Here is a 144,179-nt window from a genome sequence, read left to right as displayed (position 1 = left end):
AATCAATTCTATTAGATCTGAAAATGATGCATTAACCATGAATTTAATTGACTGTTTGTTTATAATAAGGGACGTATCATTTGTTTTTCAACAGGACAATGACCCAACACACCTCCAGGCTGTGTAAGGGCTATTTGACCAAGGAGAGTGATGGCATGCTGATTCAGATGACCTGGCCTCCACAATCACCCAACCTCAACCCAATTGAGATGGTTTGGGATGAGTTGGACCGCAGAGTGAAGGAAAAGCAGCATTGCTCAGTATATGTGGGAACTTCTTCAAGACTGTGCATTCCTCATGAAGCTGGTTGGGAGAATGCCAAGAGTGTACAAGCTGTCATCATGGCAAAGGGTGGCTACATTGGAGAATCTAAAATATACTTTGATTTGTTAAATACTTTTTTGGTTAACACATGATTCCATATGTGTTTTTTCATCGTTTTGATGTCTTCACTATTATTCTATTATTTGATCTCAAATCCAAAATGCTGGCGTATAGAAGCCAAATTAAACGTTTTAGCTTCACTATCCAAATACATACGGAGGGGAGTATATGTGGTTTACAAAGCCATCTTTTGAATACTGGATATATTGACCAACTCAACTGTAAGACAGATAGAGCAACATATCTTGTATTTTCTGTGTTGTGATTAACACATACTTTTCTAGTTAGACCACAGCAATAGTTTTGCTAATAGCACATTATCATCAATGTATTTGTTCAACTAGTTTGGACAGGCAGGCATCCACGTCTGGAGAGATCACTAATCAGGGTGGACAGCCTCCTCAGACTCCCCTTTTCTCCAGTCTTCAACCCTGCTCCATGGTCTCCCATCCCCCATGGAGTCTCCAGAGCTCTGGGTAGAGCAGCAGTAGCGGAAAACCCACAGGCTAGCATCATTAAGGCATGGCCATGGTAATTAGAGGGGCCACTCAAGCATTGGTTAAATTGAACTCACTTGTCTCCTTTGCAGGGTAAAAAGACTGTGAAATGTAGTTTCACAGGAGCCCTTTTGGGGCCCTAACTGCTTATTAAGGTATCGTTGCAATACACTCAAGAGTTAGTTTAGGTCATTGTTCCAGTTAGGCAATGATAGATGTGGTGAGTTCAAGCACATTCATTGTATTGAAAAAGCTATTGTGGACTGGTAACATCCTCTTTTTACACCTCATACAGCAGTGTTCTGGCTGTTGTGAGTGAAACATATCTAATAATAACTCTTTCTGTGAGATGATCCTGATCAAGTTAGGATGAGCTCCAACAGCGCAAATAAGCGACTGAAAATGTGTAACTCTTTTACAGCGCAAATAAACGACTGAAAATATGTGTAACTCTTTTACAATGGAAAGAGGTTTGAACTGAGCTGTATGATAGCCTGTGAGAGGGCTTGTGATCAGCCCCATAGATAGAGTACATTGTGTCATGGGTATGTGTAACAAGATTTAATAGGATACAGCAAACCTTTTGTGAGAGGCCACTGAAAGGCTTGTTTCATGGGACTTAATTGAGAAATGTTTAGGCTCAGTTAACTTCCCACACAAATTAATATAGCCTGACCCTGTTGTCTACATCCTGAAGCTTTGGCCAGAGGCAAAAACAAGCCTACACCAAAAACAACTAGCGAGTCGCTAATTTTCTCATTAGAAAGATAATGAGCAGAGACATAAGTATAATAAAAAAAAAATCTCTTGAGTTTTGTTACTAAATTGATTTAGAATATAGTGATTTGAAAAATAATTTGCTTGTATTGTTGTGGGTCTGGAATGAGACTTCCCACTGGTAACACACTAGTTGAATCAATGTTGATTCCACGTCATTTCAATATAATGACTTGAACCAACATGGAATAGACGTCTGTGCCCTGTGGGTTCATTATTCATAAAATAATAATAGTGAAAGCCTCAATGTGTATTTTCTGTGTCTTACCTAATAGTGCATGAAAGAGTTGGCTGCCGAAGATGGTGGAGACCTTCCCCACGCTGGCCTTCAGGGCCTGTTCCTCTGGACTGGTCAGACTGTCCTGGTACTGTCTCAGCAGACCCACTGCCCTCTCTGTGTCTGACAACAGGGATGCTTCAAGTTAACACCCTCACCAAGCCAGTCAATGTGATGAAATGTTAAGAAACTGATCAGATGTGATGTGCACATGACCATTTTGGTCCTTGAAACAAGTGGCAATATTATTCTACCACAGCATAAGACAAGCCTAAATGCTTGCTAAGAAAAGCCTCAAATTATGGTCTTATCGGGCACACTCATGTCATAGGCTATTGTACAATTGTCATGCTCAAAGCACACGGATAGAGTTGGTGCATAGTTTTATTCATTGTTGAAGAGTTTCTCTAACTTTTGGTGCTGCTATGGGCAGGGAAAGGAACTGTATGTTATCAGAACTGCAATAGTCTAAGTATAGAATGCATGCGCGTGCACAGCTGTTTACCGAAGCCAGGTGGGAGGTGTAGCGTAATTAACAGCCTTGTGATGTGCCTCACTCGCTTTACTATAACTACCTAAAGTTTATTATGAGTAAACTAAACTACTTCCCTTACCATGGCAGTGTGAAAGTGCTCCATGTCAGTATATATAAATTAATGGAAACATACTTCCTGTTTACATGTCTCTTCCAAAAATGTACAACCTAACGTTAATTCATTCGATTCTGGCTTCATAGTTGGCAACAAAGTGAGAAAATATACACGGATACGTTGCTGCAATTTTCTGCTTGTCAATACTTTTTGGCTATGACAGCGAATAAACCTAAATGTTCTAAAAACAGTATCGAATAAACGTTTACGATAGTTTAAACCTTGTACACAAACAAAACATTTACCAAAAAGTATGTAGGCACTTACCATATTTGTGGTCCATGGTGTATAGAAAAATATTCTGAGGATAACTATTCGAGGCAAACCAAAAACTAACCAAACAAACCAGAAGAAAGATTTAACAGAGTTGATGTTTGTACCCCGCTATTCTCCCCCACAATTAGGTTAATCCCGCATTTTTCAATTTTACTACCGAAACAGACACTCCCAAATTCGCACAACACTGAACTGTTACTGTAGCGGCAGCAGCTGTAATCTATTTGGCAAGAGACGTGTCCGCAAATTCTGTTAAAAAGTGAAAGGGTTTCTGGGTCACGCTCCGGCACCTCGATTAATTATCTGATAACTGTAGATGAGTATGTAGACCGTCGATGGGGGTCTATAGACCGAAAATTCGTAAATAAAACATTTTTTGTTTTTTTGGGGATACTTTTGCTAGACTTAAATCATAATTATCACCATCATCATCGTGGAAAAATATCGCTACAATATTGTCGAAAAACAATTCCCTTTAGATATTTTTCATATAGCCAACAAAAAATATTCAATAGTTTGACACTTCGAATTTGACCGTCTCACAAAAATGTGGTTACACCTGCCATCTAGTGGTTGTAGAAGATACTTTCATATTACCAAGGAGCCCTACCTGTAGCGATTGAACACATTCCAAGGTGTTACTGCATATTTTTTTATGTAGTGAATTCACACAGACACATAACTCATCATAACACGTTAATTTCATTAACACATACACGTCAAATCTGGATTGGAAAATCTCTCCTTCAGAATGTAACCTTAAGTGCACTGTAAATAGTGCTGACATTTATCAGCAACACCAATAGTTTCCAAATAAGGTTAAACTTGATGTGTAGAGTGAACCAGTTATGTTATTTATTTATTTTTACAAATAAAGTGTTACACAAATATATTTTCTGTAAGAATATACTCTTTACAACTTTGTTCATAAATTCTCATGACGAATGTAAAATGTTTGCCTGGCTACCCAAACTCCTTGCATCTGGCCAAACGGTACGCCATGCCCATGGATGTTAGTTTCTTCTTTGCAATGAGTCTGGATCCGAGTAACTCCATGACAATTTCTATAATGGCAAAAACATTCTAATCGTTCCCTGAATATGATGGGTTGGTCCTGTGCCAGAGCCAGAACACACGTGGGTAAAGCTGAGGTTTGAAAATCAATCATTGGCTTTGCTACTGATTGGTTAGAGATGATCCAATTGCTGATTACTTTGTTTTGTACAACACCTCTCATTATGACATCACCTCAAACGAGTTCAATAATGGCAGTCTCAGACGGAAGTATGTAGCGAACAACAGAGCAGCGGAGTAATTCAGTTTTTTTTTTTTTTTTACCTTTATTTAACTAGGCAAGTCAGTTAAGAACAAAATTCTTATTTACAATGACAGCCTAGGAACAGTGTGTTAACTGCCTTGTTCAGGGGCAGAATGACAGATTTTTACCTTGTCAGCTCGGAGATTCGGTCTAGCAACCTTTCGCTTACTGGCCCAACGCTCTAACCACTAGACTACCTGCCGCCCCAGTTTGAGTCGTCAGGCAAGTAGAATGTACTCTATGTATGTGATCCACCATTTTTTAAATACTGTAATTTAAATGGGCTGAATTCCTCCCTGATTCAAGGCTTAACCATTCAGACAGTATATTATTAATGGGGGGGGGGGGGGGGGGGTCGTCTGGATCCAGGCTGTTCTGTTTCTTCAGGCTTAATTCAAACTATTCAGAGGGTAAGAAGAGGGACAGTTCTCTCTGATTCCAGCCGGAAAATCCTTTCTTTGCTTCTCTTTCCCTGCAGAGATAATCACACACAAAATAATTATTCCACTTCGTCATCTGTATCATCATCTGTATACCATAAGGCGGTGCACAATTGGCCCAGCGTAGTCGGTTAGGGTTCGGCCGGGGTTGGCGGTCATTGTAAATAAGAATTTGTTCTTAACTGACTTGCCTAGTTAAATAAAGGTTAAATAACACATTTAAAAGATTATCTTTATATGATGCCCTTGTACATCCTAGTTTATGTGACCGTAAGGACAAATACAGCAGTTGTTATCTTTGCATGTCATTAATGCAACCACTACACTACAGATTAAATTATTTAAACCATCAAGACAAGAATGACATGTATTACGGTAAGAGAGCGTGACATAATATATCAGTCCCATAAAGTTAACAATAGCAATCTTAAAGATTCATAATACAGGATACATAGATAGCAATTATCTTAGTAGTTAGTACCGTACATAATTACTGTAAACATTGTAAAGTGAAACAAATCAAGTAATCAAATTACAAACACTGTTTCCATTGTCTTTTACAAACAATGGTAGTGTTCTACTCACCTCTGTAAAATGAACAGTGTGACCATTATGAGCAATGACCCCAGGTCCACTGTGATCCATATCATTCTGTATCTATCAGGTCTCTGAAACACATAAACACCTAGTAGGTACATTCATATGACCCATAGATCGCGCACAAGATTAAAAACACAGCATTGAACAAGAAAATGTCAAGTTCAATGCTACACATGGATATCATAATATATGCTAGCTAATGGTCAAACACAACATTGACTTTGTGAGAATTACAATGTCAGGGTGGGGTGATCGGGTTGACTTTTGAAGAGGGAGTGTCTATGGAAGAGTGAAGAAGAGAGGTTTGATGTGAGTCCCTCACCATTGTCCAGTCAGGCTGGGTCATGTCCTGTAGGAGGGAGCAGGCGTTGGTGGTCACAGAGTTGGCCCCCGAGCACCACAGCAGAGAGAAGAGCCATGGTTCATTCACCACCCACAGGTTCACTGACACATTCCTGCTCCGAAGCTCCCTGGCACACGGAAACACACAAAAACACAAATTTAGTTGGTAATTCAAAGATTAGTTGAAAGAGCTCAGCTCACACAGAGCTACTTCAGCAAACATGACACTTCTCAAAGACTACAGACAGAAGTGATCAATCATAACATGTCATACTATTAAAGCACACATCATGTTTGTTCAGACAACACTTTCCCATCATCTTTGGAGCTGTTCGTTTCCCTAAACCAACAGAAACTATCATCCCATGAGAACGTTTCACTACTGGGCTCTCAGCCATTAAAAAACACACCTGGGTGAAAACATGATATGATTCTCATTCTTCCCTGAAGCAGCGTGTGTCTCCATCTACAACAATGCCAGTTCTTTGTCTCAGCACACCAACACTTTTCATTGTGACACTATTGTTTGCCCTGCAGCAGTCAGTCAGCACAGAAAGAGTAGAATGTGGTTCTGGAATTAAGGTTTATTTGGCTACAGCTCTGAGAAAAGTGTGGGCGCTTTGAGGTAGGCTACTCACCCAATCTCTGTGGCACTCAACGCACTGTATTTGACATTCAGATGGTCTCCTCTGTCAAGGTCCATATCAGACACATCGTTGTAGACCTGTATGAACCCTGGTGCGACCTCCCTCACATCCCCCCTGTGTTTGGGTGGAAGCCAGAGGATCTAGAGAGAGAAACGACAAAAAAACACTGTCATACAACTGTAATAAGACTTTAACTACACAGGACAGGAATGATAAAGCGGTGATACTGATAGACATTCTACTCACCAGGTCTTGGGGGATGCCAGATTTGAGGATGGTGTTCACAGTGTCGATAGTGTCATTGTTGTCGTCATTTTTTAGGTCAAAGATGACAGAGGTGTTATGAGTCTTAGCTAGGTCCAGCAACTGCAGAAGGGAGGGAACACTCTGGTTCCCAGCTGTCTTCTTCTCCTGCTCTGACAGCTGGGAGACTGAGCAGAACGGATCTGTCTGAGGAAGACATCCATATTATGGATGTCATTATGTCAACGAGTTGGTAGAGTTCAAATTGTAATCAAAATGTAAAGGATCTACAGTATATAAGGAATTTTCAAGTAAACCTTCTGAAATGATTTCCAACTACAATATACAAGGGATGCTTGTGAAATTGGATATCACCCTTACCTTCAGGAACCAATCACCAGCGTTTAATTCCTGTAGCTCCTTCCAAGTGAGGTTTGTGCTGTGGTTGAAGTCTTTCCCAGGGAACTTATGTAGAACATCTGTAGTCCTCCTCAGGAAATGGCTTCCGTGGTCGTGCATCAGGTAAGGAACTCTGTCCTTACTGGGGAAGGAAGAAACGTCAATAAACTGCGTCTTTGAAAAGCGCTATATAAATCCCACGTGTTATTATTAAACTGAAAACAATTTAAAACAGCAGTGCACGTTTGATCCTTCACAACTCTGCAACGTCTATGTATAGATGAAGCAGCCTTAGTCCCCCGGGTACCTGAGCTGCACGTCCGTCTCAAAAGCGATCACGTCGCACCCCACACTCCTTCTGAACGACATCAGGGTGTTCTCTGGGGTTAGCTGAACACAGAAAGAGGACAGATGTGTGAGAAACACTCCTGTGCTAAATACAGATGACACAGCTAAGCTGAGTGGGCCTATTGTGGCGATAGTAGAGAAGAGTGGAGCAATGTAATGGGGGCAGAGCAACATGCCATGTGGGGCCCTCATAGAGGAATGTTGCCTCAAAAAGAATTCAGCACTGAGCAAATTTCAGGTCTGCTGAACCGCAAACTTGAACTTTGTCAAATTATGTGCAACTTACGGTGAACACTTTACGGTGAACACTTTACTCAGTACTTTAACTTACAGTTTTAACAGTGGCCAAGTAGGCTACTGTGGCTATTTGATCATAATGTCGGCCTACCAGAGCAGCCTACCATAAAAAATAATGAAGAAAAATGCATCCCATAACATTTGAACATGGAAATAGCTGTTCAGTCTACAGTAGCAACCAATGTGTGGTGTGCAATGCCTATACATTCCATGAGACTTTTGAAAAAAAAACATGCAGGCTTGACATCAAACTGTTTATCCACTTGTCCTTCATACCATCATTACAGAGAATCGGACAAATTATGCTACACTCTGCCTATTGGCTACTTAGCTTATTCAAGACTGTCTCAAAATACAATGTCTACTGAAATAGAATCCTACTCCAATGCACTTTTGTAAATAGTTTTCCAGCTTAGACCTTTAATATTGAGGCAATATAACTAATGTAGGGTATGAGAAATAGACTGAGCAGGATGCACTTCCTCACCATTGGTGCTCCGCGATGACCAATGAGGGCAGGTTTAGGGGGCAGCTGTTTCTCCTCCACCAGACAAGGGGATTGGATGAGGAGGGGGCTGAGGAAGATTGCCACCGACACGCCAGCAAACACTACCATGATGAGGATCTTAGAGGCTGGGGACACAAACAGACACAGGTTAACAAATGAAACAGTCATACTTGAACTATTGTTGTGAATAGAAAAAGGCAAAGAAAGAAGATGCTGCATTTAGTCAACTGAATTAGTTCATACAGCTGGTACAATCATTCCTTTTACATTACATTTACGCTTTAGTCATTTAGCAGACGTTCTTATCCAGAGCGACTTACATTCGCAATTAGGGTTAAGTGCCGCCCAGTTTTCACAGAACTCAATTCTATTGAACTAATATACCTGTATATGGGTGTGTAGGCTACTGGATGTCTCATATTATTGATGTCATGGTGAGTGTTTGTGTATTTCTATTGAAGGAGTTCAGTATCAGCACTGACCTATTCTGCGGGTCCTTTGGAAACACTGGAACACCAGGCAGCTTACCAAGGTCAGGGCTCCAACCCCTCCCATCTGTAGGAATGGAGCCGTGGCCTGAGGGAGATCAATGTTACATACCAAAGCTCTGACCCCAAACGCATTTATTCTTAAAAAAATATATATATTTAACCTTTATTTAACTAGGCAAGTCAGTAAAGAACAAAGTCTTACTTACAATGACGGCCTAGGAACAGTGTGTTAACTGCCTTGTTCTGGGGCAGAACAATCGATGTTTACCTTGTCAGCTCGGAGATTTGATCGAGCAACCTTTCGGTTACTGGCCCAAAGCTCTAACCACTAGGCTACCTGCCGCCTCAAAACCTGCTTCACATCTCACTATAGCGCTAACATTCTCACCAACGCGCCACGCCGCGCACACACACACACACACACACACACACACACACACACACACACACACACACACACACACACACACACACACACACACACACACACACACACACACACACACACACACACACACACACACACACACACACACACACACCTACCTAATAGACGGTTCCATGCTGCAATACTTTAGCCTTACTATACCTGTAATGACAGGAGAACAGTGTGCCACTCTTTTTTCCACTGTAGGCTTATTCCAGTGGTGCCCAGGGCGATGAAGACCACACCTAAAAACAGGAACAACTGTGCAGAGCAAACCACAAGACAATACAATGCAATCAATACAGATCATACCTAGGTTAGTTCATATTGTTCATCATCTATGCAATCATCATTCATGTTATGCAACCTAGCAATATAGCTGGATACTTCTTGTAACACATGCAGAGGGAAACATTCCAGGAACACATAATATTCCTAATACCTTGTGTAGACAGTGTAAGTCCAAAGGCTCTTTCAAGGCAAGTTGGACCAGCGCAAAGACCTGCAATTAAACAGTCATTACAACACAGCTAATGTCAACTACATAAATACATTGATAGGTATATGAATTGTCTCCCTCACCAGTAACAGGATGCAGTAGATGGTCAGTACGGCAGCGATAACGATCAGCACCATGAACCAGTTCACCCACAGTTTAAGAATGGAAAAGGCCTTCCTGGTAGGGGACAAAAGAGGGTAGAAGATCACAGGGTCTGTGAACGTGTGTGTGTGTGTGTGTGTGTGTGTCCGAAGCTGTATGACCAAGCTCACCAGTTGACATCCTCACGGTCATTGAAAGCCATCAGACAGACGTACATCCAGAAGAGAGTGAGCAGGGACACAGCGGTAAGGACCGACAACCAGCAGCAGGAACACTATAGCAAGGAGAGTTCATCATTACTGCTGGAACTCTAAACCTGTTCAAATTGTTCCTCACATTGGAAGAACTCATTGATTACTAAACTTGTTTGTCAGGAAAACACTTACCTTCCAGGATACAATTAAAAGTGTGTGTACAGGTTGTTTCGACAGTCAGAAACTGTACGCAGAATTTCATTCAATTAATTAGATGTATCTCCGGGGTACAGGTGAAAATAATCACACACAGTGCATTCGGAAAGTATTCAGACCCATTAACTTTTCCCACATTTTGTTACGTTACAGCCTTATTCTAAAATTGTATAAATCGTTTTTTCCGTCAATCTACACACAATACCGCATAATGACAGAGCAAAAACAGGATTTTTGAAATCTTTGCACATTTCTATAAAATAAAATACATGGAAATATCACATTTACATAAGTACTCAGACCCTTTACTCAGTACTTTGTTGAAGCACCTTTGGCAGCGATTACATCCTAAAATCTTCTTGGGTAGTGTAACGGCATTCAGAAGAAGAAGGTGAGGACCAAGGTGCAGCGTGATACGTGTTCATATTATTTATTCAAAACTGAACACTAAATACAAAATAACAAAAAGAATAACCAAAACAGTTCTGACAGGTGATACAAACACCCACAACTACCAGTTGGAAAACAGGGTACCTAAGTATGGTTCTCAATCAGAGACAACGATAGACAGATGTCTCTGATTGGGAACCATACCAGGCCAAAACATAGAAATACAAAACCTAGACATACAAACATAGAATGCCCACCCACATCACACCCTGACCCATTCTTCTCTGCTGGTCCTCTCAAGCTGTGTCAGGTTGGATGGGGAGCATCACTGCAAAGCTACTTTCAGGTCTTTCCAGAGATTTTCGATTGGGCTCAAGACCGGGCTCTGGCTGGCCCACAGGACATTCAGAGACTTGTCCCAAAGCAACTCCTACGTTGTCTGTGTGCTTAGGGTTGTTGTCCTGCTGGAAGATGAACCTTCGCCCCAGTCTGAGGTCCTGAGCTCTCTGGAGAAGGTTTTCATCAAGGATCTCTCTGTACTTTGCTCAGTTCATCTTTCGCTCAATCCTGACTAGTCTCCCAGTCCCTGCCGCTGAAAAACATTCCCACAGCATAATGCTGCCACCACCATGCTTCACCGTAGGAATGGTGCCAGGTTTCCACCAGACATGACGCTTGGCATTCAGGCCAAAGAGTTCAATCTTGGGTTCATCAGCCATAGAATCTTGTTTCTCATGGTCTGAGAGTCCTTTAGGTGCCTTTTGGGAAACTCCAAGTGGGCTATCATCTGCCTTTTACTGAGGAGTGGCTTCCATCTGGCCATTCTACCATAAATGGCTGATTGGTGGAGTGCTGCACAGATGGTTGTCCTTCTGGAAGGTACTCCCATCTCCACAGAAGAACTTTGGAGCTCTGTCAGAGTGGCCATCGGGTTCTTGGTGACCTCCCTGACCAATGCCCTTCTTCCCTGATTGCTCAGTTTGGCCAGGCGGCCAGCTCTAGGAAGAGTCTTGGTGGTTCTAAACTTCTTCAATTTAAGAATGATGGAGGCCACTGTGTTCTTGGGGACGTTCAATGCTGCAGAATTTTTTTGTTACCCTTCCCCTGATCTATTTCTCTACACAATCCTGTCTCAGAGCTCTAAGGACAATTCCTATTACCTCATAGCAATTCCTTCGACCTCAATTGCTCTGACATGCACTGTCAACTGTGGGACCTTATATAGACAGGTGTGTGCCCTGCCAAATCATGTCCAATTAATTGAGTTTACCACAAATCAAATCAAATCAAATTTTATTTGTCACATACACATGGTTAGCAGATGTTAATGCGAGTGTAGCGAAATGCTTGTGCTTCTGGTTCCGACAATGCAGTAATAACCAACAAGTAATCTAACCTAACAATTCCACAACTACTTCCTTATACACACAAGTGTAAAGGGATAAAGAATATGTACATAAAGATATATGAATGAGTGATGGTACAGAATGGCATAGGCAAGATGCAGTAGATGGTATAGAGTACAGTATATACATATGAGATGAGTAATGTAGGGTATATAAACATAAAGTGGCATAGTTTAAAGTGGCTAGTGATACATGTATTACATAAAGATGGCAAGATGCAGTAGATGATATAGAGTACAGTATATACATATACATATGAGATGAGTAATGTAGGGTATGTAAACATTATATTAAGTGGCATTGTTTAAAGTGGCTAGTGATACATTTTTACATAATTTCCATACAATTCCCATTATTAAAGTGGCTGGAGTTGAGTCAGTATGTTGGCAGCGGCCACTACATGTTAGTGGTGGCTGTTTAACAGTCTGATGGCCTTGAGATAGAAGCTGTTTTTCAGTCTCTCGGTCCCTGCTTTGATGCACCTGTACTAACCTCGCCTTCTGGATGATAGCGGGGTGAACAGGCAGTGGCTCGGGTGGTTGTTGTCCTTGATGATCTTTATGGCCTTCCTGTGACATCGGGTGGTGTAGGTGTCCTGGAGGGCAGGTAGTTTGCCCCCGGTGATGCGTTGTGCAGATCTCACTACCCTCTGGAGAGCCTTACGGTTGTGGGCGGAGCAGTTGCCGTACCAGGCGGTGATACTGCCCGACAGGATGCTCTCGATTGTGCATCTGTAGAAGTTTGTGAGTGCTTTTGGTGAAAAGCCGAATTTCTTCAGCCTCCTGAGGTTGAAGAGGCGCTGCTGCGCCTTCTTCACAACGCTGTCTGTGTGGGTGGACCAATTCAGTTTGTTCGTGATATGTACACCGAGGAACTTAAAACTTTCCACCTTCTCCACTACTGTCCCGTCGATGTGGATAGGGGGTGCTCCCTCTGCTGTTTCCTGAAGTCCACAATCATCTCCTTTGTTTTGTTGACGTTGAGTGTGAGGTTATTTTCCTGACACCACACTCCGAGGGCCCTAACCTCCTCCCTGTGGGCTGTCTCGTCATTGTTGGTAATCAAGCCTACCACTGTAGTGTCGTCCGCAAACTTGATGATTGAGTTGGAGGCGTGCATGGCCACGCAGTCGTGGGTGAACAGGAAGTACAGGAGAGGGCTCAGAACGCACCCTTGTGGGGCCCCAGTATTGAGGATCAGCGGGGTGGAGATGTTTTTATCTACCCTCACCACCTGGGGGCGGCCCGTCAGGAAGGCCATGACCCAGTTGCACAGGGCGGGGTCGAGACCGAGGGTCTCGAGCTTGATGACGAGTTTGGAGGGTACTATGGTGTTAAATGCTGAGCTGTTGTCGATGAACAGCATTCTCACGTAGGTATTCCTCTTGTCCAGATGGGTTAGGGCAGTGTGCAGTGTGGTTGCGATTGCGTCGTCTGTGGACCTATTGGGTCGGTAAGCAAATTGGAGTGGGTCTAGGGTGTCAGGTAGGGTGGAGGTGATATGGTCCTTGACTAGTCTCTCAAAGCACTTCATGATGACGGAAGTGAGTGCTACGGGGCGGTAGTCGTTTAGCTCAGTTACCTTAGCTTTCTTGGGAACAGGAACAATGGTGGCCCTCTTGAAGCATGTGGGAACAGCAGACTGGGATAAGGATTGATTGAATATGTCTTTAAACACACCAGCCAGCTGGTCTGCGCATGCTCTGAGGACGCGGCTGGGAATGCCGTCTGGGCCTGCAGCCTTGCGAGGGTTAACACATTTAAATGTTTTACTCACCTCGGCTGCAGTGAAGGAGAGCCCGCAAGTTTTGGTAGCGGGCCGTGTCAGTGGCACTGTATTGTCCTCAAAGTAAGCGAAAAAGTTATTTCGTCTGTCTGGGAGCGAGACATCCTGGTCCGCGATGGGGCTGGTTTTCTTTTTGGAATCCGTGATTGACTGTAGACCCTGCCACATACCTCTTGTGTCTGAGCTGTTGAATTGCGACTCTACTTTGTCTCTATACTGGCACTTCGCTTGTTTGATTGCCTTGCGGAGGGAATAGCTACACTGTTTGTATTCGGTCATGTTTCAGGTCACCTTGCCCCAGTTAAAAGCAGTGGTTCCCGCTTTCAGTTTCACGCGAATCCTGACATCAATCCACGGTTTCTGATTTGGGAATGTTTTAATCGTTGCTGTGGGTACGACATTGTCAATGCACTTCCTAATGAACTCGCTCACCGAATCAGCGTATTCGTCAATGTTGTTGTTGGACGCAATGCGGAACATATCCCAATCCACGTGATCGAAGCAGTCTCGAAGAATGGAATCAGATTGGTCGGACCAGCGTTGAACAGACCTGAGCGCGGGAGCTTGCTGTTTTAGTTTCTGTTTGTAGGCTGGAAGCAACAAAATGGAATCGTGGTCAGCTTTTCCGAAAGGAGGGTGGGGGAGGGCCTTATATGCGTCGTGGAAGTTGGTATAACAATGATCTAAGGTTTTACCAGCCCTGGTAGCACAATCGATATGCTGATAAAATTTAGGGAGTTTTGTTTTCAGATTAGCCTTGTTAAAATCCCCAGCTACGATGAATGCAGCCTCAGGGTGTGTGGTTTCCAGTTTACAAAGAGTCAGATAAAGTTCGTTCAGGGCCATCGATGTGTCTGCTTGGGGGGGGAATATATACGGCTGTGATTATAATCGAAGAGTATTCCCTTGGTAGATAATGCGGTCGACATTTGAATGTAAGGAATTCTAAATCAGGTGAACAGAATGACTTGAGTTCCTGTATGTTGTTATGATCACACCACGTCTCGTTAATCATAAGGCATACACCGCCGCCCCTCTTCTTACCAGAAATATGTTTGTTTCTGTCGGCGCGATGCGTGAAGAAACCAGCTGGCTGCACCGACTCCGTTAGCGTCTCTCGAGTGAGCCATGTTTCCGTGAAGCAAAGAACGTTACAGTCTCTGATGTCTCTCTGGAATGTTACCCTTGCTCGGATTTCATCAACCGCTGTGGACTACAATCAAGTTGTAGAAACATCTCAAGGATGATCAATGGAAACAGGATGCACCTGAGCTCAATTTCGAGTCTCTTAGCAAGGGGTCTGAATACGTAAGTAAATAAGGTATATCTGTTTTTTATTTTTAATACATTTACAAAAAAAATCTAAAAACCTATTTTTGCTTTGTCATTATGGGGTATTGTGTGTAGATTGATAAGGAAATGTTTTTATTTAATCAATTTTAGAACAAGGCTGTAATTTAACAAAATGTGGAAAAAGGGAAAAGGTCTGAATACTTTCCGAATGCAAATGTAATGTGTTAAAAATGAAATTATCTGAAATACCTGATTTACGTAAGTATTCAGACCCTTTGCTATGAGACTCGACGTTCCCCAGAGGGCTTAGGACCTCAGACTGGAGCAGAGGTTCACCTTCCAACAGGACAACGACCCTAAGCACACAGCCGAGACAGCGCAGGAGAGAATTAAGGACAAGTCTCTGAATGTCCTTGAGTGGCCCAGCCATAGCCTGGACTTGAACCCGATCAAACATCTCTGGAGAGACCTGAAGATAGCTGTGCAGCAACACTCACCATCCAACCTGACAGAGCTTGAGAGGATCTGCAGAGAAGAATGGGAGAAACTCCCCAAAAACAGGTGTGCCAAGCTTTTAGAGTCATACCCAAGAAGACTCAAGGCTGTAATCGCTGCCAAAGGTGGTTCAACAAAGTACTGAATAAAGGGTCTGAATACTTATGTAAATGTGATATTTCAGTTTTAAATTTTTAATACATTTGCAAAGCTTTCTAAAAACCTGTTTTTGCTTTGTCATTTTGGGGTATTGTGTGTAGGTTGATGATGGGGAAAAAAACAATTTAATCAATTTTAGAATAAGGCTGTAACGCACAGGTGTCAAACTCATTCCACGGGGGGCCGAGTGTCTGCGGGTTTTCGCTCCTCCCTTGTACTTGATTGATGAATTAACATCACTAATTAGTTAGGAACTCCCCACACCTGGTTGTCTAGGGCTTTATTGAAAGGAAAAACCAAAAACCTGCAGACACTAGGCCCTCCGTGGAATGAGTTTGACACCCCTGCTGTAACGTAACACAATATGGACAAAGTCAAGGGGTCTGAATTCTTTCCGAATGCACTGTATATATAACCCCTAGCTATGGTTTAGAAGTACATATTCATTGAGTTTTCTTGTGTGGCTGGTCGACCCAAAAAGTGTGTTTTTGTGTTTGTGATTGCGTGAGTGTGTGTTTATGTAGACTGTACATGTGATATTTCCAAGGGGCTCAGCTCCCTCTGGGATGTTTGAGTCACTCCAACGCCTCTTCATGTTTGGTTTCACCTACTGTTCCATGCCACCACACTTAGGGGGAATCAATACAGTCATCAAACACACCGGCATTCACCATTCAACCAATCTCAATTGTGTCCGAACAGAAACCCCCCTCCCCTTGGACACTAATGGTTTGTCCCCTTTGTAGTCCTGTCCCAGATCACCTTTTACCCAGCCTGTAGGATCCTGTGAGTTCAGTTCAGCAATTAGTCCTAGCACATATTCACATGCTCTAATATGCACCACAATCTCCCTCCTCCCAATTATCCTGCTCTTATTTACACAACAGGTCTGAATGGACAGATGCCTCTCCAATAACATCCATCCACATCTCACATGCCTAGGAATAGAGGCTTCCTATTATACACCCACGGTGAGTTTATAAAGGGGAAACATCCTCATGCATCCACTGAATGCTGTCCAATGGAATGATAGTGACTGTTGCTGCTGGATGGTGATGACGTAGATGATGACATAGATGATGATGATGACGATGATTGACATTACAACACATACCAAAGCCATTTTAACATTTACATGTAGGCCTGACTCACCTGGGAGAAGTCACTAAAACAACTACATGGAATTACAGTATATAAACCAAAGTTGAGGATAATGATGGTAATGTATGAGAAGTTAGTACCAAAACTGTTAATCATCTTAATGTATGTTCTATAGCTATATTCTACGCAAAAATCTAAATCTGGGTCCACAACAGTACTCACTTTTCGTTTCCTCTCACTGGGGTGCCTCCAGTTGCAGCTATACATTACCCTGCAGCATATTCGGCCACAGCTGTCCTCAGACATCATCACCTCCTCTCCTCAATTACTATCAACTAAAAGGATATCCTGTCCAGAGAAGTGTGGATCCTGTCGGTCCTGTTGTGTAGTTATTTGATCCTCTCAGCCTTGAGGGGCTGGATAGAGTGGTGGGGGGACAACACTCCTGGAGAACAACTTGTCTGGCAGCTCTGTATGTGAGGAGAGGGGCTCCGCTCCGCAGTGGGCTGACTCACCACTCTAAACCTACACAGTGTAGGAGGAGAGAGAAAAAAGACTGAGGGGAAAAACAGGGAATATTTGTGAGTTTAGGGCCATCCCTGTTCAATAACTTCCTGAATAGAAATTCTAAGTTGGGGAGCTGCTGAAAATGGCCAACCCTGTGGGGTTCTGTGAGAGTACCACGGAGAGGCCTGAGAGTGAGATCCCACCATAAGACACTCAGTTCCGTGGGAGTAGGGAGGGAGAGGAAGAAGGAGGAGGGGGCTCATCGTCAGCAGGGGGTTGCAGTGCAGAGATGTACAGACTTCAACCGGGGGATTAGCTCGGGGGACTGGTGACCTGTTATTATGAAACCAAGATATTAAGCCTTCACAATATTGAAATATTACTCTACAAAGAGAGCTAAAAGATGGATGAGGGAGGTGAGGGAAGAATATTCAGTGAACAGGCTGGGGCAGATACATGTAAACCTGCTACCCCCTTATTCTCTTCACTGGGGTGATTATATAGAATTAGGGCACAGTGCCCAGTGCCCACATAACAAAAACAAAATAAAAAAAACACATGAAAAGTTTGAAAGAGTTCTACCACATTGTAAACCAAATTGACATTAGACCGTCTATTGATCCATTTCGGGAAGGTCTGACAAGTCTTTTTTAAAGCATGAGCTGTTAATTCATCAAGTTAGAACACTCGTTGAGCTTTCCTTGAAAATGAATAACTATTAGCTGATTGTAAAAACAAGCGAAATGTACTTGGTCAGTTATTATATTTGTTTGGGGATTTTCGCCATTAATATGTATCAGATAATCAAATGTATACTGTTGGTCAAGGGCTGAGGTGTGTTAAGCAAACTTCAGACCTGACACATTTTGTTTGAATAGGTATTTGGTCGACAAGTCCATAATCCAAAATAAGTATTTAAGAGAAAGAAAGAAAAGTCAACACGTATAGATAGGGGCCAGTATGAAATAGTGTGAAGGTATTTTGTGCTGAGGAAAAGCCCTTCTCTAAAAATCAGGTTGGATTGAGGAGAACCATATGATCACAGGAACATGTCTGAGCAGGTCGACAACTGGAAAGAAGTGAAAGTCAAGAGAAATCTGAGCAGGAAACCAGATCATTTGCCATTGTAATGTAAGTTGTCTATGCCTACAAATCTACAGACTAAGAATGTAGGCACAGAAGTGAATTTCAGGATGCTTGGTGGAAACCTCCTTTAAACCTACCACTTCTTGGCCAGGGCTCCCTTGAAAAAGAAACTTTGTCAGCTGCTACAGAATCATACAGTCTCCACAGTATGTCATAATACAATACAACAGTGAATAATCAGTGTGTTCTCAGTCCTTGTACATACAGTCTGGCGTCAATCACTATCAACAGATTTTGAGGAACCATCCATAACATGCAGTATCAAGTCTAGTGACCATCAACACTGAATGCCACAAACAGATCACTTGAAATGAGGAGTATTACAGAAAATCCCCAAATGCTAAGCATTGTGTTGATCCCTCTGAACTAAATACGAACTTTAGTGGTCTTAAATGTCCCCCTTACAAGACGAATAAATAAACACATGGAATAAAAAACGTCTGACGATCAACAGGGAAAGTGTTCCGATAAGCATGGGCCTAAAAAACACTACATATTTGTTAGAAGAAACATCTCTGTTTCTGAAACAGTTGTATACTGTAGCATTTACTCTTAACAATAGTAATGTCAAGGCCAAGACAAACTCAGCAGTGTTGCGAGTGTGAGAAGGCATGATTCACAACTTGGCACACATCAAGCACTGGGACTTGGCAAAAAATTTACATAGCATATCAATGTTTGCTAGGTAGGCGAGGGTAGGCACAGGTAGTCAGGTATTCAACACGGTAATAAGGAAGGGTTACTGATCAGAACAGATAAGGTGAAGAAGAAAAAAATTTAGCCAAGATTCCAACATGTTTATCGCCTACCTTTCTAAATAGAACTTTGAAATGGAATCATGAATGCCCTTTTTCACTTCAACATGTATAATGTTGTAATGATCCATAAGATCCTGGGCATGACAATAGATGTTATGTTTTGAGAGTTGTCATCACATTAAGCAATAATGACTTTCTCAAACTATGGTGGTGAGAAAGTTGAGACATATTGGGACGAGTTTGATCTAAACCTGATTGTTCCACCTTTGAGAACTTGACTTTAAAATCAGGAAATAGAATGAAATATCTCACAATTTATTGTAACAATGTCCTGTTACCACATTTAAGTCCATTTCCATTGCATCCCTCAATGTGTCTTAACTGTCCTGGATTTGAAGTTAAAAATATTTAGTTAACTCACTCATGTTGACATAAAAAGGTAATACAATGTCATACAAAAGTGAGTGACAGAAAGCCTAATATTGAACCCTTTCTGTGGTAAACCCTGTACTGAGTGAATTTTGTTATTTAGAATGTGGTCTGTCTGCATCAGAACTACATAAAGTATTGTATCTACAATTACAGGACATTTCACATGTTCTCCTCATTTGACCAAAGTTTAAAAACAACTTACCATTGAGCATGAATAACTATCTCTGTTCAAACTCAGTGTTTAACCCGGTCAATCGATTTAGTTGAAATATGTAGATATATTAATCAATTTGAATTAATTTGACAAGGCATTAAAATACAATAGGCTAGTAAAAGGAGTGAGGTGCATCATACCTTGAGATAATATAATGTGTGCGTCTCTCTTGTAGTGTTGCAACACTGTAACAGCCGGTGATATTCTGTTCATCAACTTTTTCTAGTCCAGTCCACTATATTTCGTTACCTCTTTTCTGTGTCTGTTGTTCTGTCATCCACTCCCGTTCTTTGTGGAAATCCGTGCCCGGAATGTAAATGAATCATAATGAATGGGTGCAAGTTTCTAAAGTAGTAAGGGGAGGGGTATGCGGAGGGAGGCAAGTCGCCTGAACGTACGTAGCCTACAATTGCAGATAAATGCTTTGAGCGCATTTTTAATACTATTGATAAATTAGAATGTACATGTCTAGGGGTAGAGGCAGACACGTTTTTCACATTACCTAACTCATCAATAGACTAAATAAATGGACAGTTCACATATGGATAGTCCTATATAGGGATAGTTCACCCAAATTACAAAACGATTTTTTGGTTTCCTTACCCTGTAAGCAGTCCATGGACAAGGTGAGACAACAATCCATGCTTTGGTTAGGTGTCCCTGGCACGGTTTCCACATGCTAACAAAGCATGGAGTGCTGTCATACATTGTACATAGACTGGTTAAAGGGTAAGGAAACCAATATGTCATTTTGTAATTTGTAATATCCCTTTAATAGTGTTAGAACACCTGTTCGGGCTTCTGTATGCGATGTCTGCACTATTTCATACAGAACTTTAGGTCAATACTACTGCTCCGAAAACAGTTCAATTAAGCTTAAGGGAACTGAGCACGATTTAAAACGTGTCAGCAACAATACCTAACCACACTTAAAAGCGCGACAGAATGCATGTCATGCTCTATTTCTGTTGGAAATTGTCTCACAAATAACTTGCTAATCTACTATTGGCCAAGATGAACATGTAGGCTACAAAGGAAAAAGACACCTGGGGATTTCACAGGAGGTATACAGAGATGATAGGGCTATTGCATTTAATCTATATCTGTTCAGTTTATATTTTGAGTTTTGCCTAATTGGTGTATTTTAAATATGGGGGTCATCTGGCTACTGGGGAACATCCCTATATGAACTTTTTGAATCCCATAGGGGCATAATACATGTAATTACAGAGATATTACGATTAATTCTCACATCAGACCACTACAGTCCTCTGCTAGGCTACACCTTGAAGTGCAATAGCCTGATATCTTATATCTGGAGCAGATGTTATGGACACATACACTGAATCTCGGCATCTTAACTGAGCACTGGACCACGTTCGAAATAAATATGAAACATATCATATGCTTGTATTTATTTCATTGTGTTCTACGTAAACTACTTTCATACTCTTATTATGGAGTCTATATATTATAGCGGGGCTCTCTGTAAATGCACATGCGCATCCATTGCATCGATGATTATAATGCGCCAGCAGGGCGTTTGTTTGAAAGGGAAATTGTCTTTTTAGCCTGGTAAGATCTTTGTTGTTGCTTTTTGTAGCTAGCTAGAGTCCATGACAATAAAATAACTGTTTAGGTTTTTGGATTCATTGTAACATTTCATGTAATCTGTAGTTGATTTACTACACTTGCAGTATTTTGTCATCACCGGCTACTGTAGCTACCTAACAACAAATGTTAGAACAGGTTGCTGTTGCTATCATGAAAAATGCTGCTACTAATAATGGCTGAGCTCGTAACGTTATTGGAATTGAATTTGATTCGAGTCCCTATTCAATACATTTAGTGACCCACTATTGTGGGTCACTAAATTGTTAAGGCAAACCTCCTGTGAATACTAGCATATTGTGTATTCAGCTAAATTGTCTTCCGTGCGTCTGTAATCTCTGCTGCCCAGAATCAAATCTCTGGAAATCATCTTCTTTATATTCTTCTTCTTCTTCGATAGGGTTCAACGGCGGTTGGCATCCAATGTTAATGGTGTATTACCGCCATCAGCTGGACGGTGTATTGAACAAGAAACAACAACAAAAACATTGCTGGAAATGGGGAAAAACGACATCATACAAAATTAAACATGTCAACTAAGAAAACCCATCCCACTTCTTCAATCTCATTCCACTTCAAAATACATCCCTACACAGGATCAGAGACCTGTCATGGCGGAACATTCACCGACAGGATTTTTTTCACGGCCTCGGCTGTGAGTTCACGAAGACCCAATAAACGTTCAGCAGCATTTCACAATGATTCCAATTTTCTTAGACTTCTTCTCTCCGCTTGTGCTGTTCGGTTTATGACCATTGCAGTAAATAATACAAAGCCCACCTTTTTAACATGTAGCATTTCACTATCCCTCGGTTGATGAGAACTACCATTGTTTCTTCCCCGCCAATCGTTCCTTCCAATCTTACCGCCTCCAGATAGGAGACACGCTGGACACGCCTTACCCTTGCTACCTCATTCTCCTTCACCCTAACAGGGGACCCCAGGAATTCAGGCGCATGTTGACTTCCACAGTTGTAGCATTTCACTTCATCTGGCATATGATACTCTTCCCTTCTGCACACGCTTGACACATGGCCAAATCTTTTACATTCATGAAACTGAAGGTGCTTGTGCACAAAAGCTCTTACAGGGTATTTCGTGAATCCTAACTTTATATGAGAAGAGAGAGACTCTTCCTCAAAGTACAGTAGCATGAATGAAGTGAACTTATTTTTTCCAGGTCAGTCAACGTGCACCAACCACTCCATCAATATCTTCAGTAATATCCTCTGCCTTTATTTACATACAGGAAACATTCCACTCAGATATCTTTTTTTGGTCTATAAACACACTTCTTCTGCACCACAAATGAACAAAAATTTCTAAATGAGACCACTTCTTGTGACTTTCACCGACTCCAACACATTCCAGATTTTCCTGGAGACGTTAAACGGATTTCCCAAGTAGCATTGATCCAAAACCCTCACTCGGACTAATAACGAGTCTAGTGGTTTCCTATTTTCCAACATAGCTTAACTTCTCGTTTCCCTTTTTCTTCGCCACTGTAACCCACTCATTCTCACTTTCCGCCAATCTTCCTGTCCCCATCTCCAATTCTGAAAATCCTCTTGGCCACCCAAATGAAGCCCCCCCCCAAATGCCAGGTGCACCCCAAAATTGTGATTTGTTAATTAATCAGGGACGCAAAAACCATGGAGCGCACCTGACCGGTAATTGTTCCTCATTTAAACCCTCCTATTCCACACAGCCTCCTAACAAACGTAACATTTTGTTTTGGAGACTATAGCATGCAGAAATGATCATTGGCTATGTCTTTTTTGGACCAATAGGTTTTGAAACCATGGACCAAAAGATCCCATATGATGACTACCAACTCCCTGTGGTCTTTTTACCTTCTTATGAGAGTCCCCCAGCATGGATAGCCCCTCAGGAGGTATGAGCCTGAGATGACATCCATACCTTGTCATAACACTGTCAACAGCCAGTCTAGTTCACTGCCACCTCAGATCTTCAATGATGTTCCCTCTGTGTCCTGTCTGTCGTTGTAGCGGATCCACCATCCTGACTACAACAATGAGCTGACTCAGTTCCTGCCACGCACCATTGTGTTGAAGAAACCTCCAGGGGCACAGCTAGGCTTCAACATCCGTGGGGGAAAGGCCTCCCAGCTGGGCATCTTCATCTCCAAGGTGTGTGTGACAGAGAGAGGCTGAGGCTGAGACTGGTGCAACTGCCCAATGAGAGCTGATCTAGCTAGCCTACACTTCTCAGACACTTTCATTGTTTTTAAATATATGTTTTTGCTTTTTCATTTTGTCATCTCCCTTCTCCTTAATCTCTTTGTGTGTATGTTGCTAGGTGGTCCCAGATTCGGACGCCCATAGGGCAGGGCTCCAGGAGGGAGATCAGGTGCTGTCTGTCAATGAGGTGGACTTCCAGGACATAGAGCACTCGAGGGTCAGTGATGTACCGTAGACCATACAACACTATAGACACAACACTACACCTTTTGATAAATCTCATTACTTCATTTTGAACCTCAACACTAACTTGTGTTTAAAAAAAGGTTAATTGTTTTTGGAATACATTTCTCATAGAAATAGTTTCTTCTCCTCTCAGGCTGTAGAGATTCTGAAGACTGCCAGGGAGATTCTGATGAGGGTGCGCTTCTTTCTCTACAGTAAGCGTTGCTTTCACCTGCTCCGCCATGTAATATTAAGAAAGTGCCTAAATTGTATCTACTGGATACGGTGTCATTTATGCTTTATACCTCTGCAACCTGTGAAGTTTTTGTTGAATGGTTGTTATGTAACTTCCTGTTTCCCATAGACTACCAGAGACAGAAGGAGAGGACTGTGCAATAGGTGACAGAAAAGTTCCACGGGAGAGTGAGAAACAGTATGGTTACATGCACACAATAATATGATTATTGTGGATAGTAAGGTTAATATAATAGTTTGTTTAAAACGTTTACATGCTTGGCAAGAAGAACGATTTCCATAATATTCCTGTTTACATGGACACATCTGAAATCAGGCTACCTAATGGGACTTTTGAGAAATGCAGAAAATCGGCAATCAAAATAAAACCTGCCACAGTGACCATGTTATTTTTGCGAATACTATTTGATTTGGAGTTCGGATATATAAAGTTTGTGTTTGTGAAAACTATTTCTAAAATGAATACTTTCAGTTTTTCCGAACTCACTTCATGCTCAGAAAACCAGGTGTTTTATTATTATTATAATAATTTGTTTATATATACAGTACCAGTCAAGAGTTTGGACACACCTACTCATTCCACGTTTTTTCTTTATTTGTACTATTTCTACATTGTAGAATAATAGTAAAATCATCAAAACTATGAAATAACACATATGGAATCATGTAGTTACCAAAAAAGTGTTGAACAAATCAAAATATATTTTATATTTGGGATTCTTCAAAGATGCTGATGACATCTTTGCACACTCTTGGCATTCTCTCAACCAGCTTCATGAGGTAGTCACATGGAATGCATTTCAATTAACAGGTGTGCCTTTAACAGGTGTGCCGTTAAAAGTACATTTGTGGAATTTCTTTCCGTCTTAATGCGTTTGAGCCAATCAGTTGTGTTGTGACAAGGTAGGGGTGGTATACAGATGATAGCCCTATTTGGTAAAAGACCATGTCCATATTATGGCAAGAACAGCTCAAATAAGCAAAGAGAAATGACAGTCCATCATTACTTTAAGACATGAAGATCAGTCAATTGAAAGTTTCTTCAAGTGCAGTCGCAAAAACCATCAAGCGCTATGATGAAACTGGCTCTCATGAAGACCGCAACAGGAATGGAAGACCCAGAGTTACCTCTGCTGCAGAGGATAAGTTGATTAGCGTTACCAGCCTCAGAAATTGCAGCCCAAATAAATGTAACAGACACATCTCAACATCAACTGCAGAGGAGACTGTGTGAATCAGGCCTTCAGGGTCGAATTGCTGCAAAGAAACCACTACTAAAGGACACCAATAAGAAGAAGAGACTTGCTTGGGCCAAGAAACATGGGCACGACATTAGACCGGTAGAAATTTGTCCTTTGGTCTGGAGTCCAAATTGGAGATTTTTGGTTCCATCCGCTGTGTCTTTGTGAGACGCAGTGTGGGTGAATGGATGATCTCTGCATGTGTATTTCCCACCGTTAAGCATGGAGGTGTTATGGTGTGGTGGTGCTTTGCTGGTGACACTGTCTGTGATTTATTTAGAAATCAAGGCACACTTAACCAGCATGTCTACCACAGCATTCTGCAGCGATACACCATCCCATCTGGTTTGGGCTTAGTAGGACTATCATTTGTTTTTCAACAGGACAATGACCCATCACACCTCTAGGTTGTGTAAGGGCTACTTGACTAAGAAGGAGAGTGATGGAGTGCTGCATCAGATGACCTGACCTCCACAATCACGTGACCTCAACCCAATTGAGATTGTTTGGGATGAGTCGGACCGCAGAGTGAAGGAAAAGCAGCCAACAGGTACTCAGCATATGTGGGAACTCCTTCAAGACTGTTGGAAAAGCATTCCAGGTGAAGCTGTTTGAGGGAATGCTAAGTGTACAAAGCTGTCATCAAGGCAAAGGGTGGCTATTTGAAGAATCTCAAATATGAAATATTTTTTAATTTGTTTAACACTTTTTTGGCTACTACCTGATTCCATATGTTATTTCATAGTTTTGATGTCTTCACTATTATTCTACAATGTAGAAAATAGCAAAAATAAAGAAAAACCCTTGAGTGAGTAGGGACATATTCTTAAGGGAAGTTCTCATCACTGAAAATGCCATCAAGGGATTGAGTGTACTGGACAAAAGCTTGCATTCCTTGTGATTTATTTTTTATTAACCAATCTGCTTTCACTCACCTCTGACCAGAACATTGTGAATACGAAATGCTAAACTGGTTACCCCTATTGTGTGTGCATGTATATATGAGAACAGTGTAATGATATTCAAAGAATATTTATAATGCACCAGGGTATAAAAATGTACGTCTGTACATGTCATACCAACTAAATCCACTAGAGGACATACAAGTTCAAGGAATGATTATTGACCTGCATAGTCATGTTCTTTTAGCAATAAGAGGGGGTTGATTTGTGTGATTTGAAAGGGGCTATTGTGTATTGCGGCACATTACATTATGTACAAACATCTGTTCGCTGTTGGTATTTTAAACTGAGTTTTATATCCTTTTAATGGCCTGCTGACTGAATCATTTGAGGTTATCCTAAATTAATAAACATACTTGAAGTGTTACAGAACGCCAAAGTAACCAGGGTAACCACTCTGAGAGATTTAGTCTTGAGCTCAGATACTATAAGTTACATTTAAATGTACATTTGAAGGTTGTATGTTATGCTATATAGCAAGGAAGTTACTGATCACTGTTTAAATATCAACAACAACAAAACATTTGGGGTACACACATTCTGGTGAGGCTCAGAATCGCTATGTAAGCGGTTATCGGTAAGCGGTGTAAGTGTGTACTAGGGGTTAGTGCAGGGTGAAGGTGTGTACTAGGGGTTAGTGCAGGGTGTACGTGTGTACTAGGGGTTAGTGCAGCTTCTCCTTCCCCTCAATGTGAATGGATGTTACTTTTCTTTTTATCTTATATTCTGTTGTTTTTTCCCCCTCCCCACCTCCCTGTCCCCCTTGCAGAGATTTTCAAAGGTTTTGCATAGCCTTACTCTTAACTATGGCATTGCCAAATAGGCTAGGCAGTGCAGCAACTAAACTAAAGTTGGAACATGCACGGTTTGAACCACCCGGTAAAAATAAAAAGGGTATTTGCCCATTTACAGAAATGAACAGTGGATATAGTGTATCTCCAGGAAACACATCTACGCATGACAGATCCTTCTAGACACAAACGGAGAGGATTCTTGTAGATATTACAATTCAAGTTTCATGCTAAATTCTGTGGCTTTCCTATTTTGATTCATAGAGATGTTCAGTTTGTAGAATCAAAAGTTATATTGTACAAAAATGGCTGTTTTGTTATTGTGCAGGACAAATTATTCAACATGGCGGTTGTATTAGCCAGTATTTATGCTCCTAATTGGGACAATGACCAGTTTTTCTGAGAGTTTTTCTCACTCCTCCCAGTTTGAACAATCACCAATGTATATAGTACTATTATCAACATACAGCTGGCTGGTTATACGCTGTATCGGCAGGATAGAACAGCAGCATCTGGTAAGACAAGGGGGGCGGACTATGCATAAATGTAAACAACAGCTGGTGCACGATATCTAAGTAAGTCTTGAGGTTTTTCTCGCCTGATGTAGAGTATCTCATGATAAGCTGTAGACCACACTATCTACCTAGAGAGTTTTCAACTGTATTGTTCGTAGCTGTCTACATACCACCATATACCGAGGCTGACACTAAGACAGCACTCAATGAGCTGTATACGGCCATAAGCAAACAGGAAAACGCTCTTAAAGAGGCGTTGCTCCTAGTGTCCGGGGAATTTAATGCAGGGAAACTTAAATCTGTTTTACCAAATTTCTATCAGCATGTTAAATGTGCAACCAGAGGAAAAAAAAACTCTAGACCACCTTTACTCCACACACAGAGATGCGTACAAAGCTCTCCCTCGCCCTCCATTTGTCAAATCTGACCATAATTCTATCCTCCTGATTCCTGCTTACAAGCAAAAAATGTAAGCAAGAAGCACCAGTGATTCGGTCAATAAAAAAGTGGTCAGATGAAGCAGATGCTAAGCTACAGGACTGTGTTGCTAGCACAGACTGGAATATGTTCCGAGATTCTTCCTATGGCATTGAGGAGTACGCCACATCAGTTATTGTTATTATCAATAAGTGCATCGATGACGTCATCCCCACAGTGATCGTACGTACATAGCCCAACCAGAAGCCATGGATTACAGGCAACATCCGGACTGAGCTAAAGGCTAGAGCTGCTGCTTTCAAGGAGCGGGACTCTAACCCCGAAAGCTTATAAGAAATTCCGCTATGCCCGCTGACGAACCATCAAACAGGCAGCGTGTCTATACAGGACTAAGATCGAATCGTACTACATCGGCTCTGATGCTCATCGGATGTGGCAGGGCTTGCAACCCATTACAGACAACAAAGGGAAGCACAGCTGCGAGCTGCCCAGTGACACGAGCCTACCAGACGAGCTAAACTACTTCTATGCTCGCTTCGAGGCAAATAACACTGAAACATGCATGAGAGCACTAGCTATTCTGGACGACTTTGTGATCACGCTCTCTGCAGACGATGTGAGTAAGACCTTTAAACAGGTCAACATTCACAAGGCCGCAGTGATTAGTGATTACCACAAGGCCAGACTGATTACCAGGACATGTACTGCGAGCCTGCGCTGACCAACTGGCAAGTGTCTTCACAGATATTTTCAACCTCTCCCTGTCCAAGTTTGTAATACCCACATGTTTTAAGCAGACTACCATAGTCCCTGTGCCCAACAACACTAAGGTAACCTGCATAAATGACTACCGACCCTTTGCACTAACGTCTGTAGCCATGAAGTGCTTTGAAAGACTGGGCATGGCTCACATCAACACCATTATCCCAGAAACCCTAGACCCACTCCAATTTGCATACTGCCCCAACAGATCCACAGATGATGCAATCTCTATTGCACTGCACACTGCCCTTTCCCACCTGGACAAAAGGAGCACCTATGTGAGAATGCTATTTATTGACTACAGCTCAGCGTTCAACACCATAGTGCCCTCGAAGCTCATCATTAAGATAAGGACCCTGGGACTAAACATCTCCCGCTGCAACTGGATCCTGGACTTCCTGACGGGCCGGCCCCAGGTAGTAAGGGTAGGTAACAACACATCCGCCACGCTGATCCTCAACACGGGGGCCCCTCAGAGGTGCGTGCTCAGTCCCCTCCTATACTCCCCGTTCACTCATGACTGCACGGCCAGGCACGACTCCAAAACCATCATTAAGTTTGCCGATGACACAACAGTGGTAGTCCTGATCACCAACAACGACGAGACAGCCTATAGGGAGGAGGTCAGAGCTGCGTGGTCCCAGGGTGATTATTTCATATACTATTGTTTGTACAGATGAACGTGGTACCTTCAGGCGTTTGGAAATTGCTCCCAAGGATGAACCAGACTTGTGGAGGTCTACAATTTGATTTCTGAGGTCTTGGCTGATTTCTTTTGATTTAACCATGATGTCAAACAAATAGGCACTGAGTTTGAAGGTAGGCCTTGAAATACATCCACAGGTACACCTCCAATTGACTCAAATGATGTCAGTTAGCCCATCAAGAGCATCTATAGCCATGACATAATTTTCTGGAATTTTCCAAGCTGGTTAAAGGCACAGTCAACTTAGTGTATGTAAACTTCTGACCCACTAGAATTGTGATACAGTGAATTATAAGTGAAATAATCTGTCTGTAAACAATTGTTGGAAAAATTACTTGTGTCATGCACAAAGTACATGTCCTCATCAACTTTTCAAAACTATAGTTTGTTAACAAGAAATATGTGGAATGGTTGAAAAACTAGTTTTAATGACTCCAACCTAAGTGTATGTAAACTTCCGACTTCAACTGTACATATTACCTCAATTACCTCGACTAACCGGTGCCCCCGCACATTGACTCTGTACCGGTACTCTCTGTATATAGTATCGCTATTGTTATTTTACTGCTGCTCTTTAACCACTTGTTACTTTTATTTCTTATTCTCATTAGTATTTTTTAAACTGCATTGTTGGTTACGGGCTTGTATGTAAACATTTCACTGTTGTATTTGGTGCATGTGACTTATAAAATGTGATTTGATTTACAAGCAGGGGATTTTAACTGTGTCCTGCACCCCACATTAGACCTCTATAAAACGGTGGCAGGGTCCCTTTCTAAATCAGCAGATGTTATTCATTCCTTTAACCAGGCATGTGGTGTAACAGACCCTTGGAGATAAAAAAAATCCTACATCTTAACAATATTCTTTCTTTTCCAAAGTCCATCGGACGTGTTCCAGAATTGATATTTTCCTCAGAGACAACACGTTGCTCCTGATACTAAAGTCCACTGATTATGAGGGTATTGCCATCTCGGACCACAGCCCAGTGGTAATGGTATTGTGTTTTCCTGATAACGTTCTCCCACAATGCACTTGGTGACTCAATCCACGTATCATCTCAGATGAAGAATTTAACACACATATCGGCCCAAATTGATTTTTTTCCTTGAGGTCAACCAGCTACCAGAGACAAGTATGTGCAATCTATGGGAACCGTTGAAAGTTGAGAGAATGCCAAGAGTGTGCAAAGCTGTCATCAAGGCAAAGGCTGGCTACTTTGAGGAATCTCAAATATAAAATATATTTTGATTTGTTTAACACTTTTTGGTTACTACATGATTTCATGTCTTAATTCATAGTTTTGATGTCTTCACTATTATTTTGCAATGTAGAAAATTGTAAAAAAAAAAAAGAAAACCCCCTTGAATTAGTAGGTGTGACCAAACTTTTGACTGGTACTGTAACTTCTAGATTTGGCAATGTTTCAGGTTACAAAATCAATTTCACAAGAAGAGTACTCTTTCCGATCAATAAGCAAGCAGTAAATCTATCTTTGAATTCATTTCCTTTCACGGTAGCTTCCTATACTTATTTAGGGGTCTGTGGGACTTGGAAATTCAAAGGCCTGTTACATTTTCATTTCAAGCCAGCTTTGGCGATGGCTATGCAGGACCTCAATCGCTGGTCGACACTCCCCATATCACTTGCTGGCAGAGTCAACTCGGTCAAGATGGTTATCGTGCCAAGATTCTTGTATCTGTTTCAAACTATTCACATCTTTATAGCAAATTACCTTTTTCAAGAACTGATTAGACATACAGCGCATTTGGAAAGTACATTTACATTTACATTTAAGTCATTTAGCAGACGCTCTTATCCAGAGCGACTTACAAATTGGTGCATTCACCTAATGACATCCGTAGGTATTCAGACCCCTTGACTTTTTCCACATTTTGTTACGTTACAGCCTTATTCTAAAATCGGCTAAATCGTTTTTTCCTGTCATAAATCTACACACAACACCCCATAGTGACAAAGCAAAAACGGAAATATCACATTTGCATAAGTATTTAGACTCCTTACTCAGTACTTTGTTGAAGCACCTTTGGTAGCGATTACACCATTGAGTCTTCTTGGGTATGACGCTACAAACTTGGCACATCCGTATTTGGGGAGTTTCTCCCATGCTTCTCTGCAGATCCTCTCAAGTTGTGTCAGGTTGGATGGGGAGCGTCTCTGCACAGCTTTTTTCAGGTCTCTCCAGAGATGTTCGATCTGATTCAAGTCCAGGCTCTGGCTGGGTGACTCAAGGACATTCAGAGACTTGTCCCGAAGCCACTCCTGCATTGTCTTGGCTCTGTGCTTAGGGTCATTATCCTGTTGGAAGGTGAACATTCGCCCCAGTCTGAGGTCCTGAGCGCTCTGGAGCAGGTTTTCATCAAGGATCTCTCTGTACTTTGCTCCATTCATCTTTCCCTCGATCTTGACTAGTCTCCCAGCCCTGCCGCTGAAAAACATGGTGCAGGTTTCCTCCAGACGTGATGCTTGGCAATCTTGCTTTCATCAGAACAGATAATCTTGTTTCTCATGGTCTGGGAATCCTTTAAATGCCTTTTGGCAAACTCCAAGCAGGCTGGCATGTGCCTTTTACTGAGGAGTGGCTTCCGTCTGGCCACTCTACCATAAAGGCCTAATTGGTGGAGTGCTGCAGAGATGGTTGTCCTTCTGGAAGGTTCTCCCATCTCCGCAGAGTAACTCTGGAGCTCTGTCAGAGTGACCATCAGGTTCTTGGTTACCTCCCTGACCAAGGCCCATCTCCCCCGATTGCTCAGTTTGGCCGGTCGGCCAGCTCTAGGAAGAGTTGGTGGTTCCAAACTTTTTCCATTTAAAAATGAGTTCTTGGGGACTTTCAAAACTGCATCATTTTTTGTTTTTTGTTACCCTTCCCCAGATCTGTGTCTCAACACAAAAACCTGTCTCGTAGCTCTGCGGACAATTCCTTCGACATCATGGCTTGGTTTTTGCTCTGACATGCACTTGCAACTGTGGGACATTTTATAGAGAGCTGTGTGCCTTTCCAAATTATGTCCAATCAATTGAATTGACCACAGGAGGACTCCAATCAAGTTGTAGAAACATCTCAAGTATGATCAATGGAAACAGGATGCACCTGAGCTCAATTTCGAGTCTCATAGCAAAGGATCTGAGTACTAATGTAAATAATGTATATATTTTTTTTTTAAATTAGTAAACATTTCTAAAAACCTGTTTTCGCTTTGTCGTTATGGGGTATTGTGTGTAGATTGATGGGGAAAAAATATAGTTTAATCCATTTTAGAATAAGGCTGTAACTTAACAAAATGTGGAAAAGGTCAAGGGGTCTAAATACTTTCCGAATGCACTGTACTGTATGCTGTATTACTTCAGTGAAGGCTGCTGAGGGGAGTACGGCTCATAATAATAGTTGGAAAGGAGCGAATGGAATGTCATCAAACACATGGAAACCATGTGTTTTATGTATTTGATACCATAACACTGATTCCGCTCCTGCCATTACAACGAGCCCGTCCTCCCCAATTAAGGTGCCACCAACCTCCTGGGATCTACATTCATTTGGAATATTAAGATTGCACAGTTGCGTAAAGCGTTTTTGGAAAGACAGAAAGGACAGAAAGAAATTGGGTCTTGCCCTACCCAATTTCCTCCATTACTTCTGCGCTGCCAATATTCACAAGATAACCGTTTGGGTCTCTACATTCTTAGAAGGGGAAGGACCGGTGTGGTCCCTTATGGAAAACATCATCCCCAGTTTCCTTAGTCTCTGTCCCCTTACCATTGAGTAAACAATATCACTCAAACAACCCTATTGTGAAAAGCTCACTCAGGATATAGTTTATGCTTAGGATCCACTTTGGACATAGACAAGACATCCATGCCTTTTATTTCCAACACACTCTTCACGCCTTCTCTCATAGACACAGCCTTCCAGCTATGGTTTCAGAAAGGATTGAGAGTGTAAAATACCTCTTCCATGACAGATTATTTATCCCCTTTGAACATCTAGTTAGAGAGCACAGTATACCCCAGACACACTTCTTTAGGTACCTGCAGATTCGCAACTTTACAAAAAAGATCTACCCCTCTTTCCCATCTCTCCCACCCACTAGCTGTCTTGAAGAATGTTTGAACCTGGATCCCTATGCAAAGAGACACATTTCAATGCTGTTTGACATTATTCAGAGTATGGCATGCCCCACTCTTGACCATGTAAAGCATTCTTGGGAGGAAGAGTTTGGAAGCGAGATCTCCGATATCACCTGGCATTCTGCAATTGACAGGATACACTCATCCTCTATCTGCATTAGACATGGGTTACTTCAGTTTAACGTATTTCATTGCGTACACTTTTGCAGGAGTAGACTTGCCAGATTGTATCCCGATATAGACCCAGCCTGCTCTAGATGCCATCAGGCACTGTGTATCATATGCATTGGTCATGCTGACGCTAGTTCCATTCTGTAACTTTATCTTTCAGACTTTCTCATATACTGTATATGCAATAAGGAAATTGCCCCAGATCTCTCCGTCGCTCTTTTCTGGGTAGGCACCGATGGTCTTACTTTCTGTAACACCCAAGCAGAGGCCATAGCCTTCTCGTCCCTTCTGGCACACCCACTTGTTCTTTTTGAGTGGAAGTCAGATACACCGCCATCACATGACTGGGTTAGGGATGTTATGGCCCCTCTTAAACAGGGTTAGGGATGTTATGGTCCCTCTTACACTGGGTTAGGGATGTTATGGCCCATCTGAAACTGCGTTAGGGATGTTATGGCCCCTCTTAAACTGGGTTAGGGATGTTATGGTCCCTCTTACACTGGGTTAGGGATGTTATGGCCCATCTGATACTGGGTTAGGGATGTTATGGCCCATCTGAAAATGCGTTAGGGATGTTATGGCCCATCTGAAACTGCGTTAGGGATGTTATGGCCCATCTGATACTGGGTTAGGGATGTTATGGCCCATCTGAAACTGGGTTAGGGATGTTATGGCCCATCTGATACTGGGTTAGGGATGTTATGGCCCATCTGATACTGGGTTAGGGATGTTATGGCCCATCTGATACTGGGTTAGGGATGTTATGGCCCATCTGATACTGGGTTAGGGATGTCATGGCCCATCTGAAACTGTGTTAGGGATGTTATGGTCCCTCTTACACTGGGTTAGGGATGTTATGGTCCCTCTTACACTGGGTTAGGGATGTTATGGTCCCTCTTACACTGGGTTAGGGATGTTATGGTCCCTCTTACACTGGGTTAGGGATGTTATGGCCCATCTGAAACTGGGTTAGGGATGTTATGGTCCATCTTAAACTGGGTTGGCAGAGTATCTCTCTGGGTTAGGGATGTTATGGCCCATCTTAAACTTGAGACGCTAAAATATTCTACCCCTGGCTCCTCTCAAAAGTTTTACAAGGTCTGGCAGCCATTTTGCGACTACTTTGAGCGTAACCTCTGCGCTGAGAACTTAATGTAGCCTCTGCAATCCCCCCATATCCTTTTATAATTTATATTTATATTTACATCCATGTACTTATATAGAATATATTTTTTATTTTATTGTCCAACGGCTGTTGCAAAGGATAGTATCAATGTAACCTGTTGCTTTATTTATGTTCTCTTACTGTAAATGATGTTCTCTCTTTGTCTACTTTAAAAAAACAATAAAAACAATTGCAATATAATGCACCAAGGACCCAATAATGCCTTTATTCTGTGTAAAATATGTATGAAATGTTTAGAGGTTATCTAAGATGCAGGCATTGTTTCAGACTACTAACTGTTAGTGTTATTAACTACCTTAAATTATATTTCACATAACCTGTCGACTATTAAGGTGCCAACATCCCTCATTCAACTATGGCGACTGTAAAGCTTGTCGTGGTTGGAAGAAGAGGAGGACCAATGCGCAGCGTGGTAAGTGTCCATATTGTTTTAATATGAAAAATGAACACTGAACAAAAACAATAAAATGACAAACGAACACTCCTGTACGGTGAAACAAAACACAGAACAGAAAATAATCACCCACAAAACACAATGACAAACAGGCTACCTAAATATGGCTCCCAATCAGCGACAACGACTGACACCTGCCTCTGATTGAGAACCATACTAGGCCCAACACATAGAAATCTACCAACAGAACAAAACATAGAAAAACAACATAGAATGCCCACCCCAACTCACGCCCTGACCAAACTAAAATAAAGACATAACAAAGGAACTAAGGTCAGAACGTGACAGCGACACCAATTGCCTTGTATGAAGCTCAATACATGAAACAAAATCACATTTTGTGTTCTGTGCCACAGTTCATGGTCCCTCACTAATAAATTGTCAGCACGGAATGAGTTACAAATCTGTTTTAACATGTCTGAAATAGATGGGATAGTGACTCTAAATCACTGTTGTGTCCATTAATGACCGTACAGATGGAGTCAGGATACTCTTTATCTGTCCTGACAAACTTCACAGATCATGTTCTTGTAGAATACTAAATAAATCAAGCTTCTCAAGCTTCCCAGTAACCTAATTTGATATGCTTTTATATGCTTTCTTCAATGAAAGAATCATTACTACATGGCTACAGAAGCTGACTCTACATGTAGGCTAATCCGACCATGCTACACATGCAGCTGCCCTGATAACACCAAAACCAGGCCTTCTTATTTTGCTCCAGTGACACAACAGTAGAATAACTAATTGTTCCACTTTGAGGTTATGTTGACTGACATCTTGACTGACAAAGCAAATCAAAGTAATTACGCACATACACGTGAATCTTATCTGAGATGTATTATTTAAAAAGGTTCCAATCATTTGTCTTCAAAGTCAAGTTTGACAGCTCAGTTTGCAAGGCTGACTTCAAGATCCTTGCTTGCTCTGTCATGACATTATTTGAAAGTAACTTTATGACAATAAATTAACTTTAAAGGAGTAATATCTATGACGGCAATTCCAATCCTTCAGGTAATAACACAGAAAAAAGATCTATCGTACAATTCACTTAATAAATTAATAACTCACTTTGTACATTTGATAAAATGCTAAGTGTGATATTACTGAAAAGATTTCCATTGAATGAAGTCACCATTGGATCATTTATTCAGTGCCTACAGTAAGACCAAGGCATACATAACCCCCAAGTGTACATAACTAGTAATGGAATTAACTACATTGACTCCCTCCCAGATTGCACAACATTTCAATAAATATCGATATGAGAACCCACATGGATAGACACTCCGTCTATCCATGTGGAGGGTGAACCATACTCTTGGCTACCACGTGCACGTTGATCAGGAGAATAGTCAAATCTATACATTGTAGCTCAATAAATACGTTTCCCATAAAATGTTTTTTTTTTAAACAGAACATACAAATACACCTCTATTGACTTTCATTTATACTCAGGATATCAAACAGCCAATCCTGGCATTTCTTCAACTTTGTTCTGAATTATTCCAAACATTTGAAATTGATAATAGACTTGATGCTGCTAATGTTTCTAAAAGTAGCTGCATATCACAATCAACAACCAAGTCCTAGTATCTAACACTTCTTCTGCCAGTGCACTGTCTGGAGTTGGCACAGTCAGTTGGCAAATAATTATCAGTTCAGTTCAAGCGGAGTAGATGAACCAGAATTGCCACTCATTGGTATGACGTTTCCGCTTCATAAGGCCAGACAGATGTAAACAGTTCATTCTCTTGATCACCCATAAAGACACAAATGGTGGTTTATAAGGTCAAAACAGGATAAATACAAAATTAATTGGGGGTAGATCGGAGACTTTAAAGATTGGGTGCAAGTGCCATGGAGAGGTCAAAGACTTCAGCCTTTAGGTCTGTGTGAGCGTGTCCATCCATCCTCTCTTGGCTCGGTTTCATCCCCTCTGACAGATGTGCTCAGCTGCTATCGTCTGTCTTGTCGCCCTCCTGAATGTCAAGCTGTGTGCTCTCGTCAACGTTCTCCAGAGAGTCCGCCCGCTGGATGGTCAGCTCAGATGGGTCCATCATGGGCAGGATGCTCTGCTCTGGGTACAACCAGGGCTTCTGATCCGGAGAGTTCTGCTTCTTCCACTCGGGGTAGCTCTGGCCGGCCTTGTGAACACACTTCAGCACCTGCAGGGAGAGAGGAGGGTGTCAGAGACCTAGAGCTGAGCCCCAGCCTAGTTTTCCCCCCTCACTTACTGCATTTACTGCACTTTTATACAGTTCTGTCCAGAGGCATATACGTGTATAGTGAGTGTACAAAACATTAAGAACACCTTCCTAATATTGAGTTGCGCACCACCCGCCCATGTTGACTCCAATGCTTCCCACAGTTGTGTCAAATGGGCTGGATGTCCTTTGGGTGGTGCAACCATTCTTGATACACACAGGAAAATGTTGAGTGTGAAAATTCCGAGCAGCGTTGCAGTTCTTGGCACCTACTACCATAGCCCGTTCTAAAGGCACTTAATTGCCCATTCACCCTCTGAATGGCACACACACACACAAACCATGTCCTAATTGTCTCAAGGCTTAATTAAAAATCCTTCTTTAATCTGTCTCCACCCCTTCATCTACATTGATTGAAGTGGATTTAACAAGTGACATCAATAAGGGATAATAGCTTTCACCTGGATTCACCTGGTCAGTCTATGTCAAGTAAAGACTGGCCTACACACAATATCACATAATGCCAATGTGGAATTATGTTTTTAGATTTTTTTTTACAACTGAAAAGCTGAAATGTCTTGAGTCAAGTATTCAACCCTCTTGTTATGGTAAACCTAAATAAGTTTAGGTGTAAAGTCACATAATAAGTTCAGTGGTGTAAAGTACTTAAGTAAAAACACTTTAAAGTACTACTTAAGTATTTTTGGGGGGATATCTGTACTTTCCTATTTATATTTTTTGACAACTGTTACTTTTACTTCATTACATTCCTAAAGAAAATAATGTACTTTTTTCTGCATACATTTTCCCTGACAGCCAAAAGTACTTGTTACATTTTGAATGCTTAGCAGGACACGAAAATGGTCCAGTTCACACACATCAAGAGAACATCCCTGGTCATCTCTACTGCCTCTGATCTGGAGGACTCACTAAACACAAAAGCTTCCTTTGTAAAGTATGTCTAAATGTGTTGGGAGTGTGTCACTGGCTATCTGTAAGAAAAATTTAAAAAACAAGAAAACTGTGCAGTCTGGTTTGCTTAATATACAGTTGAAGTCGGAGGTTTACATACACTTAGGTTGGAGTCATTAAAAATGGTTTTTCAACCACTCCACATATTTCTTGTTAACAAACTATAGTTTCGAAAAGTCGGTTAGGACATCTACTTTGTGCATGACACAAGTAATTTTTTCCAACAATTGTTTACAGACAGATTATTTCACTTATAATTCACTGTATCACAATTCCAGTGGGTCAGAAGTTTACATACACTAAGTTGACTGTGCCTTTAAACCGCTTGGAAAATTACAGAAAATTATGTCATGGCTTTAGAAGCTTCTGATAGGCTAATTGACATCATTTGAGTCAATTGGAGGTGTACCTGTGGATGTATTTCAAGGTCTACCTTCAAACTCAGTGCCTCTTTGCTTGACATCATGGGAAAATCAAAAGAAGTCAGCCAAGACCTCAGAAATAAAATTGTGGACCTCCACGTCTGGTTCATCCTTGGGAGCAATTTCCAAATGCCTGAAGGTACCACGTTCATCTGTACAAACAATAGTAAGCAAGTATAAACACCATGGGACCACGCAGCCATCATACCACTCAGGAAGGAGACACGTTCTGTCTCCTAGAGATGAACGCACTTTGGTGCGAAAAGTGCAAATCAATCCCAGAACAACAGCAAAGGACCTTGTGAAGATGCTGGAGGAAACAGGTACAAAAGTATCTTTATCCACAGTAAAACGAGTCTTATATCAACATAACCTGAAAGGCCACTCAGCAAGGTAGAAGCCACTGCTCCAAAACCTCCATAAAAAAGCCAGACTACGGTTTGCAACTGCACATGGGGACAAAGATCATCATATTTGGAGAAATGTCCTCTGGTCTGATGAAACAAAAATAGAACTGTTTGGCCATAATGACCATCGTTATGTTCGGAGGAAAAAGGGGGACGCTTGCAAGCTGAAGAACACCATCCCAACCGTGAAGCACGGGGATGGCAGCATCATGTTGTGGGGGTGCTTTGCTGCAGGAGGGACTCTACAAAATAGATGGCATCGTGAGGAAGTACAATTATGTGGATATATTGAAGCAACATTTCAAGACTTTTACTCACAAAGTATTTTCCTGGGTGACTTTTACTTGAGTCATTTTCTATTAAATGTATCTTCAATTTTACTCAAGTATGTGGGTACTGAAGTGGGTAATTTTTCCACCACTGAATAAGTTGCATGGACTCTGTGTGCAATAATAGTGTTTAATATGATTTTTGAATGACTACCTCATCTCTGTACCCCCCCCCCCCCCCCCCACACACACACAATTATCTGTAAGGTCCCTCAGTCCAGCAGTGAATTTCAAACAGATTCAACCACAAAGACTAGGGAGGTTTTCCAATGCCTCGCAAAGGGGACCTATTGGCAGGTGGGTAAAAATAAAAAAATATCCTGAATATCCCTTTGAGCATGGTGGAGTTATTAATTACACTTTTAAAGGTGTGTAAATACCCCAAGTCACTACAAAGATACATACGTCCTTCTTAACGCAGTTGCCCGAGAGGAAGAAAACCACTCAGGGACTTCACTTCACCAATGGTGACTTGGCCGTGATAGGAGAAAACTGAGGATGGATCAACAGCATTGTATTTACTCCACAATACTAACCTGACTGACAGAGTAAAAAGAAGGAAGCCTGTACATAATAACAATCTTACAAAACATGCATCCTGTTTGCATCAAGGCACTAAAGTGTCATGCTAACCAAAACGACCGCGAGCGTACGCCATCGCGTGCATGAAATATCAAAACAAACTCTGAACCAATTACATTAATTTGGGGACAGGTTGAAAAGCATTAAACATTTATGGCAATTTAGCTAGCTAGTTTTCTGTTGCTAGCTATTTTGTCCTGGGATTTAAACATTGGGTTGTTATTTTACCTGAAATGCACAAGGTCCTCTACTCCGACAGTTAATCCACAGATAAAACGGTAAACCGAATTACTTTCTCCTCCGTCCTCAGGCTTCTTTTTTACTTCTTTGGACTTTATATGGCGGTTGGCAACTAACTTTATGGTGCATTACTACAACCGACTGGAGTGTGGTCGTCAGTTCATCTTTCAATCTCCCACGTGGTATATGCTCCTTAAAACTAATGAGGAGATGGCACGTGGTATATGCTCTTAAAAACCAACGAGGACATGGGAGAGGCCAGACTTGCAACGCGTTGAGCGTCACAAATAGAACCTATTTCTATTTTAGCGCCTTGCCACGCAGACGCTCGCTGAGGCGTGCAAGCAGTGTGGGTGCAATGATTGAATAACATGTGTACATTTATTTTGCAAAGCTCGCGCACGTGACACAGGCAGTGTGCTCAGCATGTAATACTGACAAAAATATGGCAAAGCTTTTCAATTTTGTCCTGAATACAAAGTGTTATGTTTGGGGCAAATCCAATAGAACACCATACTGAGTACCACTCTCCATATTTTCAAGCATAGTGGTGGCTGCCTCATGTTATGGGTATGCTTGTAATTGTTAAGAACTGGGGAGTTTTTCAGGAAAAATAAGAAACGGAATGGAGCTAAGCACAGGCTAAATCCTAGAGTAAAACCTGGTTCATTTTGGTTCCAATTTCACAGAGCTTGAAGTATTATGAAAATAATAACTGGGCAAATGTTGCATAATCCAGGTGTGGAAAGTTCTTAGAGACTTACCCAGAAAGACAGAGCTGTAATCGCTGCCAAATGTGCTTCTACAAAGTATTAATTCAGGAGTGAGTACTTATGTAAATTATATATTTATGAATTTCATTTTCAATAAATTTGCTAAAATTTCTGAAACACGTTTTCACTTTGGCATAATGGGTTATTGTGTGTAAATGTGTGAAAAAAAGCTATTTTGAATTCAGGCTGTAACAAGGAGTGTGAATACTTTCAACTTCAACCCTTGGGTTGTGCCGTGGCGGAGATCTTTGTGGGCTATACTCGGCCTTGTCTCAGGATGGTAAGTTGGTGGTTGAAGATATCCCTCTAGTGGTGTGGGGGCTGTGCTTTGGCAAAGTGGGTGGGGTTATATCCTGCCTGTTTGGCCCTCTCCGGGGGTATCATCGGATGGGGCCACAGTGTCTCCTGACCCCTCCTGTCTCAGCCTCCAGTATTAATGCTGCAGTAGTTTATGTGTCGGAGGGCTAGGGTCAGTCTGTTATATCTGGAGTATTTCTCCTGTCTCCGGTGTCCTGTGTGAATTTAAGTATGCTCTCTCTAATTCTCTCTTTCTCTCTTTCTTTCTTTCTCTCTCTCGATGGACCTGAGCCGTAGGACCATGCCTCAGGACTACTTGGCATGATGACTCCTTGCTGTCCCCAGTCCACCTGGCCGTGCTGCTGCTCCACTTTCAACTCTTCTGCCTGCGGCTATGGAACCCTAACCTGTTCACCGGACGTGCTACCTGTCCCAGACCTGCTGTTTTCAACTCTCTAGAGACAGCAGGAGCGGTAGAGATACTCTCAATGATCGGCTATGAAAAGCCAACTGACATTTACTCCTGAGGTGCTGACTTGTTGCACCCTCGACAACTACTGTGATTATTATTATTTGACCATGCTGGTCATTTATGAACATTTGAACATCTTGCCATGTTCTGTTATAATCTCCACCCGGCACAGACAGAAGAGGACTGGCCACCCCTCATAGCCTGGTTCCTCTCTAGGTTTCTTCCTAGGTTTTGGCCTTTCTAGGGAGTTTTTCCTAGCCACCGTGCTTCTACACCTGCATTGCTTGCTGTTTGGGGTTTTAGGCTGGGTTTCTGTACAGCACTTTGATATATCAGCTGATGTAAGAAGGGCTATATAAATACATTTGATTTGATTTGATCTCTATCATTTGTGTTTTACTAACTTATATAATGATGTTACAATGCACGTAAGTGGGGTGCTATTCAAACAGGCTTTTGAAGAGTAGCCAGCTGTTGATCATTAATCAGTAGGTCAAGGTTTGCATTCAATAACAGCTATGAGCCACACACACAATCTTGGTTTCACACACAAAGATACACCTTGCCCTAAATAGTTGAATGCTGCACATGCTATGAAACCAGGAAAACGAGTTCTACAGGGCCGCTGAGAGTCAGCTGCTCTACCTGAGAGACTACATTGTCAAAAAGCTGAGCAGGACCTTCCAGTGGGTTTCTATGGTTACTATTGTCATTTAAGGAGAATTGAAACCCACACTCGCTGTGCGTCGATTCGCACACTTTTACTATCTAGTTCAAAGACAAGAATTATCACTGTAGCTCTAACACACACTCAGGTATTGGCTGACTGATGCTTTGGAGCTAGATTAAAAACCAGTTATAACTCTGTTGTCAAACACAAAGAAGCTAAAGAATGTAGCCGAAGGGAGATGAATAACAATGTTGTCTGAGGTCATTCACGTACCCTGGGAGCCAGAACCTGAGATGCTTTGTTCACCACCCACTTTGGAAGAGAACCTGAAATACAGAATGAAACAAATAATCCATAATCACTGCAACTCTTGGTACCTGTAGTGTAACATAATCTGTGTCAAATATCTTTCAACAAAAAAAAGATAATTTAAGCATAGGATTTGAAAAAGGTCAGTCGAAGGTGGGTCTCACCTTTGGGGTCAGCCTGTGAGAGGTAGGTAAAGGAGCAGCTATTAGGTCCTATGGCCTTCACTAGGTAGCCAGTCAGGAGGGAGATGGCTCTCACAAGGTCCTTTTTGGGAGGATATTTCTGTGAAGAAATAACCAAATCAGCTGAGACGTTATCACTTGCATATTCTGAAGCCATGTGAATAACAAGAAACACATTCATGTAACAACCTTGTAATATGCTGCGTCCATACTGTTCCAGGCAAATATTGAGTGAGAAACACTTTATACATGATGAGGTGGTTTTAATGTGGATGAATAATAATAAATTATGTTTTTATTGCAATGAGTCTCGGCTCTACCATTCCTATGGCTCAATGTCAGCTAATTGTCCTCGTATATGTACACTGATATAACATTCCGTAACTATTAGTAACTGCAGACAGACTGCTGTATGTACTGGATGGTTGCTAAGAGCCAAAGTCTACAGACAGAGGAGGTGGAGGTGAATGGCGTACTTACTGGGTGTTTGACTGAGCAGTTAATGATCACATACTCGTCGTCCGTCACCTGCCACGAACGCAGCGTCACCACATCTCTGTTCTTCAGTGGCTTCGGACACAGCCCTGAAAAAAAAACAGGACAACAAATTTAAAACAACTTGAGGAAAGATTTCTCATTTACAACATCCACCCCCCCCCCCCCCCCCCCCCCCTGCCTTTCAATGTCAGGGTAACCAAAGATTTAAAGGCAGCAACTGGACTCTTGTGTTGACTAAATACACTCTGAAAAACAGGTCACTCATGCCTTGTCTGAACTCCTGAAGACTCTGTGAAGGGGTGCCATGGAGGAAGGGGTTCCTTAAAGCAAGGGGAAAGTGGAGTGAATCTTAATACGAGACTTTATACCAGATTTATTTGACATTTTCCTCTGTGGTCATGTCATGTTTGAACCTGTGGTTTAAAGTCAATCATTAGTAAAGTTGACCCGTCAAGTTCTTGCACTGAGAGAAGAGACAAAACAACAGAGAGGAATGTGGAACAGCACACTTAACTCTAGCAGATAAGAGGAACTCACATGAATAATAACCGATATCGGCGTTAGGTGAGAGACGGGCAATGTCAAAGCTCTCCAACATGGTGGGGTCCCACTTCCTGCGATACTGTCCATCATGAAGGACGTCGTACATCGTGGCGGCCGACACATCTTTTATGGTCATTCTGCACTGAAATACAAACAGCAAAAGTAAATTGATTATTGGAGTAAAAGAATACATTAATTAGATCTGTCTCTAGATCTGCTCTTATCTGTTGAGTACTCACTATAATAAAATATGACACCAGATAAACCAATGATAATGGAAAGTTGGAAACACGCCCTAGATGCTCTTGTGATAACGTTGCCACAAAAACAAAAGGGTTGCGGTGGAAAACAGAAAAACTGTCACGCTTCCCTCAAGGGACATGGAAATGTCAAAAGACTAGAGATTGAGATACATTGGAAAGTAGAGAAAAGAGAGGAAAATGTTGTCCTTATAGTGCAATGTCTCTTCAGACTATGATATTCGTGATGGAATACAGCATGCCCCTATTTTTGTATATAATTTAAAGTTTAAATTGACTGAAAATAAAAACAAAAATGTTGTCCAGTCGACTGATCCATGGCCATGACTTCATACTGTTAGTTTTACATTACAGTGTATCAAATTGACAGGTGAGTCAAACCAAGGTTTCCTTACTTTTATCTTGTGAACTTTTGGTACGTTTTTTCCCCCCTGAGGGGATGTTACAGGGGCCACCTCGACCCAGACCTCCATCCCGTTCTTGTCATATTTGCTGTACCAGTTGTCCGTTGACAAGGCTTGTCTTCTGAAGTCTGCAAAGACTGCCTCGTCTGGTATAATTCTCGAGAGAACTCGAGACATAATTTATATCCAACAATAAATCCTTATGAACGAATGAAAAAGCGGTAGCCTACTTAACGAGCAAAAGAAGAAGCGAAATGCTACAAGTCACTGAATTGATGTTGTGTATCCCCTCCGACCCTCTTGCCTCTAACAAAATGCTATTCTAGTAGTGACAGTGAGATAAATACGTTTTTCTACTCACTGATTAGCATATCAAGTTGGACTGGATTTTTGTGTTAGATTCCTTACCTACCCAGTTTTCAGCATATCTAAGACCCTTTGTGTGTTTCGTACTTAAAATCCAGGGCAGGGTGTTCTTTACCTGCAGTTTTACACCCCTATCAACATGGCCACGCCCCTTTCAACAAACTATATCAAGTAATAAATACAAGAGTTTGTTTGGCAAAGAAGTCACGATTAAATTCTAAATGTTGTGTCGTATAGTAAATGCACAATATATTATGCAAAAATGCTGTGTCGTACTGAAATCGTACTGAAATTGCACAATATCTTATGTAACAAAAATATCCGTCCTCGTGGCACAGAAACTGGCCCGTTGGTTACAATCACTGATGCACTGTGAATTGCATGATTAGGCCCATTCATCTATGGATTAGGCAACATTCCATTCATTAGGGCTAATAACCTTTGACCGGCAACACAATATGAAATGGATGAAAAAAAGTTACAAGATCAATTACAAGACAATATATATATTTTGACTGATGTATTTGAAACAAGACCATGCTGCTCAACAATCTGACATTCTTCACTAGTAAGAACAGTTTCAAATGACAATTTCGAAAACAACGTGCATGTAAAAGTAGGACAATCCAAATAATCTAAAGCATTAATATTCATAAAAATAATTTGAAAGAAACTTGGAACAACTTTGGTGAAATCTCTTTATTTCATGTGATACATTTCAGTGTTCTTTAATGCTCCTTTTTTTTATACAGCAGATAGTACATTATTCACACAAACGTTGCTAAACACGACATAATTCAAATGGACAGACACTTCAGAATAGCACACAGTTCAGTTGAGTACTCAGTGAGGGATAATAGAACAGCTGTTAAGGTAAAGACGGTGGTTCGATGTAATTAAATACCCATCTACATTTCTTTGTAAAAATGTAACAGCGAATGTATTGGTGTGTGGTGGTGGGACATTTATGGCTGTGTTTAGTTGGTGTGTGTGTGTCAATGTGTTTGTGTGTGTGAAAACGTGTTAAGGGATGGGTGGAGCAACTCATTTTGGTCAAGTATACAAGGCAATTTTACGGTTGCTTGTGTTACAAAATAAATAAACACAAAACTAACGGTCGTAAACAGGCAATAGCGCTAAAGATGAACTTCACTGCACTTATTTTCACAGCAAGGGTGTTAGGAAGCGTTAGCTGTATCTGAGGACCAACTCTAGCTACCTGCTCTACAGAACAACTACTGTCAGCAGGCCTCTCCATCTTTACAATGTTGGGTCTTGATTCAGTGCACAACGTTGGTGAACAAGCAAGGCATCGTTTTTTCTTAACCATCTATGAATCCTGCATGATGAGCACGCCGTTCCTGCAATAGTGTGACGAAAACAAGACAACAATATACATCAATTGGAGGGTGAGAAGGGAGACATCCTATGGGCCCATTGGATGTTTCCATTTAGTGTGTAAAAAGCTTTGACACCTGCTCACTCCATAGGCTCACATATGAACTTTAAAACACCCCTTCTCCTCAGACACAAGATGTGTTAGTATGTGTGCGGCTATTTGATGTAAGTCTCTATGCCAGATTTTCTATAGCTTCAAAGTGTATATCAATAGATTTAGGTTAGTATTTTCCACTACAATGAATTTGGGATCATGTCCCTTTTCTAAAAATGCATATCCTTTACTGATTGGCTATACATCCTTTCTGCAGCATCCTCTTTGGGAGACCTACCAATATATCAAAGAAGTTGCCATTGAAATCATCAGTCGATTAACTACAGTAATCCTAAATGAAGTTCTTTGGCTGTTCATGCCTTGATAATAATGTCCCTTATTCATGGTCCCATAAACCATTAGGCCTAAATTAATAGCTTTGATTTGAGCCAACAATGAAAGGAAATAATATTCATAGTTTAGAGGGGAATCTTTTTAGAACAAAGTATATCAAAACCTTGTGAATCACTTTGTTTATCACGTAGCTGGAATACTCTAGTTGACCCACTCCAGACTCACCATTGGAAATAAAAGCAAAGATCCAAGGGACTGAGACCTTATCCCTTTAATAGTCACTTAAATAATCTCAAACAATATCACTTCACAACAACGCAATAACCCGAGAGCAGTTAGCTATGTCAGTCTGCAATCCTATTTAATGTCATGCAGTTGGATGAAAATCTGAACATATTCAGCTTTCAACCTATTCTGTGTTTGACTTTTAACCTTTAATATAGTTGAATATCATCTGTTTAAATACAGAGTAATAGCACATCCACACGATTACTCCGAAAAGTCACTAAGTCGAAGGGGGGGGGGGGGGGGGGGGGGACAGGTTCTCAGATCGATGGCGGTGAGCCATAGGTGGGGAGAGTGGCCACTGAGACACAAGCTGTTGGTGGGGAGGAGGAAGGTCAGGTGGGGGGGGGGGGTGTTTACTAGCAGGAGCAGCTGCTCTCCGTCACTGCCATCTCTGGTGGCTTCTCCAGTTTGATATCGATCACTGAGAGAGGAGATGGTTAAGGTATATTATTCATTACGGTGTAATTTCATGGATATTTTTTTCCAAATAACATTTCACAATTATAAACAAAATTAAATCCATATACAATAGATAACCTGGTTCTCTGTTGTAATGTTTCCATCCAACCTTTTTATGCAATTGAAGTACTAAAATTGCACGACAGGCCTGATACAAACAGCAAATGTTTCTATAAAACTTTCCAAAAGTCCACAAAACAAATTACGCTAGGCAATGTGGGATCTGTCAAATAAATTAGTGGCAGTAGAAACGCTTTTATGAGCAAATATAATAACCATCATATTGAAGTAAACTTGGAGTCATGTGACGATATGTTGTGTGGTCCTCCCACTACGAATCGGGGAAGCATGCAGTTTATTATGCTACGGCTGAAATAAGTGATGAACTTCACAGGGTGGTGAAAGTGCAAGGTGATGACCTTGATGCTCCTCTCCAATAAATATTGAGGGTCTTATTCTGGTGATTTGATCGATGCTTGGCTGCCGTTTAACATAAAAATAATCTTGCTCTTTTGTCCATAATAATGTCATCATGTAAGCCATACCCAAACTGAATCTGCCAGCTGTTGGCTAGAGAGCATGTGCCAAGACCAGAGTGGGCACATTCACTATTTAACACAACATTGTGTGATAAAACCATTTTTATGTGCACAACGTCGTCACGCACAGCCTTTGATCTGCAACAAGTACATTTGATGGAAACATCTCTGGTGGGAAAACGTGTGTTTTAATGTGTGTCCTGTTTTATGCAGATGGTTTAACATTAGCATGAAATTCTGTTAATTGGATAGAAACTTAACTACTGAAGCATTTCTGGAGCGTTGATTTACATGTTGAGCTCAAACTTGCTCCAAACCATTCTGCCTCGGGGCTAACCCCTTTGTGAAAGGATACTGTCCTCTTTGCCCTTCTCTGGTGTGCTATCCATCCCAGGTAGGGCTGCAGCAACACGGCGAAACAGCTGAGGAACCACAAGAAAATAACCAGTGGATAAAACCAGCCATACCACACAGCGCATCAATAACATAAAGTTGGCCACATAAGTGATGAACTACACAGTACACCAAACATTAGGAACACCTTCCTAATATTCACATTTCCATTTAAAATAAACATACAACATATACACTGCTCAAAAAAATAAAGGGAACACTTAAACAACACAATGTAACTCCAAGTCAATCACACTTCTGTGAAATCAAACTGTCCATTTAGGAAGCAACACTGATTGACAATAAATGTCACATGCTGTTGTGCAAATGGAATAGACAAAAGGTGGAAATTATAGGCAATTAGCAAGACACCCCCAAAAAAGGAGTGATTCTGCAGGTGGTGACCACAGACAACTTCTCAGTTTCTATGCTTCCTGGCTTATGTTTGGTCACTTTTGAATGCTGGCGGTGCTCTCACTCTAGTGGTAGCATGAGACGGAGTCTACAACCCACACAAGTGGCTCAGGTAGTGCAGCTCATCCAGGATGGCACATCAATGCGAGCTGTGGCAAGAAGGTTTGCTGTGTCTGTCAGCGTAATGTCCAGAGCATGGAGGCGCTACCAGGAGACAGGCCAGTACATCAGGAGACGTGGAGGAGGCCGTAGGAGGGCAACAACCCAGCAGCAGGACCGCTCCTTGCACAAAGGCGGAGGTAGCGGTCCTGCTGCTGGGTTGTTGCCCTCCTACGGCCTCCTCCACGTCTCCTGATGTACTGGCCTGTCTCCTGGTAGCGCCTCCATGCTCTGGACACTACGCTGACAGACACAGCAAACCTTTTTGCCACAGCTCGCATTGATGTGCCATCCTGGATGAACTGCACTACCTGAGCCACTTGTGTGGGTTGTAGACTCCGTCTCATGCTACCACTAGAGTGAGAGCACCGCCAGCATTCAAAAGTGACCAAAACATCAGCCAGGAAGCATAGGAACTGAGAAGTGGTCTGTGGTCACCACCTGCTAAATCACTCCTTTTTTCGGGGTGTCTTGCTAATTGCCTATAATTTCCACCTTTTGTCTACTCCATTTGCACAACAGCACGTGAAATTTATTGTCAATCAGTGTTGCTTCCTAAGTGGACAGTTTGATTTCACAGAAGTGTGATTGACTTGGAGTTACATTGTGTTGTTTAAGTGTTTCCTTTATTTTTTTGAGCAGTGTATTTGTACATAGAGCTACATGCATTGGACAAAACTGATTTGGTTATTTATTACATATTAAAATCTTGGAAGATGTCTCAATAACACAAGAAAATGCCCCTACAGAATATTTAACATTTTCTTGTTAACTTGTCACAAGTTGCCATGTAATTGTTCATATTTTATGCCCATAAAATGTCCATGATTCCGTGCCAAACAGTGAGAAGCAGACATTTTGTGGAACGAGGAAAAATAAGAGAAAGACCCAACAACAACATGGAGCTAGACACCGCAGTACAACTGATGCTGAAGCGTTCTAAAGCAGTGGACAGGATCGACAACATGACCTGAGCACTGAGGGGAATCACAATGCAGAAAGGACTAGGTGGACAAGCCTTGAGGAGCCAGGTGACGAGAGAGAGAGAGGAGGGAAAACTAGAAGTTGTGAAAGAGGCAGCTGGCACTAGGAGGGCAGACTGGGCTGGACTATCCTGAGTGAACAGAAGCTCTACCTGTTTGACATTGTAGCCAGTCTTTGCGCTGGTTTCAATGAACATGACATTCAGTTCCTTAGCTCTCTGCTCGCCCTCTTCTGTGGTGATCTGTCTGCTCAGGCCACAGCAGAGAGGACGGAGAGATAGACAGACATGAAAGAGAACAGGCAGAGGGGGAAGGGAGAGAGAGGAAAAAAAGAACGAGCTCAGAGATTCCAGTTTTTGGTTAGAAAGAGAGGTTAGTTTGGTCCCATCTCTGTGGAACAAAGGGATAGGAGAGGAAGCAGCTTTGCTGAGAAGATCAAACAGCTTGACACGATACAGAGAAACAATCCCAGGTCACTCACAGTACAATCACTCGTTCCACATTAAACCTCTAATCCACGTTGTACATCAAATTATTCTTCCTAAGGCAGAACATAATGAGCAGTTCTGGAGGCTGCTTGTACACCTGCTGGTGGTAGCTGGACACCCACCTGTTTGACGTTATAGCCAGCCTTGGCGCTGGTCTCTATGTACATCACATTGAGTTCACGAGCTTTCCTCTCTGCAGCCTCAACAGATACTTGTCTGCCATGGTCCCAGGGGGAGGGACATGAGGGGAGGGTGGTGGCAGTGGGTTGGGAGTGGACACCAAATCAAAGTGACATGGGGAGACACCAGGGAGAGGGAACAAAATAAATAAATAAAACAAAATTTGACAAAAACAAAAAAGGCTTAAAGGAAAACTCCACCCCAAAATGATATTTTGGTATTTGTTTCATTAGTCAATTGTAGTCCCAAAATGTTTTGCTTGTCAGCAATCAAGTTTGAAGATATGTCACTTACAAAATACAGAAATCATCCCTGTATGATGCATATTACGGGGATAATTTCTGTATTTTGAAAGTTACATATCAGTAATGGAGTAACTTTAGCATGGAGTTCAACAGATCAAAATCAGAAAACATATGAAAATGTATCATGTTGGAGGCGCCAAATACATTCAAGGGACGAGGGAGGAACCAGGCTTTGACAAAGGCTTTACACATACAACGGTTTTCAAAATATGTCGACATTTAGTTCAGGGACCACATTACTGTTTACCACCACACCAACTACGCTCTACACACACACACACAATGTACCTTTTATCAGCCAAGTCTGTTTTGTTTCCCACAAGCATGATAATAACATCACTTCCTCTCTCTGTTCTGACGTCATCAATCCACTTTGAGGTTTGCTGGAATGAATTGAGATCTGAGGGGAAGAAAATTAGCAACTTGGAACGCATACAAAATGAGCATGACCACTTTAAATATAGTGTGAGGTATGAACTCTACAGTGAAGGGGTTATTAATAACGTTAGACACATTTGCAAATCAGAACAGTCGTTGCTCTTCATTGGAAGTACAGTTGATTTCAGTAGAGTAGCCAGGTGTTAGTAAGCAAAAGTAAACAGTAAGTTAAGTTTAAGCACAGAAATGAATATTAGTCCCCACGCCACTGTTAATACAAGGGAAAACTCCCTAATCCCCATGAAGTTGCATCATTAAAGTCCCTACATGGTATAGTGACACTGACTGCCTCCAATAATAGCAACACTACTCATACACTGAAAGCTGTTGCGGTTTGCTACTGTGTTATAGAAGATGACAACCTCCTTCCCAATGTAATGTCCCAGTGGCCCACAACCCCTACAGTGATGAGGGCACAGCTCTATCTAGGCCAGGAGGCTCTGACTCACTGGTGATGTCATAAACCACCACAGCAATGGTGGAGTCGCGGATGTAGCTGGGAATGAGGCTACGAAAACGCTCCTGTCCAGCAGTGTCCCAGAGCTGAAGCCGGACCTGGGGATTGGGATGGAGGAGGAGGAGAAACGGGACAGACGGAAAGGGGAAAATGAAGAAGAGGATTGACAAAGAGTTGCAAGAGAACAGCAAGGCAGCAGAGGTGAAAAATGATCATGCATCCTGGAACAGGAAAAGCTTTCCCCAAGCAGCTAGCAGATGACCTGTTCCCAATGTTGATCCTTTTTAGTGACCTATTACAGATGGCAAATGTTCCAAATCAATGCTTTTGGTGCAATTAAAGTCAACCAAACATTGCTGGTAACCTCTGCTAGCATTTCCCCTATTCCTTAGAAAAGCCCCTTTAGAGACATTTCCACAAGCACCACTGGATGTACTGAGCTTGAGAGTTCCATCATCCCCCTCTATAGGCCTATTTGCACCTATTGGGAGAAACGTAGAGGAAACATTGCACTTACAAAGTCATCTACAACATCTACTCACTTTAGAGTAGCATAGAATTTGCAGGGAATGGAAGCCCTGAAGCGCCAATAACCTATTTCCTGATCCGGTTCCTCACTGACCACAAGCAAGTGTGGTTCAACTCATTGCTACAGTCCAATGACGTTGCCAAGCTGTGGAAATACTGTTTGCCCTGTTCTCCCCTTCCGTCCACTGAGAGAAGGGCAGGGACGTGATACCTACTTGCTATGTCATAAACCACCACAGCAGCGGCTGAGTCTCTGATGTAGCTGGGGATGAGGCTGCGGAACCGCTCCTGCCCGGCCGTATCCCACAGCTGGAGCCGAATCTGTGGCCAACCGTGCAACAAACCGAGGAGTGGACACAGTTCGAAACCCAGCCATGGGGATGGAGGGGAGGAGTGGACAGAGGGAAAAAAACGTATAATGATGGAACTAAAAACAGAATCATGGCAGGAAAGAAAACTTGATTGGCTACATGAAAACTGATAATTAAACTGCAAATTATAGTTCCTCTACGTCCATACTAAACAAGCAGTCTAGTTGGGATGAGATAAAAAGCAGACTACCTAAGCCCATTTTTGACAGTGGCATGTAGAGGGATATACAATGTTTATGCATGGACACAAACTCAAGGGACACGTGAAATGGTTTCAAATGAAAGGCTCCAAGTGATGCAATGATATAGAAACAAAAGTGGTACTTACCGTACGATCTTCCAGGTACATCGTTTTCGATAAAAAGTCGATGCCAATTGTAGCCTGCAAGACAAAAATTTCAAATTCTCAGACATCACATGACCATACTACATTCAACAAAAAGCAGAAAAGGGATGACCTTGTGTCCTTATTCTTTTTCAGCTTTGTAACAGATTTTATGTAAGCTACTATCAGGTTAGAAAAACAGAACAATTCCCCCAAGCAAAATAACCAAAAGAGCTTAAAACAGTGTGCATGCCTACTAATATTACTCATGTTATGCATTAGTTTACATGCAATAAATAACAAGTACTGTACTTGAGATGAGGTAATGTACCTGATAGGTATTGTCAAAGCTGTCATACATAAACCTGGTGATAAGCGATGTCTTCCCCACTGTAAAGACAGACATGCAGAGCAGAGAGCATTTAGTTTACATTTTGACATTTAGGCAGTAACACAGTAACAGAATGACGCAGAGACTGATTTTTCACATCAAAAACTGTATGTCAAACAAAAACCAATGATTGCAAAGTTAAAGAAACCATACAACTACGCACAATGACGACTTATGACAATTTTCACAATAAAACAAAAACAAAACATGCTTACTTGAAGAACAGCAGCAGATGCAAAGTCTGCTAACAACAGCACTGTTCTTTGTAATGGTGCAGGCACACCAAGAAATCTGACTAGTTACTTAGCAAAGTAGGAGGCCGTTCCTTTTCTTGCTAGAACAAAAGACGCCCCTGGTGTGTACGGACGAACCAGCCGCTACTACTTGTAGAATCGCAATGCTCGTCAGTGGCCGAGAACTTGACTTCGAGCCAATCAGAGCACAAACCGATACGTAAAGCCAACAGAAGTATATAACAAAAATTCCCTTTTCCCAGTGTAATCCACCACATTTGTCAGAATTGTTCTAACTAAAATAATAAAGCCGCATAATACATCATTTTTCTCAAGTAAGTCTTTACATCTAGCTAATAAGTTTTGTGCTTGAAGGATTTTTTTTGTCAGGTCCAGTTTGATAATGTGAAACTGCTTATTAGCGTTAGCTTGCTGAGCCAGGCAGTCACACAAACAAACCGGATGGGTTGGTAAATGCACACAACACTAAATGCTTTACCAAGCTAGCCATTTAGCAAGGTGAAGCAATAATTGAATTCATTCTCCATTATCCCATACTGTCAATACCAGTTCGCTTGCTAGCTAACGTTAGCACCGCAACACATAGGGCCTTCACTCACTGCTATAGAATGTAGGGGAACCGCAAGTCAATTAGAGGGAACTTCTAAATAAATGTCAAAACGTAATTCTCTTTGCACAAGGACTCGGAGTAAAAAAAATCTTGATCAATCGATTGGTCGAAACTTCAAAACGTGTATTTGTGTGATCTGACTCAATGTAGCAGAATTAAAGACAAAATCAATTCTGTGGGTGCTAGATTGACACAGTTAAGTCTTCTCTGCTGGCTGCCAGTGTTGCCAACTCCTCAGTAAGGAAAGTAGCTATTGGCTGTCCTAAAAGTCGCTAAATGACATCATCGCCTAATTGGCCATGTGCATGTCATTGTGATGGATGCTGTAGGAGAGAAGAATAACGTTGTGGGAGAGACAAAAAGTGAGTAAAAAACACCCTAAATATGTTTAGAACTACAAATGAGCAAGCTGCAGAGTGGCACACAGCAAATAAGAACCAGATATGAGGCCATACTCCTCCAGCACTTTATAGACCCCATTGTTAATCCATCATAACAGAGGCATTGTCAGTCCCTATCCCCAGGAGTTTCTCTTTTTTAAGACAACACTGAGGAAAGCCACAACAGCACAGGCTATAGACTTGGCATCTCCTCCCTCCAAGTCAACAAGCCCAAGAAATATTGATACAATTGTCTGCTTGCTGTCACGGAATTACCTTATCACAACCCCCAGGTATTTAGAAACACTTACATTCGTGGACTCATTGAGGAGGAGGCTGAAACGCTGGTCACCCACATCTGCAACCAACTTTTTCAGAAAGTTTGAGTTTGTTTTTTTACATCACTAAGTTTGGCGTAGAAATCGGCCTTACAATACAGGCAGTATGCCCTAGTATCATCTCCAATAAACGGCTTCAACCAGCCTTTGAATTCAGGGTTTGATTCCCACTCCTTTCTGTATTTTTGAGTGTACAGTTTAGACTGAGACATGAGCTAGCCGGCTAGATGTTTAGCTTATGTCACAGAGAGGCACACACACAGTGGACAAGGTGAGTAAGTGACTGAGGCTATGTGAGTCAAATGCAGTGATTTATTTTTGTGCAGTGATTTACTTTAGACAAAGAACATTTTACATCCCCGCCCTGAATGTAATCCCGCCCTGAATGCAAGTGGTGGCTTCCCGCAAGCGCGATTCATTTGCAGTCTGGACAAGGAAGGGGTGAACATTTGCTCTGACTGCAGCGCGAGGACTGGGCCGCCTGTGAGTGCTTTGGGACAGGGGTGGGGCCCACGGCAGCACATTGAGAAGAGTAAGAACAGTACGTGCTTTCACGTCAGTCTCCAAAAACACCAGAAAAAGTCACTAGATTTGTCACTAGCCGATTTTTTGAAAATGTGTCACTAGAGGGGTCTGAATTCTTGCTAAATATAGCGGCTAAGTTGGCAACACTGACTGGCTGCTGAGGTTGATGCAGAGAAAGAGGTCAGTGAGTGAAACACGTGAGCTAGTTGGCAGGTGACTGCTAGGCTCTTAATTCATCCTTCCTCAAAAACCCATTGGAGAAGGTGGTCAGAGGGGAGGGACCTTGTACCTTCTCCTACACTAGTTGCGGAGATAGGATGCGAGCAATCAAGGAAATATAAAATCAAACAAAGCCTAGTCGTGTTGAGCGATTAAACAAAATGAAAGTTATTTTTTTAACAACTGTTGGTAAATTATCTGTTCAATTATTTGAATTCTATGTTATTTTTTGGGTGAGCTCAATGCGCACACAGCAGTTTCTCCAGAGATAAATCAGATCCAGCCTGAACTGTGTCATGTAGTAGGGAGTTATCATTTCCGACTGGCCAATATTCTACAGAACTACCACGTTTTATGCGTTAAACTAAATACAATGACCATAATCCATTGCGCATCTACTTTTCCAGTCTGTGTTTCTTTTAGGACTACTATGGAAGAGAGAAGAATGTGCGATCCTGAGCGAGAGCGTAGCAGTTGCTTCTCTCTACCTGAAAATACATGATCTAAGTCAGGGTTTCCCAAACTCGTTTTGGTTTTTGCCCTAGCACTACACAGCTGATTCGAATTACCCATCAAGCTGATTATTTGAATCAGCTGTGTAGTGCTGGAGCAAAAGCGTCCACGGATGTAAGTGTTTCTAAATACCTGGGGGTTGTGATAAGGTAATTCCGTGACAAAAAAAAAAAAACTCATGAATGGAATGAAATAAAACACTTGTTTCTCAGTGTAGCATAGGTTGTGAGCCTTGCAAACAACTTGTCCACTCTGACAATGAGAATAATAAGACTAATAATATATTGAATGCATTAATAACAAAAATTACTGTATCCATTTCTAATCTGCAATGTTTGTTTGATGGGGACTAATGGTAAATGTACTACAGGTGATATGTAATGGGGTATTGATAGACACTAAACACTCAAAGGGCAAACAATTCACACAATGAAGTTATGAAACAAGGAATGCACACCAATTCACGGGAGGGAGTGTATTCTGGAGAACCACACTCCCCTTCTTAGACTGTCCACTGAGATACCTGTCTCATAAGGCATGAAATATATATTTGCGACCGCTAAACTAAAACGACTAATTGGGGTCAGCCCTACTTCGCACTCATTATAAATCACCTACAGTTATTCATTGGATTATTCTCTACAATATAACCTTAATATGCTAGTACTTAACAATATTGATCAACTAAGAATGTTAGTTTGAGCTGACCGATTCAAGTTTAGACGTGCCGCTCTTGGTTGTATCTCTTCCATTGTCGGTGTTGGGAGGTATTTCCATGCTTTGGACCAATCAAAATCAACTTCATACCCTTGTCATTTTCATCTCCAGATTCTTGGCTTTCATTGGTGATCAATCTAAATTGAGGGGCCATATCAACGGTGATTTAAAGGGAAATATTCCAAAATACAACATGAAAACTGCAACAGATTGCTTTCAGGGAGGGTAGACATTGAAATTCAGTCTGTTAGCTTTATAAATATATACACTGAACAAAAATATAAAACGCAACATGTAGAGTGTTCCCCAGTTTCATGAGCTGATATAAAAGATCCCAGAAATGTTCCATACGCACAAAAACCTTTTCTCAAAAAATGTTGTGCACAAAATTTGTTTTACATCCCTCTTAGTAAGCATTTCTCCTTTGCCAAAATAACCCATACACCTGACAGGTTTGTCATATCAAGAAGCTGATTAAACATGATCCTTACACAGGTGCACAATGTGCTGGGGACAATTAAAGGCCACTCTAAAATGGGCAGTTTTTTCACACAATGCCTCAAGTGTTGAGGGAGTGTGCAAATGGCATGCTGAGTGCAGGAATGTCCCACCTGAGCTGTTGCCAGTGAATTTTAATGTTAATTTCTTTACCATAAGCCACCCACAACGTTGTTTTAGAGAATTTGGCAGTATGTCCAACCGGCCTCACAACAACATACCACGTGTACGGTGTCATATGGGCGAGCGGTTTGCTGATATCAACATTGTGAACAGAGTGCCCCATAGTGGTGGTGGGGTTATGGTATGGGCAGGCATAAGCTACGGACAACCAACACAATTGCATTTTATCAATGGCAATTTGAATGCACAGAGATACCGAGGCCCATTGTTGTACCATTCATCCACCGCCATCCCCTCATGTTTCAGCGTGATAATACACAATTCCTGGAAGATGAATATGTCCCAGTTCTTCCATGGCCTGCATACTCAGACATGTCACCCTTTGGGCATGTTTGGGATGCTCTGGATTGACGTGTATGACAGCGTGTTCCGGTACCCGCCAATATCCAACAACTTCGCACCGTCATTGAACAGGAGTGGGACAACATTCCACAATCAAATCTATGCAAAGGAGATGTGTCACACTGCATGAGGCAAATGGTGGTCACGCCAGATACTGACCGGTTTTCTGATTAATGCCCCTACTTTTTTTTTTTAAAGGCATCTGTGACAGATGCATATCTGTATTCCTAGTCATGTGAAATCCATAGATTAGGGCCTAAGAATTAATTTCAATTGACTGATTTCCTTATATGAACTGTAAATCAGTAAAATTGTTGCATTTTGCGTTTATATTTTAGTTCAGTATATATGCCCAATTTTGTTTTGTAGTCTGCGGATTTCATTTAGAAAAAGCCCATGTTATCACACTAACCTGCAGCCACTAGCTAGCTTATCAGATGATGTTGGAAGTTAGCTCCGTTCTGCCCACGGAGCGTGACAGTTCTACTGAGCAGCGTAGAAGTTATTTTTGACCATGGCCGCGGTGACAATCTAATCATGCTAAATTATCAGAGTAAATCTGTAACATCTGAACCGTATATGGTAAAGACATCGGTATGGGCTATTGTTTTTCTGATGTAATTCTCTATTTAATAAACATTTTTATAAACCTTGAATGAAAGAGTACAACAGTGGTCACCAACCTAGTCGATCAACAAACATTTCAGTAGAAAAGCCAACGAAAAAGCCTTGCATGCTTATTTTTAATTTTATTCGTCTTGCACTGTTGGCGGTAGGTGCACTTGATTCAGAAGCCCTGTGCGCCAGGTAGGGAGTGTTCCCATTTTTAACCTTATCATTTGTCTGAAGGGATAAACTGACTACCCGGGGGACTGGGAGAGCTAAATTAAGTGTGCATACTGCTCTGGCAAATCAGATCGCTCAAATCACCATGCCTAAAGCATCCACGACCCCACAGTAAAGTGTCATACTAGCCTATGTGAGATTTCATTAATTTTAAAACCATGACCATTGAGAGACTGTTGAAATACAGCAAACACTTTACAAAACTGCTTCTCTCTACTTCCACTACAACCAGCACTGCATCTGCAATGAATTAGTAGCCAAGTGTATCGATAGGCCTGCATTTTATTATTAGCAGCTCGTAATGTTTATTTTACTATCAAGGTATTATTTCACGTACTCTGGTCATAGAAACAACATGGATTTGTGCATGAGGCAGAAATAATGCAATGCTACTCGAGTGTCATCAGTAGGTAGGAAGACTGTCCCCTCTCTCTGATCAGTCTCATCGGAGGGAGAGCGCAGGGACCGTGAGAGGCAGACCCTCTGCTGCTGCTTTTTCCCCCTCTCCTGACTGCCCAGATGCAGGTAACATCAGTACAGTAAAATAAAAAAACGAATTATTTGCAAATGATTTCCATTTATGCTGAGCTGTGCCTCAGAAGTGATATAACTGATCAAATGTTTTATAATATAATAAGGTCTGAGAAGAACATTGGCAGGCCAAGCATAGCAAATAGTAAAACATCTGGAGGAAATATTCACTAATGTTGTATAAGCGAATTAACACACTCCAGACTGCGTTGTCATGGAATTACCGCACACCTCAGTGGTTGAAGTGACTTTATATGACTTAACACAAACCTCATTCCTACAGAACTGTTTTTATTTAGGTTACTGTTGCATAGTCTTAGATTTAAAAAAAATAATCTGATCAGTAGATCTCTGCTTGCTTTTTAACTCAAACTGATCTTGAATCAGAAAAGGTTGGTGACAACAGCCCTAAAACACATCAACTCCGACTCGTCAGCTAACAGGCAGCTGCTTCATTCAAAAACAAATCCATTTTTATTTAATAATGTTGCTAGTTACTCCAGTCATCTAGTTGTAGCCATCTGGTTAGTATCAATGGCTTACAAATGCTAGTTAGCCAAGTAGTAATAACATTAGCACAGCTGGCTAGTTAGCTACAGCAGGCACAAGCCAAACAAACTACTGCCACTTTGTGGCCTGGAGTATTTCAACAAAACGGAGGTAAAACCACAGCTTTTCTAAACCCAGAGGCGCAACATCGAGAATTACGCTTACGAACCAGACCGGTTAGAGAAGTCAAATTCTTCATTATGTGTTAATTTTCTCAACCTAAAAGGCACAACCTAGATTTGAGCCAATGTCTTAAGTAGTTGAACATGTCATTACTCCAATCTCGTGAAAATAACACATTTTCGTCAAAAAACATCGAAGGAGCGTCTTTAATTTGACGTTCTGCACAAGAGCATTTCGGCACGAGACGACCTTAGACCCGATGACCTATTACTGCGCAGCTAGCCAATGTCGCCATGACATCTACAAGTGTGATCGAGATTTCTATTAGAGGAGCAGTTTTTGCCTATCTTTGAACAAAGTTAACTGCCGAAACTCTGGGCAGAGGTTAAGTACCTAACGTTATCGGCAGTCAGATTTCTCTGCGTCTGACCCTTAATTTTCAGTGGAAAGTGTTAAGGCGTCCTTGTGCATACAGACGTATGGTTTGTTTAATTTACAATCATTGGTTTTTGTTTAGCATACATTTTAAGTGTAAAATCTGTGTACCATTATTCTGTACCATAGAATTGTCAATTTGCTAAATTGTGCATGATCCTCTGTGGAACTGCAATTTGGGAGGAATAGTAAACGTAGCCTAGGCAGAATTGCATTATGAGCATTTAGCTATTTAAAACAATTGAATATACTGACAGTAACCATGCGTTAAGCGATCATATGTCATATTGTTTATTTGTATTATAACATCTAAAAACGAATCGATAGACTACTGAACCCACGGCGCTGAGCTGGCAAGGGTGGAGCCACGAATGGAGGAGACAGCTAGCAAGCTAAAATGGACTGGAAAAGCAATACAGTTTTGGGTCTATGCAAATCTAAATTAAGATGTGTCTGAGGAAATAATATGCCTTATGTCTAGTTTGTAAGCGGCCCAGCGCGTTTCCACCCAAGCAAACGCGTTACTAGGCTCCCCTCTACTAACAGACGTGGCTTGGCAGAGTTAACGTTAGCTAGCTAACAGTATCCAACTGTTCAAGTTTGCTATAGGACTCCACACACGCTGAAGCTACAGTAGCTGGCAAGTAAACATCCACTTAACTAGTTGGCTAAATAAGTCTAACTACCCAGCAGAAGCAAGCGTAACTTCAACAAACGTTAGTGAATGACACCGACAATTCAGTAACGTGCTAGTACTGTAGCTAGCCAACTTAGTTACAGGGTGTGCATGACTTGGCTAGCTAGCTAAATTCGTTGGCATTTTCTTGGGCAACATCTGAAGGAACACATTTTCCTGATTAAATTGGATAGCTAGCAAGTTCCCTTTACATGTTATAGTCATTGGCTAAAATATAGCTAGCTAGCTAACCTAACGAGGCATCGTCTGAGTTGTTAAAAGCCTCATCGTTCTGCCTCGGCCTGGCTAGCTACGGTACTGTTAGGCTAATGCCAGCTGGCAGTACTCATCAAAACGCCCCACAACAAATAACCACATTACATGCCCTGAATACTCCTCCACTTACCACTTTGCTCGCCTAAGAATACGAGCTTAAATTTCCGAAGGGGGTTGCCAAACTCTCCGCCGCCGGTTGTGGTTGACATCTTTATTAAAAGATAAACAGCTAGCTATATGGCCCGTTTTCTATGTTGTCTCGATAGGTTAGAGTCGCCGGGTAGTAAAGCCAGAGACTGTAAAGAAAGCGAGACACCCACTCCCTCTTCTTCGATGGGGTTTTGCCAATGTTCTTCTTCCTGTGAATTTCCGGAACACTAGACGCGGTGTTACTTATTGCAGGTCGGATTGCACATTCTGGTAACAAAAACAATAGTTACAGGTGAAGGAGACATTTTTTAATTGCACCACCAACTACCCCTGCACCTTACCTATACACTATCCCCAAAACCCACCACCCCATCCCACAAAATGTGAAATTTTGTTTTTACATTGGTTAAAAGTAGTGACTCAGAGCTACAAAATAGTATATCATACACTGTAGTTAAGAAACAATGGGAAAGTAATTCTGCTTTGAAAGTTGATAAACTTGTAATCCCACTTCTGAAGAACTATTCCTTGAATGTTTTGGTACACCTATTGGAGAGCTTAGTCTACACCTATTCAGCATCATTCACACCCTCTTAAGCATTAACCCCACCCATCTCTAAGGATTCACGTGAGGCCATGTGATAAACAGAGTGAGTTAACATTTCCACACTAAAAAAAAAAAAGTGTGAAAAAGGAAACTCCAGGTAAAAATGCACTTTAGGATATAGGCCATAGACTAAATAATCTGACTAAGTGTCAAGATAAATAGTATAAATATTTTATAATTATTAGATCATCCTTACCCAGACACACTGGTCTAAATTGATGGGTCATGTGAAAGAAATGCTATAGCCACCCCCAGCCACATCTAGCTAAGTGGATGGGTCACTATTGTCTGGACATGTACACATCTTCATGAAATACAATAGATAGCCGTAATCACCCCCAGACACCTGGCTAACTTGATGGGGCAAGTAATATTCTGGCGAAGTGGAGTCTTTGTTATGCACGCCTCTTGGAGGGAACGCAACACCCTGCTACACTCAACTCCCCGTAGAGTGAAAGAGGTATGTGATTGTAGGTGTGGGTAAGGATGACAGAGCCAGAATATTACAGTTTACTGGGAATTTATTTCCTTAACACAGTAATTGTGGGGGAAAGGGGCTGTACTGAACCAAAACAAAGAAAGTAAAAGTTAGTCCTCCCTCCTACCTTACCTGCCTACCCACTACTTACCTAACCTTAACACCACCTGGCATGCTAGCCAAAATACAGTGGGTGGTCCGCCCAGGTCTTACCTAGTGTGCATAGACAGAGTAAACACTACGGGTATATGTATGCCCGCAGGCCTCTTAATACAAACTTAAAGTGAACAAGTTCAATAATCATAAACAGTCCTATTGGCACACACATACCTCAGAAGTAGCAGCTACAAAATATATCCAATAAAACTGTCTGAGCAACAACAAACACAGGACATCCAAGAAGCTCTCTTTTCTAACAAAGGAACACTGGCTTTTATCCAGCTGCAGAATGAGTTTGTAATTGCCTACAACTGTATCCCCTAACGAGAGGGCGGGATCAGAGCTCCAATTGGGCCAAACAATCAGCTGCTTGGGGGAATCCAGGAAGCCATTTCCTGAAATACACACAACACACAACACTGAAATACCCACAACACAGAAATGTAACACTTTTGTTTAGCAAGCTAAACAATTAACCATAATCCCAACACATAGCTACAGTACAAACAGATTGTCATAGCTAGCCACTGTCGTGTCTTTGGCTATGCCGGATTAAGTGGTATGACATGCTATTCTATAAAAATCATTATTACCGGATTAAGCTAATCAGGTTGATAATTAACTAGAAAGTCGGGGCACCACGAAAGAATGTTTATAGAGCTGTTATCTTCCGAATAAACTCTTAAAGACCTAGTAATATCTTACATCAATAGCAGTCAATATTCATCGTCACCTTATTTCAGTCTCATCTGAAAGTTGTAAATTCTTGGTTATCTTCATGAACCCTGGCTAACAAGTTGAATCAGCAATACAAACTTTGGTTTAATTATTTATTTACTTAATACCTAACTAAATCACACAGAATTACATATACACAAAATGGATCATACATTGATTACTAATTATGTCCTACAAGAAAACGTCCCTGGGGGACGGAACCTGTATGACGGCTGGTTACATAAAAAGAGGGGGTTGGGCTTGAATGAAAGCGCGGGAGGACTGAAGAACAAAGGGGGAAGCTATGCTATCGTAAATACAGAATCTTATGCATTCTAAATAACCGCCCCTTTGGAAAAGGAAAATGCAATAAATATTTACTCTGAGCTGCGCCTCAATAGGTTGGTTGTAGATGGAAGGCCGTGTTGCCCAACAGATCTTCCTGTCCTCAGAAGAATATCTCTGGTGGTAAACTGGATACGTTGTAGTATCGTTGTTGTGTGTTAGACTGGATCTGTCATCCGTCCTTTCCTAGCCCACGTTTACAGCGGCCGCTGCTCACTCAACAGCTAGGAGGTATCACTTCTGTAGTGAATAAGAGTTCAAAGTTCATACCATTCGCAACCAAAGCTCACGCTGAGGTTAGCTTAGTTCTGTAGTTGACATGTTAGTCCTTTTAACGTGGGACCGTCGTCCTCACCTCGGAACAGGAGGTAACATTTTCGTCAAGGGCTTTATATAGTGGTAGGAGAGAGGGCATGTTTCATAGTTTACAACCAATGTCTCTTCACATGGGCGGGCCACTGAGTGAGCAGAGCTTCACCCTTATGAAAACCCAATTCTCTCATTTGGAAGCTAAAATTCCATTTGAAACTATTTGTGAAAAGATTATATTTAAACATTTAAATTGCACAACAATTCCATGTGAATCTGATAACTATAATGTGTAGACTTTCCAGGATACAGTTTATGTCATCCTATCATTAATAAGAATGTATCAGGTGACAACCAAACTGACATCATATTCATTAAGTACCAACGCATATTTTCAACTGGTTGGAAACCGAAATATGGTTCATTTCCCCCCACCTTTTGATGTTCCCCGACTGTTTAACAAAGGCTTTTCAAGAGTGCTTCAGTAGAGTCAAAAGAGGAAAGGGAGAAAGGTATTTATGGGGGGGTCATAAACCTTACCCACAGGCCAACGTCATGACACCACCTTGAATGAAATGCTGGATTATGAAACTGCAGGTAGCTAAAGCTAACCAACTAGGTTCAACGTTAGCTAGCTAGCTAACATTAGGCTATAACTAGAAATGCAAATGGCTTTCTGAGATACTAATAATATTACTACACAGATCATACATGTCAGCTAGCGAGCCAGCAAGCTAACATTCACTAGCTAGCTAACAGTAGACTTTAACTTGAAATTAAAATGGCTTTCTGACAAAATTAGAAATATATAATATCAGAAAACGTAGCTAGACTCTTACCCATATACATGGATGAACAATTCACAGCAGCGTGTCTTTTCCATTTGGTTTGTAGCTAGCTGCAGCTTGTTTGGTCCGTTGTTGTGTCAAGTCACTGCGTTTCACAATGACAGCATGCAGGAAGTAGTCCATCACAACTTTTTCCCTCTGATCTTTGTTGATAGCGCCTGCTAAATTCAGGGAAGCAATGTTGTTGAGAGCAGAAGCAACACTTTTGCAGTTCTCCATGGCTAACGTTATATCTTTCAAAAAAGTTGCGGTAGCAAGGATTATCTACACATACTGACCAGCTCATGTCATAGACAGAAGCTTGCTACATGGCAGACCAATCCGAAATCATCTCTCGGCATGTCCAGCCCACCCATTATCTCAGCCTATCATGGTTAGCGGGGATGGTTCCTGTCTTTGTCCGTGGCTAAACCAACTAGGCTTGTAATTTAACAATTTTATTCGTATTTACAGATGGCATACACGTTTGTTATTAAGCCACATGAAATAAAACAAATAAGTTCAAATCCCTCTCCTAGGAAGTAGTGACATGTGACATACGCCTAGCTTCTTGAAACGGGTCAGATACCCCAGCCTGACAGTATAAAGGTAGAACTCCATATCAAAGCTCAACCAGACAGACAGGGTAACCTCCATTTCATAATTTTCACCAGGTCTGTGTCTCACCAAACGGTGTGCGCCACAAACACCAGAAATATTCTCTCTCATCTTATCCACCTCTATACTTAACGCCACTGATCACTCCTTTGAGCGGTGCCCTGCTCCGGAGAGCAAAGCATGACACAGGCCGAGCCCGAGGCGTGTGACATGAAGCACCTGCTGCCTCTGGGTGGAGGATACCAAAAAAAGAAAAAATCCACTTCGCAAAACTTTGGCAGATGTAACAGTTCCCAGTTATTCCTTTACCCAACTTGAAACATATTGATCGGCCAAAATGCATGGATCCACTTTTTTCAAAAACCTCATTCCTACCTATTCTCCTTGCCCTCACTTTTCCTGGATCTTACAGTATTCAGTTGGCTTCTCTTTCCCACCTTGTTCCACATCTCTTGCCATTTGTTTTTAACCAGTGTTATCAACCCCTTGGCTTCTGCTTTACTGATTGACAATTCCATTTCAACATTAGGATGTTTGAGAGCCTGCTTGGCGATAACATCCACCTCATTACCCTCTACTCCCACATGAGCTGATACCCAGAGGAAAATCACAAATCCCCTTATCTGTCTCACCCTATACAAACACAGCAAAATCTCATGCAATACGTCTTGTCTGCTCCGAGACACAAATTAATTTAAGGAGTCAGAGAAGATGACTACCCTGTCTGGCCTCATCTCCTTCAATTACTCTGCAGCCAATAATATGGCCAGGTACTCCATTGTTGTCACGGCCGTTTAAAGGAGTGGACCAAGGTGCAGCACGATTGGAATACATCTTTTAATTCCACGAAGAACACTTAACAACCGAAACGTGCCGCCAACGTAGTGCTCACAGGTAACTAAACATGGACAACTACCCACCAAACCAACATGGAAAATGGCAACCTAAATAGGCTCCCCAATCAGAGACAACAATAAACAGCTGTCTCTGATTGGGAACCCACTCAGGCCACCATAAACCTACAACCCCTAGACAATACAAAATCCCCATAGATAACAAAAAACCCTAGACACCACAAAAACGAAACAAAAACCACCCCTTGTCACACCCTGACCTAACCAAATAATAAAGAAAGCAAATATAACTAAAGTCAGGGCGTGACAATTGTGTAAACAGATACAGTAAATTATACGTTGCTTTTTTTGTCCCTGCTACCTTAAACTCAGGATCACTAAACGTGGCACCTGTCCTCCCTGTTTTAGGGTCTTTAGATCCATCTGTGAGTATATTCAAGAAAGCATAGTACTGTGTTCGTAATGTTCACTTACAATATTTACTGGATGTACTTCTTCCTCACCAGCTCTCACCGTCTCAAGCAACCCTAGGTCTATCATTGGCTGAGGGAGCAACCAAGGTGGTATAGCAGGAAGAACCACAGAGGGGCTGAACTCCTTCCCAAACAGCCCTATTTCCCTCGTCCTGCCATTACCTATCCACCCAAAACTTTTTCAGTATTCAGATTTTGTTCATGTTCAGAGCACTCTAGGAGACCTTTTTTTGTTGGATGTGTAACCCTATGCCTTTGAAGATTTACCCAATGTGTCATGATAGTTGTTATCTTCTTAACTTTAACAGCATCACTCCCAACTCTAGCTGCAGAGCTGCCACCGGGGAGGTCCTGACAGCTCCACAACATATTATTGGGGCTTGAACCTGGATTAGATCTACTGTAGCTTTTTTCAAAGATGTCTGAGCTGCTGATCCATATGCTACACTTTCATGGTCCAGTGATGATCTTTACAGCACCATATATAGAATTTTAAACGCCATTCTATCTGCACCCACCCACACCATTCCTGAAAGGCAACGCATCACATTCAATATTTCTTTCCTTTGACAACTACTCTGTTGATATGCTCCGCCCATGTCATTCGAGTGTCTAACCAGACCCCCAGGAAACTGAAAACTCCCACCCTCTCCAGATTCCTTCCGTACATCTTCAGGCACATTTCCTTGCCAAGCTTCCTCCTAGTAAAAAACACAGTCTGTGTTTTCTCAACGGAGAACTTGAAGCCCCACATGAGGGACCACTGCTCCACTTCACTGATCGCTTCTTGAACTCTCCCGGCTGTATGGGGAATATTTATTATTCTCTTTCACAGCGCCCCATCATCCGCAAACAATAACCTACCAATATGTGGTCTCACCTGGGAGAATACATCCTCAATCATAATGGAGAACAACAAAGAACTAATGACACTTCCCTGGGGGGTACCATTATCTAACTCACAACTTTCTGACATAGAGCTCCCCACCCTCACTTGTATTAATCGACCCCCCCAAAAATCCTTTATCCAGTAAAAAACTCTTCCTCCTACCCCCATGATATTCAGTTTGATAAGTAAGCCTTCCTTCCATATGATATCAAATCAAATGCCTTCTCTATATTGAAGAAAATGGCTACCACCACCTCCTTATTTCCCTGTGCCTTCCATATGACTGACTCAAGGCACAGTGCAGGATCCATTGTTCCCCTGCCTTTCCTGAACCCGCTTTGATCTGGTGACATCAGGCCTCTGCTCTCCAGGAAGTAAGTCAGCCTTTATGTTATCATCCTTTTCATAAGTTTACATACATGAGATGTCAGTCCTATCAGCCTATAGCTTGATGAAAGTATTAGAAGGGATTTCCCTGGTTTCCATATTGGCACCACTACAGCCTGCTTCCAACTGTCAGGTAGTTTCCCTTCCTCCCACACCTTATTGTAAAAGCCCAATAATTTTCACATTGAAGTGTCACTGAGATGAGCCATCATGATGTAACACATCTCGTCCTTCCCAGAAGATGTTACCCCAGCTTTAGCTATCACTCTCTTCATCTCAGCCAATGTAAAAAGGGGACTCCGGATGTGCTCCTTTGACTCGCTCTCTCCTATGCTGCACCTTTACAAATGGCTGGGCTAACATCTCTGCCTTCTCCATGTCTCTCACTGCAACGGTCTCCCCACTTTTCAAATCTTATTAGCATAATACAAAAATCCCCATAAAAATCTGTCAGTTTAAACTAGAGATGTTTTTTGTTGTTGCATTGGATGCGTCTCAATCCACCGTATGTAACACTTCCGAAGCTGCGGTGAAAGGTGACAGAGCTAGAGCGGTGTTTGTCAGACCATGAGACATCACGAAAATTGGTATTCTCGCAAATCGTCTGTACGAACGGTTTGGCCTACAAACTATTATGACCCCGCTATGGAAAGATGAGACTCTCACGATGGTGAAATTGGTACAGCCGATCTGCCAACTTCTGTCTGTAGCGCCAAAAAGTTTGGGCTACACAATAATATGACCCCTATGTGGAAAGGTGAGACTCTCGCGAACACCTACATGTTCGTTGTTTTGCTCCAGGGCACCCACAGGCCTGAAGGTCCTGTTGAAAAAATCAATGGAAGTACAGGGCAGAGGCCCACCTGTTTTGAGACCCACATCTATTTCAATATATATATATATATAAACATGTTATTTTGGCATTAATATGTGTCACATATCAGTTTGCAAACAATGTAAAAAAGATATATATAATTGAGTTAATAAAGCCGCATACAACCATGGTCTCTTTTTTGTTTTCTTGAGTAAGGCAGCTCAAAAATGAAGGTGTTTCAGCCTAGCTCAGTGCTTTATGTGGTGGTGGGGCGGGCCAGCAGAAAATAGGAGCATTGCATCGTGATTGGCTCAGTATTCTGTCACTCATGGGGACCTTGCGCAATATTCTAGCTTCAGTTGTCCCACCAAGATTTACATGCTAAAATTGCCACTGACTGTATATATGGAGACTGTTTAGTGCTAAAAATAAGGGGTTAAAGACACTTCAGAACAAACTTCCTTTAGATTTTTTGGGGGACTATTTGTTGTTTGATGTAGTGAATCTATTATTCAATGCATTAGTATGGGCTAATAGTAGAAGCCCCCCCCCCAAAAAAAGATCAAATCATTTTTGTATATTTATTTTTTATACTTCAAGGGGTCTTAAAATTCTAAATAAAATAGCTAAAATATTCTTGGTATGACCTTCTTCAACAATTCCATATAGCTTTGCAGAATTTTTTCTGATCGGGGCCGGGCAACTTTGGTCTACTTATTGCCCCGGTCCCTCATAGGGACATAGGGACATCTCACTGGCAAAAACATTTCTGGTCGTGGTGGGTGGGGCTGCAGGAGGGGGCAATAAGTAGACCAGAGCCAGCTGTTCTCTCTCTCGTGTGAGCATGCCAGATATTATGGAGGAATTGTGAGCTCACACAGGGGAAAAAATCATGCTCATGGGGAAAAGCATGCTCATGCGAGAGAGGAAATGGCCACTTACACAGGAACCATGACAATAAAAAATTTAAAAGGTAAACAACCTAAGTAAACGATCTTATTTATCCATCATCTTTCGTAACGCTAGCCAAGGTTTTGTTGCATTCTTCTTCTTCATCTTCTTCTTTTATGGTATTAGGGTATAGTAGTCCATAAAACAATCGTTAGAGGCATATGCCGCCTCCTACTGTGCAGGTGGTAAACTATAGAAGAAAATATCCATTGTAGGAAAAGGGAAAAAAACGTCATCCTACAAAAATAGACATCCCACTCCTTCAGTCGCATTACAGTTCAAGTCACATACCTTGCACAGGCTCAGGGCGTAAAGTTCTTTGCAGGATTTCTTGCAATGCCTCGGCTGTAAAGTTCCAAAAAGCATTCTGCTGCATTCAAAATTATTCAAATTTTCTCATTCCCTTAATGTTATCGAGAACTTATCTAGAGCATGGTTACAATATTCTTAGAATATACAACATTAATGTTCTAGACGTGTTTTATGGGACTATTCAAGAACATTCATGTGTCCAATTTGGTGGGACGTTGATGGAATATTCTCCTAATCTACAGAAAACTGGACACGTTAATGGTCTTTCAACGTTCCCATGAAAGGCGTCTAGAACATTCATACTGTATCTTATATTCTGAGAACATTGCAACAATGTTCTGGGTAAATTCTATTTGACATTTAGGCAATGGTCTCTTGGAAACATTACTTACACATCACAGAAACATTCATATGAAAATGTTAGTTAATGACCTAATGAGACTCTTAAGGGAACATTCTCTAAAGTTGTGGGAATGTTTGTTGTTAGCTGGGTGCTTCTTCTTCATGTGGTTTTCTGCCAGACTATATTGCTTTGTTGGGAAAGGGGAATGGGAAAAAAGATATTGCACCACTATCTAACCCTACATATACACCACCATCCCCAACAAACCCACCACCCCTTCCCACTACTAACATATCCTACATCAGGTCGTCGACCTGTGAGGATGGAACCCTTTCTCTCAAAACCCCTAAAAGCACTAAAATCTCTCACACCCCAAAACATACCTGCTGGTGCTACTATCAAATCAATCTTCTGAGATTTCCGTTCCATCTGAGCAGTACAATTAGTGAACATAGCAATAAACGCCAAGAAACAAACCTCACTAAAATACAAACTATTCAGGTCACTTACTACTGGCTTAACTCACAGGGACCCGCTCAGGCTCCCTCGCCCTTTGCCCATCATCCTCTACTTTCCTCACTGTTTCAGCATATGACACATTCTGCTCTGCTCAAACCCTGGCAACCTCAACCTGTCTCTCTTGCACCGGACACGTCTGATCCCCAGCAACATGGACATCCCCACAATTGTCACACACAGCTTTTTCCAACAAAACTACACACTCCTTTGTCCCATGCCCTCCTGCACACTTCTTACGTCTCAGAATCTCCCACCTACACACTGCTGCAACATGACCATGCACTTGACAACTAGAACACCGTAGTGGGTGGGCTTGGAATAAAATCTCTCACTGGATAACTGACATGCTTTACATGACTTTATCAGGCAAAAACTCTGCATCAAAATTAAAAAGGACAGACAGGGTCTCCTCAGTCTCGTGCTCGCCAACAGTCTGCTACGCACCAAACGGCGAGATCATCTTCAGTTGATACACATCGAAACACAACTCCACTCCAGTTATCAGTCCCTTCAGTGGCGCTCTGCTCCGGAGAGCAAAGCAAGACAGATTTCGTCCCAAGGCATGTGACGCGGACAGACAGAAAATCAACACCAGTCCACTTCTGGATAGTTTGACTGCGTTAACAGTACCCAGCTCCACATATGTGTCTGCCAAAAGATCCCCTTTGTCCAAGAATCTTATACCCACTGGGCCAGAGTCCTCTGAGGCATTATCCTGCTCATTGGGGTGCAGCTCGGAAGTCTTCATCACACCTGAAAACGCTGGTATCTTCGTGCTTCTACACCTGCATTCTAGCTGTTTGGGGTTTTAGGCTGGGTCTCTGTACAGCACTTCAAGACATTAGCTGATGTACGAAGGGCTATATAAAATAAACTTGATTGATTGATTGATGCTCACTTTCGTCTGGTTCGATTTCTGAGCTTTCCCTAACCGATTCCATCTCAAGATTTTTAAGAAATGGAGAAGGTAACCATCACTCTCGTAGCTGATTCATACGTGAAATTAGTAGGCTTGTATTTTGGAGACAAAGGTTTGTATTTAGCACCATTATTTCTGCCTCGTGCCATTCTCCACACTACCGTACTCCTCTGGGTGTGTATACCTGCTGCTGGTTTGTCATGTTAAATTGTGATTAGAGAGCCGGTGTGCCCTGGCGGACAGACTACAAACCAAAAAGTCTTAGCTACACTCTTAGAAAAAAAGGTTTAGATTTGTTCCTAATGGTGTACAGTAGCTTGTCACCGGGGTGGTACCCTGTAAGGTACGTAACTTGTACCTTTAGTTACAAGTACATAATTTTACCCCAGTTCATGCCTCAGATAGTACCTTTCTTACATACGGTATACCTCACACATTCAAAAGTGTGCTTTTAGAAAAAGTACATTTTGCCATTATTGGGAACCACCACAGTGACAAAGCCATTTGTTAACTGAAAGTAGTAAAAAGGTACCTCTGACATAGATCACTTAAACTGATACAACACTTCTACTCTTGGGTGGCCAAAAATAACTGAAAACCACGGCCCAACTAAATCACGCCTCCAATATAATTTCCCAGTGTGCCTTGCCTTTTTGAGTGAATCGTAGAGTTACCACCCATAACTGTATTTGTTAGTGACAAAGACATGGTTGTTGAATTCATAAATGTTCAGTCCAGTGGCCTTCACCAAGTGAGTTCCTAGGTGTAAGTTATCATTAAAATGAAACTCTTTATGACAATACATTACACATCTCAGAAGGCCTTATTTTGAGGCCTAATTTTACCCTAATACAGTGGCCTGAACCTCATGATTTACAGGCCACATCAGGCCTGCAAGTGGGGTTGCAAAATTCCAGTAACATTTCCCAAATTCTTAGAAATCCTGTTTGAAGGATTCTGGATTTCCTCCTTTTCCAAACAGGATTTCTGGAAACCTGGGAAAGTTACGTGAGTTTTCAACCTTACCTGCAAAACACATTATGCTGGCTTGCAAAGTGATGTGTAATTCCTATCGGAATCCAGCAAGTTAATAATTAAGATATCCAACGGTTCACCCGCAACCTGCATTTAGAATGACTGCCAGGGTTGGAAACATTGTGAGGAGACTACCTAAGCTATTTAAAAACTCGAACAGCCATTTCATTAACAGGTGCAAAAAATCTAACTAATTGATGTTATTTGTCTTTGTGTAGCATAAGATTGATCAATCAATAAATCAATCAATCAATGTACATGCAAAACCACAGATATTAAAAACAATTTTAAAAAGTCTACCTACAGTAGAGCATGCTGGGAAATATGATTATGGTACAAATTTGCCTTTTTAGAGTACCATCGCAGTGACAAAGCTGTTCATTTTAGGTGGCAAAAATGTATCGTTGAACCTTTCTTCAATACAATGCTTTTCTGATAAGCAAAGGTACAGATCGGTACCATCAAGAGTTGTGGGTACACAAAATATGTTCGTACCTAGGGAAACAGAAATGTACCTTCATCGTACATTGAAAGTGTGATGATTGTACCTTTATATTCAAAATATTGGGTACCATTATACTAGATTATCTGCACATGTACCCTAAAAGGTACCAAACTGTATTATGTGAGATCATATGTGTACCACTGAAGGTACATTGTGTATTTTGATATTTTTGTACCTTAGAAATAAGAGTGAGGTATTGTTCCCTAAGTGTGTGTAATGGACAGGTGATGGCGCTATTTTTCAAAAGAAAGTGTCGGGGCCACATGATTGGAGGCTTACAATTTTCTTTGTTGCAAGCAATATCTTATGTTGTAAAATGTCATATGTGATGGTTTAAATGTTCTAAATTATTGGGCTGTGGGCCTATGTAACTGCATTAGCCATGTGTGACACGGTAGTAACCATCATTTTCGATCATGTTTCCCAGGGGACCCTAATTAGCGGTGAGCATGTAAAAGATTAAAAGCACCCCAGTCCTGTTTGTACCTGAATGTCCTCTGTGTGTATTGGCTGTGCAGTGTTGCTGCATCGGTCATTTGTTTGAGCCATTTGAGAACCATGCTGTCTTGATAATTTTTTGGGGGTGTGGTTGAATGTTGGTTTATCGTTGTCAGTCTTTGGTGATTTTAAGGTTGACAAAATCCAAGAGCTTATTGCTTTGAAAGGTTTGGAGAGACTTTGATGGCTGTGGGGCATTGCTAATCATCATCAGAGGAAAGAAGCGGTGACCCAACAGAAGAATACAGTGAGCAGATACACATGAAGACTTGACACAGGAAGTAGGAGGTGAACATCTTTTAATATTTTTCAGTTGTATTAAGATTGCGCCCATCAGGTTCCTGCACAGTCTTGTCCCCACATACCGCTGCCCATCCATCCATTTAACACATAAACGCTACTAAAACAAGTTTGTTCCTTTTGAGATAGCTTAGAATTTTTGTTGCACAAGTTATTATATATTCTTTATTGCAGAGTTCACTTGTAAAAGGCAAACATTTAAAACGATAGAAATTACATGTTGACCTATAGTGGCTAGTAATGAATTGTGTTTTATGTGTTTCGTTAAAGGGGGTTCTGAGCTCCCTCGTCTATCTGGGAAATGACATCATCCCAGTGTGTGTGATTGGTGTAGAATGCATGTGCCCTTATCAATCGATTTAATGTTGAAGAAAGGTTTGGGCACAAACATCAATTTCACGTTGGTTCAAAGTCATTTAGTTGAAATGACGTGGGAACAACGTTAACTCAACCATTGTGTGCTAAGTGGGAAGAGAGTAAAAAGAAAATGCATATTATGATAGTCTCGGGTGTTTTCTGTGTTTTCCTATTGGTGTTTAGTTTCTCTGGCGTCAGTTGGCCTTTAAGTGTGTCTGAGTCTGCTGTCTGTCGTGGTTTCTCTTCCTTGTTGCCCTTCTGCATCTTCTGTTGAGGAATCTACTCAAATTTGATATCCGTACTAGAGGGGGACACATGGACAAACAACATCACATCAGCTATCTGACAAGGAATTGCTTGAATATGTGGTTCTGTTCAATTCTTTCTTTCTTTTGAGTCCACTATCAAACCGCGATATCTTGTGCACTGTGCTGCAGTAGAATCTCTATCATCTTTAACTGGCATATTTATCCAAGTATGTGTTCATTTTGCAACACAATACTTTAGCCTAGCAAGAGGATACATTGTGTCGACATTGTGCACTTCTTTACTTAAGAGCTAAGGCTGGTGTAATTCTATACCTTGATTGCATCTCCTAAGGGCAACGCAAAACATTTCTTTTCCATGCAAAAATTTCAACCCTTTCCCATTGTTGCCAAATATAGCTTTGGCATCCCTTGAAGAAGTGAACATCAGGCCTAAAACATGTTACATTGGGAGTGACCTCACCTGCGCTACAGAGGCATTTACTCCACTGGGCTGTAGTTCAAGAAATGCACAAACACATAAGATCAGAATTCTTATGGAAACAATTGGAAAATATTGAATCATTGGAAAAACTGAAATAGTCACACATGCCAGAATATCATCACACATTAATCAGCCATGTCACACTGATTAACCACATAGTAGAGTTGTACTTACACATCTGCGGGTTTGGGGGACATCAATATCAAGGGGACTTCTACTCCGACATCACTGTGGCGAAACAAACATTTACATTGTCAGTGGGCAACATAATCTGTCCAACAATGCCTCACTAACACACAGTATGTATATACACTGAAGAAAAATATAAACGCAACATGTAACCATTTCAAAGATTTTACTGACTTACAGTTCATGTAAGGACATCAGTCAATTGAACAATAAATTAGGGCCTAATCTATGGATTTCACATGACTGGGAATAAAGATATCGATCTGTTGGTCACAGATACCTTAATAAAAGGTAGGATACGGGCGTGGATCAGAAAACCAGCCAGTATCTGTTGTGACCACTATTTGCCTCATGCAGCGCGACACATCTCCTTCACATAGAGTTGATCAGGCTGTTGATTGTGGCCTGTGGAATGTTGTCCCACTCTTCTTCAATCGCTGTGCAAAGTTGCTGGATATTGGCGGGAACTGGAACACGCGGTCATACACGTCGATCCAGAGCATCCCAAACATACTCAGTGGGTGACATTTTTGGTGAGTATGCAGGCCATGGAAGAACTGGGACATTTTCAGCATCCAGGAATTGTGTACAGATCCTTGTGACATGGGACCGTGCATTATCATGCTGAAACATGCGGCGATGGCAGCAGATGAATGGCACGACAATGGGCCTTAGGATCTCGTCACGGTATCTCTGTGCATTCAAATTGCCAAATTGCAATTGTGTTCATTGTCCGTAGCTTATGCCTGCACATACCATAACCCCACTGCCACCATGGGGCACTCTGTTGACAACGTTGACATCAGCAAACCGCTCACCCATACAATGCCATGCACGCTGTCTGCCATCTGCCCGTTTACAGTGCCTGCCTCGGATTCATCGGTGAGCATTTGCCCACCGAAGTCGGTTACAATGCCGAACTGCAGTTAAGTCAAGACCCTGGTGAGGACGACGAGCACGTAGATGAACTTCCCTGAGACTATTTCTGACAGTTTGTGCAGAAATTCTTCGGTTGTGCAAACTCAGTTTCATCAGTTGTCCGGGTGACTAGTGTCAGACAATCCTGCAGGTGAAGAAATCAGATGTGGAGGTCCTGGGCTGGCGTGATTACACATGGTCTGTGGTTGTTAAAGCCGGTTGGACGTACTGCCAAATTCTCTAAAACAACATTGGTAGAGAAATGAACTCAATTCTCTGGCAACAGCTCTGGTGGACATTCCAACTGCACTCTCCCTCAACCTTGGAGACATCTGAGGCATTGTCTTGTGTAACAAAACTGCACATTTTAGAGTGGCCTTTTATTGTACCCAGCACAACGTGCACCTGTGGAATGATCATGCTGTTTAATCAGCGTCTTGATATGCCACACCTGTCAGGCTGATGGATTATCTTGGCAAATGAGAAATGCTCACTTACAGGGATGTAAACAAATTTGTGCACAACATTTGAGAGAAATACGCTTTTTATGCATATAGTTCATTTCTGGGATCTTTTCTTTCAGCTCATGAAACATGGGACCAACACTTTCCATGTTGCGTTTACATTTTTGTTCAGTATATACATGTATGTCATATATCAACTCCGGTTCTTACCTGGCTGTTAGGCCTCCCAAGAGGCCTCCGCTGGAGACCAAGAGGTTCACCTTGATTTTGTAAGAGACCATGATTCCCTGCATTCCTTTATCCATGCCAGGACGGATGCTAGGAGAGGGGAGGACAGGACAAGGAGGCAGGCATTTAAATGCAGTAAATGTTTTTTTTAATCATCATCTACAGAAGGAAAGGAGGGTGTGGTTGAGCTATGTCTTGGAGAACCCACTGACTCACATTGTGGTGGAAGCCAGGTTGGTATCCTCATCCTTTAGTCTGCCGTCCACGGCCAGACCACGCTTCTCTTTGTTGTTGGACAGCAGAGGGATCACCGTGAACGTCTTCTCCAGGGTGGATTCACCTTTTATTTCCTCCCTGCACAGGACGACCACACAAACAGGAAGTTGTGATCCACCAACAGTGAAAATCCAAATATACTTTATTATTGTTTGAGTATTGGGGTAAGATAGACATAAGGCTTAGTAATTCTAGATTGCAGTAGTAATGGAATGAATGTGTTCTTGACTTACGCAAATTCCTCAGTAAGAACCGTCTTGGAATATTTATCAGACTGGTAAAGCAACACCTCTGTTGTCTGCTCAACTGGTCAGAAAGAGATGTTTCAGCCATAATCAAGATTTGAAACACATGTACAAACGCAATGAGAACTCGCGTCACAACCACTCACCTGTAATTTTTATTTTCTTCACCACTTTGGTGGTTTCATTGTTGATTTTGACATTTACAGGGATTGGGTCTCCATGGAAATAGAGCTGAAGGTCACCAAATCAAAGCAAACATGTTCAAATCAAAAGGTATCATACAGAATGACCCATCAATAGAAAACTAGCACAGTAATCAATGTTCTCCTAGGCTTACAGAATAAAAGTCTACAGGCCTACCTCCTTCTCTATGGAGGCCTCCAGGTGGACTGGCTTGTCAGACATCATGAAGTTCTTGCTGATGTCAGCCTTTGGTCCTGCAGCAACTTTGCCTGGGGCAAACTGGATCTTGCGAATTATCAGACGGCAAGTGTCCCTGACAGGAGAGAGGAAGAGAGGGAGAAAACCATCAGAATACACAATAATCTGATTCCTAGCAACAGCAAATGGCATGTACTGTACAGTTGTGTGAAATTTGTGGCATTCCACTAATACATACTTCTTGCTAATTTTCTCATCAGGGTCATCTGCCTCCTTGGCGATGTATGCTTTCACCTCATAGTCAACACCACAAGACTGCAGGGGTAGAAAACATTTGTCTTTAATGAAAGGTTTAAAACGAGAGATTGAAAGAGCGAAAGAAAGAGAGAAACTAACGTACCTTGCCAGCATCCTCTGGTGCAGGCTGAAGGCCGACTGAGCATGGCAGGTTGGTATCAATCTGAAATGGACAGGAAGGAAGAAGTGATGAGATGTGAATAGATACAAACCAACAGTCTAGTATGTCCATTCATTCCCTGAAGCCTCTGATGTGGTTTCCAACACCGTCTAAGAGAGTGGACCGTAATCACACTTTGTGTGGCTGAACAGTGAGCTCTGCACTGACATATTGTGGGATGCCATGTGAAGGATGAGATGGAAGGCAACACAGTGAGACTCACAGTGAAAGTGAAGGGATGGCCTTGGTCTCCGCATTTCTTCAGGAGGGCCTCCTGCATGGGGGTGTTGGGTGGTTTGGTGTCAACAACAGGGTAGATCTGCATCCTTTTAACCCAGATGTCTTTTCTGAATGACAGTCCGATCACATCCAGGTCGTCACTACCATAACGGAAGGCGCATGCCAGATACACCCATACTGCAGAAAGATAGGGCTTCGGTATTAAGACTGAACCTCGATTGGTTGAATGTGACTTCATGCATGTTTTCAGGGTTCAATAGATACAGTGAAATCAACTGAATGTTACCTTTCCTGCCTTCAAGTTCAGCGGGGTCTACCTTGATCACCCCATCTGCAAGAGAAGATGTAGATATAACACACACACTCACATTTACACTACTCTGTAAAGAGCAGTAACGCCTAAAGATATTCAGAGAACTTTATAACACACCGACAACGTCAACACTCTCCACATGGTCCACAAAGTCTCTCTTCCCCAGGTAGAGAGCAATCTAGGAAAAAGGGAAAAGGAAAGCAAGAGGTTACTTCCTGCCTGACATCAACACCATATGGATAGGTCTAATATCAGTTATCTTGATGGAGCCAGAAGAATCACAGTACTGTATACATATAGGTTGGCTCTGTTGGAGAAAGCCTATGGATTCCTGCTCTGTTAAGCGATAAGTGCATCAGAGCAGGCCCTGACCAGTGTGTCCCTCAGTGATGATGTCAAAGGGGGTTCTTACCGATTCGTTGCCGCTGGTCTTCTTGTAGACTCTACAGAGGGAGGATGATAGGAAGAGTTAGGAGTTTAGATTCTAGATTGGATTCAACAAATCTGTTTCATGGTCGGACATCCCAGTACGTTGCTTAATTTATAGTGACCTACCCTAACTGGCCTGTTGTCAGCTCCAGTTAAAGGATGAGGCCTATACTCACTCGCCCTCCCTCCATCCCTCCCTCCTCCCACTGAGGCTCTGGATGGATTAGGACCCAGGGTGGCATGGGAGCCGCTGGCATTACTGGTACAACCCCCTAACTTCACATAACACGTATGCAACCATAGATCTGTCTGAAGGGGAACCTGACCTATAGTTCGCTTTGATCTGGTTACAACAGAAACATTACTGAGGAGTTGTTGACAATTACTTGGTTTGCATATTCATTTTCTCATATATGTTGTTTTCCAACGATATCTCATAATGGCTCCCGAGTAGCGCAGCGGTCTAAGGCACTGCATCTCAGTGCAAGAGGCGTCACTACAGTCCCTGGTTTGAATCCAGGCTAAATCACATCCGGATGTGATTGGGAGTTCCATAGGGCGGCGCACAATTGGCCCAGTGTTGTCCGGGTTTGCCGGGGTAGGCCGTCATTGTAAATAAGAATTTGTTCTTAATTTTTTTTTAAATATAAATAATAGAATCCTATCTATTCCTTTTCTATTTTTTTATATCAGTACTATACCATCAATATAGTGTGCATCGCTTGTCTATTTACTTGCGTCTTTCCTTGCGTATGCTAGGCTCTGGGCTGTTCGTTTTAAACTGCTCTATTCCGGATCTAATCCAGAGATGATCTGTCCTAATCAGGATTTATCTGGATCCTCTTAACATAAAGCCCCAGAGGTGTCACACAGCCCTGATAGCCTTAGGCAATGTGCTATAGGTTAGGTGTCAGGGAGAGTTGGGATGTGCAAAAAACTAATTTCCAATTCGCACATCCGTATTAATACACACTTGTACATGTGTGAAATAGGACAAATATAAGCACCCACCTAATTATTATTATTATAAATTAGCCATCGTTGTTAGTTGATGGGTAAATTTAAAAGATACTTACTTTGCCATGTCTGTGGTGAATTGGATTAGGTTGTCTGTAGAGGTAGACAAGAATGGTTAATAAGCCAATACGGGACAGCATTACAATATAATAACAAGTACAGTACAGCTCAACGCAACAGAAAAGGCACTGTAACATTTTCCTAAATAAGATCGCAAATAAGTTATATGGTGAAGCAGGACAAAGGGAGTAGAAAACAAACGAATTAGTCTTTGATTTGTCTAAACCAGCGTAGCTAATCTCTAGGAGGGGAGATTAACATAACGATGCACTGGTCCCCTAATCTGAGTTGAGGTCAGATTAATCCCCCAAATGGCTGTCGTAACAAATTCAAGTCAACTTCATAGAAACACTGTTCAAGATGCTAACCCTCCCGGTTTGTCTGAAGTTCTCCATAAGTGGACTTAACCTATCAGCAAGTATTAAAGCTGTTAAAATCTGCGCTGGTCCGATTTAACTCTGTACACTGTCTAAGCCTGTCCGAGGCTGCCAATGTAAACATACTACAATGATTGTCAATACAGGTGATGGATGAATATTTTTCAAATGGGCACATCACATGCCCTGTCCATTCAAAGGTGGTAGAAGTTGGTAAAATCCTTCCGAGTCTACAATAAATAAAACGTTATACTCTGTGCCTAGTGTCAATTCTAAAAACATTAGATAGATACATTATATCAGCAATGAAAGATTAAGCCAAAATGTTCCTTCCATAAGGCAAGGTGGGCAATTCCATCCCTAGGCAGCCTCAGAGTAGAGGTTATTGTTCCAGTGCATCCCTAACCTGAGCACTGTTAGAGCTAAAGCTTGCTCAAACTGAAAACTATTTTCCATCCTTGCAGTGAAGGCTACACTGCACACCCATCTATATATTCTAGTCAGTCATTCCTAAAATCAACATTATAATTATCACTTACGATATAGGTTCAACACAAATACAGTTCTCTGAGATGTAAACAAAATATGGTGTCATGCACGATATAATCCTCCATGCATGATGTCATCTTTCCCCAGGAGGCTATGCTGTGGATGTAAAGCAGGGTCAGCCGGGGCTTGCAGTGTACTCACCTCCTCAGTGTCCTGACTGTGTCTTTCGTCTGAGCGTTTGTGAGCGTCCTTCACCTCCCGTCCTCCGGTCTTATAACTCGACCTCTCAACCTCGCCACCCTCCCCTCAGCTTCCCCGGCACGTTATAGGACACTACATTTAGGCCCAATCCTATTAATTAATTAGCTGGCTGCTGTTTTGGGAATACAACAGGGTTCAAAATAAGCAGAGTAGGGGACTTAAAGGGATTAGGTCCTGAGTAATGTGTTGTTGAATGAATGGGTGTGAAGAGTAGAGGGCATTTGGTTGGATTACAGGAAATATAATGTAACAAGGGTCTTGCCCTTTGTCAGTCTACATCTCTGTGGGAGAGTTATGCTGTCTGGGTCCACTTTGGGCTTGTATTCTCTGTGGTGCTTTGGCTTGAACTATGAGTCAGAAGAGAAGCATAGAAATACCATTGGCGATGCCACCGCCCAAAAGGGTACCAGTCTTTCACCCTAGTGTGAGTATTTGTGGCATACAGGCCATGTGTCTGTCTTTCTGTCTGTGTCTTCCTGTCTGTTTTTCTGTGTCTGTTTGTCTGTCTTTATCTGTCTGTATGTCACGGCTGTCTTCTTCCTCCTCGCCTGAGGAAAAGTTTGAAGGATCCGAGGACCAATATGCAGCGTGGTATGTGTTCATCTTGCTTTTAATAGAAAGAGAACACTTTGCGAAACTAATACAAAAACAATAAACGACGACCGTGAAGCTTTATAACAAATAGTGCTGACACTAAACACTACATATAGACAATCACCCACAACCCACAATACAAAACAGGCTACCTAAATATGGTTCCCAATCAGAGACAACGCAAACACCTGTCTCTGATTGAGAACCATATCAGGCCAAACACATAGAAATAGACAAACCAGACATACAACATAGAATGCCCACTCAGATCACACCCTGACCAAACAAAGCATAAAACATACAAAGCAAACTATGGTCAGGGCGTGACAGTGTATCTGTCTGTGTGTCTGCTTAAGATCTTATCATGAACCGCTAAGTAGATAATTATGTGCCAAATAGTGGTTTTCTTACTTAACTTTTTCATGTGGTTATGTGACTAAAACTCTCTCATGTGGTTATGTTAATAAAACTCTTTAATGTGGTTATGTTACTTAACTCTTTAATGTGGTTATGTTAATGTGGTTATGTTACTTAACTCTTTAATGTGGTTATGTTACTTAACTCTTTAATGTGGTTATGTTACTAAAACTTTTTCATGTGGTTATGTTACTTAACTCTCTCATGTGGTTAAGTTAATAAAACTCTTTCATGTGGTTATGTTACTTAACTTTTTCCTCACCCCTTTTTCTCCCCAATTTCGTGGTATCCAATTGGTAGTTACAGTCTTGTCTCATCGCTGCAACTCCAGTACAGACTAGGGAGAGGCGAAGGTCGAGAGCCGTGCGTCCTCCGAAACACAACCCAACCAAGCCGCAATGCTTCTTGACACAATGCCCACTTACCTCGGAAGCCAGCCACACCCATGTGTCGGAGGAAACACTGTACACATTAGCTGGGCCAATTGTGCGCCGCCCCAAGGGTCTCCCGGTCGCGGCCTGCTGCGACAGAGCCTGGACTAGAATCCAGAATCTCTAGTGGCACAGCTAGCACTGCTATGCACTCGAGGCCCCCACTAAAATGCTTTCATGTGGTTATGTCATTAAAACTCTCTCATGTGGTTAACTCTTTCATTGTGCACAGTCCTGTCTCCACAAAGAAATAGCTCACCAGTGTTTCAAAGGGGAACTAAGAAACAGCACGGTCTGGATTGCTATTTCTGATTGGCTGGTAAAGCCAACCAGGAACAATGTTCTCTCAAGTGGATGGTCTGTTTATTCCACCAAAAGGTGGACTTTTGTTCAGTCTTGTTTTGTTTAACCTGATAGAAGTAAAGCTTTTGAACATGTATTATCATATAAAAAGTTATCAATGCATCAGGAATGTGGGCAGATGTATGATATGTTACGTTAATGTGTTTGTTTATTAAGACAGTAATAATAAATTAAAATGTCCCTCTTGTATGGGTTAGACATGGTGTAAAGTGGTATTAGGGCTTGTGTTTCGGGTGCGTGTTGTTGCCAGGACAACAGATGGTTGTTCAGCCAAGTCTTGTGCAGATGGCTGGCACAGCGAAATGTGAATTGATCTGTTGACTTGAATGGTGCAGCACTCAACGTGTTAAGGAGATTATGGGGTCTCTCCAAATTATCCCTCTGACTTGATGGTGTAGGTAGGTCAACATGAGGTCAATAAGTGAAAGGTATCTCTATTGTGTTCTTACATGTTTGACACCATTGATATAATGGTTGACATCAGTGATACAATGGTTGTCAGATAGGGGTTAAAGCAGTACTGATATCCTTTCCACTATTATGTGGAGACCCCTACTTTTATGATCTTTCCTTGTATTGGTTGTCATTTCCACTTAAATGCACAGTCTGTAATAGCAATCTCTGTCCAAATTCACACAAGACAGACGGTGACACTCAGGTAGCTAGATTGAATGATGTCTGGCCTCAGCAAGCTCTCACAGTCTCTCTGCAGAGTCAGACGTCCAAACCCTTGTCCCTAAACGTCAATCAACTCCATGGCGAACTGAATGGTTAAGGGTTCAGGTTTGGGATAGGGTTCAAAGAAAACCAGCACCTTGCACTGGGATTGAACACGCAACCCTCGGAGCTGGAGCCTGTGGCTTACACACATTCACCATTCACAACCACAACGCCCTAATAAAACCCAAGCAACAATGACAAGCTACTGGGGACTGACAATCTGGATGGAAAATTACTGAGGTTAATAGCAGACGATATTGCCACTCCTATTTGCCACAGCTTCAATTTAAGCCTACTAGAGAGTGTGTGCCCTTCGGCCTGGAGGGAAGCTGAAGTCATTCCTCTACTAAAGAACAGTAAAGCCCCCTTTACTGGCTCAAATAGCCAACCAAACAGCATGATACCAACCATTAGTAAACTTCTGGAAAAAATTGTGTTTGACCAGATATAATGCTATTTTACAGTAAACAAATTAACAATAGAATTTCAGCATGCTTATAGGGAAGGACACTCAACAAGCACTTACACAAATGACTGACGATTGGCTGAGAGAAATGGATGATAAAATGATTGTGGGGACTGTCTTGTTAGACTTCAGTGCAGCTTTTGACATTATAGATCATAGTCTGCTGTTGGAAAAACGTATGTGTTATGGCTTCACACCCCCTGCTATAATGTGGATAAAGAGTTACTTGTCTAACAGAACTCAAATATAACCCAGTTAGAATCAGGAATTCCACAAGGTAGCTGTTTAGGCCCCTTGCTTTTTTCAATTTTTGCTAATGACATGCCACTGACTTTGAGTAAAGCCAGAGTGTCTATGTATGCGGATGACTCAACACTATACACGTGAGCTACTACAGTGACTGAAATGACTGCAACACTCAACAAAGAGCTGCAGTTAGTTTCAGAGGGGGTGGAAAGGAATACGTTAGCTAAATATTTCTAAAACTAAAAGCATTTTATTTGGAACAAAACACTCACTAAACCCTAAACCTCAACTAAATCTTGTAATAAACAATGTGGAAATTGAGCAAGTTGAGATGACTAAACTGCTTGGAGTAACCCTAGATTGTAAACTGTCATGGTCAAAACATATTGATGCAGTAGTAGCAAAGATGGGGAGATGTCTGTCTATAATAAAGCGATGCTCTGCCTTCTTAACAACACTATCAACAAGGCAGGTCCTACAGGCCCTAGTTTTGTGGCACCTTGACTACTGTTCAGTCATGTGGTCAGGTGCCACAAAAAAGGACTTTGAAATTTGCATTTGGCTCAGAACAGGGCAAGCCGGCTAGCCCTTGGATGTTCACAGAGAGCTAATATTTTTTTTATTTTATTTTATTTTTTTAATTGTATCCCCTTTTCTCCCAAATGTTCGTGGTATCCAATCGCTAGTAATCACTATCTTGTCTCATCGCTACAACTCCCGTACGGGCTCGGGAGAGACGAAGGTCGAAAGCCATGCGTCCTCCGAAGCACAACCCAACCAAGCCGCAATGCTTCTTAACACAGCGCGCCTCCAACCTGGAAGCCAGCCGCACCAATGTGTCGGAGGAAACACCGTGCACCCGCCCCCCCTCGGTTAGCGCGCACTGCGCCCGGCCCGCCACAGGAGTCGCTGGAGCGCGATGAGACAAGGATATCCCTACTGGCCAAACCCTCCCTAACCCGGACAACGCTAAGCCAATTGTGCGTCGCCCCACGGACCCCCCGGTCACGGCCGGCTCTGACAGAGCCTGGGCGCGAACCCAGAGACTCTGATGGCGCAGCTAGCACTGCGATGCAGTGCTCTAGACCACCGCGCCATCCGGGAGGCACCGAGAGCTAATATTAATAATATGCATGTCAATCTCTCCTGGCTGAAAGTGGAGGAGAGATTGACTTCATCACTACTTTTATTTATGAGAGGTAATGACATGTCGAATGTACCGAACTGTCTGTCTAAACTACTGGTACACAGCTTGGATACCAATGCATACCCCACAAGACATGCCACAATAGGTCTCTTCACAGTCCCCAAGTCCAGAACAGACTATGGGAGGCACACAGTACTACATAGAGCCATGACTACATTGAACTCTGTTCCACATCAAGTAACTGACGCAAGCAGTAGAATTAGATTTAAAAAACAGATAAAAAAACACCTTATGGAACAGCGGGGACTGTGAAGCAACACAAACATTGGCACAGACACATGCATACACAGACACATGCATACACACACACACACACACACACACACACACACGATAACATACGCACTATACATGCACATGGATTTAGTACTGTAGATATGTGGTAGTGGTGGAGTAGGGGCCTGAGGGCACACAGTGTGTTGTGAAATCTGTGAATGTATTGTAATGTTTTTAAAATTGTATAAACTGCCTTAATTTTGCTGGACCCCAGGAAGAGTAGCTGCTACTTTGGCAGCAGCTAATGGGGATCCATAATAAATACAAATACAAATGTTAATAGCGCTCACCGTTGCCCCTAGTGGCCATTTTGACATCATCTCCTGACGTCCTGCTTACCTGGAGGGACATCTAATTTCGCAGTGGATCTTGAGCGATCCCTCTGCTGGCACCGTGGCACGGCCCTGCCTGCTGCCATTCATGCGCCAGAAAGAGTGGGATCTCCTTAAGCGTACCCATGCAGAGACGCCGACCAGATTACATCACCAGATCATGAGATGTTCAAGAGAAGGCTGGCCGAGGGTTAACCAAGGGTAACTAGGAATACCTGTAAACACGTTAATACCTGTCTCCTGTACTCCTCCTCAGTGGCCTCACTACCTCTTCTGCTACTACACATATCACTGTAGCATAGAAATAGAATGATTCTATTTATATGTACTGTACACTTCCTTGAAAGACACCTGGTACTCCAGGAAAGATGATGTGGCAATGTGCACTGCAGCAGAGAAAGCAGCAGGCACATCTTTAGTTTCATTCAGGTATTCCATTTACACAACACAAACAATGAAGCTTATTCCTCTAAAAAAGTTCATTTTGGGTTCCACTGGGTCTGCAGTGAGCATGATTAGGTTATTTTCTCCATTGATTTGAGTATGACTCTGGTGTAGCTTATACGGTCATCCATATAAGGGTGATCCTATCTTATTGTAACGTCTGCCTTATAGTCATTCTGATAGTACACCGTATTGCTCTACTGATCAAAGATGCAAAATGACAAAAATTTTAACTGTAAATATAATGTGGCGGAACAATGAACATCTGCTCTGTGTACACTACCTAAAAGGAACCAACACTTCCTCATTCCTGTATCTCAGTGTTTATTGGTCAGGTCTGTGGTAAAGTGAATACTGTTTTAGGAATTATATTTTTTTGACTAATATTGATACCATAATATAAATCTAAACCAGTGTATACATTTAAACCAGTGTATAAATCTAAAGCAGTGTATACATCTAAACCAATATATACATTTAAACCAGTGTATACATCTAAACCAGTGTATAAATCTAAAGCAGTGTATACATCTAAACCAGTGTAGCTAATCACTGGGAGAGGAGATTAACATAACGATGTACTGGTCCCCTAATCTGAGTTGAGGTCAGATTAACACATGCCACTTCTGCCTCTATCCTCTCCCCTGTATCCAATGGCTGTCCTAACAAATTCAAGACAACTTCATGTACATAGACACACTGTTATATGTGCTAAACCTCCCGTTTTTTTCTGAAGTTCACTCCGTAAGTGCCAAGTAGTAAAGTTATTGAAGGAGATTTTGCTATTGCCTAAATTAAATTGGATAGTGCAATGTAAACATGTTAAAATATGCATGAAATGAGCTGGTCCGAGTGCACTGTCTAGACCTGAGCGAGGCTGCCATTGTAAACATACTACAGCACATCGATTGCCAATAAAGAGCAATGGTAATGGCATATTACTGTAGCCACTAACTCCGCTATAGTTCATTCAAGCCTATAGCGAAATGAATGGAGTTTTTGTAGGGGTTTTGAAGGAACTCTGAAAAGAACGTCTGTGGTAAACACAGGCTTAGGAGATCTTATACGTTTTGTTCTGAGATAATCTTAATCAGTTAATGTCACGTTTTATGAATTTTGAAGCATTTATGTAATAAGAAAAAGCACATAAAGGCTTCATAATTCATAAAGTTCATGCTAACTGATATTATCTCATAGAACAAAAGGTATACATCTCCTAAGCTTGTGTTAACCTCAGCCTTTATTTTTGGCTCTTATTCCAAAACTCTATTCTTTCCCGATTCATTTCCCCCATAGGAATGGCTGAACGAACTAGAGGTAACTCATTTCTGTTTTTTAGGACTACAAGCTGGCGAACTCTATACAGGTGACAGATCCATGTATTTCAAATGGGCACATCACATGTTCTGTCCATTCAAAGAAGTTGGTGAAATCCTCGCTATTCTACAATAGTTTTTTTGGATTATACTCAGTCCCTCATGTCAGTTCTAAAGATCCCAGATAAATGATATCTGGAACGAAAGGTCAAAATAAATGTTCCTTGCATCCCATGACAATAAAGCAAGATAGGCAATTCCAGTGTGTGACTTCTTTATCGATGAGATACATTGTTTGGACTCATGAGGTCACATGAGAAGCCAGGACAGCAGTGTCTGTGTGCAATCATTAGATGCGTCTTATCAGTAAGCCTCTTATGCCTTGCTCTTCTGGCAACCTAATTCTCCACTCCTCAAGGAAAGCCTAAGATGCTATAAGTGTATAGCAAATCACTTCTCTTCACACCTTCACACTGGGCTTAACTGGGCTCAGCCCTGCTTTTAGACACTGTGAATTGAAGAACAGTCAATGGGTGGACTGGGATGCAATCGCCATGTGCTTTTGGTACTGTATGGTCCATACTTTGCATGGTAAGCATGCAGTACACCAATCAATTCAATCAATATGTATTTCATATTTATCTCCTAATTTTATTTCATATTAATCTCCTATTACGGTAAAACAAATATAAGCTTTGTTCAGGGTTCATTCATTCCATCTATTTCCAGGCCTCTTCCTTTGTTATTCAATTACTTTCCTGGGTGTTCATCTGACAGTTTCAGCTGAAGGACGAGATCACAAAATAGCTTATGTCTTCATCTAATCCTCTTACAGCTAAGCTCTCTCCCATTTAGCCCCCATGTGGCTGAAACTATATATAGATACACAATAAATAACTTAATCATTGTCCCAGACCAGTGGGGAGACCGGTACCAGTTATAACACACCAGTACTGCACCATGCAGGGTTATAAAAGCCACAACAAGTGACATGGAGAGTCAGAGACACTGAGGGGGAGATGGACATCGATATGAAAGGAGACTAACGTGTATGGCTGAAGCAAAAATATGTGATTTTAGAAAATATTATCATCTAAAAAATTGCCCAGTTCAAACAGTTGTGGTGCAGCGCTCTGTGGTGACTGTATATTGAGCTATACACTATATTGATACACTGTATAGTCACCCAACTAAAGTAAACAACTTAATCAGCCATGATGTTCATATGTTCGTGTCCTCCCATGGTTTCTCAGTGGTGATGGGCAGGCACATAGAAATGATTTACTTCCTGGCATGGGTACACTCAAAATGGCTGGCATTCCACCCATTATGCCATCATTGACCATATTTCTATGGGCAGGCAGGTATTAGCTATGTGCTATACGGTGTCGCAAAATTATCAGATTAAAGATGAAGAATACCAGGCTTGGGGAAGTGACAGGGCATGCCTCTATTTTATTATGTAGACAGCTGCCTTGAGATAGCTAGGCTCCCTCCATCAGTGTAGAACTGAGAGACAGCAGAGAAAGTGAAAGCAGATAACTAAGTTACCAGAAAGGGCAGGTTTTCTGTCAGATATTTCTGTGTAATTCAGAGCTTGCATCAACATAGCAGCCCTGGTAATTGAATGGACAGCAACAGTAATGGGATGAGCCCAGGGTTATAATAAGACAGGGTCAGACAGGAGCAGAGCATGCTGTCTGTGTGTTCGGGAATGAACCTTTTTTTACACCAATTGAAATGACCACATACAAAATGCTAATGATGTGCTGAACCCAACTCCAAATGTCAGTGAAATTGTTAGCAAAAATGAGCACAAAACAAAACCTGGCTTGTCCTCAATTTAAACTGTATTATCAATCAGTATTAAACAATATTATACAGTATCCATATGATTCTAAGGAAATATCTCCTTACTATACCTGCAGTATAGAAGGAGGCAGTACAGAGTCTGCAAGGGCCATGGAGATGATAGGAGTCTGTGTGCTAAATCACTACCCAGCTGTCACGCCCTGACCGTAGAGAGCTTTTAATGTCTCTATTTTGGTTTGGTCAGGGTGTGATTTGGGTGGGCATTCTATGTTCTTTTTACTATGATTTGTATTTCTGTGTGTTTGGCCGGGTGTGGTTCTCAATCAGAGGCAGCTGTCTATCGTTGTCTCTGATTGAGAATTATACTTAGGTTAAAGCAATCCTTCTGCCCCCCCCCCCCCCCCCTCCCTTAAAAGATCTGATGCACTATTGTAAAGTGGCTGTTCCACTGGATGTCATAAGGTGAATGCACCAATTTGTAAGTCGCTCTGGATAAGAGCGTCTGCTAAATGACTTAAATGTAAATGTAAATGTAGGTTGCCTTTTCCCACCTGTCTGTGTGGGTAGTTGTCTATGTGTTGTTGCCTGTCAGCACTCATTTTTGTATAGCTTCACGGTTCATTTGTTAGTTTGTTTAGTGTTCGTTCTTTAAATAAATTAGTATGTACGCATCCCACGCTGCGTCTCCTCTCTTTGACGGCCGTGACACCAGCAAACATGTCCACATTGGCACGAGGTGGGCCTAATGCGGGTTAAAAACCTGGACCCATGTAGTCTACCCACATTGGTACGATGTTGACCCAATGCGGGTTAAAACACTGGACCACGTAGGCTGCCCTTAACTTAAAACCTTCTCATATGTCACATGCACTTATCTAAGCCTTTTTACAGACTGTGTACAAGGTAAACTTTTATGTTGACATCACATAACAGAACACTTAAACTGGAACGACACTGGGCTGGTGTGGGATTGCTGTGGGCTAGCCCCTATCTACCTTGCCCACCAAATACCCAAATGGGGCCATGTTTGCTGTGTACCCTCTTCTGACCCACCTCCATCTGTTGAGAAACACAACAGAGCTGGAAGAACAGACCACCTCAGGTACAGCAGTAAGGTTTTAGATTTGGGGGTGGGTGAGGGGTTAGGATGGGTGAGTCAGCAGTCACTGACCTCCTATAAGAAAAAGCTACAGGGAGCAACAACAATGACTGGTTTGTGGCCGTTGGAAAGTCGTGAGATGGGATTGGGCCTGTAATAAACAGAAGAGTTGAGAGGGCGGGTAATGGAATGGGTTTGTACTGACGTCAGCTTGTTTGTGTATGTTATGGGTTTGTGTGGTGGGGTGGTGGGCAATGGATTTCTGCTGAGTTGTAAGAGGCAGCACAGCAAAGCTGGAGCCAAACAGCTGCCCACAAACACAGTTCCAACCACTGGGTGAAGAGAGGAGGGGAAGAGGAGGAGGAAGAGGGGCGTTGTTTGCATGCCAAAAATAAGCCTCGGTATCCATTTGGAGAAAGGAGGGAGAGAAAGGAGGGAGAGAAAGGAGAGAGAGAAAGGAGAGAGAGAAAGGAGAGAGAGAAAGGAGAGAGAGAAAGGAGAGGGAGAAAGGAGAGGGAGAAAGGAGAGGGAGAAAGGAGAGGGAGAAAGGAGAGGGAGAAAGGAGAGGGAGAAAGGAGAGGGAGAAAGGAGAGAGAGAAAGGAGAGAGAAAGGAGGGATAGAAAGAAGAGAGAGAAAGGGGGGAGAGAAAGGAGAGCGAGAGAAAGGAAGGTGGAGAAAAAAAGGAGAGAAAGGAGAGAGAGAAAAGAGGGAGAGTAAGCAGGGAGCAAAAGGAGGGAGAGAAAGGAGGGAAAGGAGGGAGAGATGGCAAGGAGAGGAGAGGAGAGAGAGAAAGGGATGTTAGGGAGAGTAACAAAAGAAAAGGGCGGGGAACGGAGAAAGAGAGAGGGGAATAAGCTAGCCAGCACAGTGGAAAAAAGGCTGGAAAAGAGGACAAGAACGCAGGAGTGAGACAGACAGAGGCTGTGCCAAGCCTCCCACCTGAGTGTGCACGGCGCGGCTGTGTTTTGTGTTTGGGATTTCAGGGAAAAGGAGGAGGAGAAGGAGGGGAGGAGGATGGAGCGTGGGGTGGGCCAGAGAAAGGAAGAGTCTGCTGGCAGCGTTGGTTTCACACACCAGTGATGAAGTGAAGCCCCTCGCAGGAATTCTTTCTGCTGCTGCGTCAGTTTTTTCTCTGCCCTCGCTTTTCGTTCTTACTCACATCTGGAGCGGGGAGTCACTTCCTCTGTCTGTGCTGCCCAGCGTTGTCTTGTGCTTTAACAGGGCTAGTCCTCTCATCCTCTAGCCCCCCTTCACCTCCACCTCTGACGACACTCTAGGGAGATACGGAACACACCACGCCAGGGGGACGGGACACTCCCAACACACTCTCAGGACGGGACCGACCAGGGACCCTTTACACCCCCCCACCAACACCCCCGACCTGCCCTCTGTAATCTACGTCTGACAACAGAGAGGAAGAGAGAGACTGTGGAATCTGGAGAAAACTGCAACCATCAACTGAACTTTCTGTAGGGTGTTTGCCCTTTCCCTTATATGGCAAAACAACTGGAAACGTATTTGAATTGTCTGATATCTATCCACCACAGCAGGCTGTGCAGCAGGGTTTGTTTTTATGGCTGACTGACTTCTCTTGGTTCTTCTTTCCTGTGTTGTTTGCATGCAGGGCTTTTATTGAGGGGACAGCAGGCAGGAGCATTGCCGGTCTTTGGGGTGAGGCTGCAGGCACTACCCCCAGGGGTGGTTGGCTATACGCATCATTGCTCCCCCCCTCTCTTTCTCTCTCTATCTCTGTCTGTCTGCCTGAGAGGAACATCCAGCTGTCTGTCTGCCTGAGAGGAACATCCAGCTGTCTGTCTACCTGAGAGGAACATCCGGCTGGCAGCAAACTGCACACAGACACTGAGACAGTTGTTCTCTGTGGGGGAACTAACAACAAGGTGGGCCAGAGTTCAGCAACTGTAGTTCTGGAATCTGGACACAGAGAAATCTGTGGGAGGGATATTGACTCTGACTCTATAACGACAACAATCCTCAAATGCAACAGGATGTGTAACCCAGTAGGACCCTGGAAGGCGTGCCTGTCTTAAATGAGGAGGACTATTGTTGTTGTCCTGTGCCGACCTTACTAATGAGGACGAGGATGCTGGAGAAGCTTTGAACACTCAAGAGGACTGAACAACAAGAGCTCCTGACTGGAAGGTTTCGTGGTGCCATGACACAGGTGTCTGGGACAGACTGTGTGTGTGTCATCTCTGACCGTACACCTTGTTGTGGATTACCCTGTTGGACGGACAGACACTCCACTGACTGACAGGTGGACAACAACAGCAAAGGTTGTCATGGCGATGGCGGCGTGGTACCACCGTGACATCAGCCGCGTGCATGCGGAGGACTTGCTGGCCCGGGCTGGGAGGGACGGCAGCTTCCTGGTCAGGGACAGTGAGTCTGTGCCTGGAGCCTATGCCCTCTGTCTGCTGTGAGTAGCCTTCCACCACACACACACACACACACGCACGCACGCACACACACAAACATAAAATTCCTTTCCATCTCTGAGTGTGTATGGTCAATATCAACTCAGTGATGCTCACAGTCAGTGGAAAGGGAACTAACCTCACATTCACATGTGCTATAGAGTGTCTCAATGTCGGCATTGTAAATGGATTCAGCAGCCTGTCTCTCTGTCATCTTTATCATTGTCACTCTGAGCTGGGACAGCGGGCAGGAAGAAGGCTGTGGCTCACAGGGCTGCTGGAAGTCTATAGCTCCTGAACCCTCAGGTTGCCCAGTCCCGATACAGCCCAACCAAGCCTGGCCAGTGTCCGTGTAACCCTGGCTTAGGGCTCCCTGTCCCCCCCTCTCCTCTCCTCCCCCCTCCCTTCAGTCTTCCCTGGGGCCCCTGGAAGAGGGCGGGAGCTACAGTGACCACACGGCTCTCTGTGCACAGCGGCCCGAGCCAGACACATTCCTGAAAGCTGAGCCCCACTGCTGCTCATGTTGCTCCCACCCCCCTCTCTCTCCCTCTTAGCTGTCTCATTCTCTCTCTCCCTCTTAGCTGTCTCATTCTCTCTCTCCCTCTCTTTTGCTGTTGTTTTCTATTCTGTGTTTTTTCTGTCCCTCTGTCCCTCTTCCTCCTCTCTACGTTGTATGTAGGCCTAGTGTACACTAATCTAATCTCCACATAAATACAGGTCTGCTGTTTCTTTACATTATTCTCTAACTTCATTACAGGGAAGTATGAATTCATTCTAGATGAATGATCCCTGTGATTTTCGACCAGGCATCACAAGACCATGCTTTCAGCAGGGGGCTTTAAACTGGTGTCTTTTCAACAGGGGCGGGGGGGGGGGGGGAATAGGCATTTACTGTACTGTGTTTAGAGATAAAGTAGAGATAAAAGTTAGCCATCTATTGGATACTTGACACAGACTAGTGGTGTGATTTTGCTACCAAATGATTATTATTGAACATGAAGCCCACATGCGGTCCAGATGAGTCACACTCCTCTGGCTAGATTGTGTAGGTTGTGTAAATAGTGGTGTGTAAAAACTTGAGATGTGTGGGTAGGTTATTTCCGTGTAAAGATGAGCACCAACATGTGGCGTTAATAGGATCATGTCAAAATGGGTGTCAAAAGAAAACTAATTAAGAGTCTATATTTTTTTTAATTAAGGCATATATACATTATACAAGAGTTTCCATCCTTAGACCATGGAATAAGCATAGGCTTTAATTCCTTGTCAAACAGATGGAAAAGGAGTCTGAGAAAATATCTACCAGAATAAGTCTTAAAAGGAATTAGAAATACATCTAAACACAAGAATGCTGAAGTAAAAACCCTGACAACTACTATCAACACTTATATTTAGGTTAGGAAAACATTTTCTGCTTTCTGTAAATTGAAGATACATTGCCTTGTGCCTTGAAATTCTGTTACCAAAAACCCCATATTTTAAAGATATTTTTATGTGGAGGGAGAATAATGAAAGTTCACAGAAGTAACCAGTAAAGGTAGACATATCAATTAGTTATAGAGTTTTTACCAATATCAATTATGTTAATGAATTGGCAACAGAATTTCTGAAAAATCTGCCACAGAATTTCTGAAAAATCTGCCACAGAATTTCTGAAAAATCTGCCACAGAATTTCTGAAAAATCTGCCACAGAATTTCTGAAAAATCTGCCACAGTATTTCTGAAAAATCTGCAACAGTATTTCTGAAAAATCTGCAACAGTATTTCTTCCTCCCTTCCACTGTCATGTTGATAACTGTTTTCTTTCACTTTCTGTCATCTGATGGTCAAAGCTAATGTGTCTGGACAACCCCTCCCCTAGGTCTATTTATTTCTGCAACAACATACTAACTCATCACAATTTGTGAGCAAGCTGGTTACAGTGCCTCCTAAAGACATGATTGACATCGGGAAAAGAGGGTCAGCTTGCTGATCAATAGGTGCCTTTCTTTGCGAGGCATTGGAAAACCTCCCTGGTCTTCATTGTTGAATCTGTGTTTGAAATTCACTGCTCAACTAAGGGACCTTACAGATAATTGTATATGTGGGGTACAGAGATGAGGTAGTCATTCAAAAAATAATGTTTAAACACTATTATTGCACACAGAGTGAGTCCATGCAACTTATTATGTGACTTGTTAAGGACATTTTTACTCCAGAATTTATTTAGGCTTGCCATAACAAAGGGGTTGAATACTTACGTATTTACTCAAGGCATTTCACCTTTTCATTTTTTATTAATGTCATGACTTCCACGGAAGGTGGCTCCTCTCCCTGTTCGGGCGGCGCTCAGCGGTTGTCGTCATCGGTCTACTAGCTGCCACCGATTCCTTTTTCTTTTCTGTTGGTTTGGTCTTGATTGTTTTTACCTGTATCTTATTTGTTGTTAATTGGGGGCTATTTAAACTCCCACGTCCCGCCTGCTGTTGTGCGGGCTTATCCTTTATGTCAGTGGTGTATTATTGTTTTTACGTGTTGGCTGTCCGTTATTTTCCATGGTTGAGAGACTATTCGGTTTATTGGTCATTTTGCCTGTTTGTTGGCTGGACGCAGCTGAAATTAACCTATTCATTGAAAGCGCTGCTCTCTGCGCCTGACTCCACACCTACCATTCCTAGCGATCCGTGACAATTAATTTGTAAAAATTTAGACAATGATAATTCCACTTTGACATTATGGGGTATTGTGTGTAGTCCAGTGACACAAAATCCAAACTTCCCAGTAAAGCAATAAAAACAATCAAGCATCCCAGATAAGTGCAAAAAATAGCCCACGTTAACATATGTAGCTTAAGAAACAAGGTTCAATAAATCAATAATTTGCTAGTAACAGATGACATTCATATTCTGACAATCTCTGAAACTCACTTAAATAATACATTTGATGATACAGTGGTAGCAATACATGGTTATACGATCTACAGAAAAGACCCAAATGCCAAAGGTGGAGGGGTGGCCGTTTTCTATTCAGATACACAGTTCTGTAAGGCTTAGAGAGGATCTCATGTTTGTCACGGATCCCTCCGTAACTGTCATTACTATTCCCATTGATTAGTAATTGTATAAGTGTGCCCTTTGTTCACCATTATTCGGTCGATTATTGTTACAATGTCCGTTGGTCGTGTGAGTACCTGTGCTGTGTTGTTTTGGCTTTCGTGCCACTGGTATTGTGCAGATGATTACGGGGCTCGTCCGGTGTGGTATCTTTGTGCGCTTGTGTATTTCTTCGTGGTACTCCTCGCTCTTTTGTTTGGGTCTCAACCCTGTGTTTTGTATATGTCTTTGTTTGGTCTTCGTCCCCGTGCCTTTACATGTATTTAACACGCTGTAATTTGGGTAGAAAAAAAACAAAACTATTACGCATTCCTGCGCCTGTCTCCTGAACATTTATACCGGTGTGACAATGTTAAATACTGTTGAAGTAAGATGGCTACAGGTTCATCAGTTACACCTAAAGCCCATTCTGGTGGGAAGCTGATTTGGATCACCAAGTGCTAACAGTCAGTATCTGGCTAACATGTGTGAAATGCTCGATAACGTATGTGATATCAACAGAGGTATATTTTCTGGGTGATTTAAATATTGACTGGCTTTCATCAGGCTGCCCACTCAAGAAAAATGAAGGAAAATAAATTGTGTTTATATGTAGTTTTGTCGATGTAAACAAATCAAAAACAGAAACGTCCCTTTTTCAGGACCCTGTCTTTCAAAGATAATTTGTAAAAAATTCCAAATAATTTCACAGATCTTTATTGTAAAGGGTTTAAACACTGTTTCCCATGCTTGTTCAATGAACCATAAACAATTAATAAACATGCACCTGTGGAACGGTCGTTAAGACACTAACAGCTTGCAGACGGCAGGTAATTAAGGTCACAGTTATGAAAACTTAGGACACTAAAGAGGCCTTTCTACTGACTCTGAAAAACACCAAAAGAAAGATTCTCACGGTCCCTGTTCATCTGCGTGAACGTGCCTTAGGCATGCTGCAAGGAGGCATGAGGACTGCAGATATGGAGAGGCATGAGGACTGCAGATACGCCTATGGGCACAAACCCACCGTCGCTGGACCAGACACAACTGGCAAAAAGTGCTCTTCACTGACGAGTCGCGGTCTTGTCTCACCAAAGGTGATGGTCGGATTTGCGTTTATCGTCGAAGGAATGAGCGTTACACCGAGGCCTGTACTCTGGAGCGGGATCGATGTGGAGGGTCCATCATGGTCTGGGGCGGTGTGTCACAGCATCATCGGACTGAGCTTGTTGTCATTACAGGCAATCTCAACGCTGAGCGTTACAGGGAAGACATCCTCCTCCCTCATGTGGTACCCTTCTTGAAGGCTCATCCTGACATGACAATGCCACCAGCCATACTGCTCGTTCTGTGCATGATTTCCTGCAAGACAGGAATGTCAGTGTTCTGCCATGACCAGCGAAGAGCCCGGATCTCAATCCCATTGAGCACGTCTGGGACCTGTTGGATCGGAGGGTGAGGGCTAGGGCCATTCCCCCCAGAAATGTCCGGGAACTTGCAGGTGCCTTGGTGGATGAGTGGGGTAACATCTCACAACAAGAACTGGCAAATCTGGGGCAGTCCATGAGGAGGAGATGCACTGCAATACTTAATGCAGCTGGTGGCCACCCCAGATATTGACTGTATTTTTTATTTTTTTGACCCCCTCTTTGTTCACGGACACATTATTCCATTTCTGTTAGTGACATGTCTGTGGAACCTGTTCAGTTTATGTCTCAGTTGTTGAATCTTGTTATGTTCATCCAAATATTTGCACATGTTAAGTTTGCTGAAAATAAACGCAATTGACAGTGAGAGGACATTTCTTTTTTTGCTGAGTTTAATTTTGTGCCACAAAAGCCAAGTAGATATACATGTTTATAAACACAGGGCCGCTACAATTATTGTTATACAGTGAATTTCGATCTATCCCTTAGGTAGAAAACTTGAAGACGTCATGACGAACTTGCGGGCAAACATTTCTGTGTAGTACAGATCAGGGACCCATGAAAAAAATTATGTTACCACAATTCTGTTATCGGGTGTAAATCCACTTACTGTGGCTCAATAACCAAAATAGATTTTTTTCAGAGTCAAGGTGTTATGTCACCTTCCCATTCTTTCGGTAGACATCTTTTAATCTTAATCTTGAGGAGATATTTAACAGATCTTTTGAAAAACATGGTCACATGAAAAACGGAGGGAGATTTTACCAAAATTATTTTACTAAACGTTGCATATGCACAGTTCTTCCAGTAAATGTTTCTGCAAACTGTTCTGTGTAAATTGTTAAAAGCAGTCATTGTGCATAGAGTTGTATGGTTTGTTTAACTTTGAAATCAAAGGTTTTTGTTTGGCATACATTTGAAGTGAAAAATCTGAGTCTCAGCGCAGTTCCGTTTCCATGGAATTGCCTGGTAGTAGTCATGTAGTCCCACGCTGTGCAGTGGACCATGAAGTTGCTATAATAACCATCTAACTGAGTCACACCATCAACAAATTAGCTTCTTGTTTATCTTTAACAAGGGCAGCACATCTGCCCATCCATATTTCATTGTCACTTTAAAGCGTGTTTTGCCTTTGAATGTTTATTCCTGGCCCATGACAGTGGTATAGTTATGTGTAGTGCTGTCTTGGGGTATATAATACATTTGTAAATGTTATTTTCCCCTTTTCAGGTTCCAACGGCACGTTCACACTTATCGTATTCTTCCTGATGCAGATGGCCTGTTGGCTGTACAGGTGAGTGATCATCATCAGTTTAACTTTCCAAACCCCCCTCACATACACACATGACCTAATCCTGACAGTAACTAGGCTAATACTGTAGCATATCCTACATGTGCAAGCATGATATTATCCTCTTGTAGCAACCACTTTCGAGAAAGAATGGAGAGTACAATACTGTAGTTGTTATCGTTACAAAAGAGGTGTGTTATTGTCTGTTGTAAGGGAAACAGGAAGTGTCTTGTGTTCATATACTAGGCTCATTCTGCCTTAGGCCTTTTTGTTTGAATGGCATCCCTGCCATGCGGCTGCATGCTTGGAGAATGACCGCTGCACAGAGGAGAAATTGTGTGTGTCTCACAGATTCCTGACCTACCCACTCATTGACCAGTGCTCTGAGGAGGATGGGTCTGTTAATGCTTTGTGTGTGCATGTGCCGTGGACAAGGATGTGTGTGTTGAGGGTTAGTTGGGTGGGGGATCGGGATGGTTCGGATTAGTTTGTGTGTGGCGGTTGTATGGGTGTGTATTAGATAGTGACTATAGGGGACGACTCCTTTCAAGAGCCGCAGCTCCTGGTCCTAATTATCAGGAATGAGGAAAAAAACACAGTAACAAAAAACATTTGAGGCAGCCCGCAAACCAGCCTGTGCATTCCTTTACCATATCTGGTGCAAAAACAACAGCTCAATAACAATTGTCTCATAGAGACAGTCATTTAAACTTAGTCTTTGATTTGAAAACACCATGTAAACGTTCTTTTCAGATGAGGGCTGTGCTCCATCTACTGTATCGCTGCTTCGCTTGTCAGTAAGTCAGTAAAGTCCCCAATAAGCAGTTTGTCTCACTGGCTTTGCTATTAAAAAACATTACCACATAGGGATTGCGTGGTTGCTTTCTTGTTTTTCTGAGGGTGCTATTTTATAGAAGGGATATTTTGAGCTAAAAGACAGGCCGTTTTTGTCTCCCTGAGTCGTTTAGTCTGTATTTTCTTTGTAATCACTTTTCAAGAGTTCCTCGAAAAAATGCATAAACCATTAGAGGAGTCCCTGGCAACTGGGGCAGGTAATGTCTGCCAAAAAGGGTTTTTCAAACCACACAATGAAAACAAACGTTTCTAAAATAAGACGTACAGGAAAGGGGCTTTTAGTTTGCAGTGTTGCTGTGTGCCCCTTTGGGTCCTGTGTCTGAGAGTGTGTCCGTGGCATCTAATATGTCTATGCCCGCGGTGTGTGTGTGTGTGACTGGCACTTAATGTGTTTGTCTATGGCTGTTGAATATGTGTTTCCCCTCCATGTTTACTGTACGTATCTGAGACAGCTGGCTGTTGGAGTGTTTATAGCGGGCAGCGTTTGTGCGTGTGTACGGTAGACTGGCTCAGAACACAGGGGTCGGCTAGTAAACTGCTGGAACACTGTGACTCGTGGCAGCCAACCTTGCCAGTGACCAGAATTTGGGGGGGGGGGGGGGGTTGTTTGTGACATCATCTCCTGTCCTGTGGCTGATTAGCAGTGGTTTCTGCAGCCTGCTTGGCAGTGAGTGTTTGATGTGGTTCTTGTTCTGGCTATGCAAACAGAGGTGAGTGGTTGTGACTTCTGTTTGGCACCTCCAGGGCCTAAGAGACCGCACCTCTACTCCAAGGGATCCTCCTGAGTATATCCAGGTCCATTTTGTTTTGGTGGACACTGTTCGAACAACACATGCGTATCCTGAACAGGTTCATATGGATTTGAGACATTTGTACGGTCTTCCAAGCTTTAGGAACTTTAGAGAAACAGTTTATAAACATTATCTTGATGGACGGTTTGCAGATCATTGTGGCACCAATTCAGGGAATTTGTTCATCTATCCTGTACATAAAGGAAACTCTCATGAAGATCACCTGTTGCGTAGGTTCTGTATCATGTGTTTATGGTATTTTTGACCTTTCTGGGTAACCACAGCCCATGTATGTATAACCACAGTATGTATAAGCACAGTGTGTTTCCCCACAGACATCTCAAGGGGTGCAGGTGAACTGTTTCCGTACGCTGGGGGACCTGGTGTTGGGGTACCAGCACCCTCATAAGGGTCTGGTCACCCCCTTGCTGTACCCTGTGGGGAGGGACACAGAGCCTGGTGAGGAGAGCTCAGGTGATGATGAGAAGCCAGGGCTGGTGTGGAGTCCCAGCCCAGCCCCAGTCTCGGTCAGTACAGCTCCCCCAGCAGGACCCCCAGTCACCTCATCCCCCCACCTCCTCTTCCTCCACAGGCTGCAGGAGCTCAACACACCCAGGTACACATAAATAGGGAAAAATTTGCTATATTGTTCTGGGGCTATTTAGGGTACTTTAGCACTGTAGTACTTTCCTGTGGCATCTAGGTATCTCCCTTCCTCTTCAGCTTGCCTGTGTGCTGCTTTCAACAAGGCTTACGTTTGCGAACACTCACAAAAAACGTTAGTTCCGTTATTCCGTTAGTTTTATCTACTCTTTCTGGTAAAATGATGGAAAAACCACATAAAATGTAGATTTTTTTACTGTGGTTTCACAGCATGGCAGGTGAGGTGGTTGGGCTGCTCAGTGAGTATCTGTGCAGTGAGCTGCCTCTGGATGTGGAGGGTCTACGTAGAGGAGCAAAAGGCCTACGCCATCTACACCACACCCTGGGCACCGCATGCCAGGGACTCAACAGGTGGGTTTCAGCATTTTGCTACTGCTATTACAGTTAAAGTGTTGTATGTCATTTAGTGTTTGTGATGTGATGGATTTGTTGGGAGAAAATGAAACTGATTGTCTGATCCACAGTGAGATTGATCTGACCATGTCCAGTTTGGAGACGCTGGCCAAAGTGTTTGACCATCCCACCTGCCCTTTAACCTCAACCAAGTCACAGGTACATCCCATCTGTGATATACCCTGTCTGTCCTACCCGGTCTGTTCTTTTTTTTACCCCATTTTCTACCCAATTTCGTGGCATCCAATTGGTAGTTACAGTCTTGTCTCGTCGCTGAAACTCCCGTACGGACTCAGGAGTGGCGAAGGTCGAGAGCCGTGGGTCCTCCGAAACACAACCCAACCAAAACGCACTGCTTCTTGACACAATTCCCACTTAACCCGGAAGCCAGCCGCACCAACACGTCGGAAGAAACACACCGTGCACCTGGAGACCGTGTCAGCGTGCACTGCGCCCGGCCCGCCACATGAGTCGCTAGTGCGCGATGGGACATGGACATCCCTGCCGGCCAAACCCTCCTTTAACCCGGATGACGCTGGGCCAATTGTGTGCCGCCCCATGGGTCTCCTGCGACAGAGCCTGGACTCGCAGTGCCTTATACCACTGTGCCACTCGGAAGGCCCCTACCCGGTCTGTCCTACTTTGTCTGTCAAACACTGTCTACTCTACTATGGTCCACAACAGACCCACAAACTAAGAAGACAGGAAATGAATGGAAATCTGATCTGCTACGCCATCTAGTGCACTAATTGAGAAATTACTTTCACGGCGCATCACTGTTAAAAAAGTTTTAAATAAAACACCTCTAAATATGTTCCATTCATGGGGTACAATTCTATATTTATATCTGTATTGCACATAGCACATAGCTACTTAATACAGTATATTACTGTCCCTCCTTTTAGAATATGGGTAGAGGTCCAGACATGGAGTTGGACAGCCTGCTGTGTAAGATCTCTGCCCTGGTCAGCCTGCTGTCCTCCCTGGAGAAGAGGGTATGTACCCCCATACATACACACACACACACACACACACTATCCCCCAATGCAAACCAGTTTGATATTAATTTACTATAAAGTCTAAAGCTCTCTATGCTCTTACTGTGCAGGTGCTGAAAGCTCTTCAAGATGCTGTGACCAATCACAACCTGGCTGTGCAGCCTGCCCCTTCCCGTGAGCCCGCCCCTGTCTCAGCTCCAGTCCCTGCTCCAGTCCCAGTCTCTGCTCCATCCCCTGCTTCTGCCCTTGCTCCAGCTCCAGCCCCTGCTCCAGCACTAGTCCCTGTAGCCAAGAACAATGCCAGGCCCATACCTGTCCACTCTTTTCAGGTGACAGAGAGAGACAAAGGGCAGTTCATACTTTTAGGGGGGCATACCAGCTGTTTAATCATATTTTGATAATTTTTGTGGTACAATATTGTATATCTTGCATAATCTTTGTGTGTGTGTGTGTCTAGATTAAGATGGTGCGTTACGGCAGACAGACAGTGTCAGTGGACTTGGACACAGGAGTGCTGCTGTTTGACAGGAAGGCCGGGTCATTCGGAGCGGAGACAGTCTCACACGACCGGAGTAAGAGAATAACATCAACATCTGACATTACTTGACCGAGTTCGATGAAGAAGCATTCAATGGTCCTAACGATTCCCCTCTTTTTCCTTGCGTGCGCACGTGTCAGTTCTGCAGCTAGTCAAGTTCCAGAGCAGTCCAGCCAAGCTGCGCATGGTAGTGGACAGTCATCATAGCACCCCACGAGAGCTCATGTTTGAGAGTGCAAGGGTACATACAGGTCTACATTAATCTGTGTATTTTGCCACCCATTGGATTCCATTGCGGTTTTTATATTGACTGAGAACACTCTCTCTTCCCTCCAGAAACGGGAGGCGTTCTGCCAGCTGCTACAGCTGATGAAGACCAGACACTCCCATCTGAGCGAACCTGACGTCATCTCTGTGTTTGTGGGCAGCTGGAATATGGGTAACTATGACATCAATAGAACCTCACTGTCCTAGAGTAATATGTCTTCCGCTGTTACTGTCTGACATCAGTACTTTTACTGGTATGGCTACGGTTATTACAGGGTTATTACAGGGTTATTACAGGGTTATTACACTAGAAAGCCACAATTTTCTTGTTAGAAACACCCTTTTTTTATTTGAAGCACTAGATGGTGGTCTATACTGAGTTGGACCCTCACTAATGATCTTAATGGCTGTGTGTCCAGGTGGCTCCCCTCCCCCTCGCAGTCTGCAGTCCTGGGTGACGTGCTGTGGTCTGGGGCGAACCCCAGATGAGTCCACAGCTCTGCTGCCTCATGACATCTACGCCCTGGGTACCCAGGAGAACTCTCAGGGGGAGAAGGAGTGGACCGAGCACATCAAGACTACCCTACACAGCTACACTCATATAGAGTACAAACAGGTGAGCATCAGTTTTTCCTCTTTTGTCCTCCATTTAACTATAAAAAAAATTGGGACAGAGACAAAGTACAACAAAAACATAAGTTTTAGAACACGGAGAAAGGAAATGTTGCACCAGATTTAGCAAACAGCTCATTTCCATCTGTTGTCCCCAGTCCTCTTTTTCCATCTCTCTCTGCTTATTTTTCTCCATCTCCATGTCCCTCTTTTCCTCCATCTCTACTGTATGTGTCGCTCTTTCGCCATCTTTCCATCTCTGTCTCTTTCTTTCTGTCCCTATACCTTATTGGCCCTTTCTTCCAGCTTTCAGTGTCTCTGATTGTCATTATGCCCTTGCTCACCTTATAGGATATCTGTTTGATATACTTTTTCTTTTACCATTCATCCTGAAGCAATGAGAGCTGTTTATCTCTCTGTGACAGTTACTTTACACGCTTTTTGTATTTGCACAAAGAGGTAATAGAAAAGAGTGTATAAACCAATGACTTATATAAACCCTGGATTGCGGATGCTATGTATTGGCCAATGAGAGGATTTGAAACCACCGTATTGGCACTCCCTAGGAGAGAAGGTTCTCCATAGGAATGAATGGAATTCTACAGTATTTCAATTAAATGTTTTAAGAACAAAATGACATCGATTTCAGTATTTTGTTGTTGTAGCGGGGACAGTAACATTCAGACTTTCAAAAAGTATGCTTTAAGGAAAGTAATTGTAAATATTTTACACTTTTTATTTATATGTTTAGCTCACATAATATAATGAAAAAGTGTGCATTAATGTGTCTGTAATGGAATAAACGTGGCAAAAACTATGCATTTCTATAGCTTCCCCCCAAAAAATTTACAACAGTGGAGGAGTGTCAAGATGGGGGTGCGGTGGCTTCAAAATAGCTTCCCCTGTTTGTCATCTAGTGTATATATAAATCGTTGGTATAAACTGGAAGTTAAGGTTTATTGCTCATCCATTTACCTGATACTTACTGGAGTTAGCCTAGCAATAAAATGTCTAAAAACGATTGCTTATGTCTATGATTATGATACTTCCATGAAAAATCAAGATATATATGTTATCATTACTTTAGCTTTTTTCAATCAGCAGTACTGTAGGCCTATGTCTTGATTGCTCTGTGTAACGGGTGACGCTCTCCTCATCCTCAGATGAGGTGAGGAGAGAAGGATCCTCAGACCAAAACGCAGGCTTTGGGAAATAAGCCATCTTTATTAACACAACGATAAAGATGGCAACACGAAACGAAACAAACACTTGCAAAACTACAAAATAACAAAACGACGTTGACGAGACCTGAACATAAACTTACATAACTAAACATAAACTTACGTACAGGTAACAGACGACATCGAAACGAAAACGAAACAAACAAACGCTACAGTCCTATGTGGTACGAACATAACATACGGACACAGGAGACAATCACCCACAAACAAACAGTGAGAATGCCCTACCTAAATATGACTCTTAATTAGAGGCAAACGCAAACCACCTGCCTCTAATCAAGAGCCATACCAGGCAAACCGAAACCAACATAGAAACAGATAACATAGAATGCCCACCCAACCTCACGTCCTGACCAACTAACACACAAAAACTAACATAAATAGGTCAGGAACGTGACACTCTGTTATAGTGTTCTGTGGTTATGTGTCCTGCAGGTGGCAGTACAGTCGCTGTGGAACATGAGGCTAGCAGTGTTCGTGAAGCCGGAGCACGAGAGTCGCATCAGCCATGTAAACACAGCCAGTGTGAAGACTGGCCTGGGGAACACATTGGGTATGATACCAGGCCCCTACTTGGGTCGTCTATGGGTCGGCTACCCATAACACCACACCCTCCTCCTCGTCTCAGAAATGAATGCGTAGTATACACATACACATACCAGTGGAGACTGCTGAGGGGAGGACGGCTCATAGTGATGGATGGAAGGGAGTCAATAGAATGTCAAGGAAACAACATGTTTGATACCATTCCATTGACTCTATTCCAGGCATTATGAGCCGTCCTCCCGTCAGCAGCCTCCACGGACACATACTGTATCTTTGGCATAGCCTACAGCCAAAGACACGTGTCAAACTCATTCCATGGAGGGCCTACGGGTTTTTTGCTCCTCCCTTGTACTTGACTGATGAATTAAAGTCACTAATTAGTAAATAACTCCCCTCACATGGTTGTCTAGGTCTTAATTGGAAGGGAAAAAACAAAAAGCTGCAGACACTCGTACCCTCCATGGAATGAGTTTGACACCCCTGATCTGTGACGTCAGAGCATGATTAACAGGAATGAAATGTTGTGTTTTATTAACTAAATGAGGTTAACCTTTAAATGTCAAATCTGTTTGTTTCCAGGAAATAAAGGTGCTGTTGGGGTTTCCTTACTCTTCAACAGTACTTCTTTTGGATTTGTCAACTGCCATCTGACCTCTGGCAGTGAGAAAGTAGTTAGGTATGTACATATTGTACACACCAGTGGAGGCTACTGAGGGGAGGACGGCTCATAATAATGGCCGAAACCGAGTGAATGGCATCAAACTATGTGTTTGATGCATTTGATACCGTTCCGCTAATTCCGCTCCAGCCATTACCACGAGTCCGTCCTCCCCAATTAAGGTGCCACCAACCTCCTGTGGTATACACAACTGTATACACACCTATTTCCAATGGTCAGCTCTTTGGTATATCATTTGGGTGTTAGTTGACAGATAAAACATTAGGGTAATGTTCAACACAACTATCATCAGATTGATGTACACTGTGTCCTTTCTATATAAGGACATGCCAGGGCTGTAGAGTGTATACGTTTCCAATGGATGTACGCAACGTGTCTATGTGTGTGAGTTGATGTTGTCCCTCCCTGTGCTTGTGGGCTTGTCAGGAGGAACCAGAACTGTGCGGACATCCTCAGACTGTTGTCCCTGGGTGACCGGCAGCTCAGTGCCTTTGACGTCAGCCTGCGCTTCACACATCTCTTCTGGTGTGGAGACCTCAACTACAGACTAGATCTGGACGTACAGGTCAGACAAGCCCTGTCTCCTCTCCGCTCTCTGTTTCGTTGTTCCCCAGCAAATAGATCAGATGTAGTGTAACCTGAAATCAAGAATCTCCATAGACCCAGAGCCGTACCTTGAATTCTCTCATACTGAATCGCTATTGCTTTACAGGACATTCTGAAACATGTGTCCAAGCGGGAGTTTGATGAGCTCATGTGTGCTGACCAGCTGACACGAGAACGACACAAGAGGAAGGCCTTCCTCAATTTCAGTGAGTAGCATCCTACGGACGTCATGTCAAACTGCATGTTCCTGTGTGGGTGAAAATACCTGTTATTTATTCTTGTCAATAATTTCACCTCTTCGTTGCTTTTGTCTCGGAATCTACCCCTTCTCTCTCCCTTTCTCTCTCTTTGTCCTGGTTAAGAGGAAGAGAAGATTGCGTTTCCGCCCACCTATCGGTACGAGAGGGGGTCCAGGGACAGTTACCTGTGGCAGAAGTACAAGACCTCTGGCGTGAGTCTATCTCCCTGTGACACTATCTGACACAACCTCTCAAAGCTACATTGTGTCCAAATCAGCGTGTTGTCTGAATTACATTCAAGCAGTAAGTGATGAATAATCCACACAAAGCATCATTTGTGAGCCTTGTGAAAGCAGTCAGCAAATAAGGGAATTGCATAATGCTAGGTTGGGAACCTTCGCCTTTGCAACTAGTGTAACTTGCCCCCCTAAACATTCTACACAAATAAGTATAGCTCACGACTGGATTTACTGTATGTGTAACCCAATCAGTCTCTATTGGGGTCACAAGGGGTGGATGCTTTGACGGCAGCTGTCATCATGACTACTAAAACTACCTCACAGAGTGAAATGGCTTGTATGATTGGGATGCAGTGTTCCCTACATTATATAATACCATGTTTCTAAATCAATTCTATGTTCAATGTGTCCGCATCGAACACACACAAACACACAATAAATATAGCCATTCTTCTATTCTGTGTCTACAGGTGCGTGTCAATGTGCCATCATGGTGTGACCGGATTCTGTGGAAGTCTTACTCAGAGACACATATCACCTGCAACTCCTATGGTGGGTTTAGGTTTACGACATGGATGATTTTGATGGGGCTGGGGGCCACAAAAAAACAGAACTCATCATGAGGGGCCGCAGTGGCTCATGGGTCTGCGTACACCCCCAACCCCATCCTCTTGTGAGAAAACATTTTAGCGGCCCCACTCATGACAGCGATGACCGATATTTACATTTTAATGTTAATTTCCTGCAATTCTACTCATTTTGCCACAGGGTGCAGGCAAATGTTTGCAGTTTATGTGATAACTGATGATCAATGGGCCCCACCTCGGTCAGTAACTGGACCATGCTTACTACAAGTTTAGATAGCTGGCCGCTAGACTAACTTACCAATCGTTTAAAAGAATGCTGACACGTGCTAATTGAATGACTGCTGATGCACATTTCTAAATTGCACCTTGTGTATTCTATTACTCTAACTCTCAACAGGAAGTTGAGACCCCGATTGAGTTCCAACAAAAACAAATATATATATATAATTTGTTTAATAAATAGTATTTTTGTTATTATTATTATTGGGCCACAGGCCTACAAAAGGGCGGCTGTGGGCAGCTAGTTGCCCATCCCTGGTTTAGGACATAAACTCAGCAAAAAAAGAAACGTCTCTTTTTCAGGACCCTGTCTTTAAAGATAATTCGTAAAAATCCAAATAACTTCACAGATCTTCATTATAAAGGGTTTAAACACTGTTTCCCATGCTTGTTCAAGTAACCATAAACAATGAATGAACATACCTGTGGAACGGTCGTTAAGACACCAACAGCTTACAGACGGTAGGCAATTAAGGTCACAGTTATGGAAACTTAGGACACTAAAGAGGCCTTTCTACTGACTCTGAAAAACACCAAAAGAAAGATGCCCAGGGTCCCTGCTCATCTGCGAGAACATGCCTTAGGCATGCTGCAAGGAGGCATGAGGACTGCAGATGTGGCCAGGCAATAAATTGCAATGTCCGTACTGTGAGACGCCAAAGACAGCGCTACAGGGATACAGGACGGACAGCTTATCGTCCTCGCAGTGGCAGACCACGTGTAACAACACCTGCACAGGATCGGTACACCCGAACATCACACCTGCGGGACAGGTACAAGATGGCTACAACAACTGTCCGAGTTACACCAGGAACGCACAATCCCTCCATCGGTGCTCAGACTGTCTGCAATAGGCTGAGAGAGGCTGGACTGAGGGCTTGTAGGCCTGTTGTAAGGCAGGTCCTCACCAGACATCACCGGCAACAAAGTTGCCTATGGGCACAAACGCACCGTCGCTGGACCAGACAGGACTGGCAAAAAGTGCTCTTCACTGACGAGTCACGGTTTTGTCTCACCAGGGGTGATGGCTGGATTTGCGTTTATCGTTGAAGAAATGAGCGTTACACCGAGGCCTGTACTCTGGAGCGAGATCGATTTGGAGGTGGAGGGTCCGTCATGGTCTGGGGCGGTGTGTCACACCATCATCAGACTGAGCTTGTTGTCATTGCAGGCAATCTCAACGCTGTGCGTTACAGGGAACACATCCTCCTCCCTCATGTGGTACCCTTCCTGCAGGCTCATCCTGACATGACACTCCAGCATGACAATGCCCCCAGCCATACTGCTCGTTCTGTGCATAATTTCCTGCAATACAGGAATGTCAGTGTTCTGCCATGGCCAGCGAAGAGCCCGGATCTCAATCCCATTGAGCACGTCTGGGACCTGTTGGATCAGAGAGTGAGGGCCAGGGCCATTCCCCCCAGACATATCCGGGATCTTGCAGGTGCCTTGGTGGAAGAGTGGGGTAACATCTCACAGCAAGAACTGGCAAATCTGGTGCAGTCCATGACGAGGAGATGCACTGCAGTACTTAATGCAGCTGGTGTCCACACCAGATATTGACTGTTACTTTTGATTTTGACCCACCCTTTGTTCAGGGACACATTATTCCATTTATGTTAGTCACATGTCTGTGGAACTCAGTTTGATGTTTCAGTTGTTGAATCTTACGTTCATACAAATATTTACACACATTAAGTTTGCTGAAAATAAACGCAGTTGACAGTGAGAGGACGTTTCTTTTTTTGCTGAGTTTATTTTTTGTTGGTAACATTATATTCAGACATAGTGCCTTCGGAAAGTATTCAGACCCCTTGACTTTTTCCACATTTCGTTACATTACAGCCTTATTCTAAAATGGATTAAAGAAATACAAATCATCAGCAATACCACTTGATGAAAAAGCTAAATCTGTTTTTTAGAAATTTTTGCTCGTTTATTAATAATAAAAAAACAGAAATACCTTATTTCCTTAAGTATTCAGACCCTTTGCTATGAGATTCGAAATTGAGCTCAGGTACATCCTGTTTCCATTGATCATCCTTGAGATGTTTCTACAACTTGATTGGATTCCACCTGTGGTAAATTAAATTGATTGAACATAATTTGGAAAGGCACACACCTGTTTATATAAGGTCCCACAGTGCTTGTCAGAGCAAAAGCCAAGCCATGAGGTCGAAGGAACACAGGATTGTGTCGAGGCACAGATCTGGGGAAGGGTAACAAAGCATTTCTGCAGCATTGAAGGTCCCCAAGAACACAGTGGCTTCCATCATTCTTAAATGGAAGAAGTTTTGGAACCACCAAGACTCTTCCTAGAGCTGGCCGCCCGGGCCAAACTCAGCAATTGGGGGAGAAGGGCCTTGGACAGAACTCTTGAGTTCCTCTGTGGAGATGGGAGAACCTTCCAGAAGGGCAACCATCTCTGCAGCACCGCACCAATCAAGCCTTTATGGTAGAGTGGCCAGACGGAAGCCACTCCTCAGTAAAAGGCACATGACAGCCCGCTTGGAATTTGCCAAAAGGCACCTAAAGACTCAGAGCATGAGAAACAAGATTCTCTGGTCTGATGAAACCAGGTTTGACTCTTTGGCCTGAATGCCAAGCATAACTTCAAGAAGAAACCTGGCACCATCCCTACGGTGAAGCATGGTGGTGGCAGCATTATTCTATGGGGATGTTTTTTAGTGGCAGGGACTGGGAGACTAGTCAGGATTGAGGCAAATATGAATGGAGCAAAGTACAGAGATCCTTGATGAAAACCTGCTCCAGAGCGCTGAAGACCTCAGAATGGGCCGAAGGTTCACCTTCCAACAGGACAACGACCTTAAGCACACAGTCAAGACAACGCAGAAGTGACTTCGGGACAAGTCTCTAAATGTCCTTGAGTGGCCCAGCCAGAGCCCGGACTTGAACCCAATCGAACTTCTCTGGAGAGACCTGAAAATAGCTGTGCAGCAACGCTCCCCATCCAACCTGACAGAGCTTGAGAGGATCTGCAGAGAAGAATGGGAGAAACTCCCCAAATACAGGTGTGCCAAGCTTGTAGCGTCATACCCAAGAAGACTCGAGGCTGGAATCGCTGCCAAAGGTGCTTCAACAAAGTACTGAATAAATGGTCTGAATACTTTTATTTTTAATAAATTAGCAAACATTTCTAAAATCCTGTTTTTGCTTAGTCATTATGGGGTGTTGTGTGTAGATTGAGGGAAAAAAATCAATTAAATACATTTTAAAATAAGGCTGTAACCATAACAAAATGTGGAAAAAGTCTAGGGGCCTGAATTCTTTTGACCTCCTTCAGCAAATACTCCCCATACAGCATACTCCATCATAGCCATTAAAGGATCATTACTTTAGTCTATGCCGCAGGTTTTGATTGAGGTTGAATAGCATAGAGTGCTGAAGTGATCATTAGTGACATAAGAATGCTTGTATGATGGTGCAGTTAACAGAATAAGGATAATGGATACGGTTGTATCATTATGACTGAGATCTCTCTGTCTCCAGGTTGTACAGATGACATCTTCACCAGCGACCACTCGCCTGTTTTTGCCACATTCCATGTAGGGGTGACATCACAGTTCATTTCCAAAACAGGTGATTGTGGTTATTTTGACATAAGAATTTTTATTAATATACGTCGTATAATATAACTGTGATACTTGCTTGTGAGCCTCGATTTCTTTGCACTACAAAACAGACCCAAACTCTAGCATGGAGAGGGCCTGGATGGAGTTGGAAGGTGTTGAGGCCATTGTGAAGACTGCCAGCAAAGCCAAGTTCTTCATTGAGTTTCACTCATCCTGCCTTGAAGGTGCCTTGTCCTTAACCGTTTCTCGTCTAGTTCATCTATAGTTCTATAATATACTCTGTGACTTATGTGATGAATAATTTAAGTCGATATCTGTCTTGAGCAGAGATCCGCCGTTCCGTAGAGAATGACTCACAGAGCTGTGATGTGCCTGGCTTCCTCAAACTGGGCTGGTCCCCCAAGCAGCTGCCCAAGGTAAATACATCAATCTGGAGCTAGATGAGCAAACTCATACCAAAGACGCATAGCTGACCTGTTTGTGTGTGTCTACATATCATAGCTTCTCCCGATCCTCTCAGACATGGAGTACCTTCAGGATCAGCACCTCCTGCTGTCTGTCAAGTCATGTGACGGATTTGAGTCATACGGTTGGTCATTACTCCTTCCCTTCCTGTTCGTAACCACCACCATTCACTATTTCCCCTCTCATCAGTCACTTAGTCAATCAATGCCCTTTGACCCTAGTCATTGAGATGTTTAGATGTTTTGAAGTGTATTTTAGGCACAGATCAAAGACCAGTGTACAGTCTTCAAATCTTAACTATTAGGAGAGAAAAAAGCTAAACTTACCAGAGATCGGTGTCTAGGCCGGGATCAGTGTCCACTCCATTGTTGATCCTATTGTTGACTCTGTAGGTGAGTGCTGTGTGGCGCTGCGCTCCCTTATCGGCGCAGCAGAGCAGTTTGAGACGTTTCTGACCCACCGGGGTGAGGAGATGGGCTCCATACGTGGGCGGGTCAGGGTCCACGTGCCCAAGGACCGGCGAGGAACACGGGAGAAGATCTACGGTGGGTTCGCCTGGCTGCCCTCCCGCCAACCTCATCACTGTTCTCCTCTCCTTCCTCTGCTCGCACTATCACTTCCCGCTGGGCTTCTGTTGCGACAGTCCATATGCCCTCTGGTTCTCCTGTGTATTTCTCATTGCTTCCTCTATTTGGTTCCTGATTGATCCAAGGCTTGGCTTTCTCTCTCTGTGGTCTCTGCCCTGGCTTCCTCTTTTGGCTCCTCGCTGACTGACCCTGACCAGATGCATCCTGAGACATTCAAAGGACACACAGTGTGAGTGGGTGCCATTTGCCCTATAGGTCAGGCATTATGCATTGCCATGACAACACACATGAACACTGCCACCACACGCCAGGGGCAGCCTTTACCCCAGACAATACAGAACATATGGAGAAGACATTAGTTAGATGGTGTCCAGGAAACATCTGTTTTGTCTTTTTCAGAATGGTTCTGCTTTGAGAAGGATGAGAAGGCTCTGGTGAGGGGATGCTTGTCTCCTCCGTCCACTCGGGCACCTATCAGCCGGTGAGGATCTTTTTGGTGTTTTTCAAGCCACTCATTGTAAAACCAGCCAACATACATTGTCAGCATATGATTCCGAGATATGATTAGTGATGGAAGATAGTATAGTTTGTCATTTAGCCTACTTTCATTATTATCTGTCCACCCATTTCAGATCCTCACCGCCTCCACCCAAGCCGGCCCCTAGCAGTTACACAAACCCTGCCTACTTCATATTTGAAGGTGTGTCTGTCCTGGGAAGAGTAGAGGAGTCTCCACCCCCTCGCAGGGACCCTCAGGTGGTCTGGGCCGGCGACTCCGCGCTGCAGTTACCCAAACTCTTCGGGGGGCGTGGCTGTGACAGGAAGTCCCCTCGCAGGTCGGACTTCACTGAAATCGAGATTCCAGGGATCCTGCCCCACTATCCTTCCACCAATGACCATCATCCACCCCAGACCAACTCCTCCTATCAGCTCTTCCCATCAAAGGACCCATCGCCAATCCCCCCTGCCCCAAGCCCCACCTCTCACTATCATGAACAACCCATACAACCACGACCAAGCAAAAAAAATGTTGTCCAGGACTCCATCCTGCCTGCCAAGAACCTGAGGAACATGTACATGAACCACTCCGCCATCATCAGAGAGACCCCCAGGAGAGAACAGCCTAGGGTGCACCAACAGGAACAAGCCATCCCTGTACGGAGCAGCAAACTCCCAGCCTTCTACCCATATGTGTCCACCTGTGTACCCCACACCCAGGCCTCAGCACCGTGGGTGGTGGAGCAGCCAGTTGGGCCCCTTGGGGACCACTCCCTCACAGCCCTGCAGATAGCCAAGTCACTCAGCGAGGTAGACTTCTTCCCAGTGGCCCTTGAAGCTCCATCTACCCCATGCCAGAGACCGGCCCAGAGGAATGACCTGGCCATGGCGGCAGAAAGAGGCTACTGCTGGGAGAAAGAGGTGGGTAGATATAAAATGTTTCTTTTATTTTTTATTTCACCTTTATTTAATCAGGTAGGCCAGTTGAGAACAAGTTCTCATTTACAACTGCGACCTGGCCAAGATAAAGCAAAGCAGTGTGACAAAAACAACAACACAGAGTTACACATGGGATAAACAAACGTACAGTCAATAACACAATAGAAAAAATAAAAATCTATATACAGTGTGTGCAAATGTAGTAAGATTAGGGAGGTAAGGCAATAAACAGGCCATAGTGGTGAAATAATTACAATTTAGCATTAACACTGGAGTGATAGATGTGCAGATGCTGATGTGCAAGTAGAGATACTGGGGTGCAAATATAAAAAACAGTATGGGGATGAGGTAGTTGGGTGCGCTATTTACAGATGGGCTGTGTACAGGTGCAGTGATTGGTAAGCTGCTTTGACAGCTGATACTTAAAGGTAGTGAGGGAGATATAAGTCTCCAGCTTCAGTGATTTTCGCAATTAATTCCAGTCATTGGCAGCAGAGAACTGGAAGGAAAGGAGGCCAAATGAGGAGTTGGCTTCGGGGATGACCAGTGAAATATACCTGCCGGAGCGAGTGCTACGGATGGGTGCTGCTATGGTGACCAATGAGCTGAGATAAGGCGGGGTTTTACCTAGCAAAGACTTATAGATGTCCTGAAGCCAGTGGGTTTGGCGACGAATATGAAGCAAGGGCCAGCCAACGAGAGCATACAGGTCGCAGTGGTGGGTAGTATATGGGGCTTTGGTGACAAAACGGATGGCACTGTGATAGACTACATCTACTTTGCTGAGTAGAGTGTTGGAGGCTATTTTGTAAATGGCATCGCCGAAGTCAAGAATCGGTAGGATAGTCAGTTTTACGAGGGTATTTTTAGCAGCATGAGTGAAGGAGGCTTTTATGCGAAATAGGAAGCCGATTCTGGATTTAATTTTGGATTGAAGATGCATAATGTGAGTCTGGAAGGAGAGTTTACAGTCTAACCAGACACCTAGGTATCTGTGGTTGTCCACATATTCTAAGTCAGAACTGTCCAGAGTAGTGATGCTGGGCGGGAGGCGGGTGCAGGCAGCGATCGGTTTAAAAATATGCATTTAGTTTTACTAGCATTTAAGAGCAGTTGAAGGCCACGGAAGGAGTGTTGTATGGCATTGAAGCTCATCTGGAGGTTTGTTAACCTGTCTAGGATCAGCGTGGCGCTAGCGGCACACCCCCCCCCCCCCCCCCACTGAAAAACCAGTGCCGCGAAATTCAAAAAAAATATTTTTTTTAAATATTTAACTTTCACACATTAAAGTCCAATACAGCTAATGAAAGACACAGATCTTGTGAATCCAGTCAACATTTCCGATTTTTAAAATGTTTTACAGGGAAGACACAATATGTAAAGATGTACATCTATTACCTAAAAACACATTAGCATAATCCACCATCTTTTATTTGTCCACCAACACCAGTAGCCATCACCAATTCGACTAAACTAAGATATTTATAGCCCCTAACCAACAAAAAAACTCATCAGATGACAGTCTGATAACATATTTATGGTATGGGATAGGTTTTGTTAGAAAAAAGTGCATATTTCAGGTATATGGCATAGTTTACAATTGCACCCACCATCACAAATGGACTAGAATAATTACAATGAGCAACGTGTTTACCTAACTACTAATCATCAAACATTTCGTAAAAATACACAGCATACACGAATCGAAAGACACAGATCCTGTGAATACAGACAATATTTCAGATTTTCTAAGTGTCTTACAGCGAAAACACAATAAATCGTTATATTAGCTTAGCACATAGCAATTAGCAGCCCAGCATTGATTCTAGCCAAAGTGAGCGATAAAAGTCAACATCGCCAAAAGATATTAATTTTTTCACTAACCTTCTCAGAATTCTTCCGATGACACTCCTGTAACATCATATTACACAATCCATATAGAGTTTGATCGAAAATGTTTATATTTAGCCACCAAAATCATGGTTAGACAATGTGAAATGTAGCTCAGCTGGTCAGAAAATGTCCTTGCGCCACTTAGACAGTGATCTACTCTTATACATAAATACTCATAAACGTGACTAAAAAATATAGGGTGGACAGGGATTGATAGACAATTTAATTCTTAATACAATTGCGTTATTACATTTTTTAATTTATCCTTACTTTTCAATACAGTTTGCGCCAAGCGAAGCTACGTCAAAAAACATGGCGTCCTAAGCCACTAAAATGTTTCGACAGAAACACGATTTATCATAATAAAAATGTCCTACCTTGAGCTGTTCTTCCATCAGTATCTTGGGCAAAGGATCCTTTCTTGGGAGAAATCGTCTTTTGGTGGAAAGCTGTCCTCTTGCCATGTGGAAATGTCAACTGCGTTCGGGATGAACTGAAAAGCGTGCCCAACTTTTCACATCGTTGCAAAAATAAATGTCCCAAAATCGCACTAAACGGATATAAATTGCTATAAAACGCTTTAAATTAACTACTTTATGATGTTTTTAACTCCTATAACGAGTGAAAAGATGACCGGAGAAATATAACAGGCTAAACTAACGCTTGGAACAGGTGCGCGCCGGTGTCCTCTAGGCTCATGACGCAGCTCCCAAAGAATGACTAGCTTCAGGGTTTTTTCATTTGTAGGGCCTGTGAACGCGCAATCGACCCCGTTGGAATCGTCATCACGTAAAGGCATCCAGGGGAAGACGTAAGAAGTGTCCGTATAGTCATAGCAACGACAGTGCCCTTTTAACTGACTTCAGAAAAGTGGCCAACATTTCTCAAATCTGACTCCATGTCAGGGAAATTGCTGTAGAATGGGCTCTGTTCCACTTAGAGACAAAATTTCAACTCCTATAGAAACTATAGACTGTTTTCTATCCAATAATAATAATAATATGCATATTGTACGATCAAGGATTTTGTGGGAAGCCGTTTAAAAAATTAGCCAAATTAGCATAAATAGTCTAAACAGCGCCCCCATCCCCAACAGGTTAACACAGTGTCCAAAGAAGGGCCAGAAGTATACAGAATGGTGTCGTCTGCATAGAGGTGGATCAGAGAATCACCAGCAGCAAGAGCAACATCATTGATATATACAGAGAAAAGAGTCGGCCAGAGAATTGAACCCTGTGGCACCCCCATAAAGACTGCCAGAGGTCTGTACAACAGGCCCTCCGATTTGACACACTGAACTCTATCCGAGAAGTAGTTGGTGAACCAGGCGAGGCAGTCATTTGAGAAACCAAGGCTGTTGAGTCTGCCGATATGAATGCAGTGATTGACAGAGTCGAAAGCCTTGGCCAGGTCGATGAAGACGGCTGCACAGTACTGTCTTTTATCTATGGCGGTTACGATATCGTTTAGGACCTTGAACGTAGCTGAGGTGCACCCATGACCAGCCCCGAAACCAGACTGCATAGCGGAGAAGATACGATGGGTTTCAAAATGGTCGGTGATCTGTTTGTTAACTTGGCTTTCGAAGACTTTAGAAAGGCAGAGCAGGATGGATATAGGTCTATAACAGTTTGGGTCTAGAGTGTCTCCCCCTTTGAAGAGGGGGATGACAATGGCAGCTTTCCAATCTTTAGGAATCTCAGACGATACGAAAGAGAGGTTGAACATGCTAGTAATAGGGGTTGCAACAATTGAGGTGGATAATTTTAGAAAGAGGGTCCAGATTGTCTAGCCCAGCTGGTCCAGATTTTGTAGCTCTTTCAGAACATCGGCTATCTGGATTTGGGTGTAGGAGAAGAGGGGGGGGGGGGGGGGGGGGCTTGGGAAAGTTGCTGCGGGGGGTGTGGAGCTGTTGGCCGGGGTAGGAGTAGCCAGGTGGAAAGCATGGCCAGCCGTAGAAAAATGCTTATTGAAATTCTCAATTATCGTGGATTTATCGGTGGTGACAGTGTTTCCTAGCCCTCAGTGCAGTGGTCAGCTGGGAGGAGGAGTTCTTATTCTCCATGGACTTTAGTCTCAAAACTTTTGGGAATTTGTGCTACAGGATGCAAATTTCTGTTTGAAAAAGCTAGCCTTTGCTTTCCTAACTGACTGTGTATATTGGTTCCTAACTTCCCTGAAAAGTTGCATATCGCGGGGGCTATTCGATGCTAATGCAGAACACCACAGGATGTTTTTGTGCTGGTCAAGGTCAGTCAAGTCTGGAGTGAACCAAGGGCTATATCTGTTCTTATTTCTAAAAATTTTTGAATGGGGAATGCTTATTTAAGATGGTGAGGAAAGCACTTTTAAAGAATAACCAGGCATCCTCTACTGATGGGATGTGGTCAATATCATTCCAGGATACCCCGGCCAGGTCGATTAGAAAGGCCTGCTCGCTAAAGTGTTTTAGGGAGCGTTTGACAGTGATGAGGGATGGTCGTTGAACCGCGGGCCCATTACCGAAGCAGGCAATGTGGCAGTGATCGCTGAGATCCTGGTTGAAGACAGCAGAGTTATATTTAGAGGGGAGGTTGGTCAGGATTATATCTATGAGGGTGCCTGTGTTTATGGATTTGGGGTTGTACCTGGTAGGTTCCTTGATAATTTGTGTGAGATTGAGGGAATCTATTTTAGATTGTAGGTGCCTAGTAATTGGCCCAGACCTAAGGCTTTATCATTCAGTTTTTTGACTAGACATTTGTTTTGGTGTTTGATACAGGTCCTATATGGAGCTCCAGAGACGGTGCGAGAACTACTCAGCACCCTGGGTCTACAGAAGTACACTCTGGGACTCAGCCTCAACGGCTGGGACGACCTGGACTACTTCAGGTGAGAGGAGGAATAACGGTGGATGGAACCTGATTTGTTTGGTCTCGGTGGGCTAAGTCAGTCAGGGATACCTAAATGACCTTTGCTCTCTCCACAGTGGCATCACAGAGGAGGACCTGCGTGCAGCCGGAGTGTCGAACCCGTCGCATCGCCGGAGGATCCTGGAGAACCTACCCAGGATCTGGGATTCACTATAGACCTACTCACGTTGTTTGAGTTCTCAAACGGAACTTAATGGACATCGGTGACTGAAGCCTGCCCTAATGGACTACTCGTCCTCTCTTCCACTCACGTCCGTTTATATACAGTAAAAAATAGTTTCTGGTAAGCAAACGCACAGACATGGTGCGTGTCCCATGAAATCCTCATCTCATATCTGTTTCCATTCACGCGTCCACCTTATAATGCTCAAACATTTTTTTATATCCAATTTTAGATCCACATAGCTAAATATTGATTTTACTGAATTTACTCGTCACCAGACGAGTGTTTACTGAGCATTCACACGCTTCACCTCCTCCCCTGCCCTTTCCACTGCTCTGCCGTTTATAAAGAACAGCTTGTAAAATCACTCAATAAGGGCCGTGGAGGATGAAATGTACCGCTGTACATATTTACCAGTGCACATTTTAACATGGCCTGGAAAGTTAATAATAAGGTCTCGCTTTCTGTTTACTGTCCGATGGTATTATTATCTTGTCACTGTGGTGTAGCTGTTAGTGATAAGAGGGGAATCCAGTGGGAGGAAAATGCGAACCCTGGGCCCGTTTATTTACATTCTTACTATTACATTGTATATGTTTCTCTATTCTCTCCCTTGTCCCATAACTCTCGTGCGCTCACGAGATAATAAAGTGGCACCCACCCATTTAACATGAACATCACAGTCACTTAATCAATGCTTCTGTGAACTTAGCTTTCTTTTTTTACTGCCTTTTTAAACCGTTATTGTATAAAACTAACTGTTGACATATGTGGGTTCTTAGACACTGCTACTGTGTGAAGATTGAGGGCCTGAAACTTGTGCTTGACGCCTGTGGTTCCTTTCCTGTGGTTCTTTGCCAGTGGCGCTACTTTGGTCATCTGAGTTTTAGATATGCATTTAACTGTGGATCATAGAAGTTTACTACTTTATTTTCTGAAGGTTGTTGAATTAAGGTAATGAACTATTACATGCAGGTGATGTTACATTTATTCAACCCAATGGGTGGGACACGACGTGAATAAAACATTGTTGTGTCAACATTATGAAATAAACTCTAGATATTTATTAGGACATTTGGGACCATATAATCCAAAGGAAATTGAGCATGGGGAGGTTTCATATCCCAGACTGTACTATGGAATTATGTTTGTTTTGTCTTCATATAAAACTATAAATTATCCACACTCTTAATGGTACAGGCCTTGCTGGCACAAAAATACAATAGCGGAAAAACAAATCGACCATGCCTTGATATAATCATCAACCTAAAATGGTATACCTAGCTACAGCATATAAACTGCTGTAGGAATGAAATGACAGAAATTCAATTGAATAGCTGTCATCATTTGCTTAATTTGCAAAATTATAACAGGTTTATATATTATTTTTGCTAATTGTTATATTTTCTTGAAGCCTTTCTTTGTTGGATATCTTCCCCAAAACTTTCTGTGTCTGGTTTCACACTATATTGTCAGTTACACCCACAAAAACCACACTACTCTGTGCTGTACTCACCCATGACATGATTTGGGTCTTTTACATAATGCAAGTCAATGTCAGTACCACACACAATAGCTCAGTGGATGTTATCAAGGCATGCATGTTTGAACAGTAGAAATACTTTTACTCTTGTGTAAATTCCAATGTAAAGTGTACCCATGGAGCGACAGTCATTATGGGAAAATAATAGGTATTTGTCCTTACAGCAAATGTTCTATAACTACGAGCTGTATGTGGGTCCGATATAACTTCGGAACCCAGAACCATTTCCTGTCTGCGCTGGCCATGTAAGTTCTACTCGTTCTAACACAGGCAAGAGTGGAGGATGTGTGTCCATGTGAGATTCTGAGAAATCTGTTGATATTATCGGTCTGTGTGTTTGCGGCCTGTGGTGGTGCATACGTACAAGTTAGTCATTCAAAAATGAGCCAACACATCCCTCTGTGTCCCCTGACAGCAGGTATGTGTCAGTGACCCCCTGGCTGACCGTAGAGGCAAATGTGTACTGGTCTCCCCTCCTGGACTCAGACACTGCGGTGGGGTGATGGCCACGGTGATAAGACCCCCGGCCAGACTGGCTCCGGTGGAACTCTCATGATGTCATCACAGGACATCCTCAGGGGATTCTGGGACTTTTGGCAGAATGTCAACATAGTGATCCTGTCTGCTCCTCTATAAACCCAACAGCCTTTGTCCACTACAGTAGGTTAGTTTAAAGCCAGGAACAAGATGATAGTGTGGCTGTGATTCTTTTCAAATCATTCTAATCCAACTGCTACAACTACTAATAATAAGGCTGTGGCTGCGGAGCGGACTTTTCCAGGACTCTGACTTTTTCCCGAGCGCATGTGTTTCTTTACCTCTACGTTAGGCACATATTTTTCTGGTCTCCTTCCCTTCACATTTCTTGCTGCCAGTTGTGAATGATAATTCACGACTGGCAGCGTTTTACTGGTGAAACGTCCATGCAGCGTCTGCATACCAACCATTTGATCTCAGACCAGTTTCATTGGGATACGCGCTTAGATCTTGAGTTATACTATACAGTGTTGTTTCCAAGTAGCCTGCAGAGCCTACCTTTGTGTTTTGCCTAGCGGAATGCGCTGTTGAGTTTTAGCCACATGAGAGGAAAATGTGGTGGTGTTTTTTATCTTACAGTAACTGTCACGTTCCTGACCTTATTTCCTTTGTTTTGTCTTTGTTTAGTTGGTCAGGACGTGAGCTGGGTGGGCATTCTATGTTTTGTGTTTCTATGTTGGGTTCATTTTCATTAGCCTAATATGGTTCTCAATCAGGGGCAGGTGTTTTACGTTTCCTCTGATTGAGAACCATATTAAGGTAGGCTGTTCTCACTGTTTGTTTGTGGGTGATTGTTCCTGTGTCAGTGTTTGTACCACACGGGACTGTTTCGTTTCGTTCGTTCGTGTGTTTTGTTCTCAAGTTCAGGTCTGTTCACGTCGTTTGTTATTTTGTAGTTTGTTCAAGTGTTTTTCGTCTTCGTTTAAATAAACATGATTATGTCTTTAAACTACGCTGCATATTGGCCCGATCCTTGCTCCTCTTCAGATGAGGAGAAAGACGAGCGTTACAGTAACGCAATGTTATTATTTTATTTTATGTAGAGTACTATCCTCAAGTGATCTTGCAGGCATTGATTCAGCTTTCATCTATCTTTATTAAACAAGCACCATTCGCAAGAGTTCTCTAAAAGTAGAGCACATGACGCTACAAACACAACAAGGAACACGTCTACAGTGAGCTCCAAAATTATTGGGAAGGTGACACATATTTTGTTGTTTTGGCTTTGTATTCCAGCACTTTGGATTTGAAATGATACAATGGACCTGGACCCGGTGAGGGGTAGAGCCTCGGTTTTGCGGCTGTTAAGTTGAAGGGAGTTTTGCTTCATCCAAGCTCTTATCTCCTTAAGGCAGGTGTTTAGACGAGCACAGGCAGCAGAGAGACTTGGGGCAGTTTTCACCAGTGTTGTTCACCAGTGTTGTTCATCAGGGTTGTTTAAGATGAGGGAGGACGATACACATTTTTTATAATTTTTTTATTATGGGCATGACCTTATTTCTATTGCAGCATATTGGATGACTGTCATTTATATTACATTCACCCAGTTCAATGTAACATCAATAAGTTTAGGCTACTACATGATACTCTAGTTTTCCCTATACTCTTCGTGAGGTTGCTACAACCTAGCCTATGAATGAAAGTTTACAACGTAGGTGCGCAGGTCGAGATACATTTTGTAATCAAGGTGACAGACATTGGCACATTCAATCTCGCCTTGCACACTTTTGCCTGCATCTAGCTGATCTAGGGTGTAATCATTCGTTCAACAGTTGCAAATTAGTTTCTATTGGACAAATTCAGGTTATGTTTATCCCCGTTTTGTTCTGTTTGCTTCCGTTTAAGAAACGTTTTTCAACAGAATCGGCGGAATGAATACACCCCTGATCACATGCAAACACAGTTCACTTTCATAGCAGCCACATAGAAACAGCCAGATAGAAACAGCATGATCCCTTGATCGTTGTATAATTCCTTCTCGCATATGCTCTCCTCCTCTCACCTTTTCCCTTCGCTTGTGGACTTCAGTGTTCAAAACGTCAGCAGGCTGTCATGGGCCTTTTACTGAGGAGTGGCTTCCATCTGGCCAATCTACCATAAAGGCCTGATTGGTGGAGTGCTATGGCCCTGACCAAGACCCTTCTCCCCCTATTGCTCAGTTTGGCCGGGCGTCCAGCTCTAGGAAGAGACTTGGTGGTTCCAAACTTCTCCAGAATGATGGAGGCCACCGTGTTCTTGGGGACCTTCAATGCTGCAGAAATGTTTTGGTTCCCTTCCCCAGATCTGTGCCTCGACACAATCCTGTCTCGATGCTCTACGGACAATTTATTTGACCCCATGGCTTTGCTTTTGCTCTGACATGCACTGTCAACTGTGGGATCTTATATAGACAGGTGTGTGCCTTTCCAAATCATGCCCAATAAATTGAATTTAACACAGATGGACTCCAATCCAGTTGTAGAAACATCTCAAGGATGATCAATGGAAACAGGATGCACCTGAGCTCAATTTCGAGTCTCGTAGCAAAGGGTTTAAATACTAATGTAAATAAATTATTTCTGTTTTTTATTGTTAATACATTTTCAAACATTTATAGGAACCTGTTTTCGCTTTGTTCTTATGGCGTATTTTGTGTAGTGTAGATTTTATAATAAGGCTGGAACATAACAGAATGTTGAAAAAGGGAACAGGTCTGTAACGGCAGATTTCCTCGTCTAAAGAGGAGGTGTAGCAGGGATCGGACCAAGACGCGGCGTAGTAAGTGCCCATGTTTTAATATAATCAACTGAACAAGACACAAATAACAAAGTAACCTAACCGAAAACAGTCCCGTGTGGCACGAACACTGACACAGGAAACAAACACCCACAAACCAACAGTGAAAACAGGCTACCTAAATATGGTTCCCAATCAGAGACAATGAAAAACACCTGCCTCTGATTGAGAACCATATCAGGCCAAATGACAAACCTAAACATAGAAACACAGAACATAGACTGCCCACCCCAACTCACACCCTGACCAACTAACTAAAGACAAAAAACAAAAGAAATACGTGACAGGGTATGAATACTTTCCGAATGCACTGTATTTGGGGAAGTGAATTATATTTAGTATAGATTTATCTAAAAAGGATAACTTTTTAAAATATTTCCCTATTTAATTATTTTAAATTAAATTCACTGAGGGGATGGTCCTCCCCTTCCTTCTCTGAGGAGCCTCCACTGGTTTTCACATATAGCTGGGTGTCATCAGCAGAGGAATATTGTAAGGCCTGGGTGTCGAAGTGTGGAGTCAACACGCAGGAAACAGCAGGTGCCAAATCCAAAATGTTCTTTAATGAACACGGACCATCTAGTCCACCCTATTAACACACTGGGTGTACTATATAACCAACCCCAGACACGGGGAAAAGGAACACAATCCAGAAACACGTAGCACACAAACAACACCACTACTGACAAGCAAACAATCCCGCACAAAGAAACATGCGGGCCGGCTGACTAATAAGCCCAACTAATTAACCCTAATACACCACAGGTGAACCCAATAACCACATAGGGAGGGGGAGAAAAAGATCAGTGGCAGCTAATAGGCCGGTGACGACGACCGCCGAACGCCACCCGCACGGGAAGGAGAGCCTGCCTCGGTCGAAGTCGTGACAAATATCATTGATATTATCTGTATGAGTGCTCACCTGATGCTAACTCATTACCCTGGTAGTTTACTACAGATGGTATTGGATTAGTTAAAAAAAAATACAATACACTGACTTTCTGTCTGTGAAAGTTAAATAAAGCAAGTCAGCCTGTCCTATGATTGGTACTGAGTGGGTTTCTGACTTCTCCATGGGTCAGGGGTCAGGGTTTAAAGGAGAAGGGAGAAGAGGGGCTGCACTGACCCCAGGATATGAGCAGTAGAACTGCCAGCCGAACAGAAGAAATGCATAGTAAATTAGCACCATAACACCATGACACTGCAATAAGCCTAATTTGTTTGAAGAACCAAAGAAGCACAATTACCCAAAATAGTCACTTACAGTATAAATCCTCAATAGCAATCGTTCACACGTGAAAGTTATGTTGTTTTAACAAGGGCATCTACAAGGGTAAAGGAAAATTCCATTCAAAAGCTTTTGGTATTTGTTTAATTAGTCCACTTTTGATACAGTCCCAAAATGTTTTGTCAGCGATCAAGTTTTCAAGATGTAGAACAGTCAAAATACAGAAAGTGTAACAGTATGCTGCGTTTGAAAACTTGAGCCATAGATATTCAAATCTACAATCCCAACAGGGATACCACAAGATACAGTACAGGGATCAGGTCCCGTCTCAGAGTAGGAGCGCTGGTTTAAGATTAGGTCCCCCCTGTCCATGTAATCTTATTCATTGTGATCTAAAAGGCAAAGCTGTTCCTAGATCAGCACTCCTACTCTGAGATGCTTTGTGAATACGGGCCCAGTTCTGATGCATGCTATATGGAACTAAAAGCATAAATATTGTCGTTTCTGACCGTCCTGTTTGGAGTCACGTGAAAACTGACATTCCCAGTGTTACGGCTCTCGTCAAAAGGAGTGGACCAAAGCGCAGCATGGAAAGTGTTCATGATTTTTATTGTCAAAAAACACTCAAACATAATAACCAAAGTGAAAACACACAGTTCTGTCAGGTACAGACACGAAACAGAAAACAAGATCCCACAACTGAAGGTGGGGAAAAAGGGCTGCCTAAGTATGATCCCCAATCAGAGACAACGATAGACAGCTGCCTCTGATTGGGAACCATACCCGGCCAACAAAGAAATATACAAACTGGAATGCCCACCCCAAATCACACCCTGACCTAACCAAATAGAGAAATAAAATGGCTATCTAAGGTCAGGGCGTGACACCCAGATAGATAACACCTGGTCTATGCATCTCTGCCAACATTAGCTTACTGCTCATCCTGCCCACATTTATTTCTTTATGATCATGTTTTATCATTTTATCACTCACATTTCCAGTAAATTATGACGATGACGTGGAAAGATGGCCAGAGTCAATAGTACATTTCTCCTGTCATGCCAGGATCAACCGCTGTGTAAATGTGCTACTTTGCGACAACCATTTACAGAACTGTCTAAATATTAACCTTAAAGCTGTAGCAACGACCCACCAATATCAGGCTTGGCTGGCAGTAGAGTAACATGAGAATGGTGACAAGCAGGACAGAGTTGAAGAGAAACAGTAGCATACTTTTTGGTAGAATACAGTCTGATTAATCACTTTCACGGTATATTAACCTTAATACTCATTTGGAAAATCAAATACATAAACAAAGGATATTTACATTTCTGCCATTTAGCAAATGCTCTTATCCAGAGCAACTTACAGTAGTAAGTGCATATATTTTCTTGGTGCCCTGTGGGAATTGAACCCAGAACACTAGTGTTGCAAGGGCCATGGGCTATCAACTGAGCTACACAGGAATGGTAAAAAAGTCATGCATTACTCTCCATATTGATACAGCTGCCCTGGTCTATTAGTAGGCTAGTGCAGTAGGCCCTACAGTAGGTCATTACTGCTAATCACAGTTCATGTTATTTCCACTTTGATTTGGGAATGCAGCCTTCACTGCAGCCGAGGTGAGTAAAACATTTAAACGTGTTAACCCTCGCAAGGCTGCAGGCCCAGACGGCATTCCCAGCCGCGTCCTCAGAGCATGCGCAGACCAGCTGGCTGGTGTGTTTAAGGACATATTCAATCAATCCTTATCCCAGTCTGCTGTTCCCACATGCATCAAGAGGGCCACCATTGTTCCTGTTCCCAAGAAAGCTAAGGTAACTGAGCTAAACGACTACCGCCCCGTAGCACTCACTTCCGTCATCCTGAAGTGCTTTGAGAGACTAGTCAAGGACCCTATCACCTCCACCCTACCTGACACCCTAGACCCACTCCAATTTGCTTACCGACCCAATAGGTCCACAGACAACGCAATCGCAACCACACTGCACACTGCCCTAACCCATCTGGACAAGAGGAATACCTATGTGAGAATGCTGTTCATCGACTGCAGCTCAGCATTTAACACCATAGTACCCTCCAAACTCGTCATCAAGCTCGAGACCCTGGGTCTCGACCCCGCCCTGTGCAACTGGGTCCTGGACTTCCTGACGGGCCGCCCCCAGGTGGTGAGGGTAGGTAACAACATCTCCACCCCGCTGATCCTCAACACTGGGGCCCCACAAGGGTGAGTTCTGAGCCCTCTCCTGTACACCCTGTTCACCCACGACTGCGTGGCCATGCACGCCTCCAACTCAATCATCAAGTTTGCGGACGACACTACAGTGGTAGGCTTGATTACCAACAACGACGAGACGGCCAACAGGGAGGAGGTGAGGGCCCTCGGAGTGTGGTGTCAGGAAAATAACCTCACACTCAACGTCAACAAAACAAAGGAGATGATTGTGGACTTCAGGAAACAGCAGAGGGAAAGGTGGAAAGTTTTAAGTTCCTCGGTGTACACATCACGGACAAACTGAATTGGTCCACCCACACAGACAGCGTTGTGAAGAAGGCGCAGCAGCGCCTCTTCAACCTCAGGAGGCTGAAGAAATTCAACTTGTCTCCAAAAGCACTCACAAACTTCTACAGATGCACAATCGAGAGCATCCTGTCGGGCTGTATCACCGCCTGGTACGGCAACTGCTCCGCCCACAACCGTAAGGCTCTCCAGAGGGTAGTGAGGTCTGCACAACACATCACCGGGGGCAAACTACCTGCCCTCCAGGACACCTACACCACCCGATGTCACAGGAAGGCCATAAAGATCATCAAGGACAACAACCACCCAAGCCACTGCCTGTTCACCCCGCTATCATCCAGAAGGCGAGGTCAGTACAGGTGCATCAAAGCAGGGACCGAGAGACTGAAAAACAGCTTCTATCTCAAGGCCATCAGACTGTTAAACAGCCACCACTAACATTTAGTGGCCGCTGCCAACATACTGACTCAACTCCAGCCACTTTAATAATGGGAATTATTACCACTAGCCACTTTAAATAATGCCACTTATATAATGTTTACATACCCTACATTACTCATCTCATATGTATATGTATATACTGTACTCTATATCATCTACTGCATCTTGCCATCTTTGTGTAATACATGTATCACTAGCCACTTTAAACTATGCCACTTTATGTTTACATGCCCTACATTACTCATCTCATATGTATATACTGTACTCTATACCATCTACTGCATCTTGCCTATGCCGTTCTGTACCATCACTCATTCGTATATCTTTATGTACATATTCTTTATCCCTTTACACTTGTGTGTATAAGGTAGTAGTTGTGGAATTGTTAGGTTAGATTACTTGTTGGTTATTACTGCATTGTCGGAACTAGAAGCACAAGCATTTTGCTACACTCGCATTAACATCTGCTAACCATGTGTATGTGACAAATAAAATTTGATTTGATTTGATTTATTACAGTTTGCTTCCAATTAAATACACAGTGGGTCGCCGACGGTGTTGAGTCATAAGATTTTGGCGCATTTGGTTATGTGCCAGTTCTCATGAAATTGTTAGGGTTGATTCCTCTTCTATTGAAAGGAAGTTTCAGACTTAGGAGGTGAGACACGTACGCAGTGTCAACACATCTCATCAATTTTACTTCCCAATTTGGTCCCCGACACAGCTCATAAGCCGTGTGTTTGTGTTTTTCTGCTTGATATGATATTTGTGGTTTCTGTTATACAGTGGGGCAAAAAAGTATTTAGTCAGCCACCAATTGTGCAAGTTCTCCCACTTAAAAAGATGAGAGAGGCCGTAATTTTAATCATAGGTACACTTACAGGTCTGTAAAATCCATAAAATCACATTGTAGGATTTTTAATGAATTTATTTGCAAATTATGGTGGAAATAAGTATTTGGTCACCTACAAACAAGCAAGATTTCTGGCTTTCACAGACCTGTAACTTCTTCTTTAAGAGGCTCCTCTGTCCTCCACTCGTTACCTGTATTAATGGCACCTGTTTGAACTTGTTATCAGTATAAAAGACACCTGTCCACAACCTCAAACAGTCACACTCCAAACTCCACTATGGCCAAGACCAAAGAGCTGTCAAAGGACACCAGAAACAAAATTGTAGACCTGCACCAGGCTGGGAAGACTGAATCTGCAATAGGTAAGCAGCTTGGTTTGAAGAAATCAACTGTGGGAGCAATTATTAGGAAATGGAAGACATACAAGACCACTGATAATCTCCCTCGATCTGGGGCTCCACGCAAGATCTCACCCCGTGGGGTCAAAATGATCACAAGAACGGTGAGCAAAAATCCCAGAACCACACGGGGGGACCTAGTGAATGACCTGCAGAGAGCTGGGACCAAAGTAACAAACCCTACCATCAGTAACACACTACGCCGCCAGGGACTCAAATCCCGCAGTGCCAGACGTGTCCCCCTGCTTAAGCCAGTACATGTCCAGGCCTGTCTGAAGTTTGCTAGAGAGCATTTGGATGATCCAGAAGAAGATTGGGAGAATGTCATATGGTCAGATGAAGCCAAAATATAACTTTTTGGTAAAAACTCAACTCGTCGTGTTTGGAGGACAAAGAATGCTGAGTTGCATCCAAAGAACACCATACCTACTGTGAAGCATGGGGGTGGATACATCATGCTTTGGGGCTGTTTTTCTGCAAAGGGACCAGGACGACTGATCCGTGTAAAGGAAAGAATGAATGGGGCCATGTATCGTGAGATTTTGAGTGAAAACCTCCTTCCATCAGCAAGGGCATTGAAGATAAAACGTGGCTGGGTCTTTCAGCATGACAATGATCCCAAACACACCGCCCGGGCAACGAAGGAGTGGCTTCGTAAGAAGCATTTCAAAGTCCTTGAGTGGCCTAGCCAGTCTCCAGATCTCAACCCCATAGAAAATCTTTGGAGGGAGTTGAAAGTCCGTGTTGCCCAGCAACAGCCCCAAAACATCACTGCTCTAGAGGAGATCTGCATGGAGGAATGGGCCAAAATACCAGAAACAGTGTGTGAAAACCTTGTGAAGACTTACAGAAAACGTTTGACCTCTGTCATTGCCAACAAAGGGTATATAACAAAGTATTGAGATAAACTTTTGTTATTAACCAAATACTTATTTTCCACCATAATTTGCAAATAAATTCATAAAAAATCCTACAATGTGATTTTCTGGATTTTTTTTTTTTCATTTTGTCTGTCATAGTTGAAGTGTACCTATAATGAAAATTACAGGCCTCTCATCTTTTTAAGTGGGAGAACTTGCACAATTGGTGGCTGACTAAATACGTTTTTTGCCCCACTGTATGTGAATCATTTATTTTTGAGAAATCACTAATTCCTGCAAATACACTGAGTGTACAAAACATTAAGGACACTTTCCTAATATTGAGTTGCACCCCCCTTTTGCCATCAGAACAGCCTCAATTTGTTGGGGCATGCTCTCTACAAGGTGTCGAAAGAGTTCTACATGAATGTTGGCCCATGTGACTCCAATGCTTCCCACAGTTGTGTCAAGTTGGCTGGATGCCCTTTGGGTGGTGGATCATTCTTGATACACACGAGAAACTGTTTAAGCGTGAAAAACCCAGCAGTGTTGCAGTTAACTTGCCTCAGTAATATCTGAGTTTTATTTCAGGGGGAAGGATTAGAAGAACGGGGCATATTTCCTTTAGACCGGACAGTCAGTCAGACGCATATCCCGTTTCCCATTTCTATCCAAGCCGTTTGCAGAGATAGTGCACTCACTGCACTGAGAGCAGCGGTCACAAGTCAAGTCCGTCTCGGCAAGTTATTATCTACGGTGGGTAAGTTGCACATCTCAGTTCAACTTTGAAGTTATATATCCCTTATGTCAGGGTTATTAGCTATAGTACAATTATTACGCTGAGCCACATTGCGTTGCCAGGTTATCTAGAAGTGCGCATCCTCGTCAGTTTTTTTACATTTATTTTTTAAACCATGCGCGCATTTCTCTGTAATCTTCCGCTGAACTATTTGGATTACAGATTTAGATACAACACCAATGTTCTCAGTTTATGGTTATAGCTCGGTATTTGGGGTTCATTTCAGGATAGGCTTTGTAGAAAATTAGATCATTTTTTAGGTTAGGCTATAAGCAGAGCGGGCTCTAGCCTTTTCGGTTGGGGGGCCCACCAAACGGGCCTAATCTTTTAGTGGAACCCTTTTGACAGATGAGAGAAAAAATTACATTTGAAAATGTATCTCATGCAGTTCTATGCATTTTGCCATGGGCAGAGATAAAATGTTGCCATGTTATTTTTTAATTCCTTCAATTCCACTCATTTTGCCATGGGGCAGAGATACATTTTTGCCATTTTAAAGCTAAATTCCTGCAATTCTACCCATTTTGCCATGGGGTGGAGTGAAGTGTTTTTGCCATTTTAAAACGAATTTCCTGCAATTCTAAACATTTGGCATGACTTATCCCATGTTAAAGATATCTGAGCGAGAGTGACTAACAAAGTCAATGTGCCCTGCGTGCCCAATCAGTATTCAGCCATGATTACAACACGTTTAGATAACTGGCAGACTAACATACTAACATACCAAATTCTTAGCTGACATTGCTAATTGAGGGACAGTCAGTGACTGACAAAACATGAGAAAAACTGCTAATGCACAACCAAAATTCGAACTTGCACCTTGTCTATTCTATTATTCTAACTCTCAACAAGTTGCGACCCCGACTGAGTTCCTAAAAAAAGGCTACTGCTTATATTGCTTATGCCTGGATCCGGCCCTGGCTATATGCAGTGCAGTAAACTTTTATGAGCATGTTGAACTTCATTTCATTCTTCAAATATGTCAACAAGACATTTTTGTATTTCTAACACAACATGCTGTTAATATTTTTCTTTCCGTAAAAAAATTGAATCAGGGACTGCTTCAAAATTAGAATTCATACTAAATATATATATTTTTGGTGAAACTGTCATTTTCAGAGTGATGTAATGTGGATTCCAAATGTATTCAATGTCTCCACAGATATTACAATACAAGTCTTAGCTCTCTGCTGAAGAGACAGAAGATGGACTCAGCCATTAACAGCCACCTTGTGCAGAACCAGTCCATTCTTCTGAGTGCTGGTTATTCCAACGAGACCTGTCGCTTCGATGAGGAGTTTAAGTACATCCTACTGCCTGTTTCCTACAGCCTGGTGTGCGTTCTGGGTCTGGTGCTGAACTCTGTGGCTCTGTGGATGTTCCTGACCAAGATGCGACCGTGGAACACCAGCACCGTCTACATGTTCCACCTGGCCCTCTCAGACTTCCTGTACGTTCTCTCTCTGCCCACCCTCATCTACTACTACGCTAACCGTAGCCACTGGCCTTTCGGCGTGGCCGCCTGCAAGATCGTCCGCTTCTTGTTCTACGCCAACCTCTACTGCAGCATCCTCTTCCTCACCTGCATCAGCGTCCACCGCTACCTGGGCATCTGCCACCCCATCAAGGCCCTGACCATGGTGAAGCCACGCCATGCCCACGCCGTGTGTGGAATGGTGTGGGCTGCTGTCACGGCGTGTTTGGTGCCCAACCTCCTCTTTGTCACCACCAGCCAGAGGGACAACGACACGATGTGTCACGATACGACCAATCCCGAGCAGTTTGAGGAGTATGTGGACTACAGCTCTGCGGTCATGGTCCTGCTGTTCGGCGTCCCCTTCATAGTCATCATGGTCTGTTACTGTCTGATGGCACTGGCTCTGTGTCGGCCCAGACGGGGGCTCTTGTCCAGCCAGCAGAACTCACCCTCACGCACCAAGTCCATCAAGCTAATTGTGGTGGTGCTGGTGGTGTTCGCCGTGTGTTTTGTACCCTTTCATATCACACGCACCCTCTACTATACCTACCGTGTACTGAATGCCAAATGTGAATTCCTGAACGTCGTCAACTTTGCCTATAAGATCACCAGGCCTCTGGCCAGTGTGAACAGCTGTATTGATCCCCTCCTGTATTTCCTGGCTGGGGATCACTACCGCTCTAAGCTGGTCAAAGCTCTCACTGGAAATAGACCGACAACCACCTCTGCTGCCTGCCTGAAAAAGCGCCCCAAAAAGAACCATGAGATCGCGCTGGTCTATAAGAACCCAGAGCCTAAAGCCAGCGCTGAACCTATGAGATAGTGGATTATACATATGGACAACTATGGGTCATCATATAGATATGCCTAAACTCCATGATATAAACAGGGAGGAAACAGGTAACAGTCCTAGGCTGGCCACTACTCAGCTGCACTTTCTTTAGATGCTGTTCTGTCATTTCAGACACAGGATGACTACTGTCCAGGGTGAACGAAGGGGCCTCTTGACAGAGCTCAGACCTGAATGAGAAATTCAGTTCCTATAAGGCTGTTGGGTCAACGCAGCTAATGTCATATTAAAGAGAATGAAGAAGTGGGAGTACGGTTGAGTTCAGAAAACAGTGGTGGAAAAAGTACCCAATTACCATACTTGAGTGAAGTAAAAATGAAAGTCACCCAGTAAAATACTACTTGAGTAAAAGTCTAAAAGCATTTGGTTTTAAATATACTTAAGTATCAAAAGTAAATGTAATTGCTAAATTATACTTAAGTATCAAAAGTAAAAGTAAAAGTATACATTATTTCCAATTCCTCATATTAAGCAAACCAGACGACATCTTTTTCTTGCTTTTTTATTTATGTCTGTTTAGTGAGTCCGTCAGATCAGAGGCAGTAGGGATGACCAGGGATGTTCTCCCGATAAGTGCGTGAATTGGACCATTTCCCTGTCCTGCTAAGCATTCAAAATGTAATGAGTACTTTTGGGTGTCAGGGAAAATGTACAGAGTAAAAATACATTATTTTCTTTAGGAAGTAAAAGTTGTCAAAAATATATATAACTAGTAAAGTACAGATACCCCCAAAAAACGAATTAAGTAGTACTTTAAAGTTCTTTACACCGCTGGAAAACAGTCTCCTTATCACCACTAACACTTTAAAACAGTGTTGTAAGTATGTAGTACTGTGAGACATCTACATTCCCCCTTGTTAGTAAGAAGCTATGGCAGGTAGCCTAGTGGATAAGAGTAACTGAAAAGTTGAGGGTTCAAATCCCCAAGCCGACTAGGTGAACAATCTGTTGAGCAAGGCACTTAACCCTAATTGCTCCTGTAAGTTGCTCTGGATAAGAGCTTCTGCAAACATGTAAAAGCCAAGTCTGTTTAATACATGTACTCTACAGTCTCTTCCTACTCTGAATGCTTATCTATTAATTTAATTCTGCCGGTTATAGTGCTTGTAAGACAAGAGTTCAAATCCTTTCAACCAGGGAAACAAAACCGTTTATGTGCCTCTGTCTGAGCCAAACTGTAGTCTCATAGAATTAATTCTTAACTGACTTGCCGAGTTAAATAAATAACATAAAATAAAAATATTACCACAGACTGTTATGCAAAGCCTGTTATGCACAGTAGTTACAGGACTCTGAAGAGCAGGAGGAAATGTATGTAATCTGTCATCTGTTTGTTCAGATTTGTGTTATTATGGTAGCACGTACTCAGAGAGAGGCTCTGTGGATGGGTATGACAGAATGGATTATTATGGATTATCAGTGAGTTACTGTGATCATCAAAAGCATCTCTTCCTATAACAATTTTAAAATATGATCCAAGGAGTTTGGCTGGTAAAAATGTCTTCCAGTCAGAGTGGAGGTGACGTTACAATTATCAAAAAAACTCAGAGGTTGAGGCAAGCTGAAACAGTTCAACAGAAACAGTGTGTGTTATCTAAAAAATGTGTGGAGCTAAAGCACTAGTCCTCTCCCAGCTGTTTGTGTCCTTCAGCACAGTCTCCACAAATGTCTGTCTGTCTGTCTCTGCTGTGAGGAAACCAGGGGAGAGGTGGTGTGAGGGAGTAGAGGGACTGAATGGGTGTGTAGGCTGGAGTATCAACTCCATCCAACAACCCACACGTTGGATAAAGAGGAGATTTTCCTGCATTACCCCATTTGGATTCATTACTTGACCCAACATGGTCTTTTTCCGCACTAGTTTTGGTTGTTGTTGTTGTTGCTGCACTCAGAAAGACTGCCTTACTTTCCATGTGAAAGCAGATGTCTCTGTAAAGCAGATTGCAGGTTAGAGGTCCATTCCTAAGGGTATTTGAAGTACTATACTGCTGTACTTCATATTAAAGCTACTGGTTGTGTTTATAAAAGGCATTATAACTCCGGTTCAAGGTATGATAGGAAGGCACATGGTTCAATAGGTTTATAACAATATCATGCCATTAAATCTATTTTTATAAATACACATTTGCTCACTGTCATTTGGTTATAATTTTATTTTGTTATGTGCTATGTGTTATGTCAATATTTGTCAATATTTATCCATGACATTGGTTGATTAACCAAAATCTAAGTTGTGTGCGTATATCGAATTGAACTCCTTCGTGCTGCAGTGTCTTGCAGACTTGAATGGGGTTATGATAGAGGGAGAGTGTGGGAAAGTAATTGTTGGTTGCGTGTCTCATCCAAACATGAGGCGTTATCGGATGTAGGTCCTCCATGAATCAGATATGGGTGAAAGCGAGGAGACCTGAGGAAGTGGGAGGACGGGATGGATGAAGAAACAACAGCAGGAAGTGAGCTGGTCATGGTACTGGACTGTTTGGGGTTTTCCTTCCCTGGTCCGTGCCAAGAAAACCAAGCTGGCCCCACCAACTCCCCATGGAAAAGATCTTGTGTTTCCACTTTCCAGCCAAGGCTCTGTATTGATTGTCCATCGTAATCATCCATAAACAAACTGATATTGAGATCTGAAATAGGGGAAGACCAACTCTCCATAAAACAATAGATGGTGTTAAAATAGTCACAGTACACAGCAGGTGTATTCTCCATATTTCTGTAGAGCATTGTTAGTTGTTGTCAATGACAACTTTTACTTCATTACATTCCTAAAGTAAATAATGTACTTTTTACTCCATACATTTTCCCTGACACCCAAAAGTACTTGTTATATTTTGAATGCTTAGCAGGACAGGAAAATGGTCAAATTCACACACTTATCAAGAGAACATTCCTGATAATCCATATTGCCTCTGATCTGGCAGACTCACTAAACACGCATGCTTCGTTTGTAAATTATGTCTGACTGTTGGAGTGTGCCCCTGGCTATCCGTATATAATGAAAAAAAGCAAGAAAAAGGTGCCGTCTGGCCAGCTTATTATAAGGAATTAGAAATCATTTACACTTTTACTTTTAGTTTTGATACTTATGTATATTTTAGCAATTACATTTACTTATGCATTGTTTGTTGTACGCCTTCAGTTATTGGTTGTCCATTGTCATAAACTAGTCAAACTAATGTTCAACTAATTGTCTGCAATTCAGTGTTTTGCAATGATTTAGCTGTCTTGTATTCCCCGCTACCTTCATACCTCTGCTCTCCTTTCAAACAAGGGTGCATTAAAGGGCATATTTAAATACAGATGTTATGCTCAAAGAGACGAGCTAGTTGTTAAAGCCGTCCACTGATGTAATGGCAAGCCCCAGGAAGAATATGATTTCCATGGATATTTATCTGAAGATTTGTAGTCTGGTCAGATTTGGAATCCCATGAGCACTAGCACCACTCTGTGGGCTGACTGTGACAAAACCGATTAGTGGTGTGCGTTGGTGCCTCTTACGTATCTAAAATTTAATATAAATGTAACAATGGAATACAAATGATATCTAGGCTTAAATGTAGATGTTTAGTACTAATGTACCTATCCATTAAAAAAAAACATTTAATTTGAATGACTTTTTGTATACAAAATAATTTGTCACATAAGTCTTAGGCCCAACAAGACAATGTACAGTCGTGGCCAAAAGTTTTGAGAATGACACAAATATACATTTTCACAAAGTTTGCTGCCTCAGTTTGTATGATGGCAATTTGCATATTCTCCAGAATGTTATGAAGAGTGATCAGATGAATTGCCATGCAAACGAACTGGATCGCCAAAAAACATTTCCACTGCATTTCAGCCCAGCCACAAAAGGACCAGCTGACATCATGTCAGTGATTCTCTTGTTAACACAGATGTGAGTGTTGACGAGGACAAGGCTGCAGATCACTCTGTCATGCTGATTTAGTTCGAATAACAGACTGGAAGCTTCAAAAGGAGGGTGGTGCTTGGAATCATTGTTCTTCCTCTGTCAACCATGGTTACCTCAAATCAAAGTTTATTTGTCACGTGCGCCGAATAGAGTGAAATGTTTACTTACAGGCTCTAACCAATGGTGCGAGAGAAAAAAAGGTATGTGTCTGTGTGTAGGTAAGTAAAGAAATAAAACAACAGTAAAAAGTAATTTGAAAAAAGAGTAGCAAGGCTATATACAGACACCTGTTAGTCAGGCTTATTGAGGTAGTATGTACATGTAGGTATCGTTAAAGTGACTATGCATATATGATGAACAGAGAGTAGCAGAAGCGTAAAAAGGTTTGGCAGATGGTAGGACACAATGCAGATAGCCCGGTTAGCCAATGTGCGGGAGCACTGGTTGGTCGGGCCATTTAGGTAGTATGTACATGAATGTATAGTTAAAGTGACTATGCATATAAGATAAACAGAGAGTAGCAGCAGCGTAAAAGAGGGATTGGGGGGGCACACAATGCAAAGGAAACACGTGCCGTCATCATGGCTTTGCACAAAAGGGCTTCACAGGCAAGGATATTGCTGCCAGGAAGATTGCACCTAAATCAACCATTTATCGGATCATCAAGAACTTCAAGGAGAGCGGTTCAATTGTTGTGAAGAAGGCTTCAGGGCGCCCAAGAAAGTCCAGCAAGCGCCAGTACCGTCTCCTAAAGTTGATTCAGCTGCGCGATCGGGACACCACCAGTACAGAGCTTGCTCAGGAATGGCAGCAGGCAGGTGTGAATGCATCTGCACGCACAGTGAGGCAAAGACTTTTGGAGGATGGCCTGGTGTCAAGAAGGGCAGCAAAGAAGCCACTTCTCTCCAGGAAAAACATCAGGGACAGACTGATATTCTGCAAAAGTTACAGGTATTGGACTGCTGAGGACTGGGGTAAAGTCATTTTCTCTGATGAATCCCCTTTCCGATTGTTTGGGGCATCCGGAAAAAAGCTTGTCCGGACAAGACAAGGTGAGTGGTACCATCAGTCCTGTGTCATGCAAACAGTAAAGCATCCTGAGACCATTCATGTGTGGGGTTGCTTCTCAGCCATGGGAGTGGGCTCACTCACAATTTTGCCTAAGAACACAGCCATGAATAAAGAATGGTACCAACACATCCTCCAAGAGCAACTTCTCCCAACCATCCAGTGTTACACTCGATGAGGATAAAGGTAAGGAGTCAGGCGCAGAGAGCAAAGGTAACGGGGAAAATCACTTTTTAATGTCCAACCAGAAATACAACTGGTAACGTCAAAAACATTGGCGATAAACTCCAACTTGAATAAAGTCCAAAACTGGAAAGTAAATCCAGTCTGTGCAAAAACCCCAATGAAAATAGCAACCTCAGAATACAAACAGAGAAACAAGCCCGCACAAACATAAACGGGCTAAACGAACTTAAATAACACCACCCTAACAACCAAACAATAAACAGGTGAAAACAATTAGACAAAACCAAACGAAAAGGAAAAAAGGATCGGTGGCAGCTAGTAGACCGGCGACGACGACCGCCGAGCGCCACTCGAACAGGAAGGAAGGCCACCTTCGGTAATACTCGTTACATCCAGGAACAGTTAGGTGACGAACAATGCCTTTTCCAGCATGATGGAGCACCTTGCCATAAGGCAAAAGTGATAACTAAGTGGCTTGGGGAACAAAACATTGATATTTTTGGTCCATGGCCAGGAAACTCCCCAGACCTTAATCCCATTGAGAACTTGTGGTCAATCCTCAAGAAGCGGGTGGACAAACAAAAACCCGCATATTCTGACAAACTCCAAGCATTGATTATGCAAGAATGGGCTGCCATCAGTCAGGATATGGCCCAGAAGTTAATTGACAGCATGCCAGGGTGGATTGCAGAGGTCTTGAAAAAGAAGGGTCAAGACTGCAAATATTGACTCTTTGCATCAACTTCATGTAATTGTCAATAAAAGCCTTTGGCACTTATGAAATGCTTGTAATTATACTTCAGTATTCCATAGTAACATCTGACAAAAATATCTAAAGACACTGAAGCAGCAAACTTTGTGGAAATTAATATTTGTGTCATTCTCAAAACTTTTTTCCACGACTGTACTCTGTTGTTAGGATATATAACGTATAGAACCCAACCACATCCAATCTAATTACCAATAGTATATACCACTGCACATCTTTACAGAAGATTCAGTCATCTCATGTAGGATGTTCTCAGCTTGGTCAGTAGGTGGCCCCATCGGTTTCTTTACTAAAGCATGGGCATCATGTGAAACTATATCAGTTAGTTACCTATGGGTTTATCGCGTTTATTGAGATATAGGTTGAGATTATTATGAGTGATGTTGAGTTGAAAGTAATGTTAACCCAAAATAAAAGAGGGAAAGTTTGGCAAGGAGTTTCTTCGACTATATTTTTTTCGGTGAAGTCAGTACCAAGTCAATTTAATTGTTATAGACATTTACTATACGAAGGGCCTCAATATTTGCTATAATAGCTAAACATTATGAATGTATACATTTTCATTGGTATAGTATAAACAGGCAAGTAAACAGGCATTGTATAGCTCACTGCAGAAGGTGTAATAAAAGCATAATGTTTATCATAAAGCAAGTTTAAGTAGCCTAGTCTCAGCAATTAATTTACAGCAGACGATATTTTAATGCTAGAACTTGGTATAAAATGAAGCTAAATACAAACATTATTTTTTGAAACCTCTATTCTGTAAATATATGGGAACATATTATCTCTTGATATATGGTAACGTTTGGGTAGAATATTGTTGTTCCTTTCAGACCTCAGTAATGAGAACATTTATTAATGCCATAAGTTTTCTGACATTTATGAATGCTGTTGGACTTATAAAATGCAATGGACTTATAAAATAACTTTTGTAATTTGCAAATTGCATATTTTTATAGATGTAAATAAGTCTTATGTAAATATTATATTGAGCATACCACATGCATATGGAAACTATGCATTGAAATCCTACAACTTTCAGAGTATTAAGGTAAACATATTTGAATAGAGTAATAAACAAATCTATTAAGTTATTGAATGTTTCTAATCCCTAAACATCTCGGCTATTTTTCAGGATATGGGGTTATACATTTTAAAAGCTTGATGAGTTTCGCAAATACTAACTTATCAGCAGCCTATTTCATATATTTTCCACAAAATACATAAAGCTTGATGAGTTTCGTAAATACTAACTTATCAGCAGCCTATTTCATATATTTTCCACAAAATACATAAATACGTTGGACTGATTTAATTGAAAATGTATATTCCTTAAATAAACACAGGAAAGATTACAAATTGTCCGTTTTTTCCTGAATGTTTTCATTTTTTCCCCTCGTTTTTTGGGAGGTAATCAAAAGTTATTTTTGATAATGCATGCAGTGTTTCAAAGTAATGCATGATACATATCGCTGTATTTAACTCTGTATTGTAGTGTAATCTATGTATTATTCTTCATACACTTATTAATTACACCATTAGAAAAGAAGAGGGATCCATGCGCCCCCCTCCTCGCCTCATGAAAGGCGCCGCTGCTCCAAGGACATGGCTCTGCGCAGGTGAAGAACATCTGTGCTGAATACTCAGGGTCACAATATTGTAGACACCAGACTATGTAGAAAAAAATACCCAACGGATAATACGTTTCTAATAATTTCTTGAAGTTACTCTGAGGACTGTGTAGTGTATTATATCAAGTGTGAAAGGATAGAGACGTACTGCGGGCGAAGCAAATTATATTCTCCATAAAACAATTTTTTGCCAAAGAACAATGTAATATTGTTACCCAACGTTTGTGGAGTCTCTCCCACTCTCTTCGTGTGAGATTATAACCTCTCACGATCTACGTCAGGGGTGGGAAACTCCTGTCCTCGGGGGCCCGATTGGCGTCACACATTTGCCCCAGCGCCAGCTAACACACCTGACTCTAATCATGATCTTCAGTTTAGAACGCAATTAGTTTAATCAGCTGTGTCTGCTAGGGATGAGGAAAAAGGGTGACACCACTCCGGCCCCCAATGACTGGATCAATTGCTTGGAAGGAATTTGACATATGAGACCAACATTTGAGATGTCCACAGAAGAAGCGGGAACGTATATGACTATTTCAATAGAAAGGTGCATATGTTTTATTTAAATAAGAATATATTACTAATATCAGGTTCACATTTTAGGCCTATGGAGGCTATAAAAAATGAGGTTGTGCCTCAAGGGAATCTACCATAGGCTATCCATCTCCACCCTCAAGGACAATGGTAGCATCCAAATTAATTGATTTAGCCTTGGTTTCAAGCCTCCTTATTAGGAAATGCGACTGAGAACGAGATTTGGGTCTTGGAGGTGTGATTGGTGTCATTATGTGTGTGTTTACATGTGGGAAGTTTTAGTACATTCAGTCTGCCAAAACAGTACACAGTTAAATACATTTAAACAGTCTAACCAGGTCTTGGGTTTGGAAGTAGCCTAGGCTAACTAGCAAACTAGCCAACTCCTTTGCCAATTTCCAAAATTGGTTTGACTTTGGATAGTGGGGCTAGTTAGGGACAGTCAATAAATTACATAATGTAAATAGGACAATATTTTCATATTGCACACCTTTTAGTTTTCTCATTAAATACTTTCAATATGTGTAGACCCATAAACATTTCTACAACTTATAGTTGGTTTGAGGCTTTTAAGTCATTGACATTTGGAGCCGTTAAAATGTTTAAAAATATATAAAAAAATTAATTACATTTTATTTGTCACGTGCCGAATAAAACAGGTGTAGACCTTACCGTGAAATGCGTACTTTACAAGCCCCTTAACCAACAATGCAGTTCAAGAAATATAGTTAAGAAATATTTACAAAATAAACTAAAGTAAAACAATTAAATAACATAAAAAAGTAAAACAATTAAATAACATAAAAAAGCAACATATTCATCCTGGTCCCGTGTGGCTCAGTTGGTAGAGCATGGCGCTTGCAACGCCAGGGTTGTGGGTTCATTTCCCACGGGGGGACCAGGATGAATATGTATGAACTTTCCAATTTTGTAAGTCACTCTGGATAAGAGCGCCTGCTAAATGACTTAAATGTAAATGTAACAAGAAAATTACATAACAATAATGAGGCTGTATACAGGGGGTACCGGTACCCAGCAGTGTAAAAACAAGGGGGCGGGAGGTCAATGTAAAT

General features: G+C 42.5%; 8 protein-coding genes across 15 annotated transcripts in view; 3 read left to right on the top strand and 5 right to left on the bottom strand.

Moving 5' to 3' along the window:
- The window catches only part of dlg3 (discs, large homolog 3 (Drosophila)), a 136,654-nt gene extending 133,585 nt beyond the window's left edge, over positions 1-3,069 (bottom strand). The window contains exons 1-2 of the mRNA XM_055926933.1: positions 2,853-3,069; positions 1,927-2,058 (exon numbers count right to left, since the gene is read on the bottom strand). Coding sequence (XP_055782908.1) covers positions 1,927-2,058; positions 2,853-2,868 — 148 coding nt within the window. The 5' untranslated portion in view covers positions 2,869-3,069. The remainder of the gene's footprint in view (positions 1-1,926; positions 2,059-2,852) is intronic.
- A 1,452-nt stretch (positions 3,070-4,521) lies between these two features.
- On the bottom strand, positions 4,522-20,185 carry gdpd2 (glycerophosphodiester phosphodiesterase domain containing 2). 4 transcript variants are annotated; one of them, XM_055926920.1, is made up of 15 exons: positions 19,759-20,185; positions 16,784-17,086; positions 9,693-9,796; positions 9,504-9,597; positions 9,364-9,423; positions 9,084-9,182; positions 8,486-8,579; positions 7,983-8,128; positions 7,158-7,240; positions 6,833-6,992; positions 6,455-6,658; positions 6,200-6,348; positions 5,542-5,689; positions 5,205-5,287; positions 4,522-4,651 (listed from the first exon to the last, which is right to left on the bottom strand). In XM_055926920.1, exons 2-15 carry the CDS (start codon positions 16,868-16,870, stop codon positions 4,579-4,581), a joined length of 1,584 nt encoding a protein of 527 aa, XP_055782895.1. In that variant the 5' UTR covers positions 16,871-17,086; positions 19,759-20,185; the 3' UTR covers positions 4,522-4,578. The 4 variants fall into 4 exon arrangements, with proteins under 4 accessions (XP_055782895.1, XP_055782894.1, XP_055782896.1 ...); XM_055926919.1 differs by lacking the exons at positions 16,784-17,086; positions 19,759-20,185 and adding an exon at positions 16,613-16,775; XM_055926921.1 differs by lacking the exons at positions 16,784-17,086; positions 19,759-20,185 and adding an exon at positions 16,613-16,775 and having other exon boundaries at positions 8,486-8,558.
- Positions 20,186-21,090: 905 nt separating this feature from the next.
- LOC129858041 (PDZ domain-containing protein 11-like) lies at positions 21,091-26,420 on the top strand. The gene is made up of 6 exons (XM_055926929.1): positions 21,091-21,193; positions 23,020-23,123; positions 23,239-23,379; positions 23,549-23,647; positions 23,810-23,870; positions 24,020-26,420. Exons 2-6 carry the CDS (start codon positions 23,031-23,033, stop codon positions 24,052-24,054), a joined length of 429 nt encoding a protein of 142 aa, XP_055782904.1. The 5' UTR covers positions 21,091-21,193; positions 23,020-23,030; the 3' UTR covers positions 24,055-26,420.
- An 8,821-nt stretch (positions 26,421-35,241) lies between these two features.
- LOC129858039 (START domain-containing protein 10-like) lies at positions 35,242-45,331 on the bottom strand. The gene is made up of 6 exons (XM_055926924.1): positions 44,841-45,331; positions 44,180-44,327; positions 43,625-43,728; positions 43,127-43,244; positions 42,927-42,979; positions 35,242-37,450 (listed from the first exon to the last, which is right to left on the bottom strand). The coding sequence occupies exons 1-6, from the start codon at positions 45,024-45,026 to the stop codon at positions 37,235-37,237; spliced, it is 825 nt and encodes a 274-aa protein (XP_055782899.1). The 5' UTR covers positions 45,027-45,331; the 3' UTR covers positions 35,242-37,234.
- Positions 45,332-45,899: 568 nt separating this feature from the next.
- On the bottom strand, positions 45,900-62,200 carry LOC129858040 (ras-related protein Rab-6A-like). Of its 4 annotated transcripts, none has more exons than XM_055926928.1 (8): positions 61,865-62,200; positions 53,660-53,718; positions 53,332-53,385; positions 52,848-52,953; positions 51,498-51,609; positions 50,847-50,940; positions 48,643-48,709; positions 45,900-47,710 (listed from the first exon to the last, which is right to left on the bottom strand). In XM_055926928.1, the coding sequence occupies exons 1-8, from the start codon at positions 61,941-61,943 to the stop codon at positions 47,646-47,648; spliced, it is 636 nt and encodes a 211-aa protein (XP_055782903.1). In that variant the 5' UTR covers positions 61,944-62,200; the 3' UTR covers positions 45,900-47,645. The 4 variants fall into 4 exon arrangements, with proteins under 4 accessions (XP_055782903.1, XP_055782902.1, XP_055782901.1 ...); XM_055926927.1 differs by lacking the exon at positions 50,847-50,940 and adding an exon at positions 50,389-50,482 and having other exon boundaries at positions 61,865-62,172; XM_055926926.1 differs by lacking the exon at positions 52,848-52,953 and adding an exon at positions 52,097-52,202 and having other exon boundaries at positions 61,865-62,160.
- A 12,525-nt stretch (positions 62,201-74,725) lies between these two features.
- On the bottom strand, positions 74,726-83,449 carry arr3b (arrestin 3b, retinal (X-arrestin)). The gene is made up of 16 exons (XM_055926918.1): positions 82,135-83,449; positions 81,067-81,100; positions 79,974-80,004; positions 79,679-79,739; positions 79,535-79,579; positions 79,232-79,425; positions 78,952-79,011; positions 78,790-78,866; positions 78,531-78,666; positions 78,317-78,401; positions 78,159-78,231; positions 77,866-78,003; positions 77,632-77,739; positions 76,025-76,078; positions 75,830-75,859; positions 74,726-75,401 (listed from the first exon to the last, which is right to left on the bottom strand). Exons 2-15 carry the CDS (start codon positions 81,072-81,074, stop codon positions 75,847-75,849), a joined length of 1,083 nt encoding a protein of 360 aa, XP_055782893.1. The 5' UTR covers positions 81,075-81,100; positions 82,135-83,449; the 3' UTR covers positions 74,726-75,401; positions 75,830-75,846.
- An 8,886-nt stretch (positions 83,450-92,335) lies between these two features.
- LOC129858036 (phosphatidylinositol 3,4,5-trisphosphate 5-phosphatase 2B-like) lies at positions 92,336-124,237 on the top strand. Its single transcript, XM_055926917.1, has 26 exons — positions 92,336-94,355; positions 100,083-100,146; positions 102,125-102,405; positions 102,663-102,803; positions 102,917-103,004; positions 103,751-103,840; positions 103,954-104,172; positions 104,301-104,415; positions 104,522-104,622; positions 104,718-104,820; positions 105,068-105,264; positions 106,937-107,054; positions 107,627-107,723; positions 108,153-108,291; positions 108,439-108,538; positions 108,695-108,783; positions 109,281-109,362; positions 113,187-113,276; positions 113,380-113,493; positions 113,597-113,685; positions 113,771-113,858; positions 114,127-114,279; positions 114,721-114,802; positions 114,954-115,740; positions 120,413-120,522; positions 120,620-124,237. The coding sequence occupies exons 1-26, from the start codon at positions 94,219-94,221 to the stop codon at positions 120,717-120,719; spliced, it is 3,774 nt and encodes a 1,257-aa protein (XP_055782892.1). The 5' UTR covers positions 92,336-94,218; the 3' UTR covers positions 120,720-124,237.
- Positions 124,238-132,340: 8,103 nt separating this feature from the next.
- LOC129858035 (P2Y purinoceptor 4-like) lies at positions 132,341-137,127 on the top strand. Of its 2 annotated transcripts, none has more exons than XM_055926916.1 (2): positions 132,341-132,638; positions 133,844-137,127. In XM_055926916.1, the coding sequence occupies exon 2, from the start codon at positions 133,887-133,889 to the stop codon at positions 134,979-134,981; it is 1,095 nt and encodes a 364-aa protein (XP_055782891.1). In that variant the 5' UTR covers positions 132,341-132,638; positions 133,844-133,886; the 3' UTR covers positions 134,982-137,127. The 2 variants fall into 2 exon arrangements, with proteins under 2 accessions (XP_055782891.1, XP_055782890.1); XM_055926915.1 differs by having other exon boundaries at positions 132,342-132,642.
- The last annotated feature ends 7,052 nt before the right edge of the window (positions 137,128-144,179 follow it).

Source organism: Salvelinus fontinalis, chromosome 6, assembly GCF_029448725.1.
Source record: "Salvelinus fontinalis isolate EN_2023a chromosome 6, ASM2944872v1, whole genome shotgun sequence".
NCBI classification, from domain to species: Eukaryota; Metazoa; Chordata; class Actinopteri; order Salmoniformes; family Salmonidae; genus Salvelinus; species Salvelinus fontinalis.
The sequence above is the reverse complement of the archived record's forward strand: the minus strand, read 5'-3'. Positions and strand labels throughout refer to the sequence as shown.

Bases quoted from the DNA above. Each gene is read 5' to 3' on its own strand.
- LOC129858040 (XM_055926928.1), bottom strand. From the start codon at position 61,943: ATGTCAACCACAACCGGCGGCGGAGAGTTTGGCAACCCCCTTCGGAAA. The intron at 52,954-53,331 runs GTAAGTACCACT...GGTTGGCCACAG, and splicing joins TGTACCTGGAAGATCGTACG to ATTCGGCTCCAGCTGTGGGA. The intron at 50,941-51,497 runs GTACATTGTGTG...GGACCATGGCAG, and splicing joins ACAGACTTGGCTGATAAAAG to ACAAGTATCTGTTGAGGCTG.
- LOC129858035 (XM_055926916.1), top strand. From the start codon at position 133,887: ATGGACTCAGCCATTAACAGCCACCTTGTGCAGAACCAGTCCATTCTT.
- arr3b (XM_055926918.1), bottom strand. The intron at 78,667-78,789 runs GTATGTATTAGT...CTCTCCTGTCAG, and splicing joins GATGAGAAAATTAGCAAGAA to GGACACTTGCCGTCTGATAA. The intron at 77,740-77,865 runs GTGAGTCAGTGG...CCCCTCTCCTAG, and splicing joins AACCTGGCTTCCACCACAAT to CATCCGTCCTGGCATGGATA.
- gdpd2 (XM_055926919.1), bottom strand. From the start codon at position 16,717: ATGATTAACAGTTTTGGTACTAACTTCTCATACATTACCATCATTATC. The intron at 9,424-9,503 runs GTGAGGGAGACA...GTTTAATTGCAG, and splicing joins TCTACTGCATCCTGTTACTG to GTCTTTGCGCTGGTCCAACT. The intron at 7,241-7,982 runs GTGAGGAAGTGC...TTCTGTGTTCAG, and splicing joins GTCATCGCGGAGCACCAATG to CTAACCCCAGAGAACACCCT.
- LOC129858036 (XM_055926917.1), top strand. From the start codon at position 94,219: ATGGCGATGGCGGCGTGGTACCACCGTGACATCAGCCGCGTGCATGCG. The intron at 114,280-114,720 runs GTGGGTTCGCCT...TGTCTTTTTCAG, and splicing joins AACACGGGAGAAGATCTACG to AATGGTTCTGCTTTGAGAAG. The intron at 114,803-114,953 runs GTGAGGATCTTT...CACCCATTTCAG, and splicing joins ACTCGGGCACCTATCAGCCG to ATCCTCACCGCCTCCACCCA.
- LOC129858041 (XM_055926929.1), top strand. From the start codon at position 23,031: ATGGACCAAAAGATCCCATATGATGACTACCAACTCCCTGTGGTCTTT. The intron at 23,648-23,809 runs GTCAGTGATGTA...TTCTCCTCTCAG, and splicing joins AGGACATAGAGCACTCGAGG to GCTGTAGAGATTCTGAAGAC. The intron at 23,871-24,019 runs GTAAGCGTTGCT...TGTTTCCCATAG, and splicing joins GGTGCGCTTCTTTCTCTACA to ACTACCAGAGACAGAAGGAG.
- LOC129858039 (XM_055926924.1), bottom strand. From the start codon at position 45,026: ATGTCTCGAGTTCTCTCGAGAATTATACCAGACGAGGCAGTCTTTGCA. The intron at 43,245-43,624 runs GTAAGTACGCCA...ATTTCTTCACAG, and splicing joins ACTGCTCAGTCAAACACCCA to AAATATCCTCCCAAAAAGGA. The intron at 37,451-42,926 runs GTACGTGAATGA...CTCTCCCTGCAG, and splicing joins CTCAGGTTCTGGCTCCCAGG to GTGCTGAAGTGTGTTCACAA.